The following is a 119,755-nucleotide window of genomic DNA, read 5'->3' as shown; positions in this document are numbered from 1 at the left end:
AGAACTGAACTTTCTGACACAATCATTGTGCCTTGCCCACAGTCAGAGAATGAGCCATACATTATGGACATTTAAGCAGTGGATGCTGTGAGGCAAAATGAAATAGACTTTCAACTAGGAACTAGCAGAGGTTACAGGATTCACTTACTGCCATAAATAGGTTTGAAGTTTAGATGGAATACAAGCATTCCACACTTTCTGAAAGTTCACGTTAAGCCACTGTACATTTTTTTTTAAAAAAGCTGTTTTTCTTTTTTTTTTTAAGCTTAGTTTTTTTATTTATTTATTCATTTTAGAGAGGAGAGGGAGAGACAGAGAGAGAGAGAGAGAGGAGAGACAGAGAGAAGGAGGAGGAGCTGGAAGCATCAACTCCCGTATGTGCCTTGACCAGGCAAGCCCAGGGTTTCGAACCGGCAACCTCAGCATTTCTAGGTCGACGCTTTATCCACTGCACCACCACAGGTCAGGCCAAGCCACTGTACTTTTACAAAAGACCTGTATTAGCACCCTCCTACACTAACAGAAAAAAATCTGAAGAAGATTTTCACTTTTACAAAAAAAAAGTCCAAAGTGATAATAGAGCTCAGCGTTTGTTTTGGAGCAGACATTATAGAGGCAGCATGCACCCTGTGCAGCCAGAGTGGTATTTCCCAGCTCCTTCCCTGGGAACTATACTCAGCATTTTAACATCCACCCATCATAACTTTGAACTGTGTCTGTGAGCATTTGTGTTGTAGCTCAATTTATTATGTGCATCTCTCAACAAGTTGTTTCCTAAGGTATCAGAAAAGCCTAGGAGACGTTAAAAGGGTGTTGTGCCTAGTATAAAACTGGACGTGGTTCTGCTAGTAGCAACATAAGCCCTTTAAGTCGGCATCCAGTAATGCATAAAGTGGAAAGTTTTTTGCTTGAATGAATTGATGGGTGTACAAAACATCATGTGTGTTTATCGAATCATTCTTTCATTTTTTTTGCCTTTTTTTTCCACTTTTTAGTGAGAGAGAGACAGACAGGGACAGACAGACAGGAAGGGAGAGAGATGAGAAGCATTAGCTCAGAGCTGCAGCAACTTAGTTGTTCATTGATTGCCTTTTCACATGTGCCTTGACCAGGGGATTCCAGCCAAGCCAGTGATCCCTTGCTCAAACCAACAACCTTGGGTTCAAGCCAGCGACCATGGGGTCATGTCTATGATCCCACACTCAAGCCAGATGACCCTGTGGTCAAGCCAGCAACCTCGGGGTTTCAAACCGGGGTCCTAAAAATCCCAGGCAGATGTTCCATTCACTGCACCACTGCCTGGTCAGGCATCAGTCCTTCTTTTCTTAACACTATATATTAGTGTTATTTTGCCTTTGGGTATTATTTGATATGATCTGGTAGGTTATTTTTGGATGTGGGAACACTAAAAAAAATTTCCCATGTAAATTAATGGTAATTGCTTCTTCACTTTTCACCACTTATGTTTACAAAAGTTTTCACAGAAACACTGTACTTCGGATAACAGGGAAAACCATTATTGGCACAAGAGACTTTTAATTCAGAACACATTTTTATATTTCAATTAACAATATCAATCTTCACTTTGTCCAATTTGTATCTCCAGACAACTGGAATAAGTGCTCCAGAACACAATGAGATTAGTTGTAGAAAAAGAACTATATGTTTATAATTAAATTTGGAGGTGGAACACATTATAGTGTATACATTTTCACAACCCATCACATACACAGAGGAAAAGGAAAATAAAAAAAGTCAAGTAATAATTCCCCAAAATGTAGTAGACACCTTCATGTTTTGTTTGCGCATGACTCCTCTGTTTTCCTTTCCAAACCACAGTTAGCTAGTTTTGTTAATTCTTCCTCATATAGTTCAGATATTAGCATGACTAAATCTAACGAAGGAGTTTATATAACTTTGTCAAGGAAAGAGGTAGTAAAAGATTCAATGAGTTTGCATTCCAGTTGACAATAGAAGATATAAATGAAACAACCGGAAAACAGTCCGTAGTAGATCATGGTACTTGACTTATTAAGGTACTCATTAGATAAAGAAAGGATTTGTGAGGGAAGGATCTGTTCTGTAATCAGAAAAACAAAAACTAATTTATCAATTTGAATTGAAAAGTCAGTAAAGAATTTCAGTATTCACATGTTCACGCAAATATAAAAGGGAACTGATAGCCACTTCCACCACCACAACCATGTGTTATATGTGTACAAAGTTAGATCAAAGTGGTAGCTAATAATATTACATTCTGCAGTTGTTCAAGGATGACAGTTGAGAAAGTTTGATGACAGAGGATAAAAATAACACTTGTTTGGGCATAAATGGAAGTTTCTTTTCATTGAACTATGTGAACATTTCTCATGTCACCCACACTCCCAGGAACCTAAGAAAATAATTTGTAACATGAACAAGTGTTCACCATCTCATCAAATTATATTTCGCTGAAATGAAAAATAACTATTGTAAACCTGAGAATAAATTGAAGTAATGATAAAATAAACAGTAACTATTTGGTTTAATTCCATTTCCAGTTTTGCCACGTAGTAAATAATGTGCATAACCTTCGTTCAAATAGTTTTTCAGTTTTAAACAAAGCATTTGACAAGTTAGTTCATAGCAATTTAGAGGCAGATGCAGAAGTAGAAATGCTTACAGTTCAAATGTGCTCTGTTGATAAAGAAACTATGGACTATTTACTTTTTTTAAAATTTAGAATAAATGTGAAATCTTTGGCTGCCAGCTTGACAGTCAGTTACAAAAATCAGAAGGCACCTTAAGGTTCCCTTTGGGGGGGATTATCCCTGCACTCCAGTACCCACAGAAGGTAGAAACCCGTGCTCTATCATACTTTGACCTTTATACTTCAAGTTAAAAGAACTCTGAGCAAGGTCAATTTTCCTGTCCAGTGTGCACTTCGTGTAGATGAAAAATTTTTTTTTTCACAGAATTGAATTTGTGAATTTTATTATTGTCTTAGTGAAATACATTCATTTTTATGCTGTGACTTTGCAAGAAAACAAGGCCAGGAGAGGCATTTCCTCAAAGGCTAAAAGAAGGCATTACCACCACCTCCAGTACTTGCCAGGGGATTTGCAAAGCATCTTGAGGCACAAAGTTAGTATGGGAGATGAGCCAGGCTCAGGAGAAGTTAACACAGAGAAAAAGGTTGGAGCGTTCACTCCCTTACCAACTATAGCCAGCCAATACAACAAAGGACTTCATATAAGTAACTCCTAGTGGTCAGGTAATAATTTATTTTCTGCAATGCTAATGTTTGGGTCTGTCTAGTTCCTTTATGAGTGTAAGGTTTGGAATCAAAATTTTAAATCCTTGGGAGAAATACTGTTTTAATAATTCAGCTGGGATGTCTTTGTCTCACAGTTTTTCACTGAATCAGCCCCTTAGCCTGGTATGATAGCCACGATAGTGCTTTGTGTTTTAGATAAAGTGCAGGACTAAAGACATGACTACTGGTGCTTGTTAAAGATTCCTTACTATTTTGACAAGAGTAGGGGTGTTAAACTCTTGTCTACTGGCCAAATTCTAAATCGGGATATTACATTCTGCTTTCCTAAATTCCTCTAGTAGAAGCAACCCTCCATGGTATCCTACTCTGCTTCCTGTGCTAAACTGTAGTGTGATGTCATTAAATGACCCTGGTGTTCTACTCTAAAACTGTTTACTACTTAGTGGAGTGGTAAGTAAATTGGTACCTATTGTCTGATACTGTATTCAACCCAGTTTCAAACAAATCAAAAGGTAGTCTCAGATAGTTAAGGATAAAACATAAAACAAAACAAAACAAAATAATGTAACAGTGTACCAGTTGTTGAAGAGCATGTTTTTTTAGATAAAACATGAATTTCAGTTTGTTTGTTTTAATTTGTGGAGCATTAAAAAGAAACCAATCTGCTTTCTCTTTTGCAACATAGACAAAAAAAATAATGTTTATTTTTTACTTCACTAGTAGTTAACAATGAATTAATTGCTTCAAACAGCATAGTTCTAATGGCGACGACGAGGTTTGAGAGGATGAGATCACATATCAGAAACCAGTTAACCCATCTCCTTTGTCTTTAGGTTGCATGTAACCATTCTAGACAGTTAATTTATTTCATAAAATCTTTTTTAAAGGAGATTCTTAATCTTTCCTTGAAACGTATTTTAGTGTTTCTCAATCTCTCCACAAAAAATAAGTTATTGTTTTTGTTAAACCTCTGTTCCCCTAGTGCAGTTTAATGTCACCATAGTTTATCCCTCACTACTAACCCTGCCATCCTATAATGAGAGCCAATTTGCACAATGGCACGGTTGTTGGAATCAGACTTGCCCACATTCAAATCCTGGCTCTGTCACCTTCTAGGTGTGTGATGCTGGACAAGTTGCTTCTGTAAATGAGCAACCTCAGAGGAGGGTTACTGTGAATATCAAATGAGATAATATATACTGCTCACAAAAATTAGGGGATATTTCAAAATGGATATGAAGCGATAAAGAAAAGAAGCATTTGATTTTTTTTATAAATAAGAACATCAGAAAAGCAAACAAGTCAAAGAAAGTTGTTCGATTATGCAAATGAGAGGCAAAACCAACTTTTATTTCATTGGTGAAAATGCACTATACAAAAGGCTGAAAGTACTGGAGTATCTGCACGTTCCCTGATCCCCTAAGTTTTGTGAGAAGTGTATTCTTTTGAAGGGTTATGGGATAAATGAGTCATGGTACTCAGCATCCAAAAAGTGCTCAATACACAGTAGTTATTTACTGATTGTATACCCAAATATGACTTAATTTGTAAAACTCTTTGTGGGTGGGAAGCATACTTCCTGGATGTCACCATAAGTACAGTGTTGCACACATAGTATGGCACAGGGGCTCAATAAATATTGAAAAAACTTTGTTTTCCTATGTGAGCGAGAAGCCCTCAACTGTTTACAAGATCCCACAGATTTAGCTCAAAAGTGACTAAATCAGCCCTGTCAGGTTGTCTCAGTAGATAGTGTCTGCACAGCATAAAGACGTCCGGGTTGGATCCCTAGTGAGGGCACACATGAGAAGCAACCATCGGCTTCTCTTCCCCTCCCTCTCTCCTTTCTTTCTCTTCCCCTCCCACAGCCAGTGTGGCTTGACTACTTAGTCTCAGGCACTGAAGATAGCTTGTTTGATTCCAGCATCAGCCCCAGATGGGCATTGCATGGTGGATCCTGGTTGGGGTGCACGCATGAGTCTGTTTCACTATCTCCCTCTCAAAAAAAGTGACTAAATCAATCAATTTTCTGATGTCTCCAATTACGCAGATACCTTACGTAGTCTAGATGTTTTAACATGCTTTCTGTTTCTATCAGATTCATTTCTATGAAGTTTAATATTTGATCACTGTCTTAGGTGCTCGGAATGGGACTGACTTAATCATTCTTGATCCATCCAAGCATTCTTTGAAAAAATTTAAAAATAAATACTATTTGGAACTGTCTAATAACATATCCAAAGAAAATCTTTCAACTTGTGATTCATTACACTGCCTGCCCTATTTACCTGTAAGAGCTGTGCTGACCAAAAGCATATTTCTAACTGCTTTGTTTCCAAGCCAAACACACACACACACACACACACACACACACACACACACACACACACACACTGTCACCGCAGGTCTCAGAGCACAATTAACATCTTTGAAGCAGTGAGTTTTTGGTCAGGACTTTACTTTTTGCTTTTAAACTTTTTCACGGGACAAGGAGGGGCGGCCGGGGAACAAGTAGAGGATACAGAGATTCAAATGGGCTTGTATATTTGTCCATAAGGCAAGGGAACAACAGTATTGCTCTTTTACCATTATGGCAAACGCCTGGTGCGTGCTTAGATTGGTGTGAAAGCCATTGCGGTGTGGCCATTTCCGCGATGCTTTGCACGTCCTCCACAGGAGCGGCCTCAGGTGTGGAGCTGTGCGCACCTGCTTGTTCACACTCCAGCAGTTCAGCAACCGGCGTATTTGAGGCCGGCGGCTCAGGTTCCATGTAACTCGGCTCAAGTGTCACTAACACTATGTGCAGCTCCGGTCATCGAGCTGTGCTTTAGGACGTGGATACTTACTCTGGACTTTCTTCTCAGCAGCCGCCCTGCCCCCGACTAGTTTCCCTTTCCCTCCTTCCATCCTGGGAGCGCTCCCCTCCTCCCTTCGCTTCCACTCTCCACTTTCTCCTTGTCCTTTCCTTCTTCCTTTCGACGGGGCTCCCCGCGTTTTGTCCTCCGCGGGCCGCAGGGCTGAGGCTGCGGCTCGGTCGAGGCGCGAGGCCGGAGGGCCAGGCGCGAAGGGACAGCCGCGCAAAGCCGGGGCGCTCGCCCAGCGGGGTGCGCACGGGGCCGCCGCGTGGCCGGGCCGCCTGGCCGGGAGCGGCGCGCGCGCCTCGCGAGCTCCTGGCGCGCCCCCGGCAGCCGGGCCGCAGCGTGCGCGCCCCCGCCGCCAGCTCGCCTCACTTATGGGTCGGAAGCGCTGCGTGGGGGAGACTGTTCCAAGATGGCGGCGGGCTGCTGCGGGGTGAAGAAGCAGAAACTGTCCAGTTCGCCCCCCTCTGGCTCCGGTGGCGGTGGTGGCGCCTCCTCCTCCTCCCACTGCAGCGGGGAGAGCCAGTGTCGAGCTGGAGAGCTGGGACTAGGAGGTGCCGGGACTCGGCTCAACGGGCTGGGAGGTCTCACCGGGGGAGGTAGCGGCAGCGGCTGTACCCTCTCTCCCCCCCAGGGCTGCAGCGGCGGCGGCGGCGGGGGGATTTCCCTGTCGCCACCTCCGAGCTGCGGAGTGGGGACCCTACTTTCCACTCCGGCCGCCGCCACCTCTTCCTCGCCCTCCTCATCGTCCGCCGCCTCGTCCTCGTCGCCCAGCTCCCGGAAGATGGTGGTGTCAGCGGAGATGTGCTGCTTTTGCTTCGATGTGCTCTACTGTCACCTGTACGGATACCAGCAGCCCCGGACCCCCCGGTTCACCAACGAGCCCTAGTGAGTACCGTGCCCTGCGCCGCCCTCTCCCCTGCGCTCGGGATGGGGCTCGTAGTTGCGATAAAGTACGAGTCCGCCGGCCCGCCGGCGGCTGCTCTGGCCCCTCTCGCCACCCGGGTCCCCGGAGCCACTAGACCTAAGTCGGGGTACCTCCGAGGCAAGCACTCCACACTTGGGGCAGGGTGCTGCTGCAAGAGATGGCTCTCTGGCTCCCAGAGGTGTTCGCTTTCTTTTTGCAATAACTTCGAGGAGTTGTGACCCTTTCCTTCTCTCTTTCGCCACCCTGCGTACTCACCGCCTGGGTGTTGGAGCTCGGGATTACTCAAGGTGTTGACCTCTCCTCACTTTGGTTTCCATTACCCCCCCCCTCCCGGTGAAAGTCCCGCCAGTGTTCCCGCCGCGCACATGGAGCGTTACTATCCCATGCAGGTTGAAAAACAGCAACTATCCAACTTCTGTTACTGATGGAACTTAGCACCGGAGCTTATGAGGTTACCCATCTTTTCGTTCGGGTTTCCTTTTGTCCTGGGGAGGGAGGAGATTTTGTAAAAACACATTTTCCCTTACTACCTATTTTTTATCTGAACAACCCCATTGAACTGTGTTTCTGGTGAAGCACACCGCCGGCTCTCCCACAGTTGAAGAATGAGACCTTTTTTTTTTTTTTTATTCCACCGTCTGGGTAATAGCTCATTCAAAAAGAGCTGTCCCCATAGAGCCACTGTCAGTTTGTACGTTAAGTGCATTCGCTTTTGTGTCGATTTCACTTTTTAAGAAATCTATATTAGACTTGACGATTTGAGAAATAGGTAATCCCAACAGCGTGTAGGAATTTTTATGGGTTCCTTTGGTTTTGTACTTTTAGTTATTTTACCCTTTAAGTATGTGGTTGAAATTGTTTAAAATAGCACTGTTACAGCTAAAAGCCAGGTAAATTCTGATCCCTGTCCACTTGGATGTGTAGGAGATGGGGCAAAAAATTTTTTTGAACTTATAAACTGAGTGTAACCTGACTTTTTGAGTAAAATGCTATACAGAATGTAAAGCCCAAGGAAGGGCAGAACGACAAAGAGGGCGATTGTTTTTATTATGAGTACTTACCATCAATAAGAAAAATAATAGAGAAAATTTTCAGAGAAATGTATACTGAAAAGCATCAACTCTTCAACTAGCTAAGACAAGTGCCCCTTGTCCACATATCGTAAACACCTGAATGGATGTTCTTTATAACAGCTTCTTTTCACTTTGTGAGATTAGGGGATTATACTACTACTGAATAAGTACAAACACTTATGCCTAGACTAAAAGTATTGAATTAATATGTAAAGTGGAAATTGCAATAAAGTATCCTGGAAATTGTAATTTTGTATTGCTTGTTTTCTTTGACTTTGATACTTTAAATGTTTTTAATTTTCTATGACTTCTGTGATCTGTGCATTTTTTTTCCAGACTTTGTTCGTCTTTGGGCATTGGTTCATAAGATATGCATGAAATGGCATCCAGACCGACACTGCCAAATAAATATCTTTATAAACTTCATAGTTTTAATTCTAGGAGTTTAAATTCTAAAGCTACACATTTAATTAGCCAATTTGTTTTTTGGTCAAGAAGTAAAATTCATTTTGAAAAGACTGCCATGTAAAAAAAAAATCTATGAAATATTTATTAGCCTGAGTCACTTATTTGTGACTTTTCTGTTTTCTCTGGGATGTCTATGAGGTATTAGATTCAGTCCTGGGACGATACATAGGTTGGCTCTGCAAAGTCATGGGACTTCAAAAATTCCCTCCTGTTTAGTTACATGAGTTTGGCAAAGACTATTCTATTCACGCTCCATTGCCCCAAAGCATATGAGAATACACTTTCAGGAGGTGCTATTTTCACACATTTTAAAGTGAGTTTGGGTTAACTGACTGACTGTAAGAAGAATTTTAAAAGCAAAGTGAGCTTGACCAGTTCATATAGAAGTTCATATAGAAAATATCATTTAACAGTAGATACTTTGAACATGTACTGAGGTATTATTTTTCCTCTAATACCCCATCCACTGTATTTCTTCTTAGTGGAATTTTAAATAGCTACAATATGACACACTTTTGATTACCGTGGATGTTTTGAAATTATGGTGGAAGAATAATAGCTATTATTATTTAGCAGTCCTTGAATGTGGCATGTATTCTACAGAACAGCTAATTTAGAAAAGACACTGAACATAACCAAGGGGAGAATAAAAGTTCACTTAAATGGAAAGAGGACTGCAGCTTATTTTCATTTATCTTAAAGTCACTTTTGGGGTGTACTGTGGAAAATTTAGGAAAATTGCTTAAAAGCAGTGTTTGATAATGAAAATGCCAGTGCCTTAGTAACCACCACACATGTCCTTTCTGTTTTACCTACAGGGGGCAAAATTACGTTTACAGTTGTTTGTACGGAGAGTAATACAATAAATAATCGTACAAAAATAAACTGCTTCATGTACTCATCACTGTAAACCTACTTTTGCCCCTCCCCATGTTTGCGGCCTTGTGCTGGGGGTGGGGGGCGTAAGACATAAACAAACATACTGTTCTTCTTCCCCTCAGAGGTATTATGTAATGAGCAGCAATGTTTCAGGTCCTGTCCCTGTCCAACAGAAGACATACTTTCAACAGTTGGAGATTCTCATGTGGAAAAGCACACCTTTCCATCCCTTCCCAGGCCCTTTCTGTCCAGAATGACTGTAACTGGTGAAATTGGCCTTTTAAAATTGGTTTAGAAGTCCTAGATTCATCAGTTATCCTTCCACTCTGAAAGTTATTAGAAATTGCCAGTGATCTGTCTGTTTCAGGTATACAACAGGCTGTAGGGATACAAATTCTTCGCCATTGCTGCTGTTTCTTGCAGCATCTACCTCACTGCAGAGAGGTAGCAGTAGCTAGGGCTTGGGAGGACGGTGGAAACTTGGTAAATGAAGGACAGGTAACATTTGTGCCTTACTAAATCCTTAGTTTCATTTGTACAGTTGTAACAGGCACATTTGCCCACAGAAATAATGTTCAAGACATGATAAAAACATGATTTGAGGTGCATTTAACTATTCAAAGTCAGAGCTTTTGGACTTTTATGTGGGATCCCAGTTAGCCATGCTGTAGGAAACCATTTGCTTCTATAAAGGGATCCACTGTGCCAGGTGTCGAGCCAGTTAGACTGCAGAGCAGTCATTCTTAACCTTGGCTTCACTTCAGATCACTGGGGAATTATTAAAAATATAGATGCCTGTGTCTCAACCCTAGAGATTCTGGTTTAATTGGACTAGCATGGGGCCTGGACATCAGGAGTATTAAAAGCTCCCCAGGTGCTTTAAATGTGCAGCTAAAATGGAATACTGGTCGTATCCGACTAGGCCTTTCTCCTGAGGTATGGAATCATTTGGTCTGGGGTGGTGCCTGGGAACCCGTATTTTATGAACATTTTGGGTAATTTTGTTAAACAGCCCATTTGGGACCCCTTGCAGTGTGGTCTGCAGAAGACATCACCTGAGAACTTGTTGGAAATGGAGGCTCTCAAGCCCTGCTTAAGACCTGCTGAGTTAGAATCTGCATTTTAACAAGCTCCCCGGGGTGATTCTTAACGCACATTCAAGTATGAGGAGGAGTGGTTCTCGAACATGCATCGTAATCTCTTGTGCTTGTTAAACACAAATTGCTGGGCCCCATTCCCAGAGTTTCTCATTCAGTTGGTCTGGGGTGGGGTGGTAAATTTGCATTTCTAACAAGTTTCCTGGTGCTGCTGCTGCTGCTACAGTTCCCAGGCCCAGACGTTTGAGCCCCTCTGGGTTAGAGAGTACTGAGCACCTGAATACTACTTGAGCCACTGTCAGGGTGTGGTGGTTTTCAATGCCAGTTTTCAGTATAAAACTTCCTGCTTCCATGTCACTGTCTTTGTCATGTTCTTTCTAATTTAGCACCAGGGAGATTGAATGCTGCCTTGATCATAACAAGGGTCTGAGGTTCTTGGGATGATTTGGGGAGGGGGGGGAGAGTAACTCTTGGAAACCTGTAGTATGATTTTATATATTTTTTCAGAAAGTGTTAGATGTGAGGGGCACATTATGAGAATTAAAAACAGCACAAATATGTTATCTTGCAGCGAGTTGTATTGATTTTAATAAGTAAAGCCCCCTTCTGTTCCCATAAAAATGCTTTGATGATTAGCTTACTAAATAACACGTTGTGATGAGATTTTAAAAGCTTTACATACACTTATGATTGCTGGATTGCATTTTAAGAATTTCTCCCATTAACAAAGAAATATAAAAGGATCCTGCTAAGGCACTGGGATTGCTTAGTCTTCTATCCTTAATGCTGTGTCGCATGTCATGTCCCATGAACTTTTAATTTTAATCTTCTTACCACCTTTGAAGTTAATGCAGTGCTACATTTTGTATAGACCATAGCACATAAAAGATACTTAACTGTGAAACATCAATAAGTGTAGTTTTCCATTACAATGAATAAAATGCATTTTTTTCTCCCCAATTCTCTTGGCTATGAAGATTTTAAGAGACTCGGGTGTTTGAACAGTTAACTCTTTCCTGTCTTGGCATAGCAGTAAAATTACTACTGTTTTTCAGTGTGCTTGGGAGGAATTACATTGTGTGAAGGGGGTGAGGCAGCCACTTTGTTTCATGGGAACAGTGACAAAAAAAAAAGGGACGACGATGCAGCTCAGGTCAAAGTGATTAATATTAAATCAGCATTTAAAACACAAGCTATTTTATTTCTAGTATGTCTTTTTTTTTATCAAAACTGACCATAATAGCTGTATCTATTGTAGATGCTACTAGACCATTACTGATTTCCTTATCTATGCTAGCTAGCATAATGGTCATTATGTCTACTTTTACTTACAAAAAATTGTCTGAAAAATTGAGCTGTTTTGAAGGTATTGTATGGGTTGTTTTCAACACTTGATTTCCCTTGGAAGGCAATCTGGTGTGCTATCTTACTGGTAAGAAAGTATGTACACTCTCCTCCCCCCCGCCCAGTTATCATTAATGTAAAAACCATCAGTGGCTGGAATGAAAGGATGTAGAAATAAAAATTATAACGTTATTTTGATACCCATGCTTAAAGGTATATGTAGGGCAAGGTATATTTAAATAAAAAAGCTTGATGCTTATTTTACCCTCTCCCCAATCTGGCCAAAGGGAGTAATAATCTAGCTCATAATTTTTCTTCCATATGAATTGCGTTTTGCCATGTTCAAGTTCCAGTTAATGAGTGGCAACCAAGAAGGAATCTCTGCTGGGGTCCCTCAGTCCAGTGGAAAGAAAGACCACTGCTGAGAAAGGGGAAAATGCTCCGTTAGCCCATGCATGAGTTGTTTTTCACAAACACATGCTAACATTCACATTGTTGTCTTTTGAAGGCCATACATTTTTTGAAATTGTATTTGTGTAAATCACTATCACGTATCGCTGTGATGGATTATAATATTGAAGTCAGCTGTGCTTCCCATTTATAGACCATTTCACTTTTTGCGAATATATATGTGCGAAACACTAAAACTTGTGCAATGAGATTAGTCAGAGTTCCCTATTTCAATAGGCGTTATTCTGTTCTCTGGATGTCACACATGCTTGCCTGTTTTAAAGCAGCACAATGACCAGGGCTTTTACATTTAAATTTCCTTAAATGGCCTTTTTTTCAAACTTGTGTAATAATGTCTCTTTTTGATACTGTTCTGAATCAAGCTAAGTAAGTGAGGACCAGCAGTAAAAGCCAGGGGCTGCCAAGAATGGAACTTCAATGTGTAAGCTGTCTTTCAACACAGTAATTGGGCAGTTGCTCACAGGACACTGGAGACAGTGTGGGAAGCCAGTGGTTGTGTAGGTGGGAAGAGTAGATTCCCAACAGTAAACTTATTTAGAGTTGAGCTTCTGTAGTTACAGTGTTGCTAAGTGCAAAAATGGAGCCACAAGCTTATGTAGTAAAAAGAAAAGAACCCAAAGGAAGAAGTATGGTGTAATAGTGTAGTTGATTGGGTGGAACAGAAGTTCTGTTGGGTCCAACTCTTAAGTGGCATCTTTTCTGTCAAGTGTGGGTGTATTTTCTACAGCTCTTAATGCAGCATACTTTCAAACTTGCTCAACATTAAAAATATTAATGTTAATTAGATGAGTGGAAATTATGTCACTGGGGAAAACCTATTGTGTGTGTTATTTAGCATATATATGATGCTGAGTTCAAAGAAATAGAAGACCTATTTCTACTCTCACAGAGCTTACAGTGAGATATGATATGCTCAAGATAAGATACAAACATCAAACTCACTTAAAATGTTTATAACACAATATATACATGACTTTAGGTGTGTTTGATACATGAAAAATATTGTACTTGAGCCTGGTAATGACATGGAACAAAGGAGCGGTCAGGAAAAAGGCTATTGAGAGAGGATTACTTCTGAGCCAAGTTTTTAAATGGCAAAGGTACAAACATTATTGGTGAAGAGTCTATATATACCAGTATATCTTGAAGTCTTACTTGGTGGTTCTCAAACCGGGTGCTGTCACCACCACACCCCTTGCCACAGGAATTGGGGATTCCCAGCAGCTGTCTTTAGTCAGCAACTTGCACTCTCAGCATTCTCCATACGGCTCCCCTTGCTCTGTTCTCCAAGCTCATAAAACTTCAAGGAAATTAAAATATCCTTTGTCTTTAGAACCCTTTGAGTAAGCTGGAAAAGAGGTATTGGATCTGTTTATAGTTGTTGTTTTTTTTTGGTATTATTGGTTTTTAATAAGAGACCAGTATTTACAGAAGAGTCCTTTTCAACCTTTTTACACTTGGGGACTGGTGAAAATAGGAGAATTATTTCGGGGACCTCTAAGGCAGAAATCACCCTGGGCATAAGCAAATTCAACAAAGATCATTGGGTCTCTAATCTTCATACAACATCAAGGTGTTTAACTCTTTCAAGGACTGGCATGAAATTTCTGGCGGACTGATCCATGGACTGGCGGTCGAAAAGCATTGCTCTAGAATGTAAGATGAATTGGAAGGAGAAGAATGTCAAGGTAGAAATCGACTAGGCTTACATTTATGAGAGCAGTAGGAAAACTGGCATTGAAGAACCGGGGAAGCCACCCCAGGGGCAGACATTGTGAATATAAGAATGTTACAAAATCAAGATGAGGAAGAAGTTATCAGCATATGTAGGGACTTGCATTTCAGGGCCAGGTTTTGTGTAGGAGTGGAAAGATTGCAGCTCACCTGTTTTTTTGGCTTCCATCATTGCCTCTTCTTGGCTCTGTGCCTAGCTATTCTTGTGTTCAGAAAAAGTTTGTTCAACAGCTCTGTTGGAATGGCTTGAAATTTGATCACAAGTGTAAGAATCTCCCCTTCCCCTCTTCCTCTTCACCTATTCCCAACTGTATCTAATTGGAGAGAGGAGAAGACATGTTGGTTTATAGAATTTGGCTCAAGTATAAAGGTAGCTGAGATAGCTTTTGGATGAGGACCTGAAATTAGGTGATTGCATATGAATAAAGAGCCTTTTCAGGGAAAAAAAAGCCTACCAAATTCCCATTACTAAGGGTACTGAAAGGGAGAGAGAATTTGGATATATTTCAGAGTTTATAAGCCTGAAGAACCAGGAGGATGATGGTGCCACTAAAAAAACATGGAAGACAGATGGGGGGAGAGAGAGGAAGAAATAAATAGTTGGTCAAGTGAAATCAGATTTTTAATATGTGTACTTCAAGTTTTGGCAGTTATCAAATGTCATTTCTTTTTTAATTAGCAGAACCACAGAGCAGTGACAGTGCTACTGTGACAGTTTAGTTGGTCTCTTGGGATCTGTCCAGCCTCCTGCCCACCTCCCCAATTGTGACCTTGAACTGCTCAAATGGCTGGAGATCAATGATACTTTTAAGCTTCGTATTACCAGTCAATACACCTGAGAGAATGTTGGGTTTCCCTGATGTAGGTTTATACATTTTCTCAGTGTTCAGGCTTATCAATTTGGAAAGCAGTCAGCACTTCTTATATTTCCTTATGTGTATGTCATAGCACAGCCTTCAGCAAAATAGCCTCGTGGAGGACCATTTCAGGAACTTGTTGTTTCAGATCTTGGATGAAAGGAAATTAATTGAAGGATTGAAAGTACTGTCTGGCACTAGATTCTAGGTCCCATGTCCTCACGCTTAGAAAATAAATAAACAAACAAAAAAACAAATAAATAAAGCTGGATCTGTTTTTGCAGCCTTGCTTGACAATGAAGGCTGAATGTTATCAACAGAGAGGGTCAGCCATATTGCTTTATGATCTTGGTGATTTCCAGTGGATGGGAAAATGTGAAAAGTTCTGTTGCGTCCAGGCCGATTAATACTAGTTTTTAAAATAGGGTCTGTGATAGTCTTGATGATTCTTGCCTTTTCCCTATCTCTTTCATTTTACAGATAATCCACACTGTGACCCAAAGCCACATGCAGTGCTGGGAGATTACAGTTGACTGTATAATACAATATCCTGCCAGAAGATGCTGACCAGATCTCTAGTAATGGAAAATAGTGAGATTGTCTTGACAGCCTATATAGCTCGCCTTGCCATTCCCTATACTTTCTGTAAGCATGTGACACACAATTCGAGTAACATGTCTTATATTGAGATCTTGGATTGCTGCAAGGGGGTAGCACCAGTTCCTGTGCTTTCCTTCAGGCATTACTGGATCTTTGAGTTATTCCCATAGAATCGAATCTATGTAAAAGCTGGTCTTGGTGCTGTCAGCCTAGAGTTCCCACCATGTCTCCTCAAAGAAATCCTCAGGTGCTAGTGTGCTTCTTTTCTGTGACATTAATATTCCTTATGTAGCTGAACAACCGCATGTTTGGGTATAGGTGATTTGGGGTGCAAATACATTATGTGCAAATAAAACTTGGATCTCAGTATATGCATCATTGTAGCAAGACAAACACCTTTTGTATCCTGATTTTGAACAACGGTGAGGTAAGTGTTTAGATGATGGGTGCTTTTTTACATCCTTTTAAAAATATAGTAAGTTGAAGATGGTGTTGGTGATTTATTCACTAGAGGAGAAGCTCATGAAGTCTTCTGGCCTTTTTCCATTTTCGCTTTCAGTGCACTTCATGAAGTTCCCTATAATTAAACTAACCAACCAAACAAAAAAACAAAAGCTTGTTCTGCTTCTTTCCCATTTAAGAAAAAAAAAATTGCCCCTATGTTGGCCAGGTATTTGATTTTGCTAAATAGCTCTTTGATGTTAGGAGTAGGTGACCTAGGGCTCTTGGTTAAAATCTGTTGTTCCGTTCATGGATCCATATACTCTAGTCAGTTTAAAGAAACCCTCACAAGAACAAATGGGACTGCCACCCCTTCTAGTTCTCTGACACTAATGAGGTGATAGAACGTTTATGGTGTACTTCACTCCACCAACTCCTTTAACCATTGTCTTGTTTGGCAAGTTGTTTTCCAGAAATCTGCTCTTCCACACTAAAAGAAGTGACTCTGTGGAGAAAGAGTCACACAGGGCTGGAGGCAGGAATTGAGGGCGCGTGGGAATCAGGGAGGGACAAAATGAGATTGCGGTCAAGTGTGATGAAGCCTGGATTCAGAACAGAAAAAGGATACTGAGCGTATGGTCTGGAGTAGAGTGCTCTCAGAAGCATATTTTACATTTTAAAAATGCCAGTGTTCCTCCTTTAGAACCAGTGGTTATGGCACTCTTGTTCAAAAATATAGTCCTATTAGCAACAGATGTACAACATGAAGTTTAATTATATAAGAGGACTCACATATGGGTCCCTTGAGTACTTCCAAGAAACCACATTGAAAATCATTCCTAGATGTCCTCAGAATGAAGCCTTTAAGTAAGTTTGGGAGGTGTGGAACAAGTAGCTTAAACATACTGCAAGTGGATAAATGTACCCACTCTCTGGTCATTACCCTTCAAAATTTTTTTCTTGTCTATGAGCATAGTTACAAATCCTCAGGTATTCAAATATATCTTATTTTTAGGCCTGTGTGTTTAGGTATTAATAGCCTCCACTTAGATGTTTGATCATCCTTTTCTATAATTTGCTCACAGGTATTCTCCATAACAAAGATATGGGACAGTAATAGACCCAGTTCTGATTTCTGATTGTAGAACGCAATCGTAAGAATGCATCCTGCTGGGCAAAGACGTCAATCTGTACCTTGTCACTAGTGTTTCTTAACAGGACCTACTGTGTTCAATCTGATTTGCAAATTATATTGTCACAGATAACTGAAGTATCAGCTATTTTTAGTTAATCATTTTCTCTTTAATCACATACATCAGCAATTTTCAACGCGTAGCACACTGATGTGCCACAAGAATTTTTAAAACATGCAGTACCTGACTATTTAGTCAAGGGCATTGACCTCTTTTCACTTAGATTGTCAAATTTAAAAATAAAATGACAACAGCCAACACAACAATATCCATCTGGTGTGAATGAATCAAATTTATATCTGTTTTTTTGTCAGATCAGTAAAAATACTTTAGGGTGCCGCAGAATTTTAGTAGTTTATGTGTGCCATGAGATGAAAAAGGTTGAAAATCACTGATAGAGATGTATGTTGCTTTTAGCAAATTTATTTATTTTCATTGTGGTAAAAAAAATAACATGAGGTCTACTCTTAAATTTTTAAGTATGCAGGATAGTATTGTTAACTATAAGCACCATGTTTAGCTTGGTTTTTAAAGGTATGTAATAGTGGTGCTACCGAAAGCAATTATTTTTTCATAAAAATTTTGAGAATCTTAAAATTATTCTTACAAACATGTATTATTATTATGTTTGTCCACCACCCAAAGTCAAATAATTATCTTCTGGAATATGATTCACAAACACGTGTTAGGGGTGCACACCGCCTATTTACGGTAGAACTACGAGGTTTGTTTGTTTGTTTAGGCTTTGGGTATTTTTCTAAACTTATTGAAAATTATGTATAAACTGGATTAAAAGCATCAGTAAGATGTATCCGTTAAAAGTACGTTTCAAACTTGTAGCATCCCCGTGTTTGACCTGACAATTATCATTTATTAGTGTACTTAATACCAGCTACCTGTATTAGAAAGAACTTGATTTTCTAGCTTACCTCTTAGGTTGTCATTCTCACCCTCTGTTCCTTAGACATTTCTAATGAACTTTCGAATAATGATATAAGGAAATGTCTTTGATAGGTAGAAACGTTGCCCCCGTTTGACCACTTTTAAAGGTTAGAAGGACCTAAGCATTAAAGTAGAACATTAGTTTGACAGATGAACCTGATATTTCTGAGGAAATGTGTATTCTAGAAAGATGGAAAATGAGAAGATACCTTGCCTAATGGGATATTTTAAGTAAGGCCTTGAATTCCATATGTGTATATATAAACCACTTTAGTTAAGTACTTCTTGAAATTGCTTCTAATGGAAAGCTCACATCTAAATGTGGTGGTGACGTTTGTGAAATATTAGATATGATCAAGTCATGGGTCTTGAAAGTTGTTTATTTGCCCTGTTGTCTGAACAACCAGTATGAGGTTCTTTATCATTAGCAGAGGTGCAGACATATGGTCACTAAATTGTAATGTACATATTTATTTGGAATTTTGGGGCAGTTTCTAGCTTCTTCCATTTAGAGATGGCTTTGCAGTCGTAAAGAGGAAAGTAGAATTTCCACCATGATTACCCTTTTGCTTGTAGACACTTGAAAGTATTTGTTCAAGCTTCAAGTTTAATTTGCCAGTGTTATCTTAAGATAATGTGTTTTACAACAAAACCCATGTCTTATTCTAAATTAGTACTGCTCTTCATATTATGGTAAATTCTAACATTTCAGTTCCACAAGTAATATACCTTTTGTGAGCGGAACAGTGTGCTAGGCTCCTTTTTGGGTATGAGTGAAAGATTTATAAAATAAGCATAAGCCACACTGCCTGCCCTTAGAAAGCTTGCAGTCATATTAAGGAGACAAGGTTCATGGAACAATGAGGTCACATATGATTTAATGGCTAAATGAGTGATGGAAAAAATGAAGTCTGTAAGAGTTGGATAAAGACTAATGTGGGCTGGAGTTATACAGGAGGGTTTTATGGACAAAATAGGATTTGGTCTGGGTAGACCTTTATAGATGAATAAAGCATTCTAAACAGGGAAACAACTTAAAGACACAGAGGTCAGAAGAAGCATTATACAGTAGTCAGTGTGTACCAATCAAAGGTATATTGACAGGTGGGGAAGGTAATCCTAGCAAGAAAGGGGATCTGTCAGGAGACTGTTGCTAGAATTCAGTCTTTGGGAAATGAAGGTCTGCAGGTTGACAATTTTAAACTTTTAATGGCCTGTGAATTGCCACTTTCTCAGTAAAGTTTTTCTTTTGTGTGGTTAATTATGTCTCAGCAGCTCCTTTAATGTCATGAATGTCATGAAGCTTGGACAAGTGACTGGGAAATAACACAAGCAGGAATCTGCTGTGTAGACCAAGTGCTTTCGTCCATCAATGGACATGCAGCATAAGTCAGATTAACATTGGTTACATCACCCTTTGCCTGAGTACCTTCTGTACTCAGTGTTCTTTTTTTCCCCCTAAATTTCAGTGTGTATGAAACATGAATCTTGGAAAATTGAGTAGCTACAAAAATTATGTAATTTCAAAATGAAACTACCCTAATTGCTAAAGAGTAAATAAATGGCTTTAAACCACCTTTTCCCCAAAACTTAATGAAAAAATATTACTTGGATGTTAAAAATTTAACCCTCATAAAGTGGGTAATGTGAATTACAATAATTATAGGAGGATAGAGTATTAATTATTGAATGATATCATTTATTAAAATAGCTTAAACCTAAATTAGTCGAATAGGTGTGTTCCTTAGGGTTCTTAATATGTCCTATTCAAGAATGCCACAACTCTAAGATACAAACTCTATACTCAATATCTTTAAAGACTTTATAGCATAATTGAGAAACAAAATTCTAAAGCAATTTCCTGAGTTACAGTAGAACTACATATTTTTATTTTATGTTGAACAGCAATTACACTTTGAAGAAAAAAGCAAAACTCTCAGTCTTTTGTTGATGATTTGCCTTTCATTATATTAAGACATAAATTTGGAATCCAAAAATTCTTTTCATAATCACTAAATTTTTTTTGGCAAGATACGAAAACATTCTTCAGGTCAAAGAAATAAAGAGGGAATAAAAAAACTAGAAGATTAAGCCTATGAACTAATGCTGAGTAATATGTTACTTGCTTATTTGGAGGCTGAACTAATTTTTAAATTAAATTTATTGGAATAGTATTGGTTAATAGGATTGTATAGGTTTCAAGTGTACATTCCTATGATACATGATCTGTATAATTGCATTGTGTGCCCAACACTCAAAGTCAAATCATTTTCCGTCACAATATATTTGACTTCTTTTACCCTTTGCTACCCCCTTCCCTCTGGTAAGCACCATACTGTTGCCTGTGTCTATGATGATTTTATTTTCTTGTTTGTTTATATGTTGCTTTCAGTTTTGTATCCCACACATGAGTGAAATCAGACATAACTTTTTATGTCTGACTTATGTTGTTTAGCATGATATTCTCAAGGTCCATCTGTGTTGTCAGAAATGGCAGTATTTCATCTTTTCTTATGGCTATTATTCCATTGTATATATGTACCACATCTTCTTTATCCAATCCTCTTTTGAAAGGCATTTTGGTTGTTTCCATGTCTTGCCCACTGTAATAACGCTATAATGAACATAGGGTTACATATATCTTTGTGAACAATTTTTTTCAATTTTTAGGGGGTAGATACCCAGAAGGGCTGCTGGGTCATATGGTAACTATTCTTAAAGTTTTTTTGTGTTTTTTTTTTTTTGTATTTTTCTGAAGTGAGAAGTAGGGAGGCAGAGAGACAGACTCCTGCATGCACCCAACCAGGATCTGCATGGCATGCCCACCAGGGGGCGATGCTCTGCCCATCTGGGGCCTCACTTAGTTGCAACTGGAGCCATTCTAGCGTCTGAGTTGGAGGCCATGGAGCCATCCTCAGCACCCGGGCCAACTTTGCTCCAGTGGGGCCTTGGCTGTGGGAGGGGAAGAGAGAGACAGAGAGAAAGGAGAAGGGGAAGGATGGAGAAGCAGATGGGCGCTTCTGTGTGCCCTGGCCAGGAATTGAATCTGGGACTTCCACATGCTGGGCCGATGCTCTACTACTGAGCCAACTGGTCAGTGCTATTCTTAAAGTTTTGAGGAACTTTTATACTGTTTTCCATAGTGGCTGTACCACTTGACATTCTTACCAGCAGTAAATGAAGATCCCTTTGTGTTCACTGTAAATTATAATTTTATTTTAATAACTTTCTTTTTTCATTCCCCAGAATATGTTTTGGAATATGGGGAAATTATTTTCCAAATATGAGACTGATCTCTGAGAGGTTCTAGCCACATAATCATAAAAGTTGTGCCAGTGTACTCAAGAAGTATAAAACAACACTAGCACAATGCTCATTAACAGTGCTCTCTCTGTAGTCAGTTTTTGTTTATAAGTAAATAAATTCTCCCTCATATCATAGTCTTGAATTATGAATAACCTGTAATTTAAATTATATATTACAACAGTAATGTGAATGTGAGCTGTTAAAATGGTGGTAATGAAATATTTTTAAATCAAAGTTTTTGAAGAAGTATAATGGATTTTGACCTATGAAGATGATTGTAGACTTCTGCCCCAGAATTGGGGAGAAGGCCAGTGGAATCCTATGGTTCTTAGAACACAATACACACAGGTACCTATTCACTGCCAATATGCTTACAATCTTTATGAACAATGGTGAATGTCCTCATTAGAGTAAGGAGAGAATTTTGCTTATACATGGTTGAACCACTTAGAGGCCAATTTCATTTTCACAGGCTTCAAACAATAGGCGTGTTAAATAGGCAATGACCTCTATAGTGTGGAGCACAATCAAATACAAAAAGAAAAAAAAAAGTCAGTGGTTTTCCCGGTTTGGCTGTGGCAAGAGAACAAGTAAATCCCATTTTAATGTGAAAAAATGGGTGTGGGTCCTGTGGGTCCTAAGGGTCCTGGTTCCTGTCGCCATTGAGTTGCTCTTAGAAACTTTGCTGTGTTTATTTAAGTTCAATCTAAAGACATTCAGGTTCAGTTTTTACAGAAGAGGACTGTTTTAGTCTTGAAGCTTTTTTTTTACTTTCATGCGGAATTATAATTATTCACCATCCTATAATAAACCTTCACTAACCCTTTTCTAACAACTAATTTGCGCCAGCCCAGTAGGGATACTTTCTGCTTTCCTGTTCTCAGAATTGTTATATTGATTTGAATTCTTTCGACTCCCAAGCTTTCCTATGCCAGAATTTAAGTATGAATGTAGAAAGATGCTTCTCTCCCTCTTCCTCAGCGCGGTTTCTCTCTGGAGCTTCGTAACTTTTGAGAGCTGTAGTCTTGAATATGTGAATATTAGGTAGCAATTGCATTATAGAAATTTTACCTATTTTTTAGCAGTGTTTATCTACTTTGCATTATCTAGAAAGTTATTTATTGGCCTTGCTAATGTTCCAATTTGTGGAGGTGGTGGAGTGTTGGGGAGGAACATGGAGCTTATAAATTTATGAGTTCTAGGTTTTTTAAAACAATTGATTTGAATATCTAAAGGAACATATAAACACTGTTTAACTGGCCTGATTTTGAATTCAGCACAGTGCTAGATCTCAAAGGTTTCTAAAAGTTTTTCAAAGGAGATTTTAAAGCAGAGAATAAGTGAGATATCCCATTGTGCTCCTTTCCTGTGCCTTACCTGGAATTGGGTATCTTCTCTATGTGTATTACAGATGTCATAAAGTCCTTCTGGATTGATTTGATATTGTTTGTTATTTGGGAACTGAACTGTTTATATGTAGCTGTATACAGGAGGTTAGGATCATTTTTTTAATGGTTCTTGAGGAGGTATGGCATAAGCTTAAATCACCTGCTTATCTTTTACTCTATGATTCCATCTATTTATTTATTTATTTTAGTGAGAGAGACCACTATTGTTTAGTGACAGATAGGGACAGACAAACAGGAAGGGAGAGAGATGAGAAGCATCAATTCGTTGTGGCACCTTAGTTGCTCCTTGATTGCTTTCTCATATCTGCCTTGTCAGGGGGTTAGGGGGGGTCTGTTGCTCATTGATTGCTTTCTCATATGTGCCTTGTCAGGGGGTTAGGGGGGGTCTATAACTGAGCCAGTGACCCCTTGCTCAAGCCAGCAACTTTGGGCTCAAGCCAGTGACCATGGAATCATGTCTATGAGCCCACGCTCAAGCTAATGAGCCTGTGCTCAAGATGGTGACTTAAGGGTTTTGAACCTGGGTCCTCTGCATCCCAGGCCAACACTCTATCCATTGCGCCACCACCTGGTCAGGTATTTATTCTTTTTCTACTGTTTTGTTTTAAACTATAGATTCCTATGTGTTTAAATAAATGTTAATTTCTTAATATTTACACAATCAATTTTTAATCTGTTGCCTAGGAATAGATTTTTTGGGTTCATCAAATACATTGAATAGCCTACGTTTGGTGAACAAAAGGAATACTTTTGTTTTTTATGGAAATTCTTGATGTGTCTGTTCTCACATTAATATAATTTAGATGAAGAAAAACAGATTTGAAGAAGCCTGACCCAAGAGATTATAAATTATCTTGAAAGCACAAATAATGTTTTAGAATGTAATTTCCTTCATAAAATGTTTTATGGCAGACTTGTTTATGTCATAGATCTGAGTCAAAGCTGAATTCAACACATTAGTCTTTAACTTATCCAAAATTAATATCTTCTGGCTAAGAACCAACACTGCTTTATGACTCTTAAATCATTTCCTTATATTAATCACCAGCAGGAGAAATTTGCTTTATCGGGGGGGGGGGGGATTTTTTTAAAACAATTTTATCACTTCCTGAGTTCTTGCATAGTTTACCATGCAAAGAAAACATCCAACCCGGCCTAGTCGATGATAGGAAGGAGAGACTTACTAACGTACTTAGCAGCCATTCACACATATTAGCCTTTACACAAGCTTCAAATTCTTCAAATTAATTTCTCAGCAGAATGAAAAATTATTTCATCGTTGCTTTAATGGTTGCTCATGACTTCGTGAAATTGCAGATTTTAAGTTCGTAGCGAAAACTTATCATGGTATATGCTTTATTGTATGCTCATGCTGGTTTTTAAAAATATATATGAAATAGAACAGTGAAACTGAATGAATAATAGTATAAATATCATTGAGACTGCTATTGTTTTTTGTATGAGTGATTTCCTTTGTATGAAGGATCTGCTCAATTTAAATTGGTTTTCTCAAAAAAAAATGACTTTGTAATCACTCCTATTGTGCTTTAAACATTAGTGAGTCTCAACATTTTTCTTCATGCAGCATGACTGTGCCCTGCATCATGACCTCCAAACTCAGGGAATTCTAGATGCGACTTTAAGAGGGGCAGAAAAGTTATATGGAAAGTGATATGTGTTCATTTTCCACTCTTCCCCCTTTGCCCATTTCCCTCCCTCCTCTTGTGTACCCATACAAAGGTATAAGCCGGTGGTTGTTATATCATACCTGCAACTAAGCTCATTCAAGACCCTTAGAACTCTCCAAAGAAATTACCACTTATAATATATTTGACATCTCCTAATTTAGTATTAGAATGATGTCAAACTTTTCACAACTTGTAATTTGGTTTGGTAGGCATTATAATGAATAAACATTTGTGTGTGATAAAATAGTAAATGTTCTATTAAAATGGTTTTCTTCATGTTCATGATTTTTATTATAGTCAAGACATATAGTCACCATCATCCTCATTTCATTTAAGAAATACATTGAAACTTTTCCTTGGTAACCTTTCATCTTTTATGTCTCTAGGCATCAAACAAGATGCTATATGCCTTTAGTCCCACCGTGGCTCAGATAAGTCATATTCTCTCATGTTCTTTCATTTAAAATTAAAATATGTGAATCTTTAACAAGAAGCAATATTTTAAAAATACTTGAAGTGCAGCCAAATGTTAATAACAATAAATGCTTTTTTATTGAATCTGTTATCAGAAAAACATTTGTTTCCTTGTAGTCATCAAAGGTACAATGGAATGTAAATTTAGGCTGATCATATTTTCTCTTTTCTAATTTCATGAATACTTCAACCTAGCAATTTATGTGAAGATATCACCAGGGATCCCATATATTTTGCTGAGCAAGTTTAAGAGCTGTAGATTACAGTCCTTTTAGAAGATACCAATTCCAGAATGATTTTCAAACTCAGAGTGGGAATTTCCAGAATATTGGAGTAAGGACACCAGAAAATCTACTCCTCTATAAAAACAGCATGAACACTGGCAAACGTTTTCAAAACCAACTTTTTCAGAACTCTGGAAAGTAACCAAAGACTTTCAACCTCTGAAGAGCATTTATTCATTAAAAACAGCTGATTTTTGGTAAGAACAGTGAGCTTTGTTGTGTTTTAACTTTCCTGAATCCTGTCTCCCCTTCCTGAGTTCCACATGGAAACCAGCAGCCCTGCACCCACAGTAGCTACGGAAAGCAGCAACCACTGGAGGGGGTCAAGCTTCCCAAACATCCCCATCCCTAGAGAATTCTCACTATTTGACCTGCCTGGCAGCTTCCTAGAAAGGCCCCATTCATAAGGCTTGTTGTTACTTGACTTGGCTTATTCTAGCTCAGTGGAAAAAGCCTTATCCTCAGGACAGTTGTTCAGAACAATCAGGGGCAATTGTTTAACATCGCATCTGTCTGAGGTGCGATACCTAGAGCGATCCTCATACCCGGGTGTCAAAGAAGAGGCTGGCCAAAAAAAGCAAACAAAAAACCTTAAAAGGAGGATATGGGGATAAGATAGGAGGCTTTCAAAAGCTCCAAGATATTCCTGGGTTTCTAGAAGGCCATACACATGTGTAGAGTTGTGTGCAAGCCCAGGAAAGCCCTGAGAAGGCCCTACTTAGAGAACTCTGGCTGACTTTGTGAATCTGTGGGGTCTATGGCCATACTACCCTGAATGTCCCTGGTCTTGTCTGATCTCAGAATCTAAGCAGGGTTGGGCCTGGTTAGTACTTGGATAGGAGAATCATGGAAACAGGAAATGAAGACTAAGGCAGTGTTTTAAACTGCTGGAGAATTAAAAGCCTGCCCCAACACACACACACACACAGGTTACAAAGGGTGAAAGATCTATTGGTTAGGCTTTTTACAAAATTTCTGTCCAATCATTAGCTGACTCTTAAGCTAACTAAGCAGAGACTTCAAGTGGCCACACAAGACAGGGAACAGTCCAGGAAAATCACTAAACAAACATACAGCAACAGCTATAACAAACTTAGGGAGGAATCTGCCCTGACCAGTTCGCTCAGTGGTATAGGACGTTGGCCGGGCACGAGGATGTCCCAGGTTTGATTCCCAGTCAGGGCATACCGGAGAATCGACCATCTGCTTTTCCACCCCTCTCCCTTCTATCTATCTATCTATCTATCTATCTATCTATCTATCTATCTATCTATCTATCTATCTCTTCTCCTCCCACAGCCATGGCCCATTTGGAGCAAGTTGGCCCTGGGCACTGAGGATGGCTCCATGGCCTTACCTTAGGCACTAATGTATAAAGTAGCTTGGTTACCGAGCAATGGAGCAACGCTTCAGATGGTCAGAACATTGCCCCGTAGGAGGCTTGTCAGGTGGATTCCATTCAGGGTCCATGTGGGAGTATGTCTCTCTGTCTCCCCACTTCTCATTTAAGAAAGAAAAAAAAACACTTAGGGAGGAGTCTGATTCTCAATTTGTTATGTTATACTATTTAAAATGTCTAGTTTTCAGCAGAAAAATAAAACACAAAGAAACAGGTAAGTACGGCACTTATACAAGGAAATAAGCAGTCAATAGAAATTGTCCCTAAGGAAGCCCAGGTACTGCGCTTAACAGACAAAACTTTAAATGAGTTATTATAAATAATTCAAAGGAAATCATGTCTAAAGAATTAAAGGAAAGTATGTGAATGTCTCATCACATAAAGAATATCAATAAAGAGGTGGAAACTTTTAAAAAATAAATTGAAAATCTGGAATTTAAAACTCCAATAACTGAAATTGGTATTATTTTCAACTAATTTTTTAAAGGTTAAGATGCCAATTATAATTCTTGGGGCAATCATTAAGAAAATGACTCAGACTAAAGAATTGATAGTTAACTTTAGAATTTAGTGTTTTGACATGCAGGTTAGGTTCTGGGAGTGAGAATATAGATTATTTTCAAAGTTAAATTTTATTTGACAGTTTCATATGCTATAAACAGGTAGAAGTATATTGCCTACATAGAATATTTTACACTCTTTCTAGATTAACCTTAATAAAATACTATAAAACTTTCATAATAGTCACATCCCAGAACATCAGGACGCACTTCTAGTATATAAAGAAAGAAGGTGCTGGTGTCACCTCTGGAAAGTCAGAGCAAAGGGTGAAGCTTATTATGAGAGCATAATCTTTTCCAGGAATATATACTTGAAAAGTTTTTTATCTGCCCTCATAACAAACCTACTATATGATATTTTAAGCAAATTAGTTCATTTACCAATCATTACAAAAGGATTTGTTCTTTTCTAGTTTTTAAGATGAGAAAACTGTACCAAAGAGAATTTAAGCCTTACCTGTTTTTTCTTAGTATGATTTCTAACATTGTGAGAGTTGCAGTACTTAAGGTTTTTATAACATATCCTTCCTCACTCTTAAAAGAGCTTAATGGTACATATTTATTTTTTGATATTAAAATTAATATATTTACGAATTTTATGACACTCCTCAAGTAATTGAAGACAGTTAAAAATTTCTCTCTGAGCTTGCTTGCATCTCTCTCCCAAAACTAATTTCAAGAGACCTTCAGTGTGATGTGCAGTATCTGTCACAAAATGTGTATTATTTGTTGCACAGAAAGTTGTTTTTAGCTCAAGTAGAATCTCTTAAGAGACTGCATAAAAAATTTGTTTCTGAAATAATTATGGCACATCAATAAAAGATGAATCATTTTTATAAAAATATCTGAATTTTAGAATGAGTTATCTGTCAACATGCAGATTAAATGCATCCTTGAGAAAGTTAATTCAAATATTTTTTCTTAAGAATTTACTATGTCCAAGGCACTGTGGGAGATTCCAAGATAGGTAAGATGTTCCTGCCCTCATCCAGGTTTACTGTTACGAACAACTGCCAAGCGTTGTAATAATATGATGAAAAGAAAAAGATTACCTTCATATGAATGCTTACTTTAAAAATAATAAAGAATTATAATAGAGTTTAATATGTCCTAACCTTTTGAAACTTATATAATTTTACCTAATCAAGTACAGACTAGATTAACAAGGCTCTAGTTAATAAATTCTCTTATAACTTACATTATAATATTGGTGACTTGTTCCTATGGGGAGAAAATCATCTCTGATTTTGACTTGCTTTCAGTTGTGTTTATTTGAGGGAGAAGTAATATCGCAAACAAAATGGTTAAAAGCTCATGAACAGATTTGAATGGATCTTGAACTGGCTGCAAGTAGCATGAAACAAGGACTGCTTTGCTTCTGGGGGCTGGCAGTCAGGATCAGGGATGTCCAGCAGGCAAAGCTGGATTCCTTGTGAGTAGGAAGCTGTTAAACTGGTGTTCTCAGAAGGCACTGCCATCCTCTCTCCCACTAGGGATCCTCGTCTCTGTATTTAGCATTTGTTTACCAAGTTTAAAGAGAGTAGCTAAGCAATTGTGCAGTACTGGTTCAGCTAAGAAGCAAGCTGTACATGGTTGAGAAAGAAAGGACGCACTTCTAGTATATAAAGAAAGAAGGTGCTGGTTTCACCTCTGAGAAGTCAGAGCAAAGGATGAGGCTTATTAATTATGAGAGCATAATCTTTTTCAGGAATATATACTTGAAAAGTTTTTTATCTGCCCTCATAACAAACCTACTATATGATATTTTAAGCAAATTAGCTCATTTACCAATTAAACGATATTTTAAAAGTTATTTAATTTTTAATTTACAAAATGTTGATTACATGAACTGTCTTCAAAGATGATTGACCTAGATATTGGTTACTTTGGAAATAATGAGATAGATAAGGCTTACCTGCCCTTAAGAAGTTTGTATTTTAAGAAGAGAGGTAAGTTATGCCCTGAGATAACTATAATGGAAATAAGTGCCTTACAGGGGGACAAATGAAACCTATAGAAGTTAGCGGCTGATGAGGGTGGATGGCAGTTTTTAGCTGAGATGACTGAAGAGTCATCTGGTTCAAAGGATATTTATAAATCACCCGTATTTACACACACACACACACACACACACACACACACACACACACACACACACACACACACAATCTTGCCTTCACTAAAATAAGCCTGCATCTATCAAGGGATAGGCATCTGTTGACCTGGGAACAACTTACATTAATAAGTTTTAAAACATTGTTTTAGGGGTAGAAAAATTGCTAAAGAATTCCTCTGGGTCTGGGTTTTAAGAGTAGTTTAAAAGAAGAGCCAGAATTATAAGTCAGGAAAATCTATGTCCCTCAATATGCTGGACGTTGTTCCCAGTACATCTAATGTTATGGTCCCTGGCCCTTGAGCTCACATTCTATCAAGGGAACCCACAATGCTGGATCAATGAAAGAACCTGTCCTGAAATCCCATCCCATAATCCCTGGGCCTTCTAAACTGGGCAAAGGGGAATACACCAGATGGAAGGGATACTTCAAAACCTTGCAGGAAACTGCGCCCCTGGGATGAATGGTTTTTGAAGAGGTAGTATGTGCTGATGGTATGAAATTTAAACATCACAAGAGGACAATACAGTGTAGATCTCCCTTCCAGTCCTGTCTCCCAGCTATCCAGGTCCCTTCCCAGAGGCAACTAGTGGTGCCACCAGTTTCTTGTGTATCTTAACAGAGATAGTCTATGCATATGCTAGCATTTATGTACACAACATTCCCTTTTGTTTTGCACAAAGTAGTATACTATACATGCTTTTTCACACCTTTCCTTTGCAGGTAGGAGTTAATCTTGGAAAAACTTCTACATCAGCATTCCTAGAACTGCCTAGTTCTTTTATTTTTTTTTCCTTTAACTTTTTATTTTGAAATAATTATAGAGTCACAAGATGTTACAAAAATAGTCCAGAGATCCCATATACCCATTGTCCAGCATCTATCACTGCTGATGTCTTTCATAACTATAGTGTCTCATCAATACCAAGAAACTGATTACCACAATAATTAACTAGACTACAGTTCCTGTTTCTTTTTAATGCCTACAGCATATTCCATTTGTATGGATATACCATAGTTTATTTAACTAGTCTTTTAGGAATGCACATTTAGATCATAGCAATGCTAGTACAGGGAGACCTTGGAGACGATCAGTATCCCAGGCTAGCACATGCGTAGCCTTCATGTGAGTTAGAAAAAAGTGCCCTCTCTGGGTGGGTACTGCACCCTAGATAGGCACATGGGTTGGCAAGCAGAATGCAACCTAGATAACTACATTTGAGTACCTCTGCATGTCTATCTTTTGCACATAGCTGTGAATAGATATGTAGGATAATGGAGTGTACTTTAAAATCAGCATGATACCAGTGTTCCAGTTTGAAATGTTACATCTGCCTCCTTTCATAGTTGTCACCTCTTCCCTACCCTGACCCCATCTGTAACCCTCGTCACTCCTTGCCAATAGCACAGTCACTGAACATTTTTTTTGGGTGTGACAGACGGAGAGAGAGACAGAGAGAGGGACAGACAGGAAGGGAGAGAGATGAGAAGCATCAATTCTTCTTTGCGACACCTTAGTTGTTGATTGATTGCTTTCTCATATATGCCTTGACTGGGGGGGCTACAGCAGACCAAGTGACCCCTTGCTCAAGCCAGTGACCTTGGGCTCAAGCTGGTGAACGTTGCTCAAACCAGATGAGCCCACACTCAAGCTGGTGACCTTGGGGTTTTGAACTTGGGTCCTCTGCATCCTGGTTTGACTCTTATCTACTGTGCCACTGCCTGGTCATGCTGAACATTTTCTTTGCACACGTCTCTCTCCCCCACTGGATGGAAAACTACTTGGGCAAAAGAGACCTAAGGTCTTCATCTTAGTACCCTCCTTCCCTTTCCCTCGTCACTCCACTGTGATAGAATACCTACCTAGATAGAATATCATTTTCTAGAAAAGTGTTAAGTAAATTCATGTTTTAAAATTTTAAGGCAGGGAAGTTAAAAGCAGTGAATTTTTAAGTCTGCCTCTCTGTACTTCAAAAGGTGTCACGAAATAATTTTTCAGCCAAAATTATTTTGAATTAAAATACCCACATATGCCACATGGGCAGGGAAGAAAACCAGTGTATAATGAAGTCAGCTAATAATGGGGTTCTGCAATTTCAAAAACAGTAAGCATTACAGTGTTGAAAGGAAGAAAATAAAGGAGCTGAGCCTGGGATGTTGTAAGAGGGTTTTGGTTCCACTCAGTATTGAAACGTGGCAAGAAGAATAGTCCTTCAAAAGGGTGTTGTAAGAGCTCATAATGTGAATAAAAGAAATATGTGCTGTTACAGATAAAAGACAGCATTTTAAACTTCTATGCAAAGAGAACCTAAAGTATTTTATATGCATTATATGCATATGTTCCGTAAGTACAATTTTGAGAAGTTGCTTAAATCTCATGCCCTAAAGAATATGTAATTTCATCAGGTCTTAACTTTCTATGCCATTGATTTAGGATGAAAATTAGCCATCTTTTACCAGTGGCCTTTTCATTCCTGTTAAGTACTAGAAATGTTTTTATGAAATTTTAATTACATTAACTATTCCATTAAAACTTACATCATTGGAACTATATGTGGTATATATCAGTACTGCTATAAACACAAGCATGGAAATGGATTATTTTTCCTGCATCTTCTATTGTGCAGACTTTATATTAGCAATATAACTGAAAAAAAAAAGAGCAAATTAACCATAGAACATAATTGGCATAAATCTCATTTAGGCGGCAAGTAAAAAGAGATAATAATAGCTGCAAAATAGCTTGATTCTGAAGATTAAGCCCACGGCATAGTCAGTGAGTGGACTGGCGCTCTATATTCAATAGATAATGTTTACTTGTGTATATATAGTATTTAGGGAGGTAAGGGATGGGGAAGTCGTGCCGATTAAAACTGTGGAGGGAAATCACTTCAGATCTAATGTTCACAGTGAATTACCAGATGAGAGTTGCTTTGCCAGCAGCACATAAATATTTTTTCATTAAAGAGAATGACTGTTGCTGGAAGAGAATTGAAGAAAACATTTTTCCCTTGATTATTTGCTGTAAATAATTTTTGTAACCAAATTAACGAAATACTGTGGGTTCATTATGAGATAGAGCATTGTTATACGGAGGCTTTGTAATCCTTATGTTAACTATAAGGTTTTTTTTTTAACCTGTATTCCAGGAAATAAAGGAAGTTGGGTTGATTCCAGTAGGGTTTCTTTTCCAGCTTTAGTGCTAAAATCAGATTGTGTGCAACTCTGAATCATGGTTCTATAAATTCTTGGCTATCCTAAGTAAATTACAGTATATCTTTCAGCACAATTATGAGAATGCCGTAACATACAGGTTCCTTTTCTTGAGTGGTTTTATGATTTAATTTTCTCCTGAACTTGGCTGGATAGGTTTTCATTTAGCTGCTATTGAAGATCACTGTCAGCTACCACTTGAGTGTCATCTATGTATTTGACAGTTTACTGCAGACTAAAAGGAGTTTAGAAAATAGTTTGGTGTGGAGGCTTTCTTCCAGGGATGATTAGGATGGACATATTTACTTCGCAAGTCTGTGTTTATGTACACTACACATTTTATATTTATCTCTGTCTGTAAACTTCCAGTAAACATAGGATAACTCACCAACCTGCTCTTCCACTGGGATATACATAATATGTAATTCATCTTTACTACTTAACTATCAAGCAGGTGGTTATTTCTGTGTTTCAGGTTTTAGTGTAAACTGTGACATAATTCAACTTTAAATATATATCTAATCGCCTCTTACTATCCCTGTGTCTGTAAAGAACTCCAAAGCAAATGGTACAAAATAGCACTTTCCTTGCCTCCCTCTCTGGATGTTTTCCCTCATTCTGTGAGCTGTCTGTCTGTGCTTGCCCTGTTTCGCTCCAGTGCCTTCACTTGGTGTGGCCATACCCCAAGCTTGTAACTGAAAGACGGGAAACAGCCACAGGTGGATAATGAGGAATTGGATATTCGTGATTGCCATGAAAATGGAGGAGATGCATTACTCATGTTGAAGTTAATGAACTTATTAGTTGGCCAAAAGATTCAGAGATTTTGAATTATGTCTCAAATCATAAAGATTAAGAATTTGATTTGGGGGAGGATCCATTAGTGAGGATCATAAACAGAGCTGATTGAGTAGTTTTGTTCAGGGAACGATCAGGAAATGAGAATATCTGAGAAATCTTGAATTAGGAGAGGGAAGAGTGAAAAACTTGAAATTAAAGCATCTGTTCATTTTCACTTGATTTCTCTGACCTATTGGGAAATACTGTGTAGGAGTTAAATGGCTGAATCGTAGTGAGAGATTGGTCACATTTAACATGGCATAATTGTTGAAAAGAAATAGGCCTGACCAGGCAGTGGCGCAGTGGATAGAGCGTTGGACTGGGATGCAGAGGACCCAGGTTCGAGACCCAGAGGTTGCCAGCTTGAGCGCGGGCTCATCTGGTTTGAGCAAAAACCCACCAGCTTGAACCCAAGGTCACTGACTCCAGCAAGGGGTTACTCGGTCTGCTGAAGGCCCACGGTCAAGGCACATATGAGAAAGCAATCAATGAACAACTAAGGTGTTGCAACACACAATGAAAAACTAATGATTGATGCTTCTCATCTCTCTCCATTCCTGTCTGTCTGTCCCTGTCTATCCCTCTCTCTGACTCACTCTCTCTCTGTAAAAAAAAAAAAAAAAAGAAATAGTCTAGTCCAGAGAGCCCTCTAATCTACATAAGGATTAGCTGTGGTTAGGTTTGAGATGAAAGAATAGGTACAAATAATAGCACAGGAAAGAAATCGTAGAGTGACATTTTACTGGATAATGTGAGTAGTGATCTAAAGGTTCATGTTAGCCTCACACTATACATCCAAAGAGAAGGGTTATGTAATGACCCAGTGGATTTTGGAGAGCTGTGTCGGGCATATACTGACCACGTCCTATAGAGTAAGTTCTGTATTTTTGTCTCTAGGGTATACTTCAGAGATCTCTAGTTTTTTTTTGTTTGTCTTGTTTTTTATCAACTCCAGAAAGTACACGATCTGACTCTTGAAGTTCCGGTAGAGCTTTTGGGAATGAATCGAGCAATATTTGCTGAGAACTTACATGATGTGTACCCTGCTGGGTATTTTTATATACTTTTGTCCCCTGTTTCTACACCAAATCAAAGCTCCTGTAAAGGTATATATGTGGGTGGGTAAGTGGGTGAGTGGGCACTGTATACTTTCAAAGGCTTTGCTACCTAAAACATCCAAAAGCAATAATGCACCTTGGGCTCTTTGACCAGGAGCTTTCTAGCCTTCCCCTTTCATATTATTCTATCTTCAATATATACTATCTGGTGGCTTCAAGCCTCAGACCTTGAGCTAGTCATGGTCCTCTCCTTTTTTGCTGCCCTTAACTCCCACATTAAGTGGCCTTCTCTGTGCCCCATCACTCCTCATTCGTAGCTATTTTCTTAGCATTTTCTGATTTATATTAAATTCTATTTGTGTGTTTCTCTCCTTCACTCACTCCCAATGATTAGGGATGATATTTTTCATTTCTTATCCCTATTGTATAACACAAAGTAGAAAAGGTGTTTCATAATAATATGTTGTACTAAATTGACTCTATCCATTGCAGTTTGGCTTTTCGTCTTGTTTATACTTGTGGGATAGCCCAATAGAGTCTCTAACCCATTCTTTCTATTGAGAAAAATATGGGGCAGGGAAAATCTCTTAGCTCCTTTGTAGTCTGTCTCTCTTAATCCAGACATCTATCTGTATGCCTTGAATACCTAGTTCTGACTCACCTCCAGATAACAGACTGAGTCCTCCAAGTGTTCCCAGTTCTAACCCATACCACACAGTGCCATGTAGACTAGTAACCTTACGGATTGAGGAGTAAGACATGGTTGAGGTGAGACATGGTTCTGAGCTGCAGTGTGCACACTAATTGCTTCCTCAGAATGAGGACACCCAAGCCTGACCAGGTGGTGGCACAGTGGATAAAGCGTCGGACTGGGAGGTGGAGGATCCAGGTTCGAGACCCTGAGGTCACCAGCTTGAGCGCAGGCTCATCTGGTTTGAGCAAAAGCTCACCAGCTTGGACCCAAGGTCACTGGCTCGAGCAAGGGGTTACTCAGTCTGCTGAAGGCCCACGGTCAAGGCACATATGAGAAAGCAATCAATGAACAACCAAGGTGTCGCAACGCACAACGAAAAACTAATGATTGATGCTTTCATCTCTCCATTCTTGTCTGTCTGTCCCTGTCTATCCTCTCTCTGTCTCTGTTAAAAAAAAAAAAAGACACCCAAGAATCCAGAAAGCCCTTGGCTACCTAAAGAGGTGTGAACTGCTCCAGATTCAAATTAGATCAAGTCATGCTGATTACTGTCCCTCTGACAGGTCCTATGGTTGGATATAATCTAACTACAACAAGGTGGGCTCTCTTTTACATTGTTGGAGAGGAAACCGGAATGTTTTTTAAAGTTTTTACTCAACTAGGTCTTGAGGCATAGCCATTTCCCTGAAATAGAAGATCTTCTGATTCAACAATACCTCCTCAGTCTCAGTCATATTAAATAACTGCACTGGGTAGGGTGTCTCTGCATTTTGATTTTCATTTGGGAAACGCACTGCTGGAAGGAAAGTTGACATAACAGTAAGAGATGCTTTAGCCTTCATTTACCTTTTCACATCCTACCTTGAATTCTAGTAGATAGACTCCTTCTTTCTTAAACTTGCTACCTTCACCAGGATGGGAAGTTGTTCAAACTCACCTTGCTTTGACTGACTTGAGAGCAGCAGGTCTTATAACTGACAGAGTCAGTGGCAAAAGGCCATTAACTCTTCTAATCAGCCCCCTTTTTATAAGCTATTGTTTTTAAAATTCTGATTAGCTGTCTGTCCACTGGATCTCAAATATTAAGTCAGGAACACGATTTAGTATTAACCTTGTGTCCCTCCTTACTATCAAAGGTAATGTAATACTCCAAAAGAACCCTTGAACTGGTATTAAAATGCAGGAGTAGTGCCTAAACCAGGCATCCCCAAACTACGGCCCACGGGCCGCTTGAGGCCCCCTGAGGCCATTTATCCGCCCCCCCCCCCCCGCCGCACTTCCGGAAGGGGCACCTCTTTCATTGGTGGTCAGTGAGAGGAGCACTGTATGTGGCGGCCCTCCAATGGTCTGAGGGACAGTGAACTGGCCCCCTGTGTAAAAAGTTTGGGGACCCCTGGTGGTGCAGTAGATAAGGCATTTATCTGGAATGCTGAGTTTCCCAGTTCAAAACCCAGGGCATTCCCCTGTCAAGGCACATAAGAGAAGCAACTATAAGTTGATGCTTCCTGTTCCTCCTCCCCCACCTCACTTCCCTCTCTATCTCTCTCTCTCTCCCTTCATCCCCTCTCCTTCCTCTCTCTCTCTCAAGTCAATAAATAAGATCTTTCTAAAAATGCAGTAGTAGCTAACCTAAGATACCCAGGGTAAGCCTAGTGATCTTGTGCTAAGGTCTCCAGATCCTGGCCAATGTATTTATAAAACCAGAGGGAACTGGAGGAATGAGTAGAAAGAGAAGATGACTGTAAGTAACTTTTCATACATGCTCTTAAGTTTTTGGGAGTCATGTGCCCAATGCAACCCTCATCATACAGGGTGAGTCACAAGCAGAGGCTGTGTGAGGGTATTGTGAAACTGTGCAGTTCTCTAGCCATGTTGGTGTTGGGTTCTTTTAAAAATAGAGCACTTCCAGACAGTAACCATATAATATTCAGGATTTCCCAGGGCAGACCTGATTTTAGTTTGTCCCATTGTTTCCATAAGTATACCCATGTTCAGCAGACTCTGTGCCAGTGTTTGGTTTGGAAAATACAGACACCAGACATATAAGGATTTCCTTCTTGTGAACCGAGAAGAGTCCATCGCAGCATCGTCTTGCTCTTTCAGCCTTGCCGTTTTCCCTGCCAGCAATTCTCACCCGCTGCCAGCGAGCTCTCATTCCGTGCCAGTCTTGTTTCCTCCCTTTATATTAACCCTTTATGAGTTAACTTCTTTGACATCTCTTTGCTTTGGAGTCTGGGAAATGCTGTCCCCTTACATTCTCAGAAAAATACTTGTATCCTAGCATTTGGGTGTTATCCTTTTGAAAAATAACACAGTTTCTTTCTTCCCAGGGTTTTCTTGGGGGTTAAAAACTGCTCCCGTGAGATACTCATCTTCACGTAGCTCCAACACAAACTCAGTAAGCTGCAGCAGCAACACCGTCATTTCTTGTTTTCCATGCACTAGAACTCTGGGTACATTTTAAAAATCTAATTTAATCCTTATAACCTGTGAGCTTGGTATTATTACCTTCTCACTGATAAGGAAACATGCTTAGAAAGGTTAAGTTGTTCAAGATCCCTAAGTAGTAGTCTCCATTGGAAATCCTTGTTACATTCCAGATAAGATATTAGTTGTGTGCCTACCAAGCTCCGAATTGTGGGTGACTTGACCAAGCATTATAGTCCCGTATTAGGAAAGAACTTTATATTTCCTACTACCAGGGAATGCTTAGTTTTGTACTGTTCATAGGTGAATTTTTACACATCCCGTTATTTACCAGTGGTCCTCAAACTTCAGCATGTATGAAAATCACCTTGAGGACTTATTAAAACCTAGATTGCTGGCTCTACTCCCAGAGTTTCTGGTTTCATAGATGTGGGCTGGGGCCTGAATTTGAATTTTGAGCAAGTTCCCAGATGATCTCAATGTTGTTGGTCCAGGGACCAAATTCTGGGAATCATTGTTTTAGACTAATCATTTTATATTCAACAGATTATTTATGATTCATTGTGTTAGAGGCACTCTGCTAAGCACTGGGGAATATAGTAGTAAAAAGGGCAGGAAGGGTTTTTGTTCTCATAAAGTTTATAGTTCAGTGGGGGAAACAAGACTGAACTAATTTTATTTGAGATAAGTAAACAGATCAACATAGAGAATAACAGAATTACTATTCTCTACTTTAGATAGGCCAAGAGAAGATCTCTTTGAGAAGCTGATATTTAGTCTAAGACTTAAAGGATATGAAGAACGTATTAAGACTTTGAGGGTTGGCTTTTCTCAGCTCCAACCTCTGTCGCCATCACTGGTAATGATTGCCTTGGGAGAACTCCATGAATTTCAGGCTGACCTCTGGGCAACTCATTCCTTGGCACTTCTGTGGTCTTGAACAAGCTTGACTGCATACTTCCGCCATGACTTGCTCCCTCCTCTCCACCTCCAGCTCCCCCCACCCAGTATAGACACAGCTTTCAGATGAATTTGAAGGGAAGGCTAATTTTGTCTTCTGACTCCACTTAGATCACATTCCTTGGTATCTGATGGCTTGGGAAGAATACATACCAAGGATTGGGCCTGTGAGTCTAACATTCATGGCCACTGCCTTCATCTTATAACTATTTATCAGTGACATTTGAAGGTTCTCTATTCTTGCCACTTGGCAAATTTTCTCAGAAAGGGTGGCATTAAAGGAACCACACAGCTCCCTAGCTACCCTGATACTGGGTTTCTTTCAAGAATATTCCCGAGTCCTTGCAGTCTATGAGGACATATCCTGCTTTCCAAATGGCTGTTGGAGCAGCGCAGAACCAATCCTTGCTTCTGGTTGTGTTGACTAAACCTGGAAAAATTCATTTTGAGTTAATTTTTGTACAGGGGGAGAGACTGTAGTCCAGTTTCATTCTTTTGCATGTGGCTTTCCAGTTTTCCCAGCACCATTTATTGAAGAGGCTTTCTTTTCTCCATTGTGTGTTGTTGGCCCCTTTATCAAAAATTATTTGACTATATATATGTGGTTTTATTTCTGGACTTTCTATTCTGTTCCATTGGTCCAAGTGTCTATTTTTCTGCCAATACCATGCTGTTTTGATTGTTGTGGCCCTATAATATAGTTTGAAGTCAGGTATTGTAATGCCCCCAGCTTCATTCTTTTTCTTCACCTGTTCGATTAGCTGTTATTAGCAAGACAGGTAATAGCAAATGTTGGAGAGGCTGTGGAGATAAAGGAACCCTCATACACTGTTGGTGGGAATGTAAAGTAGTACAACCATTATGGAAGAAAGTATGGTGGTTCCTCAAAAAACTGAAAATAGAACTACCTTATGACCCAGCAATCCCTCTACTGGGTATATACCCCAAAAACTCAGAAACATTGATACGTAAAGACACATGCAGCCCCATGTTTATTGCAGCATTGTTCACAGTGGCCAGGACATGGAAACAACCAAAAAGCCCATCAATAGATGACTGGATAAAGAAGATGTGGCACATATACACTATGGAATACTACTCAGCCATAAGAAATGATGACATCGGAACATTTACAGCAAAATGGTGGGATCTTGATAACATGATACGAAGCGAAATAAGTAAATCAGAAAAAAACAGGAACTGTATTATTCCATACGTAGGTGGGACATAATAGTGAAACTAAGAGACATTGATAAGAGTGTGGTGGTTACGGGGGGAGGGGGGAATGGGAGAGGGAAAGGGGGTGGGGAGGGGCACAAAGAAAACAAGATAGAAGGTGACAGAGGACAATCTGACTTTGGGTGATGGGTATGCAACATAATTGAACGACAAGATAACCTGGACTTGTTATCTTTGAATATATGTATCCTGATTTATTGATGTCACCCCATTAAAAAAAATAAAATTATTAAAAAAAATAAAAACAAAACAAACAAACAAACAAACAAACAAAAAAAAACCTGGAAAAATTCTAGACATTAGATGGTGACTTTGCTCCCAGCTCTCCTTACCTCTTGACTTCATATTTTGAGCTCTAAAGTTTGATAACTTACTCCTTTTGGCTCTGGATCTGCTCTGCCTGATTTAATTAGCTTTTCCTTGGAACCCTCCTGTCTCTAGAACCATTCCCTTGATATCCAATTTTACTCTGGTTTGATTGAACATTTTCTCTGGCGTTCTGTTCCTACAGAGGTGAAAGGATTTCTTCCCAGGGATTTCTCTAGGTCTTTCCAGGAAGAGCATTTCTTTTGGCCTTGGTATACCCTTTTGGGATACAGACTTCTTTAGTTACCTCTCTATAAATTCCCTAACCAGAGGATGCTTATCAGATGGGGAAACCTGGAAAATAGCTTTTCTGGTTGCCAAGGATATCCTAAGTTTACTTAAGAAATTGTGTGTGTGTGTGCATGCATGAGCACACACATATGAGGGGGGGTGTGTGACAGACAGTGACAGAGAGACAGGAAGGGAGAAAGATAAGAAACATCAACTCATAGTTGTGGCACTTTAGTTTTTCATTGATTGCTTTCTCATATGTGCCTTGACCAGGGGGCTTCAGCTGAGCCAGTGACCCCTTGTTCAAGCCAGTGACCTTTTGGCTCAAGCCAGCAACCATAAGGTCATGTCTATGATCCCACACTCAAGCCAGCATCCCCATGCTCAAGCCGGATGACCTTTGGGTCTCGAACCTGGGTCCTCAGCATCCCATGCTGACTCTCTATCCACTGCAGCACCGCTTGGTCAGGCTAAAAATCTTTTTTAAATAGTATTGCTATGAAGAGTAAATGCATGTGAAAGCACTTAACTGTATATGACTTATATTGTCCTCTCATTGTCACTTTCCTACTTAATGTTCTTTAAAAAAATTTTTTTATTAGAGAGGGACATGACTTTGTTGGTTCGCTTGTTGATGCATCCATTGGTTGATTCTTGTATATGCCCTGACCAGAGATCGAACCCACAACCTTGGAGTATTGGGACAGTGCTCTAACCAACTGAGCTACCCAGTCAGGGGTCCTCCTTAATGTTCCTAAAGTCCTGAACCCTTTGATTAAGGCACCCATCACACTAGAATCTTACAATTCCCTAGATATGGAATCTATTCAAGAACTTTCTGTGAAATTATAATACTTATTATAACTAAATTGTAATTATAATTATAGCTAAATTAGAATACTCAGAATATCTTTACTTCTCCCAGGTATCCAAGGAAGGAAATGAACAATTATTGATGTGCTACCTAGAATGGAGGTCTCATTGGCCAAAAATGATAACATTAATAATTACACCTTTATTGATGTGGCATTATAATAATTGGCAGTTCCCAAGACCTTTTAAATGGCTAGTGTCCTTGGATCCCTGTAGCAGCCCATCAAGGAGACAGTGCACTTGTCCCCCTCTTGCATGTCCATGTTGAAGACGAAGGGAATTGATGACTCCCTAATAGTCTTCTCACTAATAGATGGTGGAGCTGAGCCTGTGTTCTTGGATGCCCCATCCTTATTTCTGTCCCCTTCGTGCTGCATTCCAGCACTTTTATCCCCCTATACTGCATTGGTTTGAACTCGACAGTTCTGGTTACATGATTTTTTTAGTGTGATTCACACTAGATCTTTTAGATTCAGTTATTTCATTAATTCAACAAACATATTTAGCCCTTACAGTGTTCTAGGGACTAGGGATGCAGCCATGCCAAAGACGGATTTCTTGGAACTTACAATCTGGTAGATAAACAGTAAACAAATAGGTAGTGATAAGTACTGTGAATAAAAATAAAACACTTAAAAGATTTGCTCAAGCCACGAGACTACTAAAATTGCAATAGCTCCCAGTGACCCCTGGTAGACTCTCTAAAAGAGTTAGTTATTGAGAAGATGGCCTCAGGAAAGGAGCACTCTCTCACACAGCCCTGAGTGGTTCCTACCTTCCTTTTCCATTCTTTGGACCAAGACACTGATTTCTTGTATGGTTGTGAGCGACCCTGATAGAATTGGATTGTAAGGACGTGGCCAAGCACTTAAAACACACACTGGAGAGGAAGGCTATTATGTATAAAACACCTTTAGAGAAACAACCTCACAATTATTTTCATGTTGTGTTTATCCTTTAATTGTAATGTCTTACCTTATAGTGTGTGACATGAAAACATTGAAGATGGATTTTAAAGTACCGATTCAGCTATGCTGTGTTTAACAAAACAGTATAACCAACCTCCTCAGATGCTTCTAATTTTATGGTGTAATACTGTAGAATAAGGTCTTTTTGACATAAGTGTTTTAAAAGTTTTGAAGAACAGGGAGTCTGCAAGTTGGAAACAAGCCATTTTTACCACGAGGCAAGTATACTTGAGTTTAATTTTTAAACCATAACTGCCGTTTGACCTTAAATTAAGACAGTCTGTTTCCATTGTGGTGTTTTACTGGTTTAACAATGAGAACATTTAAAGCAGCTGACACTGATTAAAATGATTCATAAATGCTGGTTGTAAATACGTATTCTTGAAGTTTTAACTCAATAAAGTCAACACACACACACACACACACACACACACACACACACATATTTTAGTGGCCCTATCTTTCTAGAAATCAATTTCATAAAATGCATCCAGAGCTTTAAAAGATGTTCATATATTTTGATTTGATAATTATGTTTCTAGAAATTCTTAGAAAATAAATCTGAAATCTGGATAAACTTCTAATGCACAGAGATGTTCTCCACAGTTTTAAAAGAGGTAATTGCCTGACCTGTGGTGGTGCAGTGGGTAAAGCATCGACCTGGAATGCTGAGGTCGCCGGTTCAAAACCCTGGGCTTGCCTGGTCCTCCCCCCCTTCTCTCTCTCTCTCCCTCTCTCTCTGTCTCTGTTTCTCTCTCTCTCTCTGTCTCCTCTCTCTAAAATGAATATAAATAAAATAAAAGGGAATTGATACATCCATATGATGAAATACCATGGAGCCAATAAAATATTTTTGAAGAATCATAACCATGTAGGAAAATGTTTATGCAATTCAGTTTTCAACTAAACTCTACAAAATCATACTATATGATCTTAACTATCTGAAAATGTTTATGCAATTCAGTTTTCAACTAAACTCTACAAAATCACACTATATGATCTTAACTACCTGAAAATATTTCCATAGAAAAGAAAGATCAGGGAACATTGAAAATTTTCATTTTCTTTGTGTTGTGAGATTATGTGTGATTTTTATTTCATTCTTTCTGCTTTTCTGTATTTTCCAGAAATTGTTTACAGTGAACATGTATTATGTTTATAGTGAATAAAAACGTTATATAAGTGTTTTGATCCTTTCTTTCAATGGGATGCTTTTTATTAATACCCAGTCCATTTATATTATTATGACATAATTTTTTCCAGATTTTCATCTTCAGATCATTTCTTCTTTCTAGTGAAGTTTTATGTTTTTAATCTTCTGTTTATTTGAATTTTTATGATATACATAGTGTCAACAATTTTATTTATGCTCGCTCTGATTTCCAGGTGTTCTTCTTTAAAGCCAATAATGCAGTTCCACATTGGAATACTATTCTTCAGGTGTTTTATGTCAACACTCACACATTCACAGTATGTAGTGAAGAGCACTGATTGGCCCTGGAGCCACAATACCTAAGTCCAAATCATGGCCACACCGCTTAATAGCTATGAGACAACTGACAAGTTAATTGCCCTTTCTGATTCTCAATTTCCCTGTCTGTAAAATGGGGGGTAATAACAGTATCTAACTCATAGTTGTCTGCTAGGGATTTTAGAGAATTATTACATGTAAACACTTGCACGAAGCCTGGGACATAGTAAATATAAATATACTGTAAAAGTTAGCTATTTTTAGTAGTGTATATAAACATATATACACAAACACATACATATTGGTATCATTTGCAAAATGCTCTTTTTTACTTGTCTTTTATTCTTTTATATAGTGATCACTGAAAAAAAAATTTTTTAAGTCTTATTCTCAGGTAGAGTTAGTTCTCCTTTAAGAGTTAGTTCTCCTTTTGTGCTTTGAAATCATTTTAAAGAGTCCCCATGTTTCAGCACTACAAACCTTATTGATTTGTTTTCCAATCATATTTTTTCTTCCTTTTATGGAATTGATCATTCATGTGGGCCAGATGTATGATGGGTGGCTTTGTTTTAGGTATAAAAGAACTTCCATTTAGGGTCGTCAAACTTTTTATGAAAACCGCCCACTTTTGCTGTGCTGGTAGACCTGGTCCCTACCGCCCACTAGTGGACGTTCCAGCTTTCATGATGGGCCAATCGCAGCGCTGTTTGGTTGCGCGGTAGGGACCAGGTTGACCAGCACTGCAAAAGTGGGCGGGTTTTTATAAAAAGTTTGACGACCCCTGAAAGGAGGGAAATAGGCAGGTAAATTTGAATCTATCCCGAAATAATAAAACTATTCGTTTAATTTAAAACGTTGTAATCCAGGCTTCTCTAATTCAAACTGATCTTTCCAGACAGATTTGGGATGAAAAGAGAGCTACCATTCAGTGAATCCTGCATTGCGTCGTTAGACACTCACATATATTATGTAATTTTGTAGTCCATATGAGAACTAGTTAATTATAAGTAAAGCAATCATTTGGTAATTTTGCTGTCTTACATTACAAAATGAGAAATGCATTCCTATAAACACAATTTGGATTTAATTGATTAACTGTTCTTTATCACTAAGTACAATAGTTTTGCCATTGCTCAGTTACATTTCTTTGGAGAAGAGGGGACTTTGTCATATGTTGACACTGGCAGAAGGAGGAAAAACGCTGGCCAAGCTTGAAAGCATGAAGCTGGTCACCGAAATGCTCTTTTCAAATATAAAGATTTTTCATTAATCTGGAAGCATTCAACTGAGGTATCTACATCCTCAGCTGGAAATGTGGTTAGTGTTCAATGCCAAGTAGGGGTGGAAGAGTTATGCCTGGTAGGAAACTACGTTCCCTTGGCTTTGGTTCTCCAGCTGTATGGAAACCCTGGATTGAGGATGAAACTTCTTATGAGCATTTCAGATCTGGAATTAGAGCGACAGCTCTAGTTCAAATTATTTTGATCTGTGAGGTTCATCTAAAAAACAAAGGTTTGGGCTATTGTTCTTGCTGATTAAAAGGAGAGGACTAGGTAGACTCCAGGGGGAAAATTAGCTTTCAAGGTTGAGCATGTTTAATAGCTCAGGTGGCAGATTTTGCTCTCCTGTTGTATTGATGTTATGAAGCTGAGTAGGTCACTGTCACTTCCAGACACTATACATCACCTTTGGCCAATTTGTAGTCTGCCATGTCCCTAGAAGTTCAGCTGGAGGCTTTTTAAAACCAGAGGATTTAAATATACAGAGGAAGTTGTTGTACCGATGTTTTTGGTAGGACTGCTGTGTTCTTTCTTATCTTCCCAGGGAGTTTGGTCTTTTTGTTTAGCTTCTGCTTCGTTTGTTTACAAAGTTACAGGCTTTGAAGTAGGCAATTATATAGGACTGCCTAAAGAGAAGTGTAAAGGGGGAAAGTAAGCAATTATCTTCATTTCGCTACCTTATTACCTCAGTTTCTCAGCCAGTGTCATTCGGGGATATTTTTGCCTTTTTTTTTTCTCAGAGGCTCTGCACTGCCTTGCTTACTGCTGTCTTCATTTTCTCTGGAAGTGTGTTACTTCGTGCCTCCCAGGTTAGACATGGACTCATTTACTTTCAAACACCGAACTATAATGGTGTTACCTGATGTGCTAGTGGGGAATTTTTAAAATAATTTTGATATGATAATATAATGTTTCATGTCACAGTATTTTTTTGTATTTGTTCCATCACAAGATAATATATCTGGTTTAGTTAATGTGGAGTTCCTGTCCTTAGGTGACAGCCTTTCTATAGATATGACACTGTGATTGTAAGACTTGTGCTATTAAGACTGTGATAAATTTGGTGTCACCTAGTACACTAGTGAGGTAAATTGGTGTGCCATAAGATAATTTAAATGGTAATAATTGAAAAATAGCCCTTTAAAATAGCAATAACAAAGCACTCACATATCAGACATCATTCATGATTATTAACTTCCTCACGATTTTTTAGCTGTTGTATATTAAGGTGGTTCAGATAGAATGGATTTTATTAAAAAAAAACTTGTGTGGAGGGAGAATAAAAGGAGTGAGCTATTTTTGGCATGGACTTAAAGAAAGAAATATCAGTGTGACTGGTAACTGACACTTTAGTCAAGTTCAGTTTCTACCTGACTGCTTTATTTTATTTTATTACTTTGGGCTTTAGAGTTTTGATTTGATATTTTTGAGAATGACATCTATATATATTAAAAAAAGAATGACATCTCTAACCTTTTGGTTATGAGCCGTGTGTTGCCCCTGAAATTGGTTGAGTCACTTCATATTCTTCTGAGAATTCAATACCTGTCAAAGCTGAAGAGATCTGTCCCTTTTGCTTTCTGCTTCCTGTACCATTTTCCTGCATGATGTAGTCTTCTACTATTTGTGGTAGTTTTTTTTTCACATTTAATATGTGAAACCTACCAGAGTTTGACTCTTAAATTAACTCAGTATTGAAAGACTGTGAGACTTCCACTTTGGTCCATGAGGGAGTAAATAGTATAAGACTTGTTTCCTTCTGCCTCACACGCCTTATTACCAGCGACAAATTGGACAAAATATATGAAACAACTGTTTTCAGACATTGAGCAACAGGTAGCACAAGATTGTGCTCCCTGAGATAAAGGAATCCAACAAAGTGAGCCCTATAGTTATCCTGGCTTTTTCCCTCTAGACAGTTTCTGGACCATAGTATTGTGAGAGGTAATCCGAGCACAGCCTGGAGTCTTGTTGAATTGATGAGACAGAGGTAAGAGTCCAGGGAGGCCTAGGTGGTAGGACTTAGTATAGCAAAATACTGGAGAGGAGAGTTTCTCAGAGAAATAGCTCCCTAAATCTGCCTAAATGTACCTTTTATCTTTTACTGAACATGAATATATGCATTTGTCGAAAGAAACACCATGAAGCTGGGCAGAAAACAATTGTTTAGGAATTATAAGCTGAAAACTTACCAGAAATCACATAGGACTGAGAGATATTTGAATTCCTACAGTAAGAATAGAGTGATTTTGCTGAACACCGAGGGTATTCAGTAGAGACCACAGAATGGTCATACAATAGTACTAGGGGTAATAAAACCCTAGAGTAAAAGGTACAGTGAATCCAATCCAACAAAACTTAAAGCCAAATGTTGAAAAGCAGTTATCCATAAATAAGTTAGATGTGTGACAAAACAAACTTTAACACTTTAAAAGAGGACACTAAAATCAAAACAATCAAGTATATAATTGTTATAGTATCTGATATCGAAAAACTAAACATTCCCAGAAGCACTAAGATGTGATCCATACCCAAGAGGAAACCAGTTAACAGAAACAGAATCAGAATGATGGTTATACTTAGCAGACAAGAATTTTAAAACAGCTATGAAAATACGTTGAACAGTTGAAAGCAAAATGTGCATATAATGAGGAAAGAAATTGAAGACATACAAAAAACCAATTAGAATTTCTGGAGCTGAAAAGTATAGTATATGAAATGAGAAATTCACTGAATAAGATTAATAGCAGATTAGACTGCAGAAAAAAAAGATCAATGAATTTGAAGACATAATAGAAATTATCCGATCTGCAACTCAGAAGGATAAGAGAAACTAAGAGAGAGCTTCAGTGAACTGTGGGACAGTATCAAGCAGACTTACATATGTGTAATTGGAGTCCCGGAAGAAAAGGAGATAAAGGAATAGGCAGAAAAAATAATTTAAGAAATAATGGGTAAAATTTTTCAATTTTGATTAAAACTATAAACCCATACAAGCTCAATGAAGTCTAAGTGGGATAACCACAAAGAAAACCAAAACTAGGGCTGTTATGATCAAATTGCTGAAAATCAGTTGTACAGGGGGCATTTTTAAAAGAAGCAAGAGACCCCAATTGGGTGGCTCAGTGGATAAAGCATTGAGTGGACCTGGCATGCCAAAATCACAGGTTTGATTCCCCAGTCAGAGCATGTATGAGAAGCAATCAGTGAGTGCACAACTAAATGGCACAACTAAGTGAAATGGTGAGTTGATACTTCTCTCTCTCTCTCTCTCTCTCTCTCTCTCTCTCTTTCTCTCTTTCTCTCAAGTCAATGGAAAAATTTTTAAAAAAGCTAGAAAGTGGTCTAGTTTCATATTTTTGCCCAATAAGTTCAATTAAAAAAATTAAAAAGGAGCTAGATACAAAAAAAGACACATTCATACAGAACAACACAGACGAGAAATCATGTCTCATTAGAAACAGTGCCAACAAGACAATGGAATGAACTCTTTCAAGTATTAAAGGAAAAAGAAGAAATGTACTGTCAATTTCAAATCCTATCTCCAGTGAAAATGCTTTTAAAAAATTAGAGCAAAAAGAAATAAAAGTGAAATACACTTTTCCTGAACAAAAACTGAAAAAAATTGTCACCAGCAGACCTGTACTACAAGAAACATTAAAGGAAGTTTCTTTAGGCTGAAGGAAACTGATGCCCGATGGAAACTTGGATCTCTATAATGTAATGAAGAATTCCTGTTAAGTGCAGTAAGTATGGTGAAAGTAAAGAAGACTTTTTTTCCCCCTCATATTAAAATTTCTTTAAAAATTAAGTGGTTGTTTAAAACAAAATCACTGGTTCATCATGGAATTTATATTACATATAACAGCAGTCCCAAGGGATGATAGGCATGAAATGGAAGTATGCTGCTAAGGTTTCTATGCTATGTGAGTAGTGATGTAATACTACCTGAAGGTAGATTGCAGTAAACTAAAGATTCATCATATACAAGCTGGAACAACCACTAAAAAAAAGCACAACTAATAAGCTAATAATGACAGTAAAAATATATACTAAATGATAGTCATTTAATCCAAAAACAGAAAAAGAAGAATGAAGAACAAATGGGAAATACAGAAAAAACAAATGTAAAATACAGTGTGTTCGTAAAGTCATGGTGCACTTTTGACCGGTCACAGGAAAACAACAAAAGACTATAGAAATGTGAAATCTGCACCAAATAAAAGGAAAACCCTCCCAGTTTCTGTAGGATGATGTGGCAGCATGTGTGCATGCACAGATGATGATGTAACACCGTGTATAATACAGCGGAGCAGCCCACGGCCATGCCAGTTGAGATGTAGAGGGTACAGAGGAAATTTCAGTGTGTTCTGTGGCTTGCTAAATTCGAATCCGTGACCAAAGTGCAACGTGAGTATCGGCGCATTTATAATGAAGTGCCACCACATAGGAATAACATTACTCGGTAGGATAAGCAGTTGAAAGAAACTGGCAGTTTGGTGGAGAAACCCCGTTCTGGTAGGCCATCAGTCAGTTATGAGTCTGTAGAGGCTATATGGGATAGCTACCTAAGGAGCCCTAAAAAATCTGTGCATGAGCCCACATCGAACTGCACTGAATAGGTATGAAACTGGGAGAGTTTTCCTTTTATTTGGTGCAGATTTCACATTTCTATCATCTTTTGTTGCTTTCCTGTGACCGGTCAAAAGTGCACCATATTCCCGGCCAGGGCACACAGGAGAAGCGCCCATCTGCTGCTTCTCCACCCCTCCCCCTCTCCTTCCTCTCTGTCTCTCTCTTCCCCTCCCGCAGCTAGGCTCCATTGGAGCAAAGATGGCCAGGGTGAAGGGGATGGCTCCTTGGCCTCTGCCCCAGGCGCTAGAGTGGCTCTGGTCGCGACAGAGTGACGCCCCGGAGGGGCAGAGCATCGCCCCCTGGTGGGCATGCCGGGTGGATCCCGGTTGGGCGCATGCGGGAGTCTGTCTGACTGTCTATCCCCGTTTCCAGCTTCAGAAAAATAAAAAAAAAAAAAAAAAAAAAAAAAAGAAAGAAAGTGCACCATGACTTTATGGACACACTGTATAAACATGGTAGACAACCATATCACAGTTACATTAAATATAAGTAGTCTATACACTCTTAATTAAACAGCTGCATAAAAATGCAAGACCCAACTATGTACTGACTCTCAACAACCCACTCTAAGAATAAAGTCAGATAGGTTAAAGATAAAAACGATGGATGGAAAACATATCATGCAAACACTAATCATAAGAAAGCTAGAATTGACTATATTAATGAGACAAATTAGATTTCAGGACAGCATTACCAGGAAAAGGGGGCTATTTCATAATGGTAAAATGGTCAATTCATCAAGAAGACAACAGTCCTAAATGTATGTTCCTCACAGAGACTCAAAAGTCATGGGGAAAAAAACAAAAAGATATATATAACCAAAGGAGTGAACAAGTCGATAATTATAGTAGATAAGTAGTAAATTAATAGAATGAATAGACAAAATATCAGTAAATAGAAAACCTGACCAACACTACCAATCAACTATACATAATTGATATTTATAAAAGACTGGACTTAACACTACCAGAATACATATATATATATATTTTTTTTTCACATTTACATGGTACATTCCCTAGGATAGACTGTATTCTGAGCCATAAAACAAGCCTGAATATATTCAAAAGAATTGAAATAATGCAAGGTCTGTTCTGTGATCAAAATGGAATTAAATTAGAAATCAATAATGAAAAGATATCTGGAATATTCTTAAATATAAGTAATTTGCACAGTATAACTCTAAATGAGTTATGGGCCAAAGAAGACAGTATAAGGTAAATTAGAAAATATTTTGAACTGAATAATATGAAAATAACACAGTGAAATTTGTGGGATACATAAAGAAGATCTAAAGTCAGTAAAATTCCACCATAAGAAGTAAGAAAATAAAAAGAAAATTAGCCCCAAGTAAGAGTGATAAAATATTAGAAGAGAAGAAATCAATAAAATAAAAAACTAACAATAAAGAAATCAATTAAATTGATAGCCAGGTCTTTGAAAAGATCAATAAAATTAATAAGCCTATACCTAGACTGGTAAAGATAAAAGAGAGCAAGAAAATAACCCTGGATGGATAGCTCAGTTGATTAGAGCAGTGGTCCCCAACCTTTTTTGGTCTAGGGACCGGTTTAATGTCAGAAAACATTTTCACGGACTGGCCTTTAGGGTGGGATGGATAAATGTATCACGTGACCGAGACAAGCGTCAAGAGCGAGTCTTAGACGGATGTAATGGAATCTGGTCATTTTTAGAAAATAAAACATCGTTCAGACTTAAATATAAATAAAACGGAAATAATGTAAGTTATTTATTCTTTCTCTGTAGACCGGTACCAAATGGCCCACTGGTCCACGGCCTGGGGGTTGGGGACCACTGGGTTAGAGCATCATCCTGCTGTGCAAAGTTGCAGGTTTGATCCCCAGTCAGGGCACATACAGGAACAGATCGATGTTTCTGTCTCTCTCTCTCAAAAAATTTTAAAAGAAGAGATAAAAGATCCAAATTAACATAAATATCAGGAAGGAAAGAAAGAAGGGTTTTTAGAGGTATGAAAAGGATAGTTAGGGAATATTGTGAATAAGTTTATGCTAACAAATTCTACTATTTAGATGAATTGGAAGAATTCCTTGAAAGACACAAATTACTGAAACTGATTTAAAAAGAACTAGAAAATCTAAATAACCTCATACCTATTAAGGGAATTAAAGCCATAATTAAAAATAATCCCATAATTAAAATCTAAGCTCCAATGACTTCAATGGTGAATTCTATATAATATATAAGGAACAGATAAACCAAATTTGAGGAAATGGGGGAGGATAAAATTCATCTCCACTCATTATATGAGGCTGGCATCACTATAAATACCCAAAACTGACAAATATATTACAAGAAAACCAAAGACTAATATTCCTTATGCACATTCACAGAAAAATCCAACACTAAATACTAATAAATAAAAACATGAACCTTGACCTTTACCTCACACTATACACAAAAAGTAACTCATGTCAGAAACCTAAATGTAAAACCTAAATTTGTAAATCTTCTGGAAGAGAACAGGAGAAAATCTTCATGACCTTTGGGTAAAGATTTCTGCTGTTTGACAAAAAAAGCATGGATCAGGAAAGAAAAATTGATAAAATTAAACTTTATCAAAAATTAAAATGTCTGCTCTTCAGAAGATACCATTAAGACTATTGTCTCCCTCACAAAACAGTGTGCAGAAATGTGTTGTAGAATTGGGCCCCTGAACCCTGGAAAATTATGTGAATTAGTATTACTAATAATTCCATAGAAAAGGACTGTGCCACCCTAATAAATTCAATTTAGAAAAAAAGAAAATGAAAAGGCAAACCACAGACTAAGAAAATATATTGGTATCCAGAATATATGTTTTAAAAATCTACAACTCAAAAGAAGACAATCCAATTTAAAAATGAGTTAATCAGTTGAACAAGCACTTCCCAAGGGAAGAAATGTGAATGAATATTAACCACTTGAAGAGTTGCTTAATATACTTAGTGATCAGAGCTCTGCAAATTAAAACTGCAATGCAATATACCTACACATTAATTTGATTTAAAAAAAAAACAAGAACAAGTGTTGGTGAGGATGTCGACAACTGTGACACTCATAATTGGCACAGCCCCTGGAAATTGGTACAGCCAATTGGCTGTTTCTTATAAAGTTAAATATACACCTACTCATGGATGGCTCAGCAGTTCTCTTTGTAAGTAGTTACCTAACAAGAATGAGAAAACTTATGTTCACACAGAAACTTGAATGCAAATATTATCATAGCAGCTTTATTTATAGAATCCCCAAACTAGAAGCAATCCAAATATCCATAAGCAGATGCGTATATAAATAAATTTCGGTATATCCATCCAGTGTAATACTACTCAACAGTAAAAAGAACCAAACCACATGGGTGGGTATCAAAGCATTCTAAATAAAAGAAGCTAGACACCAAAGACTGCATATTGGATGATTTCATTTACATGGAATTCTAGAAAAGACAAAATAATAGTGACCAAACACAGGTTAGTGTTCTGCCAGGTGCCAGGAATATGAGTGAGGCATTATTTGCAAACAGGCGTGAAGAAACTCTGTGGGGTGGTGGAAATCTCATACCTTGATTGTGGTTTATATTTGTCAAAATTTGTATATTTGTCAAAATTCATTGAATTTTACACTCAAAATAGGTGTTTTTATTTTATAATTGTACTTCAAAAAAGTTTGGATTTTTTAAAAAAAGAAGCATTTTGCAGGTGAGGGTGTCAATTCCATTAAGAAAACCAACAACAACATATAAACAACAGCAAAAAAAACCCCAAAAACCTTGAGGTCTCTGGTGGCACAGCAGATAAAGCAATGACCTGGAACGCTGATGTTGCTGGTTCGAAACCCTGGGCTTGCCTGGTCAAGGCATATACGACAAACAAGCAATGAACAACTAAAGTGAAGCAACTTATGAGTTGATACTTCTTGCTACCTCGCCTTCCTTTCTCTGTAGAATCGATAAATAAAATCTTGAAAACAATAACCCTCAACCTCTTGGATATTATAGTACAGAGAGGTTGAACTGTTTTCTGAAATGTAAAAGGATTGAGGACGCAAAGGCAGCTTAAGCAGCCCTGATACAAAATAAGATCTCACTGGAGTCCTTTGTCCCTAGATCCTGCCTTTCTCCTTTCCCTAAAAATAAGAAGGGCTTGCTGAATTGCTGTTACAACGCTGAGTCTATGCAGTTCCTTTCTCCCAAAGGAGCAAATAATCCAATCCAGGACCTAGAAACACTTACCTTCCTTAGAACCCAGGAAACGTGTGAAAAACAAATATATCAAAGTTTTATTGCAGGTCTTACTTGTTAACCTAGCACATTATATGGATCTCTTTCAGACGGAAACAAGATAAAAATTAGAATGAAGAAGCTGGGTAAGTCTCCGGCTCTTTTTATGGTAGTGTTTAAATCAATCAGCATATATATATTTTTTCTGGTAATCGGGTTCTCCGTGTAAGACAGGTGGTGAGGATAGGTCATTACTGGGCAAGGGAAAATACAGATACCAAATCAAAACAAAACAGACTAAAACAGGAAGAAACACACGCAAACAAACCAAAACCTTAGTTGTCTTCATTACTTTGTTTAAAATGTTATGAATTCTCCCCATCATCTAGCATAGAAACTGTCAAGTCATGCAAGTCTCAAAACACTGCTCCAAAAATTTTTTTTAATGGCATAAAAAAAGATTTGACTGTGTTAGTCAATATTCATTCCAAAACTCCTGGATCTCGTTATCCTAGTCTCTTAGTTTAACTTATCTTTAGTTTAGAAATCTTAAGACTAGCGAAGGTCATCTGTTTTTGCCTGGTCTGTTTTATATATAAAAATAATTAATTCTTTTTATTGTAAAAGCTCTCTCAAACCTTAAAGTTCTTTGAAGAAATGGTTTCAGACTGGGAATTCTACATAGAAATGATTTTATTTTGGAAAGTATTGCAATTTGCCATTTAAATTTTATGAGATTTTCAGATAATAAAGATATGTGGTTTGTTCCTGTGATCAGGAAAAAAAAAGCTACTTCATCCTGACATTGCTACCATATATTAAATTTAATACTTACTGCAGTGTCAACGAAGAAGAAAAGATATAGACAAATACGGTATTTTTTTCCAATGCAGGTAGTCTTTTTCATCTAATTTGGAGCTATAAAAAACAGAATAATAGGACAGACTATCTCAGTATATCAAGGCTGAGACTGATTTTTTTTTTTACTGAAAATTGTTGATTTGTTCTTGCTAAAAAGGAAAAAATGGTTCTTTCAGCTCAAAAATTGGCAGAATCCAGTGAATCTTTTGAAGTATGTTTGTGATTTGGCTGGTTATGTGTTGGTGTTGATTATCCTTGATTTACAAGACACACACATACTTTCAACCTTCCAAGTCATATGTAAGACTTTATAATGCCTCTCTTCCTTTGGCATTTGCCAGCTAAATTAACATTATTTAAAAAGAGAGGGGGAAAAAAAAAGAACAGAATGTTGCTATGATAGAATTTCTAGGAACACCAGGGTGAAAAAAAGTATTGAAAGATTGGTCATTCTTGGTTCCCGCTTTCAGATATTTCTGGTTTTCTATACTAAGCCGTGCTGTCTGTTTATGCAGTATCTCCTTATTTTCCTGAGCCCCATGGAATACAGAGTATTTACAAAGGTTAGAGGGAAGACTGTGGTATAAGGCTATTATGGTGATTTAGTGTATTTTCCTTATCTGCAGTAAAGGATTGGTATGGCTGAGAAAGTGTAAACTATATTGGACCATACCTCCTCCCCCTTTCTCCTTTTTATTCCTTTACTTTCAGGGCTTCCTATTCATTTGAATTTCAAATTATCTGGAAGAGTTAAGCCTTATTCATTCATTAATGATTCATTCATTCCTTCATTCATTAAGAAGCCTCATTACATAGTGTGAATTACTTAAACATCAGGTGGTAAATGGAAATTTTGATATGGTGGAAATTTGTAGGTATTCCCTAGAACACCTGAGTTTGATGAAGGCTGGCTAGACAATAGGAAAAAATGAAGCAAGAAGGTTGAGAGGGCGACAGAACAGATGCTGGGAAGCCATCAAAAATAAACTGGTGGGTTTTGCTATGAGCTTCTAATGGGAATAGTAGAGAAGCTTGTTGATTGGGTTTAGTATTTCTGGCTGATCCAGCATTTCCAGTTTGTCCTGGTATCTGCACAGCTAATCTCTCCAAGGAGGAGGAGATTTATGCTTATGCCTTACCTGCATGGTACTGTGTAGTATTTATGAGATTTTCGTATTCTCTGGTATTTTAGAAATATATTTGGTTTGCTATGCACAATCCCCCCCCCCCCATACTGGAAAAAAGTTAAATTGGTTATAAGAAAATTTGGAGAATCAGCCACGTTCTAACACTATCCAGCATGATGATTCTGCATTTAGTCTCCCTTGATTACTTTATGTTTTCCACCTGACCTACGGTGGCGCAGTGGGTACAGCGTTAACCTGGAATGCTGAGGTCGCTGGTTTGAAACCCTGGGCTTACCCAGTCAAGGCACATATGGAAATCAGCTGCTATGAGTTGATGCTCTCCGCTTCTCCCTCTCCCTCCCTCCCTCCCTCCCTCCCTCCCTCCCTCTCTCTCTCTCTCCCTCCCTCTCTCTCTCTCTCTCTCTCTCTCTCTCTCTCTCCTTTCTCTAAAAATCAATAAGTAAAATCTAAAAAAAAATACAATGGTGAAGAAACAGATAATCTCTTCAAAGTTCTTTTAAATAGTAACCTTAGATACATTGTTATATAAACTTTTAACTACATGCTAACATTTTTGTTAGAGATTTGCTATGGACTGAATTGTGTCCTCACAAGATCTTTAAGTTGAAACCTTAACCCAAACTGTGATTGTATTTGGAGATAGGACCTATAATGGGTCTCTCTGAATGCTTGGCGGAAAAGCTATGTCGGGACAAAGCAGCCATCTACAAGCCAAGAAGAGAGCTCTCACCAGAAACAGAACCCTGCTGGAACCTTGATCTTGAATTTTCCAGTCTGAAAATTGGGAGAAAATAAATTTCTGTTGTTTGTGACATGTCATCTGTTGTATTTTGTTATGGCACCCCAAGCAGACTAATACAGGGTTTCACTACATTGAGTACATATTTATGAACTGAATCTGTAGTTTATATGATTCGTAGATGAGATATATAATTTTGTATTGGAATAAGAAGTGAAATATTTTAACCCGATGGTGGAAGGAAGACTGACATTTCTGTTTTCCTCTAAGCTTCTAGGTTCTGGAAAGTTATGGTATTGAGTTGGACATTATGAGTAATTCTGGTGGACTTTTAAGCTAAATAGTAGAAGAACCTAAACATAATTGAGCAGCAATTATTATTTAAGGTGGAAGGAAAACAACCAAGTGCTAGAGGGCTTCTCTCTTTACCTGTATCTGCCTACATTATTAATTTCCTTGTTGAATTTCTCTGTTATAGAAATTAGTATTATATTGGTGGGGATTGATATGATATTGTTAATGTTTCCACCTACAAACTTCATTCTAAACAACTTAATTCTAATGAAGGTAAATTGCCAGTGTGGGGACCTTGCAAATGTCTAAGGTGTTGTTGTTGTTTTTTTTAAACCTCTGTTTTTGCTATGATATGGCATGGGAAAACAAAATTTTATGATAAAATATTGTTAAGTCAATACACCATTTTCACAGTTGTACAACTCTCCCACAAACATATTTCTAACTTGTTCTGACGTGCATCAATAGGACATTCTCAGAAAGGGGCATAGGAAGTGGCATGTTCCCTGGGACTGGGGAACATCCTGCTCAAATTTACGGTGCATTGCTTGTCCCTACTGTTGCTGATTCCATGCAGCGACATTTCCCAGAGATCTACTGCTGTTGACCTGATGGTATTGGCTACCAGTTGGCAGGGCGGATTCACCTATATTAGGTGGTTACTTCCTGTTACTGTCTACAGAAGGGAAAATGGAGTTTCTCCAAACGTTTCTTAAAACAGTGGTATAAAATATTCAGGACTAAGAAAATTCCTTAAAAAGCAATGTCTGGTTACCGTCAGATAAACGTTTCCATTAATATTTCATTTTATTTTGAGCCTCTTTCTAGTTTGCAGTTTATTTTTCAATGTATGTAGGTGGCCTTAAACCATATGGTAAAAGTATTTCCCACAAACATTCCATCTCTGTCTTGCTATGAACTGCTTTCCTTATATCCTTGTCATTGAGGAGTTTCTCTCAATGGGCTCAAATCCCTTTTTCTACTTTGATCTGTCTCTGATTATGTTGATGTCTTGTGTCCTTCTGGTAACTCATACATGTTTTAATAACACATTTAAGAATGAAATTGCCTATTTCTCCCTTTGTGTGTTGCTATTTTTAGATAATACATATTGAATGTCCCCATATTCATTGCCCTGTACAAAGTAGTTATCACACTGAAGATCAAATATTTTCTTTTTTTTTTTTTAGTGAGAGATATACAGACAGATAGGAAGGGAGAGAGATGAGAAGAATCAGCTCATAGTTGCAGCATCTTAGTTGTTCATTGATTGTATCTCATACATGCCTTGACCAGGGTGCTAGTGGCTGAGCCAGTGACCCCTTGATCAAGCCAATGACCTCGGAGTTTCAAACCTGAGTCCTTAGTGTCCCAGGCTGATACTCCACCCACTGTGCCACCACCTGGTCAGGCAAGATCAAATCTTTTGTGCTCATTTATATTTATGTATTTCAGTCTACTTTAAAATCACTAACTTCCTGTTTTCCCCATTAAATACTGCTTTTAGATTTGGGTTTTTTTCTTCTAATTCTATATATGTATTCTTTATAAAAGACAATGGATGAGCCTTTGCAAATGAATAATTAGAATCTCAGACTTGGAAAGAATAGTTTTATTGTGTCTACTTAAAGTCTGATTTCTTCCATCTTCAGGTATCTGTCCTCAACACAGTGGGGTTGTCAAGTAGGCATCCATCACATCTTTGACACACAGATACTTCCCGCAATAACAAAGTGGAGGTTGGTAAGGAACAGGGAGAGTCCAGACAATTCTACATCTGCTTTCCCTCTTATGAGGGCTCTGTGGAACACATATTCAACAGTGCCTGAAATTCATAGACTGTTACATCTGGAAGAGACCACAGTGCTGTGCACTTTAACACCTTCATGCTCTTACTTATTATGGAGTGCCTTTTTTCCCAGGCTGCCTGGCAAAATGCAGTATATCCTCTAGCGCCCTACTTCCTGAATACATCATTCCTTCATCAGGGATAGTAACTGTATGATCTCCTCCATTATATGTTCAAATGCCCTCCAAGATATTCCATAATATAGAATTTAATCTGTGTTTTTATTTTTCCTAGTTACCCTGCCAATTCCAAATGTTTGCTAGAGTAAAGAGGATTATAGTATGAGTGATGTGTATATATATTTTAGTGGGATAAATACAAAACTGAAGGTAAAGTACTTTTAAGTGACTTTCATTTCCGGTCTTTTTGATAGGAAATGAATTCACTCACACTTGCAGATTTCTCTCTCAAATCACTGAGGAAGAAATAATGTCACTTAGTTGTTATTGAGAAGCCATCATGGTATTTTAAAGACATTTTATATATGTTACAGTGTGATTCACTTTGTTCTGGGTCTGCCAAGAGACATGTCTCGTGTACAGATACTTTGTATGGACATTGCTGTGGCAGAGGACGGCTATCTTACTGTCTATGTAATGGTTGCTAATGTTGACTTCATGAAATGAGAAAGTAAAAAACAAAGTGGTAAGATTCATCTTTAGACTCAACATGTGAATTTTAGGGCACTAAAAGAGAACATAATGCCATCTAATCCTTGTCATTTTGCTCTAATATTAGTCAAGAGCAATTAGAGAAAATTTCCAACTGGAACATTGGAACCTTATCTCAAATTAGAAGATGTTCAGTACACGGGGTGTACAAAATAGAAAACCTAGAATTTACATTTTGCTTTGTACTTTAGTACCTGTACTGTAGGTCATTCAGCACTTGAATACTAGCATCACAACTTCGCCTTTTACTTTAGTCACCTTTTCCAGTGCCTCTGGGTATTTGGCTCCTGGAAGAAGCTAATTCTTAGTGCTGTTCCCTGGTTTGTGTACTGTTTATTTGGGAACATGTCTGCCATTGTGGCTCCTGTCAGAACTCAGCACAATTTCAGTGTTTGAGGTGGGTTACCGAGTGCTTCAACAGGGTATCTTCCACCCAAGCCCTGATGACTGGCTAAAGAGTACTTTAAAGAAAGAATGTGACTATGGTTGACCAATGTCACCCTGTTAAATTTAAATGTCTAAATAATAATAATAATAATAATAATAATAATAATAATAATAATGAAAGAAAGAATGTGTTCTCCACCAGCATATTATTAGAAAGATATGACGTATGGTATGTCCCCCTAAGATTTAAATTTTTAGGAAGCTGAAATATATTATACTAATAATATTGTGAATACTCATATTAACATGAACCATCCCCAATGGTAGGATGTTTGTTTACCTTTTCACAAGATGTCCTAAAATGTGTAATTTATTTCATAAAACTGGCACATAAAGTTGCTTCTAATAAAAATAATTTTTTAGACTTCAGTTGAGGCTGTCAGCAGTTTGCTGCAGAATTCAAACAGTCACTGTATTAAACTTTATTTAAAAGTATATTACTTTCTTGGTGCCATTATATCATAGTTGATATTTTGATTAGTTGATGCTTGAGAGATTGTACTTATTGGCAATAGTTTTATCTAAGACACAAAATAAATTTTGTTTTCAGTGCATCACTTTGTTATCATTTGCTGTTGTCCTTCACTTTTCTCAAACCTACTCATTTTAATAGGTCAAACTTGATGAAATTTTCTTCTATCCCAGTAGCTTAATTTATGGCATTTTAGAAATAGTTGATAGCACTTATTTCCTTTGCTTTGTCTGAGATTACTGTGAATGTGCCTGCCCTCTGTACTGGCCCCAGAGAACAATGACTATGTTTAGACAAGTTTGTATCTTTTATAGCACTTTTCACAGTACTTTGTCCTGATATATACAGTTAATTATTTGTTAAAAGTGGTGATATCCCCCTGATTTTCTAAACTAGACTTATGAATCCATCAGTAGCTTGAGGTTTAAATAAGGAAATCAGATAGTCACAATAGTTAAGGCTCTATAGTCAAGACTGCCCAAGTTGAAGTTCCTACTTTGTTATGTATGGACTAGGGGACTGCTTTATACGTAAAACAGAAATGTTAGTAATAACACCAGCCTCCTAAGAGTGTTGGTGTCGATGCCATAGATAATTTGTTTAAAACATTTATTGTGCTGTCTAACATACAGGATATGTTCAATGCCATGTAGATGTAATTTTTGCTAAAATGAGTCCTATTGGGTTAGAACTGTGGTGGCGAACCTTTTCATAAAAACCACCCACTTTTGCAGTACTGGTCAACCTTCTCCCTCCCGCCCACTAGTGGGCGTTCCAGCTTTCATGGTGGGCAGTAGCTGAGCAACTAAACCACCAAACGGCACTGCGATTGGCCCACCATGAAAGCTGGACCGCCCACTAAAGGGCGGGAGGGACTAGGTTGACCAGCACTGCAAAAGTGGGCAGTTTTTATAAAATGATTCACCATCACGGGGCTAGGAGCAGCCCCTTGAGGTCCTGTAATTTGGTGTTTCTTTCTTAGGCATCTACCCTTACATATAGTAAATAATAAATACTTGCTTAAGTTGAATTGATTGGTTCACCCTATTTTTATCTTCCCTTACAGCCCGCTGTTTGTAACGTGGAAGATTGGTCGAGACAAAAGATTGCGTGGATGCATAGGTACTTTTTCTGCCATGAATTTGCATTCAGGACTCAGGGAGTACACACTTACCAGGTGAAGACCAATTTTTGTTACCTCTGTTTCTACATTAAAAAAAAAAAGAACTTAGAAATTTGAACCTGATTCTTTAATTCTTTTTTCTTTACTGAATTGTCAACATTGCTGACTCCTTTCATGTTTGTTTTCTTCGACCATTTGCCATATCTCTGGTAAAATGTTATTGATAGATATATTATAATATAGAACAGTGTGATTACATGTATTCTGCCATAGATGTGTTGAAGTGTTTTTCTTTTCTTTCAATATCAGATTATTTTGTATAACTGTAAAATCAATGACCAATGTCCATGGGTTACCAGAATTTATTATTTCCACAATAATAGTCATTGCATCTTCTCTATTAGGATTTTTAAAAAATTGTTAATGTTTATTTCGTCTTGCAATTTTTTACAGTTTTATGTATTTATGAAATTGAACCAAGGAACCTAGGAAGAAAGCATTGCCATAGCCTGGCAGTGTAATCACTCAGATTCACAATTTACCCAGAATTAATTGTAGCTTAGTTTGTTTCATCTACTGCAAGGACATAGTAATGAATGCCTCATTACAGTTTTTAAGACTTTCTTATTAATTTCTGAACTCATGAAAAGCCATCTAGCATGCCATCTGATGTTTTTTGGCTCAAGTTTAGATTTCTAGCAAATTATGTTCCAAAATTATTTCCAAAGAAGAAAATTCCTTAAATAATAAGCTGTTAGTGAAGGAATTTACTGTTTTTGTTCATATTTCAGGGTGATTATCAAATACAACTTCTACAGTTGTAATACACACAAATGTCCATCCAACAAGAGATTGGTCCCTGGTCACTATCTGTACGTGGGACAAGTTGCTTAAGCTCCGATATATAAAGCAATAATTACAGTACATATTTTGTTCTATAAACATAATAGGAATGTTAGGGGAAAGAAGTAATAATCAGTCACTACTTTGCTCCAGGATTAAAATTATCGAACATTCATTATTTTACTATAGAAATACATAATGCAGCTTATAATACCAGGGGGTAAAATACTGGTCACTGGGTTTAGTATTTTTTTTATTTGAAGGTGTAGCTCAGAGCTACAGGGTTTTCTTAGCTTAATATGAAACCCAGAAAGAAAAGCAAAGGCTTGGAGGGTCACCTTCATTATTAGATTTTCACGGGTATTAGAAATTCGGTATTTTGACTTGATTAAATAACATGCAGGCAGCAAAGGGGTCAAAACGCATATTCTGGAAATAACTACAACTTGCTAAAGATAGTGTAAATGCTTAGTCTAGACATGTTAGATTTTTCCCGCCGGTGTGAATTAACATGGACTCATTTTGAGAATTTAGCAAATTCTGCCAGTGACTACCTGTTTTAGACAGGTGCATATGAAATTACACTTTTAAAAGCTAAACAAAGCCATTTATTATACATTTCCTAGCATAGGTTTTTATGAGGAATACTGTCTGGTTCCTCAGTATTGCCTGAAAAAAAGGATTCTATGGCCAAATATATTTTGGAAGCACTAGTTAAACAAATTTAAACAGCTCTGCTCACTGCAGGACTTCTCAGAGGCTTTTATGTTTGCAGTGTTGTTCATCTCTAAGCGAGAGAGAAGGAATGCAGCACTTCCCAGACTTAAGGTCTTTTTATTCACTGTAGAACCCTTTTATCCTCCTACCACAGACTCTTATGTCATTAGTGTTTCAAGGAATATATTTTCAAGAAAATTAGTTCTGTTTCAATTTCTTTTTCTTTATAGTTGGGGAGTCTGAGTTGATAATATGGAAACCCTTTGTACTTTCTAAAGAAAAGTGCCAGAAATCCTGGTATCAAATATTATATACTTTAGAAATCTTTAGTAGTAGTAACTACAGTAGGAACTTGGTATTGTTTAAAGAAAATACGATTTTCTGCCTGACCAGGCGGTGGCGCAGTGGATAGAGCGTTGGACTGGGATACAGAGGACCCAAGTTCGAAACCTCGAGGATGGTGGTTTGAGCATGAGCTCATCTGGTTTGAACAAGGCTTGAGCCCAAGGTCTCTGGCTTGAGCAAGGGGTCACTCACTCTGCTGTAGCCCTCCGGTCAAGGCACATATGAGAAAGCAATCAATTAACAGCTAAGGTGCTACAATGAAGAATTGATACTTCTCATCCCTATCCCTACCTGTCCCTCTTTCTGACTCTCTCTGTCTCCATAAAAAAAAGAAACATATATATATATATATTTGTTTGTTTTGTTTTGGTATTTTGGAGTTCTTTTTGCCTACACTGATAAAAAAGGATGAAAATATCTGTTTTCTGGACTTGTGGCTCTATCTCCAAGGGCGATTACCAGTGATTCTGAACTAATTGTTCAAATAGTTGAACTTGGAAATTTACCTACATTTCTCTACATGGTTACCCTCATGTAGTCTATGGCTCTTCCTGTTTACTTTTCAACTTTTCCTCCTGTTTTTATACAGTTTCCTGCAGTTGTGTCTTGTCACATCAGAGAGATGTATATTTCTATGAGTATATACACATACACATACCTGGTTTTCTCATTTTTCTTTTGCTTAATATGATAATAAGAATGAAGTTATTTAGAAGAGATGAACAAAAGGAAACAAGTCTTGGTATACACAGTTGCTCTTTTTTTCTGGATTCATTTTAGAATCAAAATTTGGAGTCATTTTTAAAAGTTATAATATGTCTTTCAGTCTAATAGGGCACTTATCACTACTACATGCTGCTGCTGTTGCTATTAGTATTACTGTTAATAGCTACCATTTATTAAGAACCTTTCCTGAACCGTGGTGATACAGTTGATAGTTTGTTGACTTGGGATGCTGAGGACCCAAGTTCAAAACCCCAGGGTTGCCAGCTTGAGCGCAGGCTCAGCAGTTTGAGCATGGGATCATAGACATGACCCATGGTTGCTGGTTTGATCAAGGGGTCACTGGCTTGGCTGGAGCCCCCGTCAAGGCACATATGAGGAAGCGATCAATGAACAACTAAAGGGACGCAACTACAAGTTGATGCTTCTTGTCTCTCTCCCTCTTCCTCCCCCCTCTCTTTTTCCCTCTCAAAAATAAAAAACAAATAAACAAAAAAACTTTAGTACACATCAGACACTGCAAAGGAGCTCCATATACATGGTCCTCACAACAACTGTTTAGGTATTAATATCCACATTTAAAAACATTTTTAATGAATTTATTTGGGTAACACTGGTTAATAAAATTATATAGGTTTCATGTATACAGTTCTATAATACATCATCTGTGTATTGGCTTGTGTGTTCACCACTCCAAGTAATGTCTCCTTCCATCACCATTTATTCCACCCTTTACCCACTTATACGTCCCTCATCCCCCTTTTCCTCTGGAAAGTGAGACTTACAAAATTTAAATAATTTCCCCGTTCCCATATATAATGAGTGGTGGCACCAGGATTCAAAGCAGGCTGTAAAGTCCAAGCTCTTAACTGCTGCATTTAATAGGAGACAACATAAAGTTTTCTGAGAATTTGTATTTTGCAGCTTCATCAGGAAAATAATAAACTTGAAAGCAGATTACTAAAAGTTGTATAAATCATGGATCAATAATTCTTCAAAAATTCTAGTTAGGGGTTAAGATTGAAATTTTGAGATATTTAAATTGTAGGAAATCTATAAATGTGATTATAAAAATATATAACTCAGAGTTATATAGACTAGTCAGAAGAAAACTGACTTGAATTAATATTGTAGGAAAAGATAATGCTTATTACAGAAATATACTATCCTACAGTATGCAGTTGTGTTCTTTGACTACATGTAAATAATGGACTAGACTCCAAGAACAATACAGTTTTCCTAACATAATTGATGCTTCTTGGAGTCTGTTCTGCCAATTTTAAAAACCCATGAATCACAAAATTTACTAATGGAGTAAAATGAACTTAGAGGGTTAAGGATGAAAAGGAAGGAAAAAGAAAAAAAAAACAATGAGTTTAAAGACTCACCAGGTATGGGTAATCTTTAAAAATGACCACAAATATCTGGTTTTTTACTATCTTCAACTGTGATTAGATGTTACTCAGCTGTCTTCTTTTCTATTGTAAAATACACATAACACAAAATGTACCATTCTAAGCAATCTTAAGTGTAGAGTTCTGTGGCCTTAAGTTCATTGGTTGTGCATCATCACTGCCATGCATCTCAAGCCCTTTTTCCTCTTCCCGAACTGAAATCCCATACCCGCTAATCCCTGTTCCCCTCCCCCAGTCCTGAGAACCTTCACTCTATCTTCTGTCTCTGTGACCATGACTATTCTAGGTACCTCCTATACAGCATTTGTCTTTTTGTGGCTGGCTTTTTTATTTAGCATAATGTCCCCAAGGTTCATCCATGTTGTAGCATGTGTTAGGATTTCCTTCCCTTTTAAGGATGAATAATATTCCATCGAATGCATCTACCACAGTTTGCTCATTCATCTGCAGACACTGTAGAGGCTTCGAACTTTTGGCTATTGCCAATAACGCTGCTATAAACATGGGTGTACGAATACCTGTTTGAGTCCCCTTTTATTTCTTTTAAAAAGCTAACCATTTCATAGAAGACACTGATCTAGTTTGTTTGTGGTCCCTTAATCTCTAAACCCTAAATCTAAGGAGAGAAAAAGACGATACTTTTAAAATAAAATGCCTATCCTGGGTTAAGTATTTATTTATAAACATAGTGTTTTAAAATTAAAATACTTGTCATAGTCAAGGAGTATGTTCTCTTGGTTGAAATTTTGGTTTTAGTGTGAAGTTAAACCTTATAAATAGGCTGAGGTTTTTCTCCCATTGTTAAAATGCATAATTTCTATGTAGATAGCCGGAAAACTTTTAAAGATTTATAACATGGAACTATTATATAGGCTGTTCTTTCCTTGTTTTGAAGACTCTGAGTGAAAGCAGGAAAGACCATAGCAAATAAGAAGCAAGACAGAGAAGTCAGAATTGTTGGTAGAAGTTTATCAATGTTGACAAATTAAAGTCTACAAATAACTATATTGATTAGTAATCAAAGCTTCAAAGTAGAAATATTCTTTGTCCCAGTTGAAGAATAATTTCTAGTATTTACCAAGCTACTTGCATTATGGCTTCTATAGTTAGAAAGCCGAAACTATTCATGTCCTCCCTTTTATTACGTAGATCATATACTTTTATAGAAAAGAGAATTACATATAGATAAGCACAAACATCACAGTCAAAGAATATTTCTTAAAATTTTTGGCTGTTAAATTATCAAGCAAAATATAGGTTTATTTCTTTGTGAAAATTCAAGTTCCTAGTAATTTTCTAAAATGAAAATCACTTATATGTGATAAATAGATGTATTCTTATTTTATAAAAGAGGAATGTGAATCCTAAGTGATTATAATATAACACTTACATAAATGACTAATCAATGTGTTCTTATTTTGTAAAAGAGGACTGTGGTCCATCATCCCACTTAAAAAATTGTTCTTCTAGTTTACTTCATTGCACTTAGACCTCTTCACAATCAGATAATTATGCAGATGTGGGAGTTGTCTGCAGCTTGATTTTGAACTGTGCTACTTTATTGCACTGCTTGATAGTGAGAAATTAGCAATGGAAGTTTGTTCCTTTGTAGGGAACAGTATGACCATATAAAAGGCGATATGATTTGTTTTGGAGTTTTATTGTATTTTATGTGAGTGGGAGGGGTGAGAAAGAGGGGGAGGGAGAGCGAGATTGTAGGCAACAACTGTTCACTTACTATTAGGCTTTTTGGGACATTAGAAATAGCTAACAGATCTACTTTATTGCTTTCAAAGGTCCTGGCTAGGTTGGGTACTTCTGGGTGATTATAGATCTGTTGCAAGCCAAATTTGCTTTTATAATTTGTCCCTTTTCTAAAGCAGTATGAGTTTAAACCATTGTAAGCACCATGATTTGTATTTCCCCCTTGAGGGTGGACTGTTTTGTGATCATTCTTGTTCTTTAGTATTTTAGGTAACTAGACTTGGCTCACTATGAAAAAGCCCCCCCCACCACCACCAGTTTAATATCAGTCCTCACAATACCATTACCCAAATGGATTTTTCTTATGCAAAGAGAAGCTGTATATGAGTCCCTTCTGAGTGTACACTATTGTCATGGAAGCTCATTCTGGAGATGTGAAAGCTGGACTATTTTTGGTAGGTGTCTGTGGCAAGACTCCTGGCTAAAATATGCTTTTTGGAAAAATAAATGGATAAAAAACACTGTGCAAAATTAATTAGCTTAATTTACAGTCTACATGTTGTTGCCTTTTTACAATAGGCAGGATGGTCTGATTTCCAAAACTTATACCCTAACTTGTTATTTTCAGTTTTAAATTACCAAATAAGAAATCGTTTGTCAGACTTTATAAGCATTTCATTTAAGATATGGTTTTGGAACTTAGGTTGTTATATACTCTTTACTCAAAATTATCCGTAGGATAGGACAGTTCAAAATAATTGGGGAACTCTAGAATTTTATTTTAGCCATTAGTTTAATGCACTCCTTTGTTATCTGTGGCTGTGCTAATGCACAGAGATGTGGCCAAAAAATGGCCAGCAGAATGTGAAAAGGGAAACTAAAGAGTGAAAACCATTCCCAGTATGGGTCATGGCTCCTGCATTATAGAGTTATCTGATTCTTATAGCACCTACTGCCACAAGAACTAAGTGTAGTAAGTATATCAGACGCTAAGTCTTTATCACATGTTTTGGATATTAAGTCTCCAGTTTGAATCCCCACGCTGCTTCGATCAAGCGTCACAGGTACAACGCCTTTGGTAGAAAAACAGGAAAGGCCATTTGTTTAAAAAAAAAATGAAGCTGAGACAGAAGGTGAAAATGGGTTTTTGCTCTTGGTTCATAAGGAGAGGGTAAACTATAAGAAATTGACCGATCATATTCTTCCAGCTAACTAAACTTGTCCATTTTGCTTCTAGGAAGCTGCAATTTTCCCCTTAATCATGTCTAATAACAGTTCGTCCAGCAACTCGCATCTATTTTTGCATTAGGAATGAATTTCTAATCTAGTAGGAGAGATGAGAAGTTACAGAAGTAATTATAATACTAGGTAGGAAGTGATTTTGCCAAAGAGGCAGAGGAGGTGATGATGATACCGCATGAACGGGTGCTCTACATCTGTAACAAAAGCAGAAATGTGTATAAAGCAGTTTATGAAATTGCTTCATTTAGTTGATCCCTAGTTCACTCTGAGAAAAAGCAAAATACTTTATACAACTTTTTGGTTTGTTTTTGTCCTATATGGACCAAAAAAAAAAAGTCCAGATTACAAGGATATATATGAGTAGCTATTATCAAAGTGACCACTTACAAGTTATTGAGTATTTTGAGAAATTACTAACACATATTTGAAGGGGGAAGTGAATTTGCTATGAAAAATGAAAACCTCAGACATAGAGTGCATTTAAAAGATTGTGTGCTGTGCGCGTGCGCACGCTCTCTCTCTCTCTCTCTCTCTCTCTCTCTCTCTCTTCACCAAAGAGTAGCTAGATCCAGTTGAATTATATCCCTGATGTTTGGCAAATGCAGAAAATTAAAAGTTAATAATTTAGATGCTGCTTTTCTCTTGTTCCATTAAAATGAATTTCATATTTTGTTTTAGTAAACTACTATCTACTTTGAATCGTTGCTTGAGATACTTTTCATCTTTTTGCAGAGGAAAGACTGAAGCGATGAAGATAAATCAGAATGCAAATATTATATGAAATCATTATTATAGTAGATGTCTAAAATCATACTGTAGGCATTTAATGATATATTTACTTTTGTCTGTGCATCTAACAAAATAAGTATAGTCTATAGATAAGTGTCTAAAGTATTTGAGTCACTAGGAACTGGATGAACAAGAAAACGTGTCTTAGTATTCTGGAAGAATAAGACACTTTCATGAATGGATTATTCCTGTCTAGAGTATCATGCAAATAGTATATCTTACCACTTCTGGAAGACAATGGTGCTAATAACTTGAGTACTTTAAAATAATTTATTGTTGAGGTTTGTGCGCAACAATTTAATATTACATTTTTAGTTATTCTTCTCTGAGCATGAGAAAATACTTTTTAAAAGATTTCCTTAAAAGGCAAAGAAACAAAGTCCTTCTCCATGATCTTCACCCTACCCTCACACTATACCTCAAATGTGAACATTCAAAGTAGTAGCCCTTGGAAAAAATTCCACTTTCTTATTGAAAAAAATTCAGTGTTCTTTAAAGGCCAAACATTCCTCATTGTTCTTAGCCCTTTAGCTTAGCATGATAAATATATTTATCTTAGAAATAACTTCTAGATTTATCTTTTTACATTCTCTCTCACATTTTAAATAAAGAGCTAACATTCACTATAAAAGGCTTGTCCTGAAAAGATACCTTATCTGAGCTTTTTATTAAATTTTTTATTTATTCATTTTAGAAAGTAGAGAGAGGGAGAGAGAAGGGGCAGGAAGTATCAACTCCCATATGTACCTTGACCAGGCAAGCCCAGGGTTTCGAACCGGCAACCTCAGCATTCCAGGCCAACATTTTATCAACTGCGTCACCACAGGCCAGGCTGAGATGCTTCTTAACAAAAGAAATTGAAAAACCCTTACAGTACTATATAACAAATAAAATAGACATGGACAAATAGTAACTTTTTAAAAAGTTCTATTGCACCTGACCAGGTGGTGGTGCAGTGGTTAGAGTGTCGGACTAGAATGCGGAAGACCCAGGTTTGAAACCCCAAGGTCACCAGCTTGAGCATGGGCTCACCCAGCTTGAGCGCTGCGTCACTGGCTTGAGCATGGGATCAATGACGTGACCCCATGGTCACTGGCTTGAGCCCAGAGGTCGCTGGCTTGAAGCCTAAGGTCGCTGGCTTGAGCCCAAGGTCACTGGCTTCAGCAGGAATCACTTGCTCTGCTGTAGCCTCCTAGTTAAGGCACAGATGAGAAAGCAATCAATGAACAACTAAGGTGCCACAAAGAAGAATTGATGCTTCTCATCTCTCTTCCTGTCTGTCTGGCCCTATCTGTCCCTTTCTCTGTCTCTGTCAGAAAAAAAAAAAAAAAAGTTCTATTGCAATAACAATTTTATAGGTGCTAAGAATTTTTAAAGATGAAAATGGTATCTAATAAATACTGTTGAGACTGGAGCTCAAGTTATTAATAAATATCTTATCAGTAGTTTAAAACTTAAAAGTGAAGAAAATATATTAGATTTATAAAATATAGATTTGCAATTAGTCTCATGTTCAGAAATAGTTTACAATTTTACTTCAGCTCCCAAAATTATCCTTTAAATAAACATTGAAACTGTGGTCTTCATCATTCAAACTAAATTAGCATGTTATTACCTAATAACAATGTTAACCCTCATTTATTTAAATTTATGCATTGAAATGCCAACTTTTTGGTCCTGTCTCGTGGTAAAAGAGAAAATATAAAAAGCCATATAATGAATTCTTCAGAAGCTTTAATTAAAGGGATTGCCCAGAACTCAACTTCCTGTTGCTATATCTAGCTACTTTCAGGGCTGTTTTCTGTTTCACAAAACTAATTTGAAAGGTTCCAACTCTTGCTACTTCAGTGAGGATGGGAGGAAAGAGAATCTCTTTTAAATTCCTCAGGCTACTTTAAACCTAAGGCAGTCTTCTAAGACGACCTTCTCTTGCTCCCTGGCTAAGGGGAATTGATTTGCATACCCAGATCTGGAGAAGTCCGCTAAGCATTTGAAATGCCTGTTGCATATGTAAATCAGTAAATACCATCCACTGCTGGTCAGACTGTGCTGCTGATGAGGTCATGGGTCCAGTCCCCACTTGGGCCTGTTTGCTTTGTTTTGCTTGGCATCCTGACTGCACCCTAGACCCTGGGCTGTTGGTTACAAGGGGCCTTAGACATGAGTGTGTGGATGACTGGGCACCATACCCACACCTTCAGCGTTGTCTCAGTATACGAAACATGCTGCATTTGGAGGACCCAAAACTTAGCTAACTCATGAATAGTTAATATTTCCAATGATAATTGCTTTGAATCCAAAAGAAAAAAAAAAAGAGAATATTTAAAAATGTTCCTTCGTTTTCAAGAGCTCTCTGGAGTGGCAGTGGCACTGAGAATACAGACTGGGTTTCAACATGCCTGCAAATGCTGCAAGCAAAGGGAGATTTCAGGCTGGATCCACGGCCTCAGGGGAGAAATTGTTTATTAGTTCCCCTCACCTAAGTTTCCATCCACCTCTAGTTAAGAGCAGTGGCTAAAAATGGGAGGCATCTCAGATAATAGTGGATTTTGGCTGAAGTGACTCTTATGTGCGTCAGTGATGAAAGGATGACTATGTTAAATTCATAAGTTTCTAAGTACATGTTATAAAACATCATCGCTCTTTTTGAAAAGTACATTTTTTAAAGGCCGAATTTGATGGTGCATTGAGATGTCCCCGTGCCTGTTTCAGCTCACTAAAGTGTGTGTGTGTCTATTGTCTAAGCGTGTGTTCCTTCCGCGCGGTTCCATCTTCCTCTCTGTAGCTTTTATCATTGCTCAGAGCAGTGCACTTACTCCATTAGCCAAAAATGGGCACAGACGCACCTATTGGCATGATGAGACTCCTCTCAGTTATTGTTAATCCTTATACTTGGGACAAGAAGCCCGCCCCCTCCATGTCTACCCATCCTGCCTAGAGTAAAAACTAAAGTCATTCCAAAACGTATATATCACCCAGAGTAATGTTAATAATGTTCCACAGTGCCATCATCTGACTCCACCTCCCCCACACACCTCCTAGTTCCATCCTCGGTAAGAAGCACAGGCTATGAGGCCCTACCCTCACACTCCAGCCATGCTCGAGTATTCACTACTTCCCAAATATAGTCTTCTGTGACTTTGAACATTTTTTTTCTATGACAACCATGACTCCATTTCTACCCGGTCAGCTCCTACTCATCCAAGAATCAGCTTGCTCATTACTTCCTCCATGCCATACCATTGATGGTTCCCAGCGTAGCTGGTCAAGTCTCTGTGTTCTCACAGCGCTTTGTTCAGGCCTCTGTTATAAAGTTTAACACACTGGGTTGTAGTGATTAACTTTACGTGTTTGTTGCTCCCTTTTGAAATCGCCTTGAGCTATGGTTTGCCATGCCACATCAGAGAAAATAAACAGAAATTAGTCTCATCACTTTCTGGTCTTTACTTGATCCTGACAACCACTTCTACTCTCTTCTCTTTCTGTCTGCTTCAGTTAGCTTAGGTTTGTCACCTTTTCCTGCTGCCAGTATACTTAAGCCTGTTGAAGTTGCTGATGCTGATTGGTCATGAGAAGAGTACTTTAAGGCCAGTCAGTATGTTAGACTGAGCCAGGGGACAGGGATCCTTATCCAGAATACTTTAGAAAGCAGTTAACATAAGGTTGCGCTCTTGTTATACGGGCTGTAAGTGGTTGAAGAACAGTGCAGTTTGATGCTTGCCATGGGATCATAGAGCTGGAACGAATCGTTGGAAGTCATCCTACCCCTATCAGGTACTGTAGCTTCTTTTAAAGTCACCTGAGAAATGGGCATCTAACTTCTATCTCAGCATCTCCACTGACTTGGGACTGATGACCAGTTAAGTAGCCATGTATTTTCAAACACCTCTAAAGCCACTGCCACAACTCCAGTTACCACCTCGCTTGAGCTGAAATGCCAGAGTCAGAGACTGCCTGTATTTAGCGCTTTGTTCTTTAGAGAAAGCCACAGTAAGCAGCAGTGGTTTAACTTGCGCTCTGAGTAATGTCTGAGTCTTTAGAAGTTTAGGAGTGTCATATACACAGCTTTTCAACTGACTCTTAGCCACCCTTCCATAACAATTTTAACTGGCTCCTTGTTGTTATATCCTTTAAAGCTGCTGCCACCACATCTCTCACTGCTGACAGGCTTCTGGGATTGCCTGGGCCAGGAAATCCACAGCTTTGGAGCTATAAGTGGCACTAGATCTTTGGGTAACCCCCGAAAGTTATTACACAAAGCTGGAACCGGAGTGAGAACAAAGGTCTTCTGACATTGGCTGAGATTCTCACTATACTTTTCATAATACAAGGGATCCATAAGTGTATGTAAATGTATTCATTTTAGTTTTATGTTAAGAAGCACACAGTTTTAAAGCACACAGTAGTAAAATAATCATTTTGTAGTATGAAGTCTCAGTCTCAAGTTTACTGTCTTGTGTCAAGTTTGGGGCGTATTTCCATAAATTGAAGAATATGCCCTTAGAGATATTCAACCAAAACTATAAGAGTAGCAGAATATCAGGATTAGGGAAACCCAAAGCAAAACCCAAAACCCAAAACCCAAACACACACACACACACACACACACACACACACACACACACACACACACACAGTTTAGTTTAGATTGCCCCTTCTTTAAACATGCCTCCAACAATCTACTAGTTATGTTTCTTAATTACAATAAAAACTTATTTTATTTATTTACTTATTTATTTTGCATATGCTTGACTTGTTCAGGTTATCTTATCTGAGTTACCTCATTTAATCTTTTCAACAACTATGTGAAGTTGAAGGCGTTTCAATTATAAGTACAATCTAAGTTGCTTAACCAGGATTTAGAGAGATTAAGTAATTTGCTAAATAACAGCTACTACATAACAGCACCTGATTCTGTCTAATTCCAAAGTGAGTGTTCCCAGCCACTGTGTGTGCTGCCATCCTCCGGTACCATCCCTGCCTTGTTTCCCTTGAAAACTTCCTAAGGCAATGTGTCCTATTAACTCAACTGCTTTTCCCTGGTCTCAGCTCACAGGAAAAACAAAACATACAGTCATTGAATAACTTTTCATTTGGGTACTCAGTTTCCTAACTCAGTATTCCAAAACCTCCAGTATACCCCCCTCGTGAATTCCAGTCTTCCTCAGCTCCTCCTGGGTTCTCTTTTCTTTTAGAATCCTGTGACACACTGTCTCCCTCATTGACCTTTTTTGTTCACAACTGTCTTCTCAGTCTAGTTTGATGTTCTGAATATCCATGGTCCCATTAGAATTGATCGTTTTCTCAGAAACACATGCTCACAAAAAAAAACAAAAACAAAAAAAACAACATTTTTTTTTTTCCTGTGCAGCATTAGCAAGTTTACATGGAATACTAGTTCAGCCTTCTGGTTTCTAGCTAGGCTTAACTCTCTGAAATCTACCATGGTAGCTTCCTCACTCCAATCCGTGGTTTGCTTTCTGCACTTTCAGTTACTCACAGTCAACCATAGTCTGAAAATATTAAATGGAAAATTCCAGAAAGAAACAATTCATGAGTTTTAAATTGTGTACAATTCTAAGTGTGTGATGAAATCTCGTGCAGCCCTGCTCTGTCCTCCTGGGACGTGAATCATCCCTTTGTCCAGCATCTCCACACTATACACTGCCCACCCATTAGTCACTTAGTAGCGGTCTAGATTACCAGATCGACTGCCATGGTATGGCAGGGCTTGTGTTCAGGTAACTCTCATTTTACTAATCATGACCCCAAAGGCAAGAGTAGAAATGCTGGCAGTTCACATAGGCCAAAGAGAAATGGTCAAGTATTTCCTTTCATTTAAAAGGTATGCATATATAGGAAAAAAATACTATATATACGATTTAATACTATCCACAGTTTCAGGTAGCCACTGGGCATCGTGTAATGTGTCCCCCATGGATAAGGAGGACTACTGTAGGAATTTGGGGTAGCTTAGGGAAGGCTTCACCATAAAGGGACTATAGATAAAAATCTGTGTTCTTCTTTACAACTGGTCGAACTTGAGACAACATTTCGGGGGTAAGAAGTTAGTCTGATCCTTAGAAATTATAATTAAGGAAACATTTCAAATTACCAAGTAATTTAGAACACATTTATTGCCTTAGTTTACATTTTTACAATTTGAAGTTCCTTGGGGCAACTTTCATAAAGTAAGAAAAATCTATATAAGTGGAAGACAAATATATCATGACTGACATTTTTCTAATTAGAATTTTTAAAAAGTTATTTCAGGAAGGAATTCTGTGTATTTGAACATGGACTATGTCCATTTTTACATAAGATTTCTTACAGTTGTAGGGATTTAAAAAATAATAAAATTATCCAGATTGTGTCTCTTTCTTACTGCATCTGGGATTTGGGAATCTTGAGCATTTGGAAAACAAGGAACATTTTTTTTAAGTGCATTTTTAATTTTATACAAGTCTTATTGCTGTATTGTGTTTGTTTAGATTTTTAGGAAAACAGTAATGAAAACTTTAGAACAGAGGCATTGTGAACGTCTTCTGTTTTTGCCCTGATCCATTTTAAACTTTTTCTTTGTCTGAAACAAATAGTACATCATTGGAAGTCTGTTTTCAGGATAGGCATTTTAAAATTTGACAGGAAAATTACCTTTCAAATTTTTTTATTCATATAGCGACTGTGGATAACAAAATTAATAGCAATAGGATTTCAAAGAATGTTGCCAGTGTAAGGCTGTCACTTACATATTTAAGTCCCACATTCTGGAGTCATCGTGGTAACCTGGCAATTTGATGATGCATTGAGAGGGGAACCAGCCAACAGCTGGAGATGCCAGTCCAGAAATTAGTAACAATTTTAGTCTTTGGGAGGTCAGCGAGGCTAAACAATGCACTTCTAATGCCATTTTCAGACTTACGTCATAGGCCTAAGAGGTGGGAGGAAAGGGTAATGGGGCCTGGTAGAGCAGGGATTCTGCCACATAATTGAATGTCAGATTTGATTGCTGTTGTTCTGTTTCTTGCCTAAGGTGTATCCCATTTTAGGTTCAAGACTAAGAAAACCTTCCAGAAGGAAAACGGAATGTTTTCAAAACAAATAAATCAGTATATAGCTCAAGGCCTTACAATTTCAAAGTACAAATTTCTTGTTTCCCAAAGGATTCGTCCAGGGATTTCCCCAGACCCCCAGACTCATTGTATTTCCCCATGTATAAGACGCTTCCATGTATAAAATGCACCTTAATTTTGGGGCCCGGAATTTGGGGAAAAAATATTACATAAAGTTATTGAATTCAAGTTTTATTCATCATAAAATTCATACAACTCCTCATCCATATAAAAAAGCTGGAAATTGCAAGTAAAAAAAATCTACAACCACTGTATAGGACACACCCAGTTGTTAGACCCCAAATTTTTCGGGAAAGGGTGCGTCTTATACATGGGGAAATATGGTACTGCTGTCTACTTTGTGTGCTCTTTGCGCATGCACGCTGTGATCGGTACAGTGCTGGCTTTATCTTGCCTTGCAGTGTACACACTTTCTTGCATGGCTATCTTTCTTACTTAGATTGGTGGTCCCTGGAGGACCTAAGCCAAAATTGTCATATCTTTGCATCTCTTAAGTAGCTGGGCGGGATTAGGCATAGATCAAAATAAATGTTTGAGTTAGAGAGAGCAAGTACCTATAGGATGTTGTTTACTAGGTGGGTAAGGCGGTTCAAGAAATTATTAGGAGCCAGAGCCTATGCAAGGAAAGTGAGAAATGAAGATTAAACATCCCCGGCAGTGTAAATCATAGGAAAATAAAATTAATTTGCAAAAACAATTTACTTTCATTTTTAGGAACCTAGACATATGTCTAACCTAAGATGAGACATATCTTCATTTTTTTTCTATTTATTATTTTAGATCAAGGAATTTTTACTTGTTATTTGTGTCAGTTGTCATTTAATAAAGAATGGTAACACTTAAATCTTATAGGAGACTTTAGGTAGAACGAATATTGAGATAGTCTAGTTGTAGCCGTTAAGTTTTTCTCTTATAGAAATGAAACAAAATAATATCTTAAAATGTGCTCCCATGGCAAAACCAATATGTACTAATTCTACAAATGAGTTGACTAAGAAACAGATAGCATGAAGAAAAGAAATGAGGGTAATATTTAACATCCTATATGTTTCAAGCATTTTGTGCCGCAAGACAGCTTAGTATTAGAATTGCTTCGTGAAGGACATTTCATTCACAGCGGCATTAGTGTCCCTTTATTTTTTTTAATCCTCACGAGTGAGATGGCCATTTCTGTGAAGGTTTACTTGTAGGTCCTAGTCTTAAAAACATTGGGTGAACAGGCGATGGTTTGTCAGAAATAACCTTCCTGTAAATGGCCAAACACCTTGGGGGAACCGAAGTTTCAGGTCAGCAATCAGTCACAGATCATCTCTTCAAATAGTGCCATTTATGAATATCTACTTAATTATTCTTGCTTTTATTAATGTGTGAAGCCACGTAAAGAGACTATGTTTACATAGAAATAAAACTTGAATTCAACAAACAAAACACTACCTCATACCTTTTTCCTGAGGAAGATTTGGGCCAGGGATTGTGACAGCATGTTGATCATTTTATTTAGCAAGTTCAAAAAACTCCTTTTGAGAGATGAGGTCTCTAAGAGCTCCTGTCTGCAATTACCAACTGTCGGAATATTTGCTCTGGAACGGGTCCCACCCTACTCTGAGCCCAATTTCCTTGCCGGTGCCTCTGCAGTAAGTACTGTGCAGAATCGTGTGGCAAAAAACGGTTTGGAGATTAAATAGAATGCTCAATACAATACAGTTCAGTTGCAGTGGAAAGGAAAGAATTCCTTTTGGTCTGCATTTGACAGGAATGTGTTAATTTCAACAAAACATCTGGCATAAAAAAAAGTTGTGCATGTAGGACATTTGAGGGGGTTACAGAAGGAGAAGGGATTTTCTGTGCTTAACAATTGCCAGTATAGCCAAGCCATTTCCAAGTTGTGTTTTGTCAAACTAGGAAATTTAGTGGGATCAGATCTACTCAGCGCTTCCAGGGGCGAAGATCCAAACCCAGCTGTAGCGAGGCGCAGTTATTGACTGAGAACTGAGGCTCTAACCCAGCGTCTCCTAGCTAGTTTTCATTAATAGGTTTAGCATTGCCCTTTTTATATTCTGGGGGGAAAGACTGTCTTTGTGGTTTATTGATTGAACTTGTACAAGCTGAACTTACTATAAAATATCTTTCTTCATCGGCATTATTTTATTACAGATTTCCGTGTTCTTGCTCTTTCTATTTTCTTAATGAGGTAATTCAAACTTAGAATAGTCACTGTAGTTTCAAAGCTTGATTGAAAGATGCATTCAGTATTTTCTCTAAATAAGCAGCAATTATAATAACACAGCTGTCATTAAAGATAGAAGTTACGATAAATCCTGACAGTCTTGCTTCTCAATTATATCAGGCTGAAATAAGGTTTATTGAGTTCAGCTCCACATTTACTCTGAGCAAGGTACTGCACTAGATGCTGTGGAGCAGCAGAGATGAACAGTACCTAATATCTGCTGTCGGTGAGCTTGTTGTCTTGCAAGACAGGTCAATGTGTACAGAAAAGAATGTAATAAGTGCTACTTTAGATGTATAAGTAACACTTTTGGAACTGAGAGAAACGAGCTCTGGTTGGTTAGAGTGGGAAAGGTTTTAGAGAAGAACTGACATTGCAGCCGAACCTCTGTGGACATTTAACATTCAAAAGTGAGGGTGCGGAGAAGGCGTACATTATGTGTCCAAAAGACTTCCTGAGCCAAATGCAAGGGAAGAGGACAGTGTATGTTGTTTGGGGGAGAACTGTAAGTGACCCTGTGTGTGACTTGAGCTCTAGTGAGGACAGTCGGAGAGAAAATGATAGACAGGGACAGGAATTTTTTTATGCATTGAATTGCCATTGAAAGGTTTGAAGCAGTTAAAGGTCATCAGGGATAACTCTGGCTGCTTGCATGTAGGATAGAACGGACAGGAGAGGGATGAGAAACAGACCAGTTAGGAGGCTAATTTTAAATATTCCAATTGAGAGATGCTACAGGCCTGAATTAGATTAATAGCAGGAAGGATATAAAGAGATATTTAATGGAAACATAGTAGTAATAGAATAAGACAACACCGTATGTGGGAGCAAGGAAAAAGAAGATGTAAAGATGCCTCCAAAGCCTCCTCCGTACACGACGGAGAGGTGACACAATTAAATGTGAGAAGCAACACAGGAAGGGGCACACACATTTGACACATTGCTTGTAAAAGAGTCAGTTTTAATGTCAAAGTAATTTTGCTTTAATCTTACAGCATCTTTTTATTGGAGTTTTTCTTTAATTAAGAATTTATTGAGCCTGACCAGGCAATGGCGCAGTGGATGGAGCGTCAGTCTGGGATGCGGAGGAGCCAGGTTCGAGACCCAGAGATCACCAGCTTGAGCACGGGCTCATCTGGTTTGAGCAAAGCTCACCAGCTTGGACCTAAGGGGTTACTCGGTCTGCTGAAGGCCCATGGTCAAGGAACATATGAGAAAGCAATCAATGGACAACTAAGGTGCTGCAGCGCACAATGAAAAACTGATGATTGATGCTTCTCATCTCTCTCTCTTCCTGTCTGTCTGTCCGTATCTGTCCCTCTCTCTGTCTCTGTCACACACACAAAATAAGAATTTATTGAAAAGTGTTTCCTTTCAAGATGTGATAGTGAGACTGGAGTATACAATATGTTGTTATGTTACTAATATCATTTAATAAATTATTTTACATAAAAGCATAATAAAGAAAATAGAGGAACAAGACCCTTGATGTCATTATTTCCTTTTAGCCTTTGCTTAGAAATGAAATAATTTTTACAAGCTGCCTCTTCCTTGAAGAAACATTGATATATAACATTTGTTCAAGTACAGCTGAACTCTCAAAATTCCTCTTTCTAACCAAATATACATTTTTTTGGTGAGACATCTATAAAGAAATAAATGTTTATAAACACTGGGCAGTTGTTATGGAATCTAAATATCTGTACTTAACAATCTAAGAGTGTCTCGGTTTAAAGACTGAATGAAGATGGATTCCAGGCTTCTTTAAAGGTAAACAGCAATCTGTTGATTTATCTATAACAATGGAAACTGACTGAATTTTGTATTATGAGAAAAGTCAGCATCTTCTCTCCCATCTATTTTGCAATACTTTTGGGTAATCTTTTTTTTTCCTTTGGGGAACTTCCCAGATGTTTTGTGAATATGATTCCAATTTACAAGAGTTGTTTTTCTATTGTAGCTGAGTGATGTCCTATCTCTGAAACTCTTGGACTGATGTAACTCTAGCCAAGGGGTCTTCTGAAATGTGCGTAGGAGTGCCCCAGGACACGTTGGCTTCCTTGACATGCTTAGTCTCTCAAAGCTGCCTGTGGGGGCAGTTTCCTGGAGGTAATGAAGCCAGCCCCTAGTGCAGTAATTTCCATTAACAAAGCAAATAACATTTCCAGGTATCAGCGGGGGTCTAGATTTTAAGCAACACTCATAATAGAGTAAAAATGAACAGCTAGCACCACAGTACGGTTTAGATGGATCCTTGTGTATAGATGGCATGTTTGCTAAAAGGAAGAGAAGCCTTGAAATTTAGTGAAAAAGACAGAGTGGTTGCTGTTGTCCACATTGTCAAAAGAATCATTTTCAAATGAAAGATTGCGAACATGTATTTTAATGCCAATGTTTTATACTAGTCTAGCCTTAAGTACTGAAGACTCTTGACGAGTGTCCATTTGTGTTATGACCACATTGGTTTCTTGATAGATTTACTTAGAAAATTAATAGTCTCCCTTTAGCTTTATCTAGGTATGGATTATGCACTTTATGATCTTCTGTGGAAAGACCTTCCCAAACTGGAAAACCCAGAGCTGCCTCCCTCACTGCCTAGCAGTGGCATTGTGTCCTGTGTTTGACTGCCTTACGTGTGTGCCCAAGCCAGGCATCATTTAAAAAGAAAAATTTTCATTTAAAGAGTCGCATGCTTTTGGTGTTCAGCTGTAGATGAGTTTTGGATTGGCGGTCCCCTTGTTCATCTCTGTCAACACTGATGATACAGAGATCGCACAGACGATCAACCTCATAGATAAAGAGGCGTGCTTTAAAAGAGACTACTGACTTTCCTGCCCAGAACCATTTTGAAGATTTCCTTTCCCTTACAAAATGTACTGGCTAGCATTTCACTTTCATTAGAACATTGAACTATGATTATTTTATTCAGCATTCTTGTGGGATACCTATCAATTTTAGTCTCCCAAATTTCTTAAGCAAACACATTTGCTCGTTCTGGTAGTTTCAAGGTTTCTATAGAAACTAGAAATCTCAGAGCTTTTTTTTTTTCCTATCTTGTTGCTCTGATTCACAATTCTGTATGTGAAAAGAGCTAGTGTTATCACCTCAAACCAAGCAAAAGTAGTCAAGTACCCATCCATAATGTGCTACTTCTGAGGGTCTTGTGCTTGAGGGAAACCTAAACAAATCCAGGAGCGTACAGTATCATTAGCGTGGTCAGCCCTATCCCCATGACAAGGTAAGCAGACCTCTAGGGCAGTGAGCCGTGCTTGCAGGAGGAATAGATGTGCAGAGCTGGAAGACTGCCCTGAGTTAGTGAAGTGCGAGCCAATACGGAGGTGTGAGGAGGAACTACCTCCAGAACTGCTTCCTTTGGACAGGGATGCTGCCTTCTCATTTAGTGATTGACTCATAATGACTGAGCATTTTGTACTTAACGTGTAGGTTTCCCAAGGATGTTGTTGCGTAGTCTTCTCTTTTGTTTGTTCTAGTGTTTAAGTCTGTTATAGCTAGATGTAACCTGAGGTATGAGAGGTTAGTAACATCTTTAGGTCCGACAGTAAGTAAGTGATTGGGCTGTATTTCTGATTCCAGTTGTTAGTGACCTTACTAGACCTGTACTTAGAGGTCCTTGAGTGTAAACATGACCCGTAGGCGTGTGGCTGGCAATACAAAATTGGAAGTAAAAGCTCCCAAATTAAAAATAATTGCAGGAAGTCCATTATGGTCAATAAAGAACAAATGAAATATTTATTTTAAAATACTTTTACTTATTTTGCTGACACAGATAGTTCAAATGGGCTGTCAAGTAGAAGTCTTCAGAGCCCTGCTTTATGACATACACACAAATTTGTGATTCTGTTGTCCAGGGCATTTAGACGGCTAACTCTGAAGTTTGGAAAATAGCTTCTCTTTCAGCAAGTCTTGTACTTCTCTTACAACCCTAATTACAAAGTTCATTTGCTTCGTGTAGTGCACCCTTGTCTTCCAGTCAGCCTGGGTCACTTTAAATTAGTACACATTTTGAATTAGTGGAGCTCAAATTAATGACATTTTATTCCGTTACAAAGAGTTTGTTTTCCATCACTGATAATTATTTCCAGGACAGTTAAGTCCACAGAAAATATTTTCTCATTTGCTTTAATGTTATTTACCAAAGACTAAGAAGAGGCTTTTAGTTACACGGGAGAGGAGAGGACAGGGCAGTAGCAAAGGCAAATGAGGTGCTATCACCAGGTCTCTCAGATTTGCAGAGCAGGCTCTGAGCAGCATTCTAAACCAATATTATTCCTTGTAAAAGGCAAACCAGACCGGAGGATCTTGAAGTCTAATGTGATTGAGAGAATGTGTGCTGGTGCATACTAATACTCTAATTGCTATCAGGTCAGTAAGGTAGAAGAACCTCTCAGTTGACAAACATTCTGACAGCCCCGCAGAGGTGCACCAGAGGCTGGCTCGTTGTTCCCAGAGGCGGCCCTTCTCCCACAGATCCTTCTCATTACTTTAGAGGGTTGATTTTTTAAAAAATCCTCCTTCCGCTTGGAAGCTTACTCACCTGAAATGCAACAGAGAACCGGAAGAGTGGGTGGAGGATTTTTTGAAAGGATTTTTTTTTTTATTTGTGAACTCATGTCTGATTTCCTTTCCTTTAGCTCGTGTTCATTTAGAGAGACTGTTATCTTGTACTTCTTTTTTTTCTGAGCCTGCCTTAGCTGACTTGTGATTCATCTAGTTCATAAGATGTTCCTTTAGAAGAAGGTGTGAAAGGCATAAAAATAGACTGGCATTTTAGGTCCCTGTATGTTTTAACCTACAACCAAATAGTAGTGATAATGACTCCACAAGCATAAGAAGCCATTGGGTTCCTTGAGGATGCCAAGCATCTGTGTTTCCCTCAGGGGAAGAGCCTGTGAGATCAAGGCCGCTCTGGAACTCTATCATGGAAGTAGATTATTATCTATTTACAGCAGTCTATGAGTTTTATTTAGAAAAAATGTTGCTAAACTGTGCTGGATTGTGATTGCACAGTAAGTTATCTAACTAAAGACCAAAAAGACCGCTTACATCTTCTAACCGAAAAGCATTTAATAAATACTAAACGGGACTGTACACTTTGGTGGACAGTTTTATGTGACGAATAAAAGGATATTTCGAGTGTAGGGGAATGTTGAGTGTTTAATAAAGTCTAACAAGTAGGACCGTTTAATGTTTATTATGTTGCTAATAAATGTTCATTTAATATGAGACTATCTTGCTATATTCTCTCTTTTACTGCTTAAAAATTTGCTCACCATCTACTGAACACTTGGCGCTGGGCATACATACAGCGGTGAGTAAGAATGAACGCCATCTCCATGCTCATGGAGCTCACGGTACTCATGGTCTAATGAAGTTATACAGTGTGTCTGTAAAGTCATGGTGTACTTTTGACCAGTCACAGGAAAGCAACAAAAGACGATAGAAATGTGAAATCTGCACCAAATAAAAGGAAAACTCTCCCAGTTTCATACCTATTCAGTGCAGTTCGATGTGGGCTCACACACAGATTTTTTAGGGCTCCTTAGGTAGCTATCCCTTATAGCCTCTACAGACTTCACTGACTGATGGCCTACCAGAACGGGGTTTCTCCACCAAACTGCTTGTTTCCTTCAACTGCTTATCCCACCGAGTAATGTTATTCCTATGTGGTGGCGCTTCGTTATAAACGCGCTGATATTCACGTTGCACTTTGGTCACGGATTCGAATTTAGCGAGCCACAGAACACACTGAGCTTTCCTCTGTACCATCCACATCTCGACTGGCATGGCCGTGGGCTGCTCCGCTGTATACACGGTGTTACATCATCATCTGCGCATGCGCACATGCTGCACATCATCCTACAGAAACTGGGAGGGTTTTCCTTTTATTTGGTACAGATTTCACATTTCTATCATCTTTTGTTGCTTTCCTGTGACCAGTCAAAAGTGCACCATGGCTTTACGGACACACTGTATATATATAACACACACATGTGTATAATTAGTCAAAAATATCATTTTTAATGTATGCTTCTATAGGGTTTTGCTTAGCCTGGTAGATTTTCTACGAATAGGCTAGTATCCATAAATTTTAAAGTAGTAAGGCCTTGTGAGTTTAGGTGTCTTCCTCTATTATATATATATTTTTTACATCTCTAAAATGTGACTTGGTTTATGAGATTGGTACTTATCATTAGGAGCTCTGAGTTGCTCGTCTAAATGCCAATCATGTTATGGTAATATAGTGAAACTTCTATGAAGCATGTTCGTCCATGGGACTTCAATTGGACATCCTGTTCCACTATATATAGACTTGCAGTTGACACGTAGCAGGCACTCAATAAATATTTGCTAAATTAGTTCACATTCATAGACATTCTCTTCCATCATTAATCATGAGAACTGCCACTTACGGCAAGTTTTGCTGCTGTGGGGGACAGAGCTATTGTCACATGACTTGTAATTTAAATTGCATGGCTTTTATCCACTGCATTTTTTCCATCCCCAAATGAGGCTGTTTCCTTTTAGTATCTATTGTGGTTTCCCTAATATGCACTGTAGTACGGATTCAGCAGTTGTCATTATTTCAGCAGCATCTTGTGAAGCCTTTCCAACATATTTTTTTATTAGCTGATGAGCTTGTATCATGGAAACAAAGTCAAAGTAGAACCTTTTGTTGGGAGAATTGAGAAATTTTTCATGGTAAGAGAAGAGAAAACTATGCAAGTAAAATTTTTCTTTGGCTTTTAATATTAGGTTTATCAAGCTACCAACAAGAGAGGAAGAATTAAATATCCCTTTCTGTTTGATCAGGCTCACTTTAATCTCTTTGTTAAAAGGAATAAAGTAAAATCTGTTCTAAGTTAAGAGATCGGAAGGTAGACTGGATTCCAGTCCGAGAGTTTTAGGAGGACATCAAGAGCCTTATAGTTCTCCCATGCGGAATCTCCACATGACACTGCTATTTACTTGAAAATGGGCGTTAAGGTTACCTTGCCCTGACCAGATGAGAGTTTGACATATTTAAAAACACAACCAGAACACAGAGTGGCATTTATAATACAGACGGATTCTCTCATTGTTAGAGCTTGATAAAAGGGAACTAAATATTCTGTTTTAAAAATGCATAATTTTTCTGGTGAGTAATCCTATGGAGCTCAGGAGATGGGGAGGAATGATGGAACAGAATGAATAGACTGCAAGGGGTAAAAACACAATGAGGAGGGAGCAGCATGTGCTCGGAGTGTGTGAGAATGAAGTGAGGTGAGGGGCAGTGGGTAGGAGTAGAAAGGGCCATCGCAAAGACTGCAGCGTTGCTGCTCCCCCACCACCATTATTGGCTCAGTTTCTAGATTCTGTGTGACTTCGGCATGCTGACAAGTGCCAGGTGCGTGACAGTGTTGAGTTATTCTTGGAAGCTCACGGCTTTAATGTTCTAGTTGTTCCCTGGTGCCTGAGGCATCGTTTTCTTATTTGTTCCTTGAACGTCCATTCTGGAGTGTTACTGGATTAGAACAGAGTCGGGAGTCAGTCAACAAATATGTGAAAGATGAAGGGAAGGGTCAGTGGAGGGGGACAAGGGAAGTCAGGAGACGCAGCAGGTAGTCCCAGCTCCGCTACTCAGTGGCAGTGGGACTTCAGACATATCACTTTCTGCTCTGCTTCTCCGAAATGTAAAATGAAGGGAGTGAACTGAATAATCTCCTAGTGCTTGTAGCCATGACATTTGGTGACTCAATGATTATGGGTCCTTATTCTTGGAGGATACCTATTATGGTTTTTCATATAATGTAGCATTAGCTTTGTTACTTTATGGGGCTTTTTTGAGGGTCACCTAGGAGAAAAGATGGGACGACCCATTGGAAACTCTACAAAGAATCATATAAAATGAAGACAATATGAGAAACTTGAAAGAAACTTTCCCCCCAAAGATAGCACATAGAAATACAAATTAAAAGAGTTCTTTTTAAATGAATGTAAGGCAAGTTACAGAGGCCTTAATAACAGACATGTACTTATGCTTCACTGTGGGGACATATGTGGTTGCAAAGTACAGAAATCAAGAAACAGACTCGATTACCATTGTTCAGTTAAGCAGCAAGGCTGCCGGTGATTGAAGCACTCAACTTTTTCTCCAGCTGGCCTTCTGCTTAGAAAGAAATGGAAAGTATATTGTGTACCTTTTTCTGCCACAATTGCATATCTACTCCCCAAAAGCTGAAACAGAACATGAAAACTAGTACAGAAGGGAATGGGTCATCCTGACCTAATGGTGGAACATGACAACACGTGACTGCCTTGCTTGCTGCTGTCTTATACGTGTCAAGTGGAGGCAGCAGCTGCAGACCTTTGTCTAGTGTTTTCGCCTCTGCCCTCACCCCCATCCTTTTCTTTCATCTCCTTCTTGTGATGTTTTACCATCCATGCTTCCTCACCTTACTAGAGTGGAAAGAGGAAAAAAGGAAAACATCCAGAAGCTATGAGAGGAGAATAAGAGAAAATAAAGCTGAAAAAAAAAATCTCAGTGAGGCAGCCTAACCAGGTGGTGGCACAGTGGATAAAGTGTCGGACTGGGACATGGAGGACCCAGGTTCAAAACGCCAAGGTTGCTGGCTTGAGCGTGGGCTCATCTGGTTTGAGCAAGGCTCACCAGCTTGAGCCCAAGGTCGCTGGCTTGAGCAAGGGGTCACTCGCTCAGCTGAGCCCCCCAGTCAAGGCACATATGAGAAAGCAATCCATGAACAACTAAGGTGCTGCAATGAAGAATTGATGCTTCTCATCTCTGTCCCTTCCTGGCTGTCTGTCCCTATCTGTCCCTCTCTCTGCCTCTCTCCATCTCTGTAACAACAACAACAACAAAAATAATGAAATAAAAAAAAAAAAGAAAAACATCTCAGTAGGGCAGTGGAAAGTGCTGGATGCCTTTTTCTCTTTGTCAGCCTCGTAGATGAGTTTACTTTGCACCTCATCTCTGAGACTGACATAACTCTTTTCCTTTGTTACCCTTAGTTCCCTGTCAGTGACACCTGAGAAAATTACAGGTGTGTACCCAGTGAGAACCAGCATGCTAGTTTTCAGCAGACCTGCACCATCTAGGGCTGGTGATCTTTACAGAAAGGATAGTAAACCAGTGGGTAAGACTGAATCACCCTAACATGGCACATAAATTAGGGTGACAACATATGTTTTGCAGTTTACAGAGTTCACTTTATAGATTTGATTACCATGGAAAGAGGGATGGAAAAAAACTTTAAAAAAAAAGAGGCCTGACTCTTGTGGTGAGTATAAGAGAACTTATTCATTCAGGTTGGAAAAGTCAAGTTCAAAATCAGAAACAGGCCCGCTGCCTAGATATGTCCAAAACTAGTACGTTGGTAACGCTATTATGACTTCCAGCAGATTAAATTTCAAATTGTGGAAAGGCTTCAGAATAAAGGAAGGCTTAGGATCCCACTAATAGGGCTTATTAAATTTAGATAAAACAGATGTTTTTCAATGGCAGCAGTTCTGAATCATCAAGATCAAAATCGAGAAAAGAAGAGAGAAACAAGCTAATATTTTCACTTTAAAAAATACCGTTTATCTCACTTTCAGAACCTGCTCACACTTATACCTAAAGCATTCAGTTAAACCCCAGGAATAGAAACATTATTGGGGGGGGGAAATTCCTTAAAACTGATTACATGTGTATATATGATGTTGATTGGCTAACATTCTAGAAGTGGTGCTGTGAAAAGACTGGGATCTTGAGACAGGTGGCCCTCAGTTCAAAAGCAAACTCACCTACCTGTTTGTATGACCTTTGTCAAGTTGCTTAATCTCACTGAACTCACTCAACCTCAGTCTCTCTACAAAATGGGATTGTTTTGAAGCCTCAACAAGACAATGCCTGTATAGCACCTGACTCACAGTAGGTGCTCAACAGATATTGGCGCTTTTGTATTTAAAGCTGCTTTTGCTCGTAGCGTCATGTCTAAGTATATTAGAACCAGTCTCCTAGAATTTAACTAAGAACTGTAGATTAGCAGTCCCCAAAGATGGGCATAGCCAGATGGCCCATTGTGGGTTGAGAAGAAAAGATCAGAAATTCTATTCATGATCATTTAATGTAAAATATAAGAGAGTACTTGTATTCCACTAATATTTAGTGTGGCTTGGCCCTGGTGCTCTCATGTGCTCTCTGTCAGAGGGACACTGTCACATACTCCCGAAGAAAGCCTGAGAACCTTACTTGGTGGGAGGTGATAGCGGCACATTCCTCCTGGCATTCTCTTTCGGCATATTGCAACGTACTATTTCAGTCTGCACTTGCCTGGTTAAGTAAATTCATGGTTCTTAGTATTATCTTCAACCAGTGATTTCTTTGTAGGAATCTTCTAAGCCATTTGGCCATTACACGTGGGTTAGCTGAAGCTAGATACACTAACCCATGTAGGATACACAAGTAGCTTAAGAAGATTTCTATAAAGGAACAATGAATTGGTGATAATAGTAATACAACAAGCACAAGGCAAGGATGAGAAAATGGTGTAGGTAGCTGACACTTCTATAAGTTACCTCATAACCCAGTTGGCCTGGTTATAAAGTAAAACCGAAGATAATCTAATCACACCTGACAACATGCCAGCCCCCGAATAAGAGAGATTCTCAAGAACACTATTTGAAGTATGTATTTATACCTGCTGTCTTTATGAAAAAGGCTTACTCTCAGTAACATTGTGTTTTGGTTATGTAAACTACTGATAGTAGTACACACATACACTTTATAAATAAATATACACACTGGGGATACGTGCTAAAATTTTATTGCTAAGAATGCTCAGTAAAAACAGTTTGGAGACTACTGGTTTAGATAAGAGAAAGCAGGGAGCCTCTGGTCTCTCATTCTCTGTCTGCAGCCTTAGAGTTTTGTTTTGTTTTGCCATAGCATAACCAGTAGGATATAGGATAATGTATCTAAATCCATTGAGGACAAACTGAACATAACTCATGAAACTACTTTTCTGGGTAAATATTTCTTATCTGGAAGTCAAAGACTAGTCCCTGCCCTGGAGATTTTTTTAAAAATCCAGTTCAGGAAAACTAAGAAAGGAACAAAACAACACGAGTGCATGCCTGCAAGATGATGGAGCTTCTTGGTAAAGAGGCCCCTTACTTGATGTAGTAGAACTGTTACTAGAAAAAAAATGTGTATACATTTCATGTCTAGAAATTTTCCTGCAATTCTGGGTCACTCGGTAACTAAGAAACCAGTAGCAGCATGTGCAAAACAGATCCTTCCAGAAAAGCAGTTATCCTTGTCTGATCACTCTTCTCAGCATTCCTATCATAGCTAATTGTAAGAAATCGTTGATATATATTCACATATTATTTTGTAATTTACATGCTCCTTGGCTCTTCACATAATAAAAACATAGAGCGGTACCTAATAAATATTTTGAAAGTTCAAGAAAATTAAATGAAAGCTTTAAAAAAAAAAAAAAAAGAAAGAAACCCCAGAACCTGCAAAGGTTGCCATTATTTCCTGGGATGACCACATTGGATTCTTAGAGAAGATAAACTTTTTTAGATCCTCCCATATGAAGTTTGAAGGGTCACTCTTAGTCCTGGGGTTTCCTTCCTTTCACCAGAGCCATGATGTGGGGCAGCCCTGTGGGCATCTACTTAACAGCTATGCTGATGACCAAAGTTGACAGCCACTGCTTGTCAAGCACCTAGTGTATGCAGGACCCTCCTGCAGGCGCTATTATTTATTTGTTGCAGTACCTCTGAGAAGTAGGTACTATTATACCCACTTTATACACGAAATAATGGAGGCTGACACAGGTTAAGAGACTTATCCAGATGTCACACAGCTGGTATGCAATAGAGCCAGGATCCAAATGCAGGTATATCTGACTCCAGAATCCAAACTCGGCCATTCTACTGTGCTGTGTTCTGTAAGGACTGTGCTCCATGTGTTAATGACGACTTCAATTTCACATTCTTAGGAGCTACAGTTTTTGGCAGTTAAGTCACATGGAAGTGTTGCGATACTTTGGAGATGTCCTTTTAATGGCTCTGGGGAAATGATACTTGGTCAGGGTTGTAGAGGTTTCTAAATTCTAAGAGAAAAGTCAATAAAATGTACATTCAATTTGTTTTGAGAGGTAGTTCAGTTTTATAGTGTTCTAGCTGAGATAACATAAGAATAAGTGAGATTCCCCCGGAAACTTTGAAAGCCTGTATCAGGTTAATTTTGTGTTATTTCTCTTGAAAGTAGAGATGATCTCACATTTTCAAACTTCCCAAGGTGAAAATTATTGCTAGTCATGCTGTAATCTTTTCTCCAGACCCACAGATTTTTTTTTCTTGCCAAGATCACTGAGAACACTGTTCTGAACTGTACAGTAATGAATGACCCAAAGTAATTTTAAGACTTAAAGATGAACCTGAGTCATAAAGAGAGAATTAAATTATGTTCATCATACTCGAGTAGAACATATTTTTAAAAGATTTCATCAGAAAAATGATTAGAACAAAATACTGTTTTATAGTAAGTTATTTCTAAAAACAGGATAGAGCAAATCCAGAAACTCTGCAGGAAGAGCATCGTGTGGGCATTACATGGAAAGAAAGGAGGAACACCTGCTGTATACACTAATCATTTAGCCATCTGTTTTTCTCTCTTTTCCCCCAGTTTTAGTTCTGCTCCACTGACTGAAATTCACAGCCTATCCTCCTAATTTAGAGGTGAGGAACTTGTGGCTGGGAGGCAGATTCTTGACCATTCTATTCTGTTCATCACAGCATGCAGCAGCCCAGAGACTATTGTAGCTATATCAAAGAGTATAAGCTTTTAGTTATATTTATTGATTCTTTTACAGAGAGGGAGAGAAAGGGGTAGGTGAGGAGCAAGAAGCATCAACTCTTAATTGCTTTTCGTATGTGCCTTGACCGAGCAAGCCTAGGTTTTGAACCAGTGACCTCAGCATTCCAGGTCGAGGCTTCATCCACTGCACCACCACAGAGAGTAGCTTTTAAGAATTCTCGATTAGAGCAATTCAAGAACTTTAAGCTAATCAGTAGGTGATAACCCTCCAAAGCCTAAGTAAATCCTGTAGGATAGGAATCAGATAATATATATGGAAACCTATAGTACCGTATTTCCCCATGTATAAAATGCACATTTCCCTGAAAAATTTGGAGTCTAAAACCTGGTTGCGTCTTATATAGTGGTTGTAGATTTTTTTTTTTTTTTACTTGCATTTGTGCTCATTGTTGAAGACAGTGATTCGTCATCAGACACAGATGAGAAGAAGCTAATGGATGGGAGTTTTGACAGTGATGAGGAGTGTATAAATTTTATGATGAGTAAAACTTGAGTTCAATCACTTGATGTAATACATTTTTTTTCAAACCTCGGGCCCCAAATTAGGGTGCGTCTTATACATGGGGAAGTATGGTATCTCTGCAGCCCGCCTCCCTTTCCCTTACCCTTCCACTCCTCCTCCCTTGCTTTCCCTTTGTCTCTTCTGTGTGTCTATTTACTTAACTTTCCTTACCTCCCATTTCCTTTTCGTCCTTCTTTTCTTTTCCTATCCATCTTCATTTCTTTGTATATATTTCCTTTTTCTTTTTCTCTCCCTCCTTTCTGCTTTCTCTTCCCTTAGTTCTTTCCTCCATTCCCCATTAACCACCCATCATAATCACATTTAAAATATATATTTTAAAATTAATAACTGTTAATGTTCATTGAGCAGCAAATAGGTTATAGTTCTTACTCTAAAGGGGAAAAAAATCTCCCAGTTAAGTAACAGTTCACATATGGCTTAGTGATGAGAAATTCCTTTGGAGTCACAGCTCTCACTGAAAAAGGTTCCTTTGCCTCTTCCTTAACCATATTCATGTCTTTTGTCACTCCTCTCTACTTTAAGTTTGATGAAGTCACTTACTTTTTTTACATCCTGTTTTATATGTGTTACCTTCTTTAAAACAGAGAAGGTAAAATTGCTACCTGATGTGAAAGAAAGGTTATAGATAATTCTAGTACTCTGGGCTTCCGGAGTTCAGACATGCCACAGGCACATTCTTCTCCAGAAGCTTTGATAAGAAATGTCATAACTTCTAGATGATTGAAACCCCTCATGAAAAAAATAAAAATAAAAAAATTTTAAAACCTCGTTTTTATTTTAGACTAATGTATGCTTAATTTGCTTTTCTTCACCTATCAAAACAGAGTTTTTTAAGTTTGGTTTTAATGACTTCCTTGTCCTGAAAAATGATTGCCTGTAATACAAATCCCTTCTCAGTTTGGTAACTTTCCACTGGTTAACTGATCGGGGTCCTCAATGTTTTAGAAATCAAAGGAATGAATGAAAGAGGGAGTGGATGGCTAGCGAGCTAGTATCGATGAAATAATTTCTGTTCCATGCTTATTGTTAATGATGAGCCTTGTACGATCTAAAGGTTTGTCTCTTTTCAGCTTTTCCTTTTTTTCTTATAGTTTCCAGGCACTGTCACAAACACTTTTATTCGTTGATAGCTAAACTCTTAATTTATTTTTTAAAAATTGTTCATTTTCATTAAGGTGCTATTTAACATTAGATATTAACTTTGACAGATGTTACTGCTGCTTCTCAATTAGGAAAAATAATATTCTTGGGAAGGTGCCAGTTTGAATTGAATATATTTGAATTTGGTATGCGAATTAAACTGTTGTTTAAACCTACCCGTCCATCATATGGGTGATGAAGCAGCCAGCTGGTTTTGTGCGGAAGAGCTCCCCCCCATAGCAATATTCAAACATTAGAAAATGGCTTCCTATTATAGCAGAGATAACTTTATATGAATTTACTACAGGGTCTTATTATTTGTCAGTTCCTTGGGCTGCCTAGAATTTAAATTGGCAGACACTGCTTTGGTATAAAATACTTTCCATGAACAATGTTAAAATTTTAAAATCCTTTTTGCTCCTGCAGATTTTCAATAGACAGGATGTCTATGTTTACCCTTTGGCTACTAACGAATGCTGTTAAATTATTATTATTTATCTTCTTTAGGCAGAGTCATGGCAGGTATTAGATCAGAATTGCCAAGTAAGGCAATATTTAATCTTAAAATTTTTTAAATGCTAATCCATTCAAAGGTGGCAGCTAAAGTATTGATACTAGAAATAATTTTAGATTTGAGTCAGGAATCTGGGTTGTATCCCTACCTGTGTCACTAACTAGCTGGGTCACCTTGCATAAGTCACTAGCTAACTCCAGGCTGCATAGCCTCTCTAAGAGCTCAGCTTCCATGTGGCATGTTCTATACGTAGAGAGTGGGCCGCCTGACCTGCGGTGGCACAGTGGATAAAGCGTCGACCTGGAAAGCTGAGGTCGCCAGTTCGAGGCCCCCAGCTTGCCTGGTCAATCCACATTGAGAGAAGCAGCTACAAGCTGCTCCTGCTCTTCCTCCCCTTTCCCTTTCTCTCTCTCTCAAAATTGATAAATAAAATCGTTTTGAAATTTTTAAAGAGAGAGAGGGAGCCGAGTGAAGCTGAACGTTCTTGTTTATCAGCTATCCACAGCAGCCTAGCAGCTCTGAAGTCAGTCTCCAAGCTGCATTTTTCATCTTTTTGTAAAATCCTTTAAATTATTTATTTTGAAAGCAGGGGTGGGGGTACAGGGATAGACAGAGAGGAAGGGAGAGAGATAAGAAGTATCAATTTTTCATTGCAGCACCTTAGTTGTTCATTGATTGCTTTCTCATTTGTGCCTTGACCAGGGGGCTCCAGCCAAGCCAGTGACCCCTTGCTCAAGCCAGCAACCTCTGGGCTCAAGCCAGCGACCCCGCACTCAACCTAGCAACCTCTGGGTTTCAAACATGGGTCCGCTGCATCGGCCAATGCTCTATCCATTGCACCACTGCCTGGTCAGGCTAATCCTTTAGATTCTTGCTAGGCTTTCATTGCTAGTTTGTTTCCCTAGGAATATTCATTTAGAGATATGGAGGGCTTCCTACCTTTTGGATTTTTTTAATGTTCATGAACTTAATGAAAAGTTACTTAGAGTTGATTAATAAAACAAGTATTGAAGATTTGTTTGAGTGTCTGTAAAATCAGACTGTTTCTATCATGCCTAATGCACCTTCACTATTTCAGAGTTTTGAAATTAATGCTTTTGAGTCTTGCTATGGCTAGGCATGATTGTCAGTTTCTCTTATTAGCCATGTAGCATTTACCCACCTACTCCTTGTTCTGAGTGTTCTTTTTCTTTAATGCCCGGAATGATTGAGCAACTAGGAAAGCTTGCTAGCCTGATCCTCAGTTTCATTTTAGAAAATTTCCTCAAGTTGGAACTGTTTGAGTTGCACTGAGTTACAATTTACCTTTCATTGGTTTGCTTACAAAATAAACGAAATAACTTGCCCCAGAGTGTTGAGAAATTAACTATATGACAACTTTAGCATGTTTATTGTTTTAATGTAAAAGCTACAGCTAGATACAAAAAAGCTCTCTAAGGCACCCTTAAAAAAGAAGGGAATCATACCTTTGGAGACAGCATAGATGGACCTGGAGATTATTATGTTGAGTTAAATAAGCCAGGCAGAGAAAGACAACTACCATACAATCTCACTTACATGTGGAATCTAATGAACCCAATAAACTGAGGAACAAAATAGAAACAGAGGCTGGGTCACAGGGAACAGACAGCTGTCAGAGGGAGGGGGGAAGAGGGTATGGGATCAAAGAAAGTGAAGGGCTTAGCCAAAATTATATATGCATAACACATAGAGACAACAGGGTAGCAACAGGCAGGGAAAGGCTAAGGGGAGGGGAATGAGGGCTGAAAGAGACTTTGCTTCAGACTGAGTGGAGGAGCAGGGCATGATGCGGTGGGCAGGTGGTACTATATTGAGGTGTATACACTTGAAATCTATGTTTCGTAAACACAGGTAAAGTTTGGTAAAGCATGTCGATCCAATAAATTAAAAAAAAAAAAAAAAAACATATTTAAGGCCCTGGCCAGTTGGCTCAGAGGTAGAACGTTGGCCCAGTGTGTGGAAGTCCTGGGTTTGATTCCCGGCCAGCGCACACAGAAGGGTTCATCTGCTTCTCCACCCTTCCCCCTCTCCTTTCTCTCTATCTCTCTCTTCCCCTCCCGCAGCCAAGGCTCCATTGGAGCAAAGTTGTCGGGGGTGCTGAGAATGGCTCCGTGGCCTCTGCCTCAGGCATTAGAATGGCTCTGATTGCAAAGGAGCAACGCCCCAGATGGGCAGAGCATTGCCCCCTGGTGGGCATGCCAGGTGGATCCCCATTGGGCGCATGCGGGAGTCTGTCTCTCTGCTTCTCACTTTAGAAAAATACAAAAAAAACCCACAAAAATACAAACAAACAAAACCCCAATAAACATATTTAAATTAAAAAGTCTTCATTAAAGGAAGCCTAGTACTACAATTCAAAAGGCAGACAATAACAAGTGTTGACAAGGATAAGGAACACTAGAAAAACCCTCATACGTTGCTAGTAGAAACATAACTGTGGTCCAGCCTCTGTGAGAAACAGTTGGGCAGCTCCTCAAGAAATTAAACAGAGAATTACCATATGATCCAGCAGTTCCACTCCTAGCTACCTACCCAAGAGAAATGGAGACATGTCCACACAGAAAACTACAACAGGAATGTCCAAAGCAGCATTATTCATTATGCCAAAAAGTGGAAACAAGGCAGATGTCTATCAGCAGATAAATGGATGACAAAATGTGATATATCCAGATAATTGAGTACTATTGGGTAATAAAAAGGATGAAGTACTGATAGACGCTAGAACATGAATGAAACCTCAAAAACATTATGCTGTGTGAAAAATCTCAGACACCAAAAGCCATATACTGTATGATTCTGCTTATATGACATGTCCAAAATAGGCAAATCCATAAAGACAGGAAGTAGATTTATTGCTTTCTAAGGGCTGGGGGTAGGGGAAAATGTGGAGTGACCACTAATGGGTATGGACTGTCTTTTGTGTGTGATGAAAATATTTTAAGATTGGATAATGATGACAATTGTACAACTCTATGAACACACACACAAAAAGAACACATTGGATTATGTACATTAAAGGGGTAAATTTTATGATATGTGGATTATATCTCAATAAAGCTGTTATTTATTAAGAATTACTTGAAATTATAAAAGTATGTTTAAATTACATTTTTGCCAGGGGCTAGAAGGAAGGGGGAATGGGGAATTAGTATTTAAGAAGTATCGTCTTTCAGTTGGGGAAGATGAAAAAAAATGTGGGAGATGGATGGTGGTGGTTATTGCACAACAGTGTGAATGCACTTAATCTCACAGAACTCTACACTTAAAAATGGTTAAAATGGTAAATTTTATGTTGTTATATTTAACTTCAATAAAAGTCAGTAACCCTAAAAAATACATTTTATATTCTAATATGTAAGGCTTTTTTGTTTTTAACAGGAAAACTGAAAGTGTGATTGGCCATTTAGTTTTTATGCATAGAATTTTTCTGGTCTGTGTTTTAGGACTTCTCTCTAATGTGTGTGTATTTGTCGGCGGGGAAAAGTTGGAGTTTACACACACACACACACACACACACACACACGTCTTTATCTTGGCTTCGAGTGAGAACTTGAAAACACTTTTTAAAACTTTATTTGCCAATAGGAAAATAAAAGAAGCCAAACCGTAGGAAATGTATGTTGTTAAATTGTAAAACAGTGAAATGCTGTTCTCAGAGCATGAAGTATCTCAGATTTCCTGATTTTCTTGGCTAGTCTTGGCTCTTTGACTGGGGGGGGGGCATTTATACTTTATAGAACACCTCTATATCTTTCTATGAGCATTTTCCTCTGTCTAGCAGGAATAGAACGACCACCAAGATGCATTGAAAATACAAGCATAGGCATATATTTGTACAATAATACAGTGGGTAAGTTTCAGAATGCGAAGAAAGGGGTAGAAAAAAGAAAATCCAGCAATGAGGAAGTCACTGAAAAAAGAATAAAATTCTTTCCAAAGGCCTCGGAACTTTGTTATGATGTATGACCCGAAGAGTTTGTAGGCTCTAAATTTGTAACCTCTAAGGATTAATCTGTGGAAACGTGTGTAGGACTAGCTGCCATAGAAGACGTCTGAGGATCAGTGGCATGTTTGTGTTTTTTGACCAGGAAGTGTTTTTTTTTTAAAGTACAAGGAACCCATAGTACCTGTGTGTCTGTCTGTCTGTGTATTTTCTGTCTATTGTTGCAGGAAGAATTAGGCTCTTTCAACATGTTTGTCTTTTATGGTGGGGTTTTTCTAGAATTTGGCATTGTAATATATACTACCTTTGATTGCAAGTTTCAATCAGAGCTGATGTACTCAGAAATCCATTGATGTGATTAATGGTCTCCTAATCATACTATTATTCCTTAGATTAGCCTTATTTCCTGCAGTTTCACAATGTTTTTGAGTCATATCTTAAATTATGCTTTGTATGGGTCCTGAAATCCTTGCATTTTTAGCCTGTAATTTGCACAATTCTTTTCCTTTGATTTCTTTTGCTTGAAGAAAATGAAATTTTGATCATCTTTTTTAACTCGTTAAATGCTATTCTGTGGTAACTGGTCTACCTGGTGTGAAGATTTTCTGGGTCATTTTTTGTTTGTTTTTTAACGCTATGAAATGTGCAAGCGCGCGCGCGCGCACACACACACACACACACACACACACACACACACACACACACACTTTTCCCCACCAGCACTAGATCCAGAAGTTTTCCCACAAGTTTTTATTAGTCTGGTTTTTATTCTCTTCATAAGTAAAATAAAACATTCTCAGATTCTACAAGTAACAGGAAAATACAACAGGAAATGACTATACAGGAAATGTGATTGATCACTCATTCTTTACAATTGAATTGGTCACTGGCTTGGCTAGTAAACACATTCTATTGAATGAAAGAATTCAAAATGACAACTAAAATCTTTGGGCTTTTGAATTCATTTGAACATTATTGGCACCTTACTTTGATTTTTTTTTTAAATCTCTTACCTTTTTCAAATGATTGTCTGCATTTGTAATTAGGAAGTCTCATATCTAGCGATTGCTTTAATATTTGCTTTGTTTTCAACAGTGCCCTTAAAGATAGTCGATTCCCCCCAATGACAAGGGATGAACTGCCTCGGCTCTTCTGCTCAGTGTCTCTGCTCACAAACTTTGAAGATGTCTGTGATTATTTGGATTGGGAGGTAAGGCTGCAGAAAAAAAAAAATTTAAAGAGAAATGGAGGTAACTTACAACTGTTAAAAATTAGGCCCAGAGAAGAACTCTTTCAGCCCATTCTCTGTTATAGTGGAAGCAGAGAGGAACATGGATAAACCTTAGAGCTGATCAATGACCTATGAGTGAAGGAGTTTTTGGGGGGTTATTTTTAAGACAAAGTGTCACATGTTGTTTTAATCCAAAGGTGAATTTACTCTTCACTTTTATACTATTACTTCACTAGAGAACCTAATAAAAAGATGTTCATAGTAGTAAGTAAGACTGATTAGGATTTATTTCTCCTCTTTATCCTGGTGTGCTCCTGTGTAACTGCTACCAAGGAACAAAAGGGTTCGGATAACACACCACTTGGGAAAATATACCAGCTTGTGGATAATGGCAGGGTGTTAGTTACTTAAAGTTAAGTCATGCTAATTCATTATTGGCCACCTTAATTTATGCATTTAAACACACTAACAAAGAATTTTAAGGTTATATCTTGGGTATCTCTGTGCATTGCCATTACTGGAATAGTCTACATTGATCATATATTTATTCTTTAATATGCTAGGTTCGGTTCTTTAAGGCAGTTCAGAGGTTCTTACCATGATTTGCTTTGGTGGTTGGGAAGAGATAATTAAGTGTATGTCTATGAAATTTTACAGATAGACATGCTGATACTATTAAAAGCTTACTGTATTAAGGCACTCTGTTACATGTTCAAAAATGCTAAGATTTGGTCCCTACCATAAAGCATCTTACAATGTAATTGCAGAGAAAAGACGTATACACAAAGCATGAAGAAATAAGTGAATAAAAATAAGAATTACCTATAAGAATAAAACATGAGGAACTTATTGATATATATAGCATTCTCTTGTTCACACACACATACACATACACACACACTCATAAACAACATAATTGTATCATTAGGATATAACATGTTTTAATTCTACTGCCTTTTTAGAAAGTGTATCACCCGTGGTAACTGAGATATTTTGCCTTGTGGACAGATCACTGTCTTGACAGTTAATTGGATTTGAGTTTTATTTTTGGCTCTGCCCTGATTCCTATTGAGACTTTGGACAACTTACTCCACTGCCATTCAGTTTTTCCACATACAAAATCAGACATTTATAAAGTTCTTAATCTTCATTTGAAAAACATGTATGATATAAATTATTGTTGTCATGCCAGAGCTATTCTAAAAATTCTGCAGAGAGTCGGGTGAAAGAGTTCCTTCTGGGTTTTGTGTAGGGTTTTTTTGGAGTGTTGTCAGAATATGAAAGCATCTTAAAAATTTTCTTTTCTAAAGGAAAAAATAAAACTAATTGATCATGTTGATCCTAGCAAAGCTGGAATATGAAAAACCCTTTAAAGAATGAAACATTCTTAATTGATTGTTTGGTATAAATTTATTGTTCCTATTTGAATTTTTTAAAAGAGAAGTCTACCAATATTACGGAAATACTCCACAGTACTTTATTTTTAAATGATCCCTTATTGACAAATATAACAGTCTGGGTGGTTCTTTTACTGTTTAAGGCTACTCCTTCTTCTCTAGCTTGAATTTTGGTTCTGCTTTCTGAATTTTGAGGTGCCATGTTACAGTGAGGGTGGGAGCGATAACGGGGCGGGGGAGCCTGATATCTAGGGGATGACTGAGCTACAAAAAACACTTCTGCCCTTAATTGCAGCCACCGAGTTGGAAGTATATAGTTCAGGTGTGTGTGTGTGCACGTGCACGGGCGTGCATGTGCGTGCATGTGCATGAATGTATATTGCATAAATGTGTGTGCATGTGTTTTGGGGGAAGGAACACTGGGATAATCCAACAGCTGTTAAATAGGTGTGGGTAAGCACAGGGACCACCATTATCTTCTCTCACCCACTTCAAGCACTGTCTACAGCTAAAATTAACCTGGGCATTATTGAGCATTTAAGTTCATGAGATCAGCTTTCTGTGGGGAGGGGGAAGGTCAAGCACTTTGGCGTTGATACTGTGTATGCTTTCAGGGTGCGTTTATCATCTCTGGTCACTATCTGCCAGTTTGAATTTCTAGACAAATCTGTATTCCTTGTAGGAGTTGGTATTGTATATTTAGCACATTCCTTAAGTCTTAAATATTGGTGTCTATTTAGTGATGCTTTCCTGTTAAAGTACCAAAAACAAATACAAATATATTTTAATACTTTAAATACACAAGCATTTGGAAGTAAATTGAGGTACTGCTTGAATGGCTATGCTAAAATGAAACAACTATACTTTTCAGTTAGTTCTCATAGTTTAACTTATTTTATCATAAGAGAAAGTTGTTCCCAAAGAGTAAGGGTGAAAATTACCTTTTAAAGTTCAAGAATGTGGTTTGGGGTAAAAAAACCAACCAAACAAACAAAAAACACTGTACCACGCTCAGTGACTGAAAATGGAATGCTATTATTGTGGAATGATGTTATAAGGAAAAAGCATTGCTGGTTTAAACACAGAATGGTAAAGTTGAATTAAAGGCATTTTTAAAAAAGTGTATGTCGCTAAAATTCCACTCTTAGGTATATACCCAAAAGAAACGAAAACATGCTGAAACAAAAACTTGTGCATGAATGTTCATAACAGCAGTAGTCACAAAAGCCAGGAGGGAGAAATAACCGAAATGTCTACCAGCAGATTAAGGGATGAACAAAATGTGCACATCCATGCAATTTACTAGTATTCAACCATGAAAAGAAATGAAGTACTGGTACAGGCTACGATGCGAATGAACCTTGAAAACATTCTGCTAAGTGGAAGAAGCCAGACACAAAAGGCCACATACTGTATGATTCTATTTATATGAAATATCCAGAATGAGAAAATCCATGGAGATCAATAGCATATTAGTGGTTGCCAGGAGACGAGGGAGGGGTGAATGGGAAGTGCTGCTTTAATGAGTACAGGGGTTCCGATTGAGGTGATGAGAAAGTTCTGAAACTGGATGGTTGTGATAGTTAGACAACATTGTGAACGAACTTGATGCCACTGTATTGTATACTTTAAAATGATTAAAATAGAAAATTTTATGTTATGTGTAGTTTACCACAATAAAAAGGCATATATGTATAGACTTTAAAGCCATTTTTCACAATAGTATAGTAATTCTAATTTATTGGAGAAGAAACTTAAAATTTATATATATATATAAAAGAAATGCAAGCCATTCATAATTACACCACTCTGAGATAACCACTCTTAACATTTTGGAATATTTTAATTTTTCTGTGTTTTTATTCTATAAATAGGCATATTTGATTATGTAACAGATTATATTGAATATACAGTCTCTATAAAAAGGGATTGTAGGGAAGTGTTTGTTTATAGTTTATTTTTGTATATGTTAGTTTTTCTATAGCAAGTTTCCTTTATGAGGAATCAGTCTATATATTATGAAAGTACACATTTTATTTTGAGAAATTTCTCCCTGTCAAATAGCTACAACTTTTCTTTCAAGAATGAAATATCCTGTTCATCCTAAGTGGAAGCCTCTAACACATGACTTTTCCGGTGGGAGTACAGTTTGAGAGTTGACCCCCACTGGTGAAGCGTGTTACTGCAGTGCAATTCCTAATTAAAGGGACGAAAAAGCTCAGATCAAAGCAGAACTTCGGCAATGTCTAAAAATCCCAAAGCGTAGAGACAGGTAACTTCGATAACAAGACAAGACATCCCTGTGGTCATGAGGATGAGGGACGTGACCGGTAGTGATAGCCACCTAATTTTCAAGTGAACTGCCGCAGGGCTGGCTACAGTCCTACTTTTTTCTTCATCTAAGATTTTTAACTCTGTTTTTGGAACTCTCTTTTGGTAACATGTCTCTAATTTTAGAATGGTGCTTAGTAGGAAAGTAGGATTTACATTAGACTTTGTTTTAGAGGGTAGAATGCTTGTATTTGCTAATGTAAGAAATGAACAATACATTGTTTCACAAGTGGATGTAATTAAATTCGAGTCAAGGTTGAATTGACAGAATAATCAGTAATGCTACCGTATGGTGTATTTCCTCAAATTTTAATTATCACATTTAAAACGAATGTGTACAGGTAGCTTTTCAAGGAGTCTGGGCAGTCTTTTAAAACATCAGAACCATCCACAAAAGGCTATAAAGACAAGTTGGAATAGTGGGCTTACCCTTCTGAGAACAGCTAATCATTGCCAGCATCCTGATGTACTTAATTTCCCTGATAGGTATGAGAAGGATGAAAAGTGAATGATTTGAAGAGAAAAAAAAAATCATTAACTGATAAATTGAAATGTCTACCTGCAAGGCTAAAATGGTTGTTAAGTGAGGAAAATTGCTCCCCTGGGGAGAAATCTGAAGTGATCTGCCTTGTGTTTGAACACAAAAACTTATTACCATTGTTCTGTGTTCTTCGATTGCCAGCATTCTCTTAATTCTATATGACAGGATGATTGACAGGCATGGTGCTTTGGAAAAAAAGAAAAGCTCATGCAGCTTGTTGGAGTCTCCTAATCTGAAATATAGCCTGGAACTTGTATAGTTATACTATATGGGAGCCATGTCTCTTAATTGTACTGGATAAAAAATCAACGATATTACAATAGCTGGAGTTTAACTTCGGGGGTGATTTTAGGTGTGTGTCATCTCATAGCTGCTCATTTTCAAGATGACGTAAGTGAGTAAACATCTTGTTTGTAGAAGAACTTGTATAGCAAGTATCCTGCAATGATGTTGTGGGTGCTCCTGTAGCAATTTGCTGAAAGAAGACAAAATATTTTCTAAACTGTACATAGACATCTTTGATTTCAGTGTTTAGAGACGTGATCATTTTGAAGGTATAAGGAAGAAATAGTTTCCATATTCTAAAGTAGACCAATAGATCATATTTCAATAGATTAATAACATTTTCATAAGCCATAGGGCACTTTTTGATATATCTAGCTCCCTGGATCTCTGATATCTCACCTGTATCTACTGCTGTCGCTTGGGCAAAATATTGTGATCCTAAGACAGACTGTTCCTTTTCTAACACCCAATATTAAAAGGAATCAACCCGTGCTGGGTGCGGTTGGCCAGCATGTAGTGTCAGAAATCTGTCCTTGAACTTTAGAGCTAATCCCCAAACCCCTAGTCTCATTCTGTCCCTAAGGACCAAAGCATCTGTCATTGTCCGTGACCTTGTTGGACTCCTGGTACTCAGCTGCACTTCACTTTAAAAGCAACTTCAAAACACATCTCTTGAGTGATCCTAGCTCCATTTCTGATGTATTTGGTTGCAGTGAATAATAGCAGGCTTTTGAAACAACCTTTATGAGAGTAAACAGATGAGATTAATAAGTTGGCTACCATCATTATCTCTAATATATTTTATAAATTCATGTTCTTCTTTGCATTCTCCCTCTTCCCTTAAACATTTATATTTTTCTAGCTCCTCTTAATGTACCACTAAAAACTCAGTTCCCATTCATACACAGATGGTTAACATGACTAAGTCATCAAATGAAAAGACTTATAGTTAGTTGTGTATGTTCTGACCACCCCCTTTCTTATTTTCCCCAACTATGATATACACCATATTTTGCTTCTCTTCTAACATAAGATTCCTAAAAAAATAAATACACACACACATATATGTATATATAGAGAGCTGTAGATATAAATATATGAAGCCTATATATCATATATAGATCTGTATTTCTCTATATAGATTATAGATAGATAAATAGATCTATATATATATATATATATAGGTGTATATCTTCATATTATCTAGGAAAATGCTTTTTAGTCTTTTTCTAGGGACCTTGAGATTTTCATAAAAGATGTCACTATCCTTATAATAATTAGTCTTTGTCCTGATGCTGTACTCTAAATGTTTTTCAAGCGCTGTGGAACATTGGGAAAGGAATGCTTCAAGCTTCCTGGCTACCTAGAAATAATTTGCTGTGACTCAACAACTCAGTGTATCAGAAGCCTAGTGCGGAAGCAAGCTGAACAAAGTAAAGTAACCTCTAGAAGGTGACTTAATACATAAAAATTCTCATTAGCTGTTTAGACTCTTAGGAAAATGAGTTGTGTTGTTCATTCTTAGGCCTCCTCCAGTTGCTTCCTGCTTTCTCCCAGTGTGTTGGGTGGGAGGATGTTTTCCTGCTTCCCCCAAATCCACAGACTCTTCCAGCCCTTTTCCTTAGTAGTTGCATTACAGTCTACTGTTCTTTCCTGTATAATTTGCTTCTGTGTGTGTGTGTGTGTGTGTGTGTGTGTGTGTGTGTGTGTGTGTCCAGAACTTAATACAGAAGAGTCCTGCATTTTGGGAATGAAGAGACTCAAGTTCTCTTTCTGGTTGCCACTACCAGCTTGGTAACCATTCTGGACATTTCCTCACAAGGAAGCCGGGAAAGTTACACTAGATGACACTGAAGGCCTTCGGATGCTGATAGAGTGTGATACTGGGAATCCTCTTTCTAAAATGGCTTCTGTTTCATTTTACTTCCAGAGAATGAATCATCACTAACCATTTAGAAGTCAAAAGAGGTCCTTAACTTCTAAAATCATTGCTAACTTAAATGTAGGAAACAAAAGTACAAAAAAATAGTCCAATTTTTGAAATTGCACATTCTAGATTTCTTTTTCACAAAAAAATTTTCCTTAGGAAGAAAATTACTCTATTCCAAACCACAAATGCCTCTATTATATTACTGTATCATCTCCTGTTTTAAGGCAACATTGTATGTATAAATTTAAATTAAGCAAATATATTAGAGAGTAATTATTCACTTTACAAATAGATTATTTTGCTTTGCAGAATGACTCACTATAGGATTTTTTTTTATTGTCTTTCCCATGACTTTAACTCATTTACATAGGTTCAAGTCATATGTAGTATTTTAGGAACAAATTTCTTTTGTAGACTGAATTAAAACCATATTGAGTCAGGTAGTCAATGTACAGTTCTAACTTGTATAACATTTTTCTTAGTATGTTATCAGGCAAACAATATTATTTTATATTAGGTACATTTTCCAAGGTACGTTTCCCCCCAGCCTTTGAAGGCAAGCTAATTCACATCTCTAGATTTTAAACCGTTGGTTTCCTTGTCTGCAAATTCACTCCCTCATTCTCTTTAAAAAAAAAAAAAAAAAAGTAGGAATGCATTTTTCTAACTTTTGATTAAAAACAGGCTTTTTAATTTAAAGGTCACCTGTGTTGCCTGAACTTTCCTTGGAAAGCTTCAGGATGTTCAATTTTTAAGAAATGCGCATTCTAATTCATCATTACGGAGAATTTTTTTTTACCCTTAATTACACTCTCGAGCTGTCACTGGTTCTCTGCAAAACCATAATGTAAGAACAGTTTCTTTCACTGCAAATGATATATAAATATGTTTGGCTTCATAGCTTTCCAAAGCACCTCTTCATTAGCCATGTGTTATTTAAAATCTTAACTAATTCCTTAAAAGTTCACAGGGGTGATCATTAGTTAGTCCAGGTATTTTGAAGCTGCACATCTGCTATTAGTTAAAATAAATGTTATCAGATTGTTGTTCAGTGGCATTTGTGAAATAAATTGGCAGGCTTGTGTTCCTGACAGACAGGATGCCTAAGTCTCCTACGTGAATTAAAATTGGCACTAATTGGTCCTTTGGTAAGCTCTGCAAAAGCCAAGAATTGGTCCATGGAGACTGAACTAATTTCCAAGCTAAAGGTAACTAATTTGCAAGGATTTTAGAGAAAAGCAACACATACGTATTTTGGTCAAAGAGAACTTTGGTGTTGTTTTTCACAAAATAACAGCGGGGAGAAAATCCCATCTGAGGTAAATGATGAAATAGTTTTTATAGGAGAATATATTAAAAGGTTAATTGTGCCCTAGTGATAATTTGCAATCAATTAGCCTTTCTGATTCCCTTTTTTTTTTTGTAGTATTTAACTTCATTTTTACATTATTCTTTCTCCTTGAAGTATGTCACTTTCTAAAGGAGATTTGAGGGTAAGGACAGCTAGAGGATCTGATCAGATCATGAATAGAAACAGCTTAACAGTATATATATATCGTCCTTCGTGGCATCTCTGTCCCTTCAGGAGGCTGTTTTTTAAGTCTCTAAAAACATGAGTCATCTCTAGGTGGTACCAGGGTTCCAGGTCATTTATTTTCTCTTTTATACTTTTCTAAAAGGGTTTTTGGTAATATGCATGTACTATTTTTATAAACCAGAAATAATCTATGTTGACAATTGTTAAGGTTTACAAAAGTAAAAATTACTAAGTAAAAAAGAAAAATAATTGCAGCAACACTGTTTTTAGAATTTATTATTTGGCCAGAATCTGAAGTGTTCTTTGTTAACAATTGTTAAGTGTTCACTGCTAATCAGATGGGAACCTTGAAAGCATTAGACTTACATCTGAAATTGGTAGGTGGATTTGGGCGACATAAAACCACAACTTTGAAGATTTGATGGGCAGATCTGGTCAATATGTAGTTTACTTGGTTTTTTGTTCTTGTTTTTGTTTTCCTTTTTGCTAGTATCAGGACAAGGGAAAGGGATTCATTAGAATCTGAACAAACTGTAATCTTAAATTTTCTTGCCCAAATCAGAATTATTTAGGAGGATAAACTTGGAAGTATGTCTAAGTTTGGAATGTTTTCCGTCTTTATGTAGAATTTGCTTTCAATGTTAAAAGGAAGAGCCACTGTCTTCAGAAGGCTGAGCTGGGGGCGGAAGGCACTGACTGTGGGGCTGGGAGGAAAAAGGGTGCTTTTAGGAGAAATGCCATATAAGGCTTTTTTCTCCAAAGAACATAGGAACATCAGACCCGTGGACTATTCAGTGCAGTGGTTTTTTTGTTTTGTTTTTGCTTTTGTTTTCTCTCTGTCGTACCCTGGGCTGTTTTGAGAGAGAGCGTGTGTGTCCTCCGTGATGCCAGCCTTCAGATGTTGGGGGGGGGGGGGATGTTCAACATCCTGAGCTCCTCTCATTATGACCAGAGTCCTTCCATTCAATTCAGTGGAACTAGCAACATTGAGCCTGGCAGGTCAGTCTTATGTGAATGACCAGAGACTGTTTTGTTAATTGCAAAGCGTATTTTGCCAAATGATAATCATCAACAACGGCCTGTCAAGCAACTTTCAATTCTTTAACCCCCAGATATTTTTTTTAATTTTATTCAAGGTGAGCTCACTGAAAATGAGCGGGGTGAGCTATGGGCATATTGTTATAGGGAAAGCCAACACTTGGTTCTGAAAATGGGGGTGCATGGGACTAACTGTGACATTTACCAAGATGTGATGAACCTGAGGCTGTAAATTGGTTTTATTGACAAGGAAGTGATCAGGGCAGGTTTAGCTCGGAGGGTTAGGACTGTGGAGGTAATTATGTAAACAAATGGTCCAAAGTTTGGGTGGAACACACTCGACTTAACCAAAGCACATTTTATACACATTGATGCTTTTAGACACATGACTCTTTAATGTTTCAGTATATCCAGACTGTTGTCTTGCTGAATTAGGTTCCCAAGTAAAAGTGAGACCCTTCTGGAGTGCCAGTAGTAGATTATAGGACTAACACTTGCCTTATAGACTAGGATATGTTAAACTTGTAAGTCGGCCCTATTGTGGTTCACTTTTCATGATCTCACTGTATCGTCCATTTTTAAATTGTACATATCTAATTTTGTATCACAGACTTTTTGCTATATCGTGGGATTTTGCAGTATATAGGTATTTTTCTATATTTATTATTTTAATTATTTTTGTGGTAAAATAAGCATTTTTTAGCCTAAAAAATGGAAAACAATGTAAAAATATAAAAAATATTAATTAAAACATTAGAAGAATATTAAATCGAAATAAAATACGTAGCATACAGCAGATGAGTAGACAAAGACTTGCACATGTGGAAAACGCATAAGAAGTGTTTATAGGAGTGTAGGAAAGGTTTATAAGAGTGTGGGGAGGATTTATAAAGCCTTAAAATCTATATAATTAATAAAATAAATATAAGGTCGCTACTTTGCAGATTTTCACCTATCACAGGGGTTTCTGTAGCCTAACCCCGCGATAGATGAGGGACCACTGTATGCAACTGTGAGGAGCATAATATGGACCGTGTATTATAATGGTGTGGGAGGGGGGCAGTTGTTTGTTTTTGTGTGTTTGTTTGTTTTTAATGCTGCTGTGTTGAAAGTCACTGCATTAGGACAGCAGTTTTAAATGAAGCCACATTTCTAACAAGGGACTAGATAACAAAGATAAATGAAATCTGCAGACAGTCTAGAAGCTTCATTTTAGCCATTATTTATAATCTCTCCATCTACCTAACCTTTTATTACATAGCAAAATTAATGAATTTGCATTTATCTCTTTTTTTGTGTGCCCACACGCTCTCTGATATAGGAGTAAACAAATAGAGAAATGGACAGGACGGAAAGGGGGTCGGGCTGAGGCCAGGTGGACTTGGTGCTACGTAAGCCCTAAACTGAGTAATCAGCCCCTGAATAATCAAGATATATTTTAGGGTCCTAACATTAATCTTGATATTTAATCATTCTAGGCAATGTTAAAAACAAAAGATTGTATAATAGCATTAATAAAATATAATTTGCTATGGAATGGTTTGGAATAAATATGGCTTTTCTGTTAGCATGAAATACGAATCTATTGAACTGGTCTCGATGTTCCTCTGGCACACACGGATACAGCTCTGTTTAATTCCATATCCTCTTATCTTTAAGTCCTGCATTTCATTTACTACCATTCTAGTTGATTTATAGTGTTGCTTAGCAAAAGTACAGTCTTGATTAAAAGGATATTATCACAGCTGATGGACCTTGAAAGCATTTTTTTCTCAGACGTTCTAATAATTTTGAAAATGACCTGCCGACTCCCATAAGGCTGCATTTGCTAGTCTCCAGTTTTGCCCACCTAGATGTCCTATGGGCAATTATAGGGGTATATGTGGTGATGTAGTTTTCCCATATGTTACCCCCTTTTCCATCCTGAGAAATGGAGTTACTGTGGTAGATTTAGGGAATCCCAATTCCCCGGTTAGCTGATCTCTTATCCAGCTGACAATTGCAGCGACAGCCTTTGTCTGTTGGGATGCTGCTGGCCTAAGGACCCTGCAGTCTGTCTAAGGGAAGATTCAGTTACTATGTGAAAGGACCATATTCTGGAGTTGTAGCTGTGAAAGATGCCTCCCTCAAAAAATACAAAATTAGCCCTGGCCGGTTAGCTCAGTCTGTGAAGAGAGTCATCCGGAAACAACAAGGTTGCAGGTTTGATCCTTGGTCAGAGCACACACGAGAAGCAACCAAAGAATGCACGGCTGAGTGGAACAACAAATGCTTCCCTTCCCCCTCCCTTCTCTCTCCCTTCTCTCTCTGTCTCTTTAAAAATCAATAAAAATTAAGCTCTAGCCGGATAGCTTGGTTGGTTGGAGCATTGTCCCGGAGCATGGAGGTTGCCTGTTCCGTTCCCCGGTCAGGGCACATACAGGAACAGCTCAGTGTTCCTGCCTTTCTCTCACCCTGCCTCTCTCTCAAAAAACAAAAACAAAAACAACAACAAAAAAACAACAACAAAATAAAACCAGAATTAGTTTTGGTACTCGTTTCAGTGGAGATGATTTAATTTACAAAGCCAGTGATTTCCACAGGGTGGCCAGATTCGATCATTCTCCACAGCAGGCCATCGTCCACTCTCCTATTTAGATGGCGCAGTGTGATATTTGTTGGCGTCTGTGGCTCTAGGAGTAAGGAGAATGCTGTTGCTCAACAGGTGACAAAAAGCTATTATGCTTTGATTCTGTTTAGAGCATTATTACCATTGTCCTGATTCCACTAGTTGAAAAAAAAAATGAGTCATTCTGGTTTGGGCTTTATATCTTTGCAGCGTATATTTCTTACCTATGAAATAAGTTATTTCTCTCAAAGATTCACTTTAAAATCACCATACTTACATTTCAATTTACAGGAGCTTGCAATTGTTCAGAATCATAGGAAGGAACATAGAAAAGAATTTAAAATTGTAAATGTGGTATTAAATTAAAGTGGGCAAACTTTGATATTTTTTACATCTCACATTTATTGTTGGAGTGTTCATAAAATACAAAAGTAAATCAGTTTTATTTTGGTCAACATGTTTTTCCAGTGTGGTCTTATCAAAATATTATTTCCATACCATACAAGTCGTCTTCAAACTCTTTTGTTAGATTACTCGGCTTTAAAATATCTGAAATTTTTGTGGAAGGACACAGAATGTACTTCTATAAGAAATGATGTATGTTTCTAAATTACCTTCAATTTGCCTAAATTACTTTTTCTTTCTCAATACGCAGCCATAGTTTGTCAGAACTTGACTATTAGAAGCTATCTAGTTAGTGTAGGATAAGAATCACTGGGAAGTTTTCTTATGTGTTTTTTTTTTTTTTTTTTGCACCTTTAACTTTTAACTATTTTTTTTTAATTTAGAAATTAAATTTAATGGAGTGACAGACACTGGTCCAAGTTTCCTTTTTTCAAACTATACTCACTGCAACAGGAAACTTGAAATCCTGATAGAGTCTGCAGCCACTGCCGCCCGTTTCCAGTCTATACCAGTTAAACACAACTGGCTTAGTCTACCATTCTTATCCCACAGATAGGGCAACATTCTTCCTCTCACAATTTTTATTAGAAACCTTAATAAGCACCTAAAGTACTTTTCAATTTTTTTTTTTTTTGAGAGAGAGAGAGGAAGGGAGATGAGAAGCATCAATTCATAGTTGCAGCACATTAGTTGCTCATTGATTGCTTTCTCATATGTGCCTTCGCGGGGGGGGGGGAGCTCCAGCTGAGCTAGCGACCCCTTGCTCAAGCCAGCAACCTTGGTATTATGTTGATGATCCCGCACTCAAGCCGGCGATCTTTGGGCTTCGAACCTGAGAACTCAGCATCACCACCAGTCAGGCATTTTTTAAATTTTAACGTGACAGATTTTTATAAATTTAGTTGGAGATGGAGAATTCACTTCAGTAAATGATGGGAGCATTAATTATTTATGCTGTATAGTTGTGTTTTTTTTGTTTGTTTGTTTTTTTTTTAAATAAACAAGTTATGAAGGCTGTGATACTGTTAAAGGAAAAATCTCAAAGTCACCGACCAGCAAGTCAGCATCCAGAAACCGGTACAAATCTGTTACTATCTCAGGACTCTGTCAGACACTGGAAGATCAGTAGATGTCCTTTATCCTGGAAATGTCTGATAGCTAAGCACTTATATTTCTTCTTAGCTGTCCACAGTCATTTCCCAGAAGGCATGGGAGGCCTGATTGTGTTCGTTTTTAAACGGCTGCCCTGATTGTATTTTCAGCAAAAGGAGATTCATAAAAATACTGATATTAAATAGATAGGAGAAATAGCCATAGAGATAGGCTTGAATAAAAAACATAAACTGCTCAGAAAATCTGACAGACTCTAATGGATGGGTAGATGAAGACCTGGGGAAAAAATGAAATGGATTTTCTAGAGGACTTTTTATTCCTTGGAAAATTAGAAATTTTCAGCCTAAGGACAAAAGAAGCAAAAGATATTTTTATGGACCCCCTTTCCTCTAAGACCTTCACGTCAACGCAGAGGGAAAGAGTAAAGGGCTGTGATTTCAGGCATCTGCTCTGAACAGAAGCCCCTTTCCTGAGTGAAAAGGCTGTCCTAGCCCTATAGGTCCCCTCCAGTACTGGGGACCAGCATACACTCCGCTTGGGAACCATGGATCTAAAGCAACCGTAGATTTGCGAGAATAGAATAGGACTGTTAAAACTTTTGAAATTTCATTTTTATTATCAATGTTTACAAACGTACTGATATTAAATAGATAGAAGAAATAGCCATAGAGATAGGCTTGAATAAAAAACATAAACTGCTCAGAAGATCTGACAGACTAACGGATGGGTAGATGAAGACCTGGGGAGATCAGTAGAGATGGTTTTATAATCTTTGGCTTCACAGACACTATTCTATGTAAGATATATGGGGAAAGGACAAAGTATTTTGATTGAATGCAAATCAAAGGAAAAAGGACATGAACTCTTAAAAACATCAGCAAGTACTGTATTTCCCCATGTATAAGATGCAGCTTTTTTTTCTTTTTCTTTTTTTGAAAAGTTTGGGATCTAAAAACGGTGCATCTTATACAGTGGTTGTAGAAGTGTGGTATTTCAAATGCCATAGATGGAACTGAGGACGAAGCAATATATGAAGACAATGATTTGTCATCAGACACACATGAGGACAAGCTAATGGATGGGAGTTTTGGCAGTGATGAGGAGCTGTATGAATTTTATGATGAATAAAACTTGAGTTCAATCACTTTATGTAATTCTTTTTTTTTTTTTTTTAATTTCGGGCTCCCAAATTAAGGTACATCTAATACATGGAGAAATACGGTAATTGCCCACTCTGACTTAGAGGACTATCTTTCTTAGGGCATCACCAAAAGTTTGTTTTACATAAAAAAAGTTAGAGTGGCCTGACCTGTGGTGGTGCAGTGGATAAAGCGCATCGACCTGGAAATGCTGAGGTCGCCGGTTCGAAACCCTGGGCTTGCCTGGTCAAGGCACATATGGGAGTTGATGCTTCCAGCTCCTCCCCCCTTCTCTCTCTCTGTCTCTCTCTGTCTCTCTCTCTCCCTCTCTCTCTCCTCTCTAAAAATGAATAAAGAAAAAAGAAAAAAAAAGTTAGAGTGGTCTCTGGGTTAGTATATAAGAAACTGCAAAAATGTGATTTGGGATTTTAATTGCTCTGAAGTTTAGCAGTAGTGTGCACGGGCAGTGACGCAGAAAGACAGTGTGGGTTTGCCACCGGCCCACTGTAAGCCATAATACATATCTTTTTTATAAAAAGAACTGTAATGAGTGGTGCTGTAGGATTCTTTTTCCCAGTCTGACCTGTGTTGCTTATCTACATGTAATTTGAGGTTATATGTTTTATTCTACACAAAGCCCCTGGTGGTTGTTCTGGTGCCAGGCCCATATTGGGCACGTACAAGTCAGTGTTGCCAGTCTCCATGGCTATCATAACGGCTTTCCACCGAGTCAGTACTTAGATTATAACTGTCTAGTCCCTTAAAGAGAGAAGGGAATCGGTAGCCCCAAGAGTCTCAGAACTTAATTTGAATTGGTATTGATTGTACCTGAAAACAGGATAGTTGTTTGTTGTTTCTCTCAAGTCAGTTCCCCTGGTCAAGTTCCTTATTGTCCTGAGCCACAATTTGGGAGTAGGAGTGGGATTTTTGCCATCGGCTGTCTTACCTGACACACAGCACCAGAATGGTTGTTCTGGTCCCAAAAAGAACAGCCCAGCCCAGTGCATGTTGGGCAGTCACACTCAGCGTTTTCAGTCCCCATGGCTATCAGAATGGCTTTCAAACCCAAAGTCAGTACCTTGGAAAGAGAAAACTGATATGCTCTTCCAAAACAAGGGGGAAACAAAGAACTGCATTCTCTTGAAAGTTAAATTATAACTTTTTCTTTCTGTTTCTGTGAAGAAGACTGTACTAATAAAACTGCCAATTTCTTTCAGGTGGGTGTACATGGCATTAGAATAGAATTCATCAATGAAAAAGGATCAAAACGCACCGCCACCTACCTACCGGAGGTTGCAAAGGAGCAAGGTCATTGTTGTACTTTATTTCATAAGATCTGGTGAAGAATTTAAACAAATATACAAATTGAAATGCAATATCTGACCTTGCAGTTATGTCTGATCATTGATCACTGTCAAATTACAAGAAATGACTCTTCCATCACTGCCACTGCAATGTCTGTATGAAATCGGGGAATTACACAGAAGCTGAATCTCGGCACTAGAGTTTGACAGCAAAAACACACCAACGTATATTTTCCAAGAAGCGAAGACTTGTAAAAGCTGGGTGTTATTTTAGGCAATAGTTTGCTGTAAATTTGAAGAGCCCTTTTCCCATACTGCATTGTGCTGTAGCCTTGTGTGGTATAAACAACCTTTTGTTTGACAGTCAACCACACAGTTCATTGTCAGTATCAAACATTTCATTTTTAGGTGGCTGTCATTACTCATTTTGCTACTCTTAAGATTGTAAGTTTCCCACTAAGGTTAGGAGCATTGAGAAGACACAAAGTAGTGTTTTATAGCTTTGCTCTGCACTTCCTAATCAACAAACATTTTTTGCAGATAAAACACAAACCTTAATGAACCACCACTCTAAAACAAAATAACTTTTAACTCTGTAGTAATTTGTCCTTTCTAGCCTTCACTAAATTCTAGTTTCATGTTAGTTGAAATAAATATTTCCTCTTTACTTCATGGAACATTTTTTCTCACCTGAAAGTATTTGTAATTTGGTTTTCCTGTCTTTATCTCACAACTATGTGAGATATGTAACAGCAAAATTTAGTATCTAATTAAACCCCCAAACAAGAGAGTTAGTCTTTAAGGCAGCTATCTGGAGATTTGTTTGAGTTCCTTTCAAAAATGTCTTTATCCTGTAGTTCCATTGACTTCGTGAAGCATACATAAGAGAGAGGGCCTCAGATTTTAGAATACCGTCCATGTCGGAACCACTAAAACTGCCCTCAGATATTGCACCCAAATACCCTCGATTGACGACAAAAGGTACCTTTAGGAACAGCAATTACCATGAGTTAGTGTGGGAGCCCTAAATCCTACTGAATTGGCACAATGACGTTGAGGCTTTTCCCTCACTTTTAGAGATGCCACTGTTAGAAGAGAGCACAGTGTTTGTGGTTTGTGACTGAGACATGACCTAGCAGTTACTGCCAGACTCCTTGCCTTCGAATGTTGTTGAGATAAAGGAGCCATTGTTGTCAGCCTTCATGCAGAGTTAGACTCTAAGGTGTGCGTTCGTTAACCGGCTTCTGTACAGGATGAAATCCTAGCTCTTCTGTGTGATTTGTAGGACCAAAGGAGTGGATGGCATTTGGTGACAGTGATAGGTGACCTTTCTAGAAAGTCATTTTGTATTTAACCAAAGGTGCTTTTAACATGTGCTTGACTGTTTTATCTGGTCTATTCTCCACAGGATGGGACCATATTCAGACCATAGACTCCTTACTGAGGAAAGGAGGATACAAAGCTCCGATTACTAATGAGTTCAGGAAAACCATAAAACTGACCAGGTACAGAAGGCATTTTCTAGTGCCAGGATAACCAGTACATTTTGATGTGTATGCCTATAAATCTTTGATTTCTTTGGTTTCTCTAACTATACTCGCTTCTCTTTTCTGAAACAGAGTGGGAGTGAATGGCAGGTCCCCACTGAGGGTGGATACAATGGAACTAACTATGCTTGGCAGTAAAGCCGGTATAATAGATAAGCTCGTCCTTCGCATCTTTAGCTCCATGTGATTACTCTGGCTTTATACAAGTAAATCCTCTGGGCCTTTAGACTGCATTATTGAAGAAAGTTACCTCAATTAGCTATTGCCTGGCTTTTGACATGGCTTAGCAGAACCCCAGGATTCTGATAAGTAGTCCACAAATTTTAATTTAACCATAAATTTTGGCAGTGATAGAAGTCTTCATGAAAGCTTGCTGAAAGATACAATTAAACTAGACTCACGAATGCTAAGTAAACCTCTACATGGGATAATAAGGGTACTTATTTAAAAAGGAAAATAGCAAACATTTTAGGAAAACGAGTTGTGGTTCCATTTATTTTAATTCCCGAAAAGCACATTGAATGCCTGTAGTGTAAAAATGGACTCTTCTCAGCTCTGAGGTGTTATAGATTTGAAAATGCCTCTATCTCTGCTCTCCCTGAGTTCACAGCCTAATAGAAGGGCATATACAAAAAAATGATTATTAATGTAAGGCAGAATGTGCTGGACGATGTGAACTCATATAATAGGAGAAGAGGAATTTCAGGAGGAGTTAAGGGTAACAGAACATTTCAAAAAGGAAGTAGATTTGAAGCTGGACTTAAAAAAATAGGTAGAATATTTGACAGGCGGAGAGTGGGGGAGGAAAGGAATTAACTAAAAGAGAATTTTATGAGTCAACACATGTAGGTGGTTTTGTACCGAGCGAGTTCTGAGGAATGTTCAATAGTCCAATTAAGCTGGCCCTTCAGTACCTACAGGAAGGTGGTCATTAAAGGAAACTGGCAAAGAAGTTAGGTTGGGTCAGAGCATAAGGGTCTTGAGTTCCAGGCTAACAACTTCAGGCCTGATCCTACAGGCAATTAGCAGATGTTGACGGGTTTTAATCAGATGCATTTGGGGAGCTGTAAGATTAGAATTGGAAGCAGGTAAGTTAGAAGACATTGCTATTATCTAAGAATCTCTGGTAGCAATGGAAAGGGGGTAAAAATGGAGCCTTAACAAGAGCCAGGGCAGCTGGATGGGAAGAAAGGAACAGAAAAGAAAATGCAGTGGAAGAAATGATAGGACCTAAGCACCTTTCAGAAGCAGGAAAGAACAAAGCAAGACTTTCCTCTAGGGACCAAGGTGATGCCTTTAAGCAAAAGAGGAACCAGTGGGAGAGTCACGTCTATGCACTGATTGTGGGTTTCAAGTGCCTCTTGGGTTAGCTGCGTATTAATGTCAGTAGGTTACTGAAGGTGCATGTGTGGAGCTCATGGACAGAGACAGTGATTTGAGATCGTCTGTAAACAGGACACAGTTGAAGGTATAAGGATAGGGCTCATCAAGCAAGGACAGAGCATAGGGTCCAAAGGACTAAAGGTAGAAAATCCTACAAGACAGGAGTAGGGTGAGTAGTCATAAGGAGCAGTCTGAGAGGCAGGGGGAGAACCAGGGGCGTGTGCAGTTATCAGACCCATGGCACAAGAGGATTTCAGAGAGCGAGGACCGACCAACCAGTGCCAGAATGGAGATATCAAGCAGGAGGAGTGGCCTTCTGGAAGAGCAGTGTCCGTGGGAGGGTAACAGCAGAAGCCAAGGTGCACGGGGCTAAGGAGCAGTGTGAGATGAGAAACTCACATTACCCTGGAGAAGTGTGGCAATGAAAAAGCCAAAGATGAGGGAAAACGAGATTTGGGATCCCAGGATTAAAAAAAGCTTTCGGTTGTTACTGTTTTCACTTAATGGCAAGACCTGAGTAGATGTGTGAACAGAGAGAAAAGCATGGTAAAGAGGGAGCAGTGGAAGATCCCAGAAGTAAAAGCAGTCAAATGAATGAGTTGTGTACTTGATGGTGATAGTTCGGCTTTCTTCTGTTCCTTCCTGCTAGCGAACTGGGGATCAGGGTGCCATAAGATTTCTAGAACAATTTAAACAAGGAGTAGTAGAGTGGAAAGAGCACTAGACTCAGACTCTGGGTTTCTGGGTTCTGATCTCAGCTTTGCTACTTATTAGGTGTGTGACCCTAAGCAAGTCACTGCTCCTCTCTGGGCCTTTGTTCCCTGGCCTCTACATTTATCTCCAAGGCCCCTTCTAGTTCTGACACTGTCATGTCACCTATTTCTTGATGCTAACTTTATCTCTTCCTTGAATTTTCTTTCAGGTACCGTAGTGAAAAGATGACCCTGAGCTATGCCGAATACCTTGCTCATCGCCAGCATCACCATTTCCAAAATGGCATTGGGCATCCACTTCCGCCATACAACCATTATTCCTGACACTGAGCCGCACAACCAGTCATTGGGCCTCTCTGCAGACCTCTTCCCAGGAGACCCTCCCCCTTCTTGGTCTAGCTATCTCTTCTATTGTACCATTTTATGATGATAGTTTCCGTTGCCATGGTGTAACTTCGACATAGTCAAATAAGATCATCATGGTAACGGGTAGGAAAATGGCATTTGTTGAGAAGATCCTGTTTTATTATTTTAGATCATTGATTTTTTTTTTTTTTTTTTGGCAGCATATATCACTTGGGGAGTTTCTTTCCTTACAATATTATATAGAATTTTGCTTTGCTGTGTCAATCAGATTTCTACCTTTCTGTTCATCTAGCCTTCCTTTCCTGTCTTCTTTCTTTCATTTCTTCTTTTTTTTCCTCCTTTATTCCTTTTTTTTTTTTTTTTACTGTGGATGGAAGAAATTGTGTGGTTTTTAAGGATTTTAGTTAGCTTTTTCTTTAGTCTCCCTCAGTAAGTAGATAATTTTTTATAGCTGAGTTTGGGAGTAATGCATATGAAATTCAGGTATTTGTGTGTTATTCTTGAATTTGTCTAAAATTAATTTTGCTATGAGAGCTTAGTATGTGGGTCTTCATTTCTTAACTCTCTATGTTTTTACCATGGTTAAAATATATGAACTTTAGTTCTAGCATAGAACATTTGAAGGTCCATGATAGGGCTTGTCACAGAGAATAAGAAATTCTTTCTGCCAATTGTGCTGTTAATCATAGGAGAGACTGCCTCATCACTTTACAGAACCAACTTGCAAACGAAAACACTGTTTTAAGAAAGTACAAACTACCTTTCAAGTATGCTATGGGAATCATTTTGAAAAGCAGCAAATATCAGGAAGAGAGCAGAAACAGAATTTAGTGCCTTTGAGAAGAATATAATTAAGTGAAATTAAGAGGGGTTAGAAAAAAAAGGCAATTTAGAGAAATATTCTTGTAAAATTTTATTGTTTCTATATTGTGAAACAACAGATTAGACAAATTCCTTACTCAAGTATTTTTTTAAGCTGAAAAATTATTTTGAGCAAATAACCAAAAAGAGACATGTCTATTATGTATGAATTTAAATTTGTTAGCTTTAGGTTTCAATAAAAACCATAATTGGCCAGATACAATTAGCTACCATTTAAAGAAATGGTAAAGATAATCTGGTGAAACAAAAGTTCATATATGCCATGATTTCCAATGTTTGTAATGGGGACAATACTGGAGTTGTAGAAATACTATAAAATAGCTTGAATCTCTTTCTGCACTACATACTTTTGATTGAAACACATTT

The 119,755-nt window shown here is 38.1% G+C and overlaps 1 protein-coding gene across 1 annotated transcript; it reads left to right on the top strand.

Annotated features, from left to right (window-relative positions):
• The first annotated feature begins 5,726 nt into the window (after positions 1–5,726).
• On the top strand, positions 5,727–118,670 carry AMMECR1 (AMMECR nuclear protein 1). The gene is made up of 6 exons (XM_066356759.1): positions 5,727–7,002; positions 61,415–61,525; positions 98,735–98,849; positions 114,412–114,502; positions 115,907–116,003; positions 118,351–118,670. Exons 1-6 carry the CDS (start codon positions 6,527–6,529, stop codon positions 118,463–118,465), a joined length of 1,005 nt encoding a protein of 334 aa, XP_066212856.1. The 5' UTR covers positions 5,727–6,526; the 3' UTR covers positions 118,466–118,670.
• Positions 118,671–119,755: the final 1,085 nt, after the last annotated feature.

The sequence above is a fragment of the Saccopteryx leptura genome, chromosome X (genome assembly GCF_036850995.1).
Source record: "Saccopteryx leptura isolate mSacLep1 chromosome X, mSacLep1_pri_phased_curated, whole genome shotgun sequence".
In the NCBI taxonomy this organism is placed as follows: domain Eukaryota; kingdom Metazoa; phylum Chordata; class Mammalia; order Chiroptera; family Emballonuridae; genus Saccopteryx; species Saccopteryx leptura.
Note: the sequence above shows the minus strand (reverse complement) of the source record. Positions and strands in the feature narration are given on the sequence as shown.

Excerpts from the sequence above, each read along its gene's own strand:
- AMMECR1 (XM_066356759.1), top strand. The coding sequence starts at position 6,527 with ATGGCGGCGGGCTGCTGCGGGGTGAAGAAGCAGAAACTGTCCAGTTCG. Across the intron at positions 7,003-61,414 it reads CGGTTCACCAACGAGCCCTA|CCCGCTGTTTGTAACGTGGA; the intron begins GTGAGTACCGTG and ends CTTCCCTTACAG. Across the intron at positions 116,004-118,350 it reads AAAACCATAAAACTGACCAG|GTACCGTAGTGAAAAGATGA; the intron begins GTACAGAAGGCA and ends ATTTTCTTTCAG.